The sequence below is a fragment of the Genypterus blacodes genome, unplaced genomic scaffold (genome assembly GCF_046128005.1).
Source record: "Genypterus blacodes isolate CSIRO-AG114 ecotype Tasmania unplaced genomic scaffold, CSIRO-AGI_Gbla_v1 ptg000195l_1, whole genome shotgun sequence".
Classification (NCBI taxonomy): domain Eukaryota; kingdom Metazoa; phylum Chordata; class Actinopteri; order Ophidiiformes; family Ophidiidae; genus Genypterus; species Genypterus blacodes.
The window spans coordinates 1,369,940-1,498,486 of NW_027466995.1; the positions used below are offsets into that span (position 1 = coordinate 1,369,940).

The window sequence follows — 128,547 nt, forward strand, 5'->3', positions numbered from 1 at the left end:
TGTAAATGTAAACAGTTAAAATATAGAGACACACGCACATACATACACAATCCGGATCAGTGTGGAGTTCATAATAGTCTTCAATCACTTTACTCAACAAGTGTAAATGACGTCAGTGAAGGTTGCATCCGCTGTGTGACTTCCAGTGTCACTGTCTCCTAAAGATTATTTACAAATGGAGGGAAAGTAAGTTTGCCAATTTGGAAATACTTCAAATTAAGATCTTATTATTATTTGGTAAATTTGAGTTAAATCTAAAAGTGAAGTAACCATTACACTACAGTAGAGTGACTCATTTTATTATTTAGGGTGAGATTTTCTCCTATGTCAGTAAGTTGATTCAAGTGATCCGGATCACACAGACACAGACACACACACACACTCACACACGCATGTTTATAATGGCAGGTGTAAACGGGGGCCTGTGATGCTTCTAAAGCTCAGTTTAACCAGGGTATCCACTGTCCTAAAAGGCGAGAGAGGGAGAGAAAGGGAGAGAGGGGAGGAGGGGAGCCGAGTGAATGATTTGTGCTGTAGCCTAAAGATGATAATGTCAGATTGTATATATTTTTTACTGAGTAACTTATGTTGTGGAGACGTTGGCAGCCCCCTGACGCGCTTATTCCCCCTCAGATACCGCTGCTGCTTCATTAATGTCGCCTCCTTCGCTCCACTATTCACTCAATCCCGGCACAGAAATGTATAAAAAAAACTCGAAAATGCTGTAAATAATAACTGTAAAGAACACACACACAAACACGCGCGCACAGCTTTTGTTTTAACGACATCGACACACGGCTTTCCTTTGTTTTCATTAAAGGACTTTATGTTTTACCTCAGCAAACTGCGGAACACAAACACTGGACCATCGTTTATGTTGGAATTTAAGAGAGTATTATTGCTTCCTGGAAGGCTATAAGGAAGGAAAACCCCCCTTTGTATTATGAATAAATTATTTAACAAGCATTTCTGTTCTGTTATGGTCGTGTTTTGAATGTATGGGCTTGATATAAATTAAAGAAATTCGTGATTGTCAATAATTGAATTTCATTACTGGCAGCAACTGAGAATTTAGATGAATAGTATAAAAAAAAATATAAAATTTAGAAAACATTTGACGGATTCTCATCACCGGAAACTACTCTTAAATTGTAATAAATATAACATTTAATATTACACATTCAGCTCTATTTATGTTATTTTTCAAAGATGGATCTCAATTATACGTTTTAAAAGATTTAGCTATTGATATTTTAAAAAGACTAATATCAGGACGATCAATATAGGGAAGTTTATTTCAGAGGAAGAGGTTTAATGACTTTTAGAAATCAAAGCGGACACTGTCTTTACTTTAATATTCATATTTATTAACTGAATCAGTGATCTTTTAGGTTATTGTTGTATTGATATATTTTATTTACTCATTTTCATAGTCGATTCAAGAAAGCGTTTAGTTTGGGTAACTTTTATTCACTTCGTTTGCTCAAAATCAAAGAACATGTGGAGATGTTCGACTGAAGTGCTCCCCCTCTGTCTATAATGCGGTACTACACCTGTTGTTCCTCTGCACTCAAGTCAACGGGAACTTTTGTGCTCCGGTTCTGCTGCTTTCAGCCAATCAGAAATTAGCGTCACATCGCATCAAATCCCACTTAGCAGAGTTTGCTTATCCAAGTATGAAACGAACAGCTGCTAAAGTTCGGAGACGTGTCTGAATATTGATAACGAAAAGTAAAAAAAACAACCAGGCATCATTTGCAACAGCAGCTTTTAAATTTTACTTTAATGAAGACCATCCTGCGATCTTTCTGTTACTTTACCATATCGGGAGCCAGCATGTCTATTATAATTTTGCTATATAGCTTTTTCATTCAATTTAGTGTAAAATATTCAGCTTTTATCTAGTTTTGCTGCTTGTGTGTGTTTCGCTTCCATTTCAATATTAATCATAGAAATCATGTTCCACCCCTGCAATTCGAATAGTCATACATTTCTATTATAAGAATGATATAAAACAAAAATACACTCAATGTATTAAACATACAATGTGCAGGATTTAACGAAGTAGTTTCATATAGATGTATCTCAATATCAGTATTGCTTCTCGGGTCAGTCCATTGGAGTTTAAAACTTCGATTAAGGACTCGACACAGAGCAAACAAATACATTCTATAGAAAATATGGGAAATATTATTCGAATAAATGACCCACGTTAAGTTAGATTGAAGGTTGTTGTGCGGGTGTACACGTCCAAATCTTAACATCATATGTTGCTTGTGTGTGTGTGTGTGTGTGTTGCATTGCTGATAATGACGACACGCAGCCATTGAGCTCTAATGGTTTTATTGCTTGAGAACTGCATCACCAACAGTAGAGGCCAGGCCGTCCAGAGGGGCTCTAGAATAATAGAATCTCTATCTGCGTTTAGAAGAAGGAGTGAAGCAAAGTGCGAACTCTCACTCCTTCACTTGTTTAAAAACTCACAATGAAGCAGCAGCAGCAGGAACAAAAACAAGCCAGTACGAACCAAATCACACGAGTCAAAAGACGACATAAATTCTGCGGCGGGCACAAAATCATTTTCCACTTGCGGTGATTTAGATGAAGAAGAAAGGAAGAAGTAAAAAAAAAAAAAAAAAAAAAGGGAAAAAAAAAAAAAGAAATAAAAACCCCCAACCGAGCGAGGATCAATCAGAAATCTGTAGTGTTGTAAATTAAAATCGATAAAAAGAAACGCTTGCGTCTCCGATCGCCTCTTTTTAATGCTCAAATTATCTGCAACGGAAAGGCTGTCAAAGGCCCGCGCATGCGCACAACAATTAAAAAGCGATTCTTCCTGCTCTTTTCCCTGCGTTTAGAGTTTTCTCCTCTATTATTTTAACATTTTTTAAATCAATACCTTTACCGTCCATCACTCTTACACACTTTAGTTATGTGTAATATACTTGGCACCATAACGCAGTAACAAAAATAGACAAAAATAAAAACAAAAAAAAACAAAAACAGTATACATTTTCTTTAAGGATACCCAAGCCTATCTAAAATATCACATTCATAACCATAATATTATTACGTAGAAATAAGTTAGAGTAAGAATAATAATGAAATATAACGTGAGAGTGCTCTATATGAAACGTTATCTTATATATACTTGCATGGTCTATGGCACTGCCTACACATTCTTAGATAGGCGATACATCTGCTTTGCTCTCCTCCTCCTCTTCCTCTACTTGGAACAGTCGCTCTGTCCGCACACACTTCAGCGTCACAATTTTGGTAAGAATTATAAATTATCTCTTTAAAAAGTACATCATATAAAATGAGACTGGACTGATGTGTCAGGCATGGCAGTGTGACAACAAAAACAAAAAAAACGGAAAATATATATATATCGAAATTGTTGAAATAAAATGAAAACGCTCAATCTTATTCCAACAATGGGACCACCAAGTTTGGTCAGAAGAGAGAACAGCACTAAAACAATCAACAACTCTATGTTATACTGTCCAATGTACAAATAAACCTAACAATATAGATATACAACTTTTTTTTGCATTGCACTTTTCTTTTTTTAAAACACCTTACATACTGTATGGAAAGTAGCTTCTATAGATAGACGCATACCTAAAAATGGCAAGTACGGTGTCAAAAATAAAGTAGTAGGACTGATTTCAATTAGAGTTTTGGCAATGAGTCTGTGGTGAGGAAGAGAGTCGTCGGTCCGTCCGTCCGTCCTTTTATTTTCTGGGGAATAGGGTTGCATGGCAACGGTGAGGTCAGCGATGTGCGTCTTGTCTGGAGCCGGGCCCTCGGGGTGCTTGTCCACGTCTCAACAAGTGTTTTATGGAGAGAGGGGGGGAGAGGGAGAGAGGGAGAGAGAGAGGGATAGAGAGAGAGAGAGACGCGGGGTGTTCGTATGGATGGAGGCGTCAGGACTGCAACTGGTCAGCACTGCTGAGAAGTTTGTCTAGGTTCTTCAGTATACGCTTGTGCAAAGTGTGTGTGAGTGTGTGAGTGTGTGGGTTTGTGTGAGTGTGTGAGTGAGTGTGTGGGTGTGAGTGTGTGGGTGTGTGTGTGTGTGTGTGTGTGTGTGTGTCTCTGTTGGGTGTTCTGTCTGTTCTCATGGAGGCGCTTCACGGAATATGTTCTCCCCCCTTTGGCAACATTTCCCTGTTGAGGAAAAGAACAAAGGTTTTTTTAGCGGCGCTGCAGAAGGAAAATGAGAAAGAAAAGTCAGAAAAGTGAAGCGCAGGTTCAGAGGTTTGACTGAGGCGTCCAAAAAAACGTGTTTCTACTCTTGTGTCACGTCAGCTATGGTCTCACTTGTTCATTTGCCGCGACACTGCTAAGACAGGCGGGTTTTGCCCTACGCGGCGTTACAAAGTGTGTGTACAGGTCGTGCCGAGAGGAAAGCAAATCAGAGTGAATACTGAGAGAAATGGTGAGAATTATAATGAAAAAAATAATATTTACCACGACATCACTGCACCACACAACACTTGTGCTTATTTGCATTAGGTTTACCTGCCCCCGCTGTTATTCGGAAGGACAGGAAGACAGGCTGGCAGGGGGACAAAGACAAATTAGAGTTAGCAACAAGCCAAAACAACAAAGACGCTCAGGCTGGGCCAACAAATAAAAGTTGAAGGCTTTATTAATACCCCCCAACCCTGACACCCACCACCCCCACCCCTGTCCCTGCCTCCCTCTCCCTCTCTCTCTCTCCCTGAGCACCCAGCACACACAGGTTAAACACACACACCGGGGCCTTTGCATTTTTGGGCCCCCGTGCTAACTACATGATACAGTCTTAAACCTAGCGCACCGCGGGCCGTAGCGGCGGTGTGTGCGGTTCGGGAGGTGACGGCCGCCGCGCTCTCTCTCGACATGCCCGGGGTCATCTCGCACACACACACTACTGTCTGTGTCACACTAAGTAATGATGAAAGACCTGCCTTAAGGCGCCTCTCTTTCAGCTTTGAGACCTTCTGTCTGACCTTGGCCAGACTGAGGCGACAGGAACTTCCTCTCTGAAACTTGGACGGGTTATTCTTATGTTTTTATACTTTAAGGGTAAATACAAAACGCTGAAATGAAGGGACGACTCCTGAGCGGGCGTTAAGGAACTAAATTGTGAGTAAATGCAGTAAATGAGTTAAGCACATAGAATTAGTGGGTGAAGGATGAGGTGATGTTGTTGCAGAGTTCTTTTAGAATTTCTAAAATCTATGCTTTAATGATCTGATGTTTAAATTTCATGTTTTGTGTGACTTCAACAAGATGGAGAGGCAAAAATCTATAGCCCTGAATTCCAAAAATGAATCTAGGGGCAGATAGAACCTTAAAAATAACACAGTCACAACATTCTAATTCACTCTAAAAAACAATTGGTTCCATTACTAACAAAAGTAAAGAGAGAGTTGATCTGGTTCCCATGGAGATCAGCTGTAAAGGAAATACTGTATGTTCATCAACATTAACCGGAACGTCCAACCTTGGTCGTGACCTGTTAAAGTTATCGGCACAGTTTAATGACATCATCAGGGAGGGAAGAGGTGGACCGAGCCACCGGCGTTACCTTGTGGTCCCCCATGCAGACATTGGGTCCAATGTTATCATAGACTATAGACTTGTCTTCGTTCTCAGGCTGCGGGGAGACAAAAGCAGAACGTTTCACTCATCACATCATGGAGCTGTAAAGTCTCAATTACAGGGTAAACACACACACACACAAACACGTATGTATCTGCGACACACACACGTGCTGCGCGTACGTGGTTGTGTTGACACAGTACGATCGTTACAGGCGGGGGTGTTGGTGCCCGTGGGCGACACATTCATGGATGAGCGATCAACATAAACGGCGCCATTAAACACAATTAGCGTGATTACATCCTGCACCTCCAAAATAAAAGCCCAATAAGATTCAAACGTGACGCCCAGGTTCAGCCAATAAGAAGTTAATTATGTCATCATATATGCGTCATGACCTCACCGCCTGAGAGTTGAAGGGACTAAATTATAATTAGCGATTAGGGCTTAGTGAGGGTGGAGCAGATTGCCGTAAGTGAAATTAAAGGTTTGGATGAAGGAATATGAATGTTTAAACTGTTAAAGCAAAGCATTAACAAATAACACAAATATCCTCTGAATGTGTGTTTCTACGTGAAGCTTTTGTACGGAGCAGTGACCTCAAAATGCAGAGCGAGAGTCGTTTACAAAGTGTGCAACGTTTGCCTTTGCGAACAAATACACTCCCGGCGTAATCTAAGTGCTTATTTGAGGGAATAACGTTTCCTGCACACAAAGACGCCGATGCCCACTCACACATGAATCTGGAGACCTGGAGTATAAATCACACTCGTCTGGTTGAACTAAGGACTTTTTAAACAGCCACCCACCTACACACACACACACACAGACACACACACACAGGCTGATAGGGCCTTGGCGGTTGTAACTCGGTGAGCTGCTTCAGAGGCAAAGAGACAAGAGAGCTTGAGAATGAACCATAAAGCAAAAAAAAATCTTAAATTAACTTCAGACCAATCCACCGGCGGAGCAGGGTCAGCCCGCCCGCCTGCCCGCCCCCGCCTGAATGCGTGCCGGCGTGTCTTCATCGCCGCCACCTCGTGCTACCTTTCTTCCCAGCAGGCCACGCACTGGCACCTCTCTATTTGTCTGGCAGGCGGCACCCGAGCTGCCGCCGCCGCCTCGCTCGGCCCCCGGATACATTCATCAAACACACACTTGATAATTTACAAAGGCGGCATAAAATTGTGGATTTTCGGGCTGCATAATCTTTAGACAGATAAACAAATTACCCGGGGCCCTCCGGCAGAGAGGGAGTGCTCGCTCGGCTACACATTCATTACCGGCACTCCCGGGCCGGTTGCCGCGCCGCACAGCCAGCGGGCAACCTTTGGCGTGTTAGGGCTCGGCAAGCAGAAAATAACATGATGGCGAGTTAACCGACCGTGCCATGATAGATGACGCCACACGCCGGGCTGTTTACAGGCCCATGTCTCAACAATCTGTAATCCTCCGAGCCAAGGAGTGTGTGAGTGTCTGGTGTGTGTGCGCCGGCGTGTGTGTGTGTGCTCAGTGAATCATCAGCCAATCTGTGAGCACACTAACGGTTAGACTCTGCCTCTGTCCCTACATTACAAGCAATTAGCTGGTGCTGGAGGGCGGGAGAAAGGCAAACAACCAGCAATCTGTGCGAAAATGAAGCAGTTTTTCGCACAAATCTGACGTATTAAGTGGCGGCGCCGTCTCCTTGTTGTACAACGTTTTAGGGCGATCGGGAGAAGTTGTTCCGCCGTGGCTGGAAAGGTCGAAAAACTCCTTGTGGCGTTTTCATTCAGCGAGAAGAAAGAGCAGGAAGGAATTTCTCATTTGTGGGCGCACAAAGGAAAGCCAAACATCCTGAGCAGCCCCCCCTGCTGTGAGACTGTAACTGTACAATACACTTTCACACACATTAACAGATGAAAGTCCTGCACGTTCCAGAGCGCCGGGAAGATTCCGGGCCTCCAAAGTCAAGACGCTACAAACAGAGAATCCGATGTAGAGGGATTGAGAACGCGGGCCAGATCGACGGAGAACAGGTGTACCGCATGTCGGGAGGGGAATCTGCGAGTAATCCGGCAAACAAAACAGCGCCGGGAGCGAACAGACTGCGGCGGAGGGCCTGTGGCGAGAGGGGAAACGAGGGGAGGACGGAGAGAGAGAGAGAGAGAGAGAGAGAGAGAGAGAGAGAGAGAGAGAGAGAGAGAGAGAGAGAGGTGGCAGATTGGCTGCAGTTTACAATGCTGGGATGGATTTGACGGGGGTTCGACTCTATAAGCGGGCGGATATACTGTATATACTGTCTTGGTAGACCCGTGTGCTTAGTGTTCCAAATGAATATTCAGACGGCTCATGCTTCCATCTGTGAGCCGGGGAGGAGGAGGAGGAGGGGGAGGAGAGGAAGAGGAGCAAGGGGGGGCGAATGTGTGGATTAAGGTCGATGGAGATGGAGAAACAGAGCGGGTTTAAAGTTAATTAATGGAGCGGAGGAGAGCAAGAGAGCGCCTTCTTTTCACCGATACCGATGTGAGACGCCGCCTGATCCCAGTCTGGTGGTACTTGGTTGTCAGTCACCCACGTTTCCAACCCGGGGCTTTGAATGAAATTTAAAGAATTTGACAACATCGGCGACACCAGCAACACATGAGCAGATTTATAATTGAGCCACACACACACAGACAAACTGGATCCAAACTCAGCGTCAGTGTGAATCCGGCTCACCTTTAACACCAGCTCTCGGGCAGAGGGACCCATGAGGATTCGGTCACACCAGGCAGGGCATCGGGTGTTCATGTACTGCTTCCCCTGGCTGCTGTCTTCACTGTACGGATAACTGAAGGGGACACACACACACACACAAGGCACAAACACAATCAATAAAATGTGCACCGCGACAAGAATTTATAGTCGGGATTATACGGGAAGAAGCAGGGAAATAATGAACTTTCCCATTAAGAGGAATGAAGGAAAAGGAGTAACAAAGTGCTGTAAAAGGCAATAAAGGACAGCCAATGAGGAAGGCAATAAATGTGATGAGTATGAATCAACAGGGCCGCGGAGAAGTAATCAACATGAGACATGATGTCATCGGCCTTATCTCCAAGACAGAGATCAAAACATATTCCTGAGAAAACAGGAGGTCCATTAGTATGACCGATCATCTGAGTAATCTCCTGAATCAACACACATGGATGGCTCAATCAAAGCAATGCGTCCCTGCCAACTGTACAGGTTGTGTGTGTGTGTGTGGGGGAGAGAAGAAGAGAGAGAGAGAGAGAAGATAAAAGAATGAGAGCGGCAGAGGCACAGCGGGCCAGAGGGAGATTCAGTTTCCCATATGTAAAGCTACATCCCAACACAGTCATCAAAAACAGATTAGGTGCCGCGGCAAATGGCCAAGAGAGATTGTATCCTGGAACAGCAGGAACAATCGCATGATTTAAGCGGCGAGCGGGGGGCTGAAGCCCGGCGAGGAGCCATCGAGCCGACGCAGATTTACATTGTGGAGAATTCAATTTGCCCCTCCGACTCATCAAACTGCTTCAGATTTACACGCCACCAATCCAATTTGTTTGTCGGCGCTCATCAGAATGTAAGACTGGAGCTTACATACTGTTATGCCGATCCAATTTGCTCCTCCAGTGCCGTGCGTGCTAACTGTAGCATAACGCAGAGGCGCCGCTTCCCCGAGAATGGTGATATCCTAATGATAAAATAAACACACACAATGTGCCTTCTATTCATCACACCTGCCACAGCCTTGATCGCTTAATTGGACTTTGTTGCCACGTCAGAGGATGTTTAAGGAACGTTTGGTCGCCGTGGTTGCCGATACTTGAGCTCTACTGCTGTTTGTGTTACGTCTACTACACAACTCCTAGTACTAGTCCTACTTTTGCATGTTCACAGCTTCTTAATACTCTGTATGAGTTGAGTTTTCAAGGAAATGACTTTTGTAAGTTCTGATTTCCTTTGTATGCTGTTGTATAAATGATGTAACCGGAAAACAATAGTGGATTTATTGCTTCAATCATTATATTATATGACGTTATCAATACATTTCAGCGGGCTTCATATCTCCGTCTACTGCTGATCCAAATGCTGATAATGAGAATTTGTTATGAAGAAGTGTAAAAGAAGGGCTGGGTTCAACACACACACACACACACACACACACACACACACACACACACACACACACACACACACACACACACACACACACACACACACACACACACACAGGGATGCATGCATGCACCCACAGCCCCCCCACCAGGTGTACAAACACACAGGCAAAGAGCTACTTAAAAGTTTCCCGCCTCCAATTAGCATTGATAGCACTTAAAAGCATTGGGGAAATGCATGGAGGTGGTGGCGGTGGTGGGTTTGGTATGCTAATCGTAAAGGCTAAAGAAGTGATCCCGGGATAAAAGGGAGCACGAAGAATAGGATGAGTGAAACGGAGATAGAGTGGGAGGCAGAGGAGAGGGGATAAAGAGGGATCAGGCCGAGAGAGCAAAGCCAGGGTGGAAAAGAGCAAAGTGTTCAAAGGGGCCGAGGAGCCGCTCTGACTTCAGGGTGGCCCGGAAGCTCTCACCCTGATGGGACGTCCAAGGGTGGGGGGGGGGGGGGGGGGGGGGCATTTTACCTACCAGGGGGCTCCACCAATACTCTCCTCTAGCTTTATTGACTTAACCACATCGGGGTCATATCGGTGTTAAAGACGCTCAAAAGTCAATCAGTAAAGTCAAGTTTATTTCGCCTCTGACACACAATGAACGACAAACTTCCCCGAGCACTCCCAGAACAAAACCCCTGCTATCGTGTTGTCATTTTGCGGTGACAGCCAGCCATTGTAAAAGCTGATTAAAAAGACTCAACAATGGCCATTAAAGGGCCATTCCGTGTACCCGGTGTGTGCAGGTCTAGGTTGTTCCCCTTTCTGTTTTTACCGCACCCTCCATTGGCTCCAATAGAGATAACGCGGCTTAATGCAACGGCAAACAGTCGACTGGCACGTCGGGGGCCGGAGTGATTAATGTGTCCGATTAGCGCGCTCACAAACTTATCGGTGAAGGTAAACGCGCTGAGAGGGCGTGTGGGCTGGAGGCCCGCGGCTCCTATCAGACCCTCACTGCCCGCACCAAGACTAATTACACTAATTAATGGCTCAAGCTGATAACTAACAACAATGTCTATCTGTTTAGGAGGAGGCCCTGCACTTCAGTGTATCCACACACAGAATATAACATACAACAACATGTGATCACCACTACAAGAAATGGAGCAAAGAGACATTGGTGTATTTGTCTGAATCTAAGGGGAAACATGAAGCCAGACCTTAAGTTTCAGGAGTTTATCTATTCTGTTATTGTTCGGTGTCCGAGATCGACCAGAGGCGTGTAAGAATGACATCATCATTAATGCATCAAGCTTAAATGTTAAAATTGTTAATAACCAGTTATTTGGGGGGGAAATGGAATTCTCCTTAAAGCATATTACTCCTTAAAAACACACTCCTAGATTGAGATCCTGTATTCTTTGTACTCCATTGATAGTGTGCAAATAAATATTGGATTGTATTCACTAAATAATCAAGTCTTGGGGCCAAAGATGTACAAAACAAACGAACATGCTCAATAGAGAATGTGCTTTAAGTGTTTACACGTGCAGTACTGATGCTAACAAACTAATGCTGCCTATAAAGAACTTAACTATTTACATGAAAACATGCAGCAGCAGGTCCAGCACTCCCACAGCTTGAGTAAAGCTGACGCAGGAATACTGTTTTCCTACTTACTTGCCTACCCACAGGTGCGATGATACGTGTGTTTATGTGCGCGTGTGTGCGGGGGAAGAGATACATTTCAGGACCTCTCAGCACTCACGGAGCGCTCATTCACTCACTCATTCATTCATTCATGCTCGGTTTAAGGTTTAATGTTTGACTTGGCTGCTGACACATTACTCACATGTGCGGCGGCCACTGTCAGCTTGTTTGTCTTGCGGCCGTAAAGACGGGTGGAGGTGAGCGAAGGTGCTGCATCACCCGGCCTCACCCGGCCTCACCCGGCGCTGGGACACACTGTTATCCACACACACACACATACTATTTACTTGTACAACACAATCACGGCGCTGCAAAAGCATAGAAACAACTCCTGCTCGACCACAATAACAAAAAGCAAAGACTAAATCTCTAATCCAACAATCTCCTATCTGCTCATCTAATGTTGTTACCTGATTCTGGTCCACATAATGACAAATGAGTGACAGGCCAAACAGTGGGCCATTAAGTTGCTCAGTATTTAATGAGGGCAATATAAACTTGGGGAATATAGGCAGGGCAGGAAGCCAGCGATAAGGCCCATCGTCTCAGTGATAAGAGGTCAAAGGTGCCGGAGAGCATCATGGGATGTCGGAACACCTTTCTGCCATGCTGGGATTGGCTAAAAAGTCAGGAAGTGAGGGTTTTCAGGGACTTGCAGCCTGCAGCTATGTTTGTTTGCCGTTGTCAGGGGAGGCTTGGCAAAACACAACAGACACACACCCACGCGCACACACACACACACACACACACACACACTCACACACATACACACATTCAAAAAGATCAGCCAAATACTATCAATAAAGCTGAATGTTTGCCTCAGTTTGTAGTTCTGGGACGCCCGCAGGCACAACATTGGCATAGCGCAGTACAAACACAGAGTGAAATGCCATCAGTAGCTCATGGCGCGCAGCCTGCTGGGGTTCATCTATGACGCGTGAGGCCTTTAGCTGCTCGGAGGGAGGACAAGACAACACAGATGGCACCCATTTAATCCTCTCCATGTAAGAATGTTTGTAACAAAGCCTCCCCCTCAGTGGCATCATCCCTGCCAAGAGGCAATGACACATTGCAGTGGACAATCTTCAGCTATTATCGCCACAATGGCTCCTCATCATTTTCACGGGCTCTCTAGTAGTTACAATGATGGATGTGCCGAAGGTTGTAAAACAATGTCCCTGTTCAGTAGTTCAACCCATAACGCTGGATCCCGTGGCTGCTCTGAGCCGACGCCAAGCGACTCGCTCGCGACGCTTTTAATGAAACATTGTCGTTAATGTACATCTGTGGCCCTGCGTAAATGGAGTCACGCGCCTCCCACTCCAGCGCAGGTCGGGCGGAGAACAAGGAGGCTCCTTCACGTGCCATGCAAACAGCCAGCGCTATAGGACTCATGTTTTCACAGGCAAACACACAAACACACACAGATGGAGAGGGTGACATCATTCCTACAGGCCTTCAGAGGACGGGGATATGGTGTGAAGAGTGTTATTCACTGAACAAGGACAGTTACTGTACAGTATATAAGTGCCATCAGTGTGAGCACTTCCTGCGCCCTTTAAAACCAAGCCTTGGCAAATTCTCCACCGCGCTGACAATTCACTGGCACGTTGTTATTAACACTTATTGAGAATTGGCACCGGGCCATTTGCGTGGCCTGACCGAATTCTTCCCTTTTGGCCAAGGGCACCGTCATTCCGCCTGGCACGGCTCGTTCTCTCGCTCGCCCCCCGCTCGCAGCTTTTCCCACAGGGGCGAGTCACTCCTGCAGCTCATCCTCATAGACATGCCGAGTTTGGAAAATGTATGCTAACGTGCCAAAGTTGGTCTTCAGGGTGCTTCCTAGGGTTTCCCTGTCAAACACCAAACACAGAAGACACAACTGTTTATCGTTGTTCGCCTCCTCGCTCGCCCCGACCTCCTGACCTGGTGGGGTCACGCTCGGCCCCTCTCCCATTTCCCATGTCTAGACTTGACAAACACTGACACAAACGGGACTGGAGCCATCGTTTTCCCTCTAGCGCTTTCCCACTGGTAGGGCAGCGTTAAGTATCGGAGGGAAAGGAAAAATACGTTAAAGGAGACGTTTGCGGTCAGCTGGCGGCAAAATCGGTTCACCTGCAAGTTTGTAGGGATTCTGAAGAGTTGGCTGAACCTTGCTGGTACTTGGGTATATGTTATCTCTACCTCTCCCCCATATACATTAAACACACACACAGATGCGCCGTGCTGCAGCCATCTTCTCCCCTTACACTGTCCCAACTTGCTGCGCACCGATAGAGTTGCTTATGTCACTCAAAATCTCCCTCAAAAGCCATTCCTAGTAACCATATTAGGGAGAAAATACATTCTTCCACGGCTCCCTCATTGTCCACTGCATTTACTCCCCAAGCCGGGGTTCCCGATTCAATTTTTGCATCGATCTTGTACAAAAAAAAGAGGAAAGAAATCAGATCAGAGGACTACTAAAAGCTTTCCCTTAAATCAATCAAAATACATGAATACGTTACTGGTGCCTTAGTATGTTTTAGGGGATATTGCCTTAGTTATGCCATTTCAGATATGAGATCAAAACTACCATAATCTATAGCACGGCTTACCATTATTTGCAGTCAAACGGCCATGTTGCAGCAAAGATAATGACCTAATGGCTGGATTCTATCTCATGCAAGAGCGGGATGTTGCATTTCGGTCAAATATGATGGAGAACCTGAATCGCAATATATGATTGGTTTCTGATTAATAGACTCATCTGGTCTCTCTCTGTATATTGAGCACACTAGGAAAACTATTTGCCAAACACGGCCTCCTGTGTAGGTCTGTATGTGTGTGTTGTGTGTGTGTGTGTGTTTACAAACCGTCCCGCGGCCTATCAGTGCACGGCAGCCGACTGGCTCCAGGTCCAGTTGTGACAAGGCTCGAACAAATTCCTCACCCGGGTGCTCGAGTACTTGGACATGTCACGGCCAACTTTGACCGATGACTTCTTGAAAGTAAAGTGATATGTGTGTTTCCCCTGCTCATGCGGCGGGAGAACGCATGCGTGCCTGAGCGAGGACGGACGGACGGAGATCCCTGCCTCTGAAACTGAAACCACCCTGGAAAATTGCCTCCTTCAAAAAAAATAGCTGCGGCTCTTAAATGCTTTCAGCTGTGGTTACCTGGCAGAGGCGGAGATGTTGTCAGCGTTGTAGCATCTTGTACATCTGCAGCTGGAAACCAATTATCCACTTTGTCTCATCTAATGCTGAGTTCATCCTTGACAGCATGTCTAATTCTGGGACAACGTCTTATCTATCACTGGACAAGAGACGGAATTAACTTGCAGATTAAATGTTGCTGACTCGTATTGATTTATAGATTGGACAAAAGTGAGCCATGTGCGCGCATGAGCGTGTGTGTGCATTTGCGCGGCGAGGGTGTGTACTGATGGCCTGCATTAAAAAGAGTAATAACCTCACAGATGGCGAGGGGCCGGTCCGGAGCAGGCTATGTGATGGAGAACAATCGTTGAGGCTTGATTGCTCAAGGAGCACAAGGCAGACCTGACAGGGGGGAGGGGTTCCAGTATGTATGTGGGGAGAGGGAGGAGGAGGAGGAGGAGGAGGAGGAGGAGGAGGAGGAGAGAGGGGGGTTGTTTAACTTTAACTAGGCCACTGCTACCCATTACAAGGCTGACAATGATGTGGCTTGTCGCGCACGCAGAGTAGATCAAATCAAATTTCATATGCTGCTCCCAGGTTTCATCTGTTTGATTCATCATCTCCTCAAGTATGTGAGAATCATTTGTATTCTCACGCAGCGGCACCTTCATCCCTCCCTGTGGAGAGATGATTCAGTATTATATAGATAGGTGCAAAAGTCAGCCAGTGTAAAAGGACAATAAATCCACCTGTCACTTATGCAAAGTGATGTAAATGGGGTCCCTGATTAAGACACAGAGTCATTTAAAAAACAGGGAGCAGCAGAACCTTGACACACACCCACACACACTCAGGAAAGAAGTCTCTCTCTCCCGCACACATGCATGCGCACATTCGATAATTCAATCTCACAGTTATAGCTACTTACACACACACACACAAGCATTCTGATAGCACTACGTATCACAAGCACTCTCACTCTCTCACGAGCACACACACAGACACACACACACACACACACACACACACACTACAGCCCTACACTCCCCCGCCGCCCTGCGTCTGCCACCCGAGCAGTTTATCAAGTAATTATTGTTTGATTACAGCGTTTCATTATCTGCACTGATTGAGTCACAACCAACGGCAAAGGTCAAGCGCCATTAACGCGGCGCTCCCGAAACATATTTCCGCGCCGGCCGCATGTTTGCCCTCCCTCTCCTCTGAAAGGGCTAATTGCAAATGCATTTGTTTGAGGAAGAGGAGAGGAGAGAGAGAGAGAGAGAGAGAGAGAGAGAGAGACCGCCTCGCCTCCAATCTCCCCCAAGTCCCCACTGAGACGGAATATCAATGCGGCCCAAAGCATTCACATAGCAACATGTACACACACACACCACACACACACAGAAGCAGTTTGGGACCATACGTAATCATACTTAACTACTGACAGCCATCAAACAACTCTGCTAAAGCCATTTTAGACAAGAAGATAAGATGCTTGATGCTTGATGCTTGATTTTGCAGGAGGTATTTTGGGCCAAAATCTGCTCATTTAATATGTTTTTACCATTTATAACACCAAGTTCCAATTTATTAGGCTGTTTGATTTCCTAACAAAATGGATCTAATTGTAATTAAGGGTATTAAATGGGAACAGGCACATTTTTACCCACCTAAGGGCCGATTCAGAGTTTGTGACATAAGTGGGACACATCTCAACTCTGAATCGGGGCCCAGACTCCGCCCCCTTTCTGTATTTCTAACCAGTGAAGTTCTGAAAGATACAAAACCACAGTGGCCAATAAAATCCTATCATTCCCAGCTCGCTTAAATCCAAATCAATGGCCGGGTTGTTTGGGCGCTGAATGCAAACGTGTCAAAGTTGTGAAGTTGTCGGCGTGAAGCGGCTCGGCTCTTACCTCGGCGGGAAAGAGATCTCCAGTTCGTGCAGCCGATCCTTGAACACAGACAGCTCTTTGTCGTACTCTAAAAGCTGCGGAGAGAAAAAAGGGAATTAATGAGAAGAGATGCATTACGATTGTTTACCTTCTTAACCCTTTCAGTCACCGCAGAAACCATTTTGTCATCATTCAGCAGCAGTCCCATCGTACTGCAGTCACTAAGGGCTAATTTTGCGCATGATTATCGTAGTTGTCTTTTACGTGGGACCAAACAAAGGACACATCTCGTTTATAATCTAATCTATTGATGGTGAAATGACTAACAGAGGTTTCTTGACAGTTCAGTGATTTGCTTTTGATTTAATTGGAACACTTGAGATGCAGCGAAAAGCAATTTTTGAATTCAGAGCAGCAGATGCTCCACTTCTATTCTAATTCTGCAAGTGAGGGGACAATAGAACAATAAAACAAACGAGTGATGAGTCTGAATACAAATACTGCAACTTTTTTAATTACCGTACCATCGAAGAATATTTTAATTAAGTCATCCTCAGCTGCCGAATGTGTGTTGTGAGTGTATGTGGTGTATGTAAGTATATGCATGTACACTACACTAGGCAGAATTGACAACTTGATCGTGTGTGTGTTTGTTTGTGTGTGTGTTACTTTGTCACTCTGGCCCCGCTCTCTCCACACTGACAGTGGATCCACACACTCTTCATCAATCATGTCTCCTCACCCAGCTGTACTCACTCACTAGTGTGCGCACGTACACAAAAACACACACACACACACACACACACACACACACACACACACACACACACACACACACAAACAAACACACACGCGCGCATCCTCCAGTTGCCTCCCTTTCACAAAAACCCATAAATCATAGTGAAAAGTGCAATTAGCAGCTTCTTGTACACATTAATTATCTGGGAGATGAACAGGTAGCCGGGGCACCTGCATGACTGACTCCCCTCCAAGACTGACAGCTAACGTTTCCCCGCAACCCCAGAGGGCGCCCCCCCACCCGCCGCCCCCCCGCCGTGGCCCCGCCTCCTTTCCCTTACAGACGCAGAGACATATTCGTTTAGTAGTAAATTGGCCCATTGTACACACGTTTCAAACATGGGACTACAATTATGGCCTGATGAAGACCTCATCCTACACGCCGCCCGTGTGACAGCGGCCGTGCAGGCGGCTTGATGATAATGACATTACATTGGTGTACTACACGCCGCGATCTGCTGACAGGTACATGATGAAATATCAATGGAGATGACGCGGTACACATGGATAATATTTGGAAGGACGTCCTCCCTGCGTGGAGGTATGGGGGTGGGTGTGTGTGTGTGTGTGTGTGTGTGTGTGGGGTGGTGGTGCTGTCATCAGAGTATTATTTCATCAGTGGAAGGTAACGACTGTCATCCATCTGCGCTCGTGACATTTTTATCTGACTTTCCCGACTCTGCACGTAAGTATAGCTGTGTATGCATTTGTTTGGCATTGCATCGCTATAAGCCCGGCCGTGTATAAACAAGCCAAAGTCCAAGCATCGTGACCGCTCTGGCGTGTGTTTGGGAATGTGTGTGTGTGTGTGTGTGTGTGTGTGTGTGTGTGTGTGTGTGTGTGTGTGTGTGTGTGTGTGTGTGATCATGTGCCACTGGTGTAGAACAGTAGCCATTATTTCCCAGGCAGTGGGGCCCTCAGACAGAGTCTCAGTGGTTCAGGAGGGCAGATGTGCTGCATTCATCAAACTCACACTGCCAGGGTCACGGGAGAGATTCACACACTGTGGATGAGGGATGGCAGAGCAGGGGATGCAACCCTATGCTCCGCTGTACACCCCCCCCGCCCGTCTCACCACCCACCTTGTGTGTGTGTGTGTACGTGTGTGTGAGAAAGACAGAAAAGGGGAAACGGAAAGAGTGGAAATCCTGCTAAAATCCTGAGAGCAGTAATTGACATCCTCTCGTTCTCCACACGTACATGTAGAAGTACTTGTTCAGAGGTGTGACCGTGTTAGTTTAAGGGAGGTAAAGCAACTCAGATTAAGTGCGTCACGCTGTTTAAACAACACTGCCAGACGAGCGCCATTGGGGAGCAACACATGGCCTGTGTGTATCCATGGTGTGTGTGTGTGTGTGTGTGTGTGTGTGTTTGTGGGCTTTAAGTGAATGTTGAGTAATTCATTTAGGTGACTGGAAAACCCTGCAGCCAGAAAGATTTCACACTACATTTCTTCCCAGGTCAATTAAGCATAATGATTTGCTGGTCTGGTAGGTCAGTAGTAAAAAAAAAAAAAAAAAAAAAGGAGGAAAAAAAAACAAGCTTATATTGGTTCAAGGTCTGTTGGCATTAAAAAGCCGCGAGTAGTTTATCAAGCAGGAATGACCTTGGGAGTTGAGGAGGAGGTGGCCGGAGATGATGCAGTTCAGGCAATATGGCAGACAAGGGAGAAGGATGAAGAAGTGCGTGGGTGAGAAAACGGGACGCCGTCATGGCCTCAAACTTCTGACTGCGCTCGGACGATCGCCGCGCTCCTAAATCAGCCTGGCCGTGATAGTTAAGAGGCAGGAAGTTAGGCCAGGGGAAAAAAAGATGGAATTGGAGGTCTCCGGCCCCAAACTGTCCCTCTCGCCGCGCCGGTAGCCTGTCTGCCGCCTGTAATTGTGCTTTGATTTACGCGTTGTCAAATATCCCCGGCGACAACACCAGCTGCCATTAAAAGCCATCAATAAATGTTGGGGTGAAAGGTCATTTAATTTGATTTTTACACCTCACACTTGGCTTTCATTGCAGGGGCCGTATTTTTTCCTTCTTTTTTATGAGATCTTCATTATTTTGTGTGGAAAAGCGATAAACTGTCACTGACAGAGGGAGGCGGCTGATTGGTACTGAGAGGGGGGACGACCCAAACTCAACACTGCGGCACACTGCGCAACTGAGCTGGCGTGGTTGGGTGTTGACATATGTGGAGATGGAGCAAATAAGATGAGGAGTCGTTTCCAAACAGGGAGAGGAACGTCTGAACATCCGAAAACAGAAACTAATCGCCTAGTTTCATCACTATAAGGACCAAATTTAAGGGTTTTCAGCAGAATTACATCATTTTTGGTGATATTAACCACGTCCATAGTAAACCTGTACAAGTTACTTTGAATTTGTAGTTTTTTAATGGATGAATCCCATCCATGAATCAAGGAGGTAACACTTTAATAACAAAATGACTGAGCTTTAATCCAGATAGAGAGGGGCCACAGGGACAGCCGGGGGAACTGATTCTGAATGATTCTATAAATCCTGTGTGGTCACGTTTTGATTGGGCCTGGCTTCTGTATCGCTACTTAAGAGCTCTAACAGCTAAAAAATGAAAGAACTTTGGGACGGGAGAAGCATTATTTTTTTTATCTATCTCCGTTTGGCGTTTAAAAAACTCTGGGCGAGTAATGGTGAGGGCTACACTGCCCGCATGACAAGGAGGAGCGGGTCCAGACAGAAAGGTTCATCACTTACTACAGAAACACAACGGCTACACACACACACACACACACTCGCCTCCTGGTACCCCCATCTGCCCACACCTAGCTGATAAAGTTACAATAAAGAGATCCTGAAACAAAATCAATGGGAAGAGAGGAGTGGGATGGCCCAGTGACTCTATGTGTGTGTGTGTGTGTGTGTGTGTGGCCATGCATGTGCTCCAGGATAGGTAGAGACTGTACTGATTGCCTATCTGCAGACACGCAACACAAACACACACCGTACGCATGCGTGTGTTTGCACTCACACACAGACTCACACACACACAACACACACACAACACACACACACACACACGCGCGCGCCATGCTTCTCCCATCCCTCCACCAGAGCAAGGCCCCACTGTGCCCCTTGACGCCACGAGCGGCTGGAAAATTTAATCTTCCCAAATACTCATCAGGGCTCTCCATCGTCCCGCTGTGACAGCGCCGGGGATAATTAATTATACAATTTCGATGGGAATATCGACTAAACAAACCTATTAATCATAGCAAAAGTCAATAGGCATGGACACATTCAATCATGTCCCGGCCAATGATTACTCCTCTCAAAATACAATAATTATTTTCAAGAGCTGCCTCGAATTAAATTTCTGTCAAGCCGGTACAAGTCTAGCAGTTGATGAAGGATGCAATGGATTTTTTCTTTCCCCTTCCCCAGTGGAGGAGTGTGTGTGAGGACATTTATCCTTTTGGAAAGGTAGTTTGTTTTATAAGGATCATAACATGGTGTGTTTAACCAGACCATGACCATCAGATTATCTCTGATGCCCCCATTAGGTCATCCATCTTGTCTGGCTTGGTGAGGTGGAGGAGGAGGAGGAGAAGGAGGAGGAGGGGGAGGGAAGATGGGGGGGCAGGGTGGTGGGGGTGTCCTCAGCTTTTTACAGTTACTGCTACATGGTCACGGTTTATGTATGTTCCTGCTAATCAAATTCTGTGACTTTTATGTACATGGTGGGCATTTGTTAGCGTTTACTACAGATAATATAACACTGACCTGAAAGATCCCACTCACTTCAGTATACGTACATTCACACAGTCCAGTGTTTCTCTCACTTTAACCTTAAACTGAGATCTCAAAGCATTCACTTATCAAGCATGGCACTTATGTCAGGATGGATGCGTGAATGAAGCTTGCACCTGACCAATCAGTAAGGATCAGTCAGGCGGAAACAAAACCAATCAGCTGTGTGTGAAACCAGAGCAGAGTCATCATCTGTAGATGTTTACTTTGTGTTTTCCTCTTTACGCTGCACTTTCTTGGCACGGCTGTGTGTTTACGCTTCCAGCCTCCAAGCAGGATACACACACACACCGATTGCGCGCGCATATAATTGGGTTAATTCATTATGAGTGAGAAAAAAAAACAGCAAATTGTCTCTTTGCTGCTCCTAACAAAGACACTAATCACCCACTGAGTGTGTCTGAAACACAGATCTAATGGTTCACCTACGGCTTGTACAACCCACACAGCTCATTATTTTTAATTAACCCCGCCGGCTGTGACCATCCATTGCTATCGCGATGGCGCCCGTGCCTCGCTGTTTATGTTTAGTGCTACTTCTGTCAGTGAGTTTTGTGCACTTTTAACGCTAAAACATGTGACACAGGAACACTCTCGACCTCCTCCTGACCTCGGTAATCCATTTTACAGCTGAGGGATAACTTACTCATTACACTTTGATATACTCTTAAGATGTTGTGTCCAACTACATAAAAACACTCTGTACTTCCACTGTGCCAAGATTAGTGGCTTCATAATCCATTCAGCCAGAGAGCGCATGTGTACGTGGGTGTGTGGGTGTGTGTGTGTGTGTGTGTGTGTGTGTGTGTGTGTGTGCGTGTCCTTCATCAGAATTTTGATCCAACTTTGAACCACTTAATGTAATATACAGCCATATAAAAGTTGTTTTTCCTCTCCACTCAACACTCACCTAATCTACGCTCGGCCTTATTTAAAATTTATTCCAAAGACGTTTGTTGGGGACAAAGAGGGAGTGTGTTAGGCCAAGGTGATGTGAGGGCATTTGGCAATACATATGCACGGCTCAGATTAGCAGCAGCAGCAGTAATGGCGTATAGACACATGTGCCTAGTTCACCTTTATCAATGACTTTCCTACTTGCAGCTAATCAGTTTGAAATGTAGCGTATGGCAGTCATTGTTACTATACTAACATCTACGTGCCGACTCAATTAAATAGATGAAAACCGGTGATAAATAAATGAAAAATGAGGAGAGATGAGGGAGCCGGGATGGATGTACTGTACATTGGGGTTAGGAAGCAAAAGGGATGACTTACCGAGGTCCCATTGTTTTCCCGGAAAACGTCCTGGTTGACATAATTAAAAAGCTTCTTTTCAAGTTGAAGAACAACCTAAAAGGTTGGTGAGAGAGCAACAGTGGTTTGATTAATAGCAATACTAATGTGAACTTCACTTTGTAATTAGAGCGCTAATGAACTGCAATGTGCCGCCGTGCTAGGCAATCCTGTTCATTCTACGTGTGTCTCAGAAAGTCATTACACCTATTTATATCACCGGTCCAAACCACCTGTGTACCGCAGAGACGGGGTTCAGGTAAGATAACAGGGAAAACACATAATGCATCATCAGATCATCACATGTAGAAACTCTATATTATTTATTTTCACTTTTCAAATGGGCGTTGGAGTTAAGTCATCATTTTGATAGATGTCATGGGGTGTGTTAATGTTATGACAGTATATTAATATAGCAGCTTACCTTTCGGTCATTATCACTTTCCCGGAATATTAGCTTGTCAACTTCATTGGTGTCGGCGGCTCTGACTGTCTGCATGGTGGCGGCGGAGCAGAGAGTCTGGAGGGGGATGAAGAGGATGAGATGTTACTTTACAACGTTCACATGCAACGTTCACATGCACGCTTTAAGACATCGTGTAACCATTTCATCGCCAAAGACAACGGTCGTCTGGAACTTTTTCAGCAACTCAGGAGCTTTTACTTTGATTTCGACAGGATCCGTTTTCTGTGAGTGTTTTATTCATGTAGGCGCAAAGTAACACATTTACTCACAAATGTCTTAGACAGCTGAGTTACATAACTCCATTTCGTAACTTAATTTCATAGTGGACCAGAGAAATATAACATAAATTCCTAAATACAAGTCATAAATTCTCCTTAGTCCAAAAGTGACCAAACCACAGGTGTGTGTATATCATGTAGATGTGTCGTCTTCTTAACCACTTAAACACTTTGTACAGTAGTGTATTAAAACGCCGTGGGTCCATTCTGCCGTCTTTGTACGAAGCACCAAGCACTACATTACTATGCATCTGAATGATTTTTAAAGAACCACGGCACAAAATACCACCTCACTGTCCCTTTGCTTTATCTGCTCTATATACTGACCCCGGCCGACTGTGTGCATGCTTAAATTCCCCTTTGTGGACTCTTTTAACTATTAGTTAAACATTCGACCATCTGTGTTTGAAGACGTTTGAATGAGGTAATCCCCGGGCCCGGTGGTTCCCATAACCACGCAGGAGAGGGAGAGACGGGCTGACCTGATTGAAATTCAAAGCACAGATCAGATAATCGGGTCAAGCCAATATAGCGCGCTGGAAAAGGACCCTTTAGAATGAAATGTCACAAATCAGTCCGGAGAAACACCGCCACCAGATTAGAACAAACACGGCGGCCTGAGAGAAAAGTCCAACAACTCTCCTCACTACCACCCTCCCCTGCCCCCCACACACCACTGCATCAACCCCATCCCTTCATGCCCACCCACCCCCTCACCCCCCCACACCCCTCCTCCCTCCCTTCCTCCCAAAAGCAACTTTCTAAAGCCCTAACAAATCGCTCCATCTTTCACTCATTTAGGCCATCCAAATGCAGGGTCAATATGGTCCCCTGGCAGCCAAATGCTAATGCGCTTAAGTGTGCTTAAGCAGCTTTGTGTAATGAATAGGCCAAAGAAGGAGCAAGAGAGAAGGGCAAGAGATACTTTCTCTGTCAAAAAGTCATTGTGGCCACAGCTAGCAGAGCAGTCATTTAGACCGAGGCGTGATTAACACCCCAGGCACAATTAGTCGCTGACGTCCTTCACTTTCTGTTCCATACAATGTTTTGGTTTAGAATACACATTCAAGATATTAGTTAGGGTTGAAATCAAACATAAATCTTCATGTAAGTGGTTTCTACAAGTATTAGGTCTTACAATTCTTCAAGAAACCCTCTGATAATGTCCAAATACTAATGATTATCATGCAAGCCAGACAAAAGGATTCTGTTGTTTGACTGCTGAAGGATGAACGTCACCACGATACACGAACATACAAAAGCAAGAACTGTACCTGAATGTTAAGTGCAGTAATAGAAACAAGATTAACTAATAATTCTATACTTATGAGTCATATTTAAATCTAATTTTATATAAATATGTATGAAGGGATGGAGGAAAGCCATGTAGAGGTGACCCTGGTGTGGTCAGTGCTTTTGGTATCCAGGCCTGGACTGTTGCCTGGTGGTGGAAGCTGAAATGTGACTGATTGATCCATTCATAAATAAATAAACGGACTCAGTATCTCAGTATCTCAGTATGGGGGCAGTTGGCGGTTGATTAAAGCTCATATTCAGCTCTCCTCTGTGAAAAACACGACTATCCCGTCACAACCGACACACACAGCCATCATTCTTTGCTGATCCCTGTCCTCCTGTCATAAGATCTGTACAATCGCCAAGAAAGAAGGAAATAAGAACCCCATGCTGCTACTTAAGGCCACATCAGTTCCCTGAAGCCTCCTTCATTCTGCCAGCTGAGTCCAGGTGTCCACCACAGCTGAACAGTGCTCTCCCTTCTACTGAAGCCTTCAAAGCTCCAGAACCCTAAGCACATTTAACCTAAACTTGCTTTCACTGACCGCGCTAAATGATATTACCATAATTCATTTGACTGTAATCGCGTCCTTATTTGATATGTGGTAATAAGGGAAAGACGGGGAGGGAGAGAGAGGGGCAGATGCCAGGAGAAGAATCTGCTCTCCAGAGGACACCCAGGACGTTGTCAACCTTTTAGGCTATTTAACGGTCGCTGCAAAGTGACTTGGCATAACATCTCGGCATTATGGGTCATAGGTCAACGCTGAGTATTTGCGGAGGGAGGGGGGGGGGGGCAAAGGCTGAAGGGGGTGAGGGGGGTGAGGGGTTGCCGAGGACGGCGCTGGTTTTGCGCATCAATGGAGGATAATCTCATGACTGTCGAAGGAGGAAGCGGCTGTTTAAAGGAGCTCTCTATTCCAGCTGCTCTCCTTAGAAGAGAGGTTAAAGCAATCTGTCCCACTTCAAAGACCAAAGACACACACACACCCACGCATACACCCAAACCTTCTGTCTCTGGTCTTTCCAACAGATGGAAGTAATCCACTGTGCGCCAAGTTAAAGACAGCTCACTGACTAAACTCCCTGCTTACATACAGTCCAGAGTTTGATGTCGCAGTTAGAAAAGTTAGAGGTTAAAGAACACATTTTAGAGTTCCATATGTCACTGACGCCACAAAGGTCAAAGTACATTCAACTCATTAAGAGCATTAAATAATGCAACATCAGTATTCATGATCTACATTTTCCTGGTCCAATAGCTCCAATAAAACCTGATTGGTTGATCTCCCATTGTAATCAAAGTGTGTAAAAGGTTCTATGGTCTGAATGGATGATAAAGGGCGTGACAGCGTGCCAGCAAATGTATAATGCGTCCCCCTTTCTCCGGGCATTGTATTCCGTGTTCCAGTCACTATTGATGCTTATTCACGATACACTAAACTGTCATTACATTGCGCGTAATAATCTATTGAAGTGCAGTTACCATTCCGAGTGGGAGAGAGAGAGAGAGAGAGAGAGGGAGAGAGAGAGGGTGAGAGAGAGAGAGAGCTAAGTATTCATTCTTCATTATCAGAGGCAGGGGACAGGGGTTAGGCTTTGTGTCAATAGGGGCAGTGGCATTGTCAGAACGCGCCATTATTTTCTCGCTGCCATGCAAAGCGGCCGCTGCCAGCTGAGGAAGGTGTGCCAACAGGGCTGTCAGGAACGCCGTGAACTGCTTAGCACTCCGATCACTTTTATTCCGTCTGCCACCGTTCATCACGCCCCCCACCGCCGCCTCCACCGCCACCGGCACCTCCACCACGCGCTTGATTGCAACATCTGCCCGAGGAGGTAGAAGGGTAGAAGGGGGGCGTCCAAAGTCGCCGACAACAAATTCGGCCTCTTGCTTCCCTGCCAGCCATTATACAAGAAAGCCAGTAAATCAGCCCTGACCCTCCCCACCTGATCTGCCTGGACACCCGCCAGCTTTATCCACTCTCTCTCTCTCTGCCTCTCTCTCTCTCTCTCTCTCTGTGTCTGGCCAATTCAATCCTTCCAAACACTGTGGATTCATCACCGACACACACACACACTCACACACTCACAGAGCAGGCATATTCAACAAGAAGGAGAGGCAGGAACACACACGATATCGCCCGCCTAGCCTATCTGTGACCCAGAAAGGTTGACCCAAGTAAACCTGGCCTGTGTCACCCCCCTAAAAGCAAGGAACACCCACGCACCCACCCAGCCACACACACACACTCACACACACACACACCAGCACCAAATCTCACCCCTTCCCATGAACCCCCTTGAGCTGTGTGTGCGTGTGTGTTCTAGGGGGGTCCCCTAACCTGCCACGCCCTCGGTTGAGAAGGAGCACGGCGAGGTACGGGGGCGTATGAGGTAGTGATAATGTGCCCTATTTAACTTGTGCATTATAACATCTGGGAAACTTCTTCTAAAAACAATGGGACGCATTGAGGGCCGCCATTCTCGCTTTACCTTCAGAACCCGGCCAAAAGCATTTGTCCCCTCGGAAAAGGATAATGGACAGGCCACAAATCATTCAGGACAACAGGATGGAGGGGTGACTGTGTGTGAATGTATGTGTATGTTTTGTGTGTGAGTGTGTGAGTGAGTGTGTGTGTGTGTGTGTGTGTGTGTGAGTGTGTGTGTGTGTGTTCCCCCCTTGGTATTTAACTTCTCTGCCGGCCCATTCTGCAGGGCCCCGCAGGACAAATTGCCCTGCATGGTTGTCTTTGAGAGGCAGTGCAGCGCGCAGAGAAAGGGACAGGCCTGAAACACAGGGAACAGGCCTATAAAAATTCATCACTTTGACCCCCGTGACCTCCAACTACTGGGGGGTTACACACACACACACACACCAGCCTACCCGCCACCTCACATACACACAGAACACTCACACGGTATTTTCTGAGTAGAAATTCATTCTAACAGCACGCAGGACAAACTTCTTCAGAGATTTCCTTTAAGACGCAACTTGAGACACGTTAAATGTTTCTAAAACCCTTGATCCTTGTGTCACTTTCTCTCTCACACACACGCACACACACACAGGCGGACACAATGGCCGCGGCAAAAGCTTTATACACAGGAAAAGGCCACCAGATGCTTCATTGTGACTGTGTAAAGCAGTGGCAGTAAAAGGAGGGTGGGCTCCCCTGAGGCGTATTAGTCCAAGTAAGAGGAGGACATTGTCTCTGGCTGGGCTCTTGACACATTACTGCCACCTGTACAAAGAAGACCTAATGAGAGATTTAATCTGAAAACCTCCCCTGCCACTTTTAGTCAGCACTTTGAAACCAATGACGGCAGATGTTCGCAAGACTGTTTAACGTAGCGGCTTCTCTTAACTTCTTAATCAGACCATACACGCACAAACTGCTCAAAGGGGCCTTGAATGTTTAAGAAGAGCCGCCGCCGTTCACGTCATCTTTAACTCCCCGATTTAAAGGCAATATGATGTCCACGAATCACTAAACAAATCCAACATGAGCCGTGAAAATGTCACAGACACAAACACTGGCATCCATTTGGCTCCGTGTTTCATTTACCCTTTTCCCCGCGGCTCTATCTAGGAATCAATTAAAGGAAACACTGAGGTAATTTGTTGTTGCAAAGTCAATTAGAGAATATTGAAGACAAAATCAGTGATTGCTGAAAAGCAATGGTTCAATAAGAATGCACAGTCTGTTGAGTTCATTAGCCCGGCCGTTCGATAAAGTTCAGAAGCAAACAATTAATGAAGCTCTAATTCTTCCTCCTTTAAAGGCTCTGGAGCTCAGTTAGTAATATGGACTAGAAGGACGACCACACACCAGTTTTTCTTTTACATTTCAAAGAAAACGATGTTGGTGTCACTATGAGGGTATTTCTTTTGGAGCAAAAAGTGGAGTTACAGGTTGCAGTGTGGGGCAAAGCACAAAACCCTCGTCTCACACAAAGCACATTGATTCATTTGGAGCACCGCCCTTTAATTTGTTTGCACCATTTCATCTAAATGATGCACTTGTCCACCAGGGTGAGTGAGAGAAAGAAAGGTGTAATTCAGCCAAGGAAAGGGGAAGGAGGAAGATACAGGGAGGGAGGAGGGGTCCTGACGCCCCACCACAGGGCGCTAGGCAACCATCTAGTGGGTGGGCTTTGTGATACATTTTACCAATTTTTCATGCCCATCCCTCTTGATGTGACCCCACTCGGGGCCCTTTATACCCCTGACAGCTCTGCGCAGGAAAACATGCTGCTGCTCTGATAGCATGAAATCGGGAACAAAGACCCCCAGGGAGAGGAGAAGGAGGCCGCTCAGGCACGCCGTGCTCTGGTCCCGCCTGGCTCTGGACACAAACAGATGTTAGGCCTGCCCCGGCCCTATCGGCCCCCTGAAAGAGGAGGCCCTGTCGGAGAAACGGGCCTAAAACGCATTGTTTTGGGCCTCCTCTAAGACAAAAAGGGAGCCACTCCTTCTGAAGGCCACAGCAATATGGCCGTCACAGATAAATCACACAAGGGGCACTGAGAGAAAGGCCCATGAATTCTCAATGTGGCTCTTAATGGGCCCTCTTAAATATGATGGGATATTTGTGCGTGGGTGTGAATGGAGCCCAGCAACTCTTAATGTCAGTGGGCAGAGTTGTTTAAAAGCCCATGGTGCCAACAGCGGGTTTACAGCTGTGATACAATGAGCCATTCTGCAGGAACATCGCACAGGGGAACCACTCGGCCGCCTTAAATAATCTCTTCTGTTATTGTTACTCATCTATATGTCCTTTATAATCCTGCTGCTGCTGAATGAACCCAAAGGATTCCATGTGCAACCTTGTATTTTCCTACAGATTTCTTCTTTTAAACTGAAATACATGCATAAATATGTGTTTGTGTACGATATGGGTTAACGTGAATGTTGCTTAGAACCACCCGGTAAGGAACAAAAAATAAACTATTATTGTGCTCGGCTTTACAAAGGACTGCATTCGTCAAAAATGGACTGACATCATAGGAGTTGCGCTCTATGTACAAGGCACAAAGAGATCCACTATCCTTCACAGTTTATGCCGCATTTCATCTGGACTAAATGAAAGCATCAGTGTTAGCTGGTGGTTGATCCTCCTTGTGATTTCACAGGCAGGGGGTCCATTCTGAATAACAGATGATGGGAGCGAGCCATCAATAAATCTAAAGTGCAAGAGATAAACAGATAAGAAAAACTCCCGAGTCCAAGTCTGCATGATTTATAGGAAAATTACACTGATTTGTAAAACTGATGAATATAGTCTGCCGGTTCACAGACTAATCAAATTATTCACATCATTAATATTGTGTGCATAATCCTGACACCCACATTGTATCCAACCTTTCACAGACACTGTTTACTTGTAACTTTATACAGATGACAGCCTTATGGTGCTTTTAGGATGTGATGTGGATCTTATGGACCTGCTTTAAATGCTTCAAGCGTCCGTGTGTTTGTGCCACACTGAGACCTTCTTGCTCATCATACATAATCTGCATTATAGAACCAATTCAATACAAGAGCTTTCTGTGAGAGCGGGGCTGCCCGACAGAGACAAAACATCTTCTTTCTTTTCATTGCCAGTCTTTTTGATGGGCCACTAAAGACTGATGATTTGAGCTGTGGAATGCTGGGAGCCATTTTGGCAGATACGAGGGAAATCTAAGTCACGGCAAATAAAATGTATTATATTTAGCTTAATTTTATTTCTAACTAGCGCTATTCTTACTTTCCTTAAACTACTAATCTGGGCTTTCAGCAGGACCACAACACCCAAGACGACTTAATTCTGTATTAACATCACGACACTTACAGCTGGAAGCAGTGGAGTGGTGTGAAGGAGCAACAGTGCAGCAAATAGTTCAGCAAATTTGGAGTAAGTGAGTAAATGGCTCCAGCTGGAGGAGGCAGCATGGAGAGTTTGAAGGGTAACTCAGGTTACGTCCCTGACCGGGGCCAACCCCAGGGCCTATAAGGCAACGCTCCCTCCCGGGCCCTGTTGGTGCCAGGCTCTACGCTCATCCTTGAGTTGGTCGGTCACGCCATTCCACCGTTGGCATGGTGTTCCCAGCTGCCGGTACACAATGGCAATAGCTTGGTTGGCGCCGGACTCAAACGCCCTGTTGTTAATGAGCAGGACCCAGAGAAGCCACTGCTTGTTCTTCATTTGCCAGCATTTTAATTATATGGACAGAGCTCCCATCAAAGCTGCATCGCTCAAGTTACGCCCTCATAGCAGAACTCCTTTTTCTCTGTGCCGTATTCATTAGCATGGAAAGGAAACAGAGAGAAGAGAGAGGACAGGCGCTGTTGTCTAAAGGGAATAGTCTCCCTCTATATCCAGATGGGTTATCTGTGGTATAATGGGCCTTCATTGTGATAGATTGGACTCCTTTAGCCAGATAATGTCCCTTTATTGTATTGTAAGGCAACATCTCCATTACGGGCTTCACCTATAAGCCAATAAACAGGCAGGGGTCAAACAGTAGAAGAAATAATTGTTGTTTTTAAATACAGACTCTAGCAAATGTGGGGGTTTTACTGCATCTGGACAAACAAGATAGCATCAGGTAAGATGCCATTCACAGAAGAACACAACCACACCATGTAAAGGATATGTAAACATAATTTGGCCATGGCTCGGTAATAAAATTGTGCCATATAATATTCCTGACACAAATTGCTATTACTCCACATTTGAGACACCAATCTGTCACCTTTGTCATGATAACCTTTTCTTTTATTGTCTAAATCTGATTAAGCACGCGTTACTGTGTGTGCGCTCATATCTGTAAGTGTGTGTAGAACGCTTGTTTGTATCTGGGAATACTGAGGTTCAGCCAAGGAGGGTCGCTCTCCCCAGGGTCAAGGGTTCCGCAGAACAGAGGCCCAATCAGTGCTGGCCCGATGGTTAATGGATGGATGGCCCCCAAAATTAATTAGCCTGACTAATGTAGTGTACACTTAATTACACTGGCTGCCTTTTGATTTATGGCCGGCCAGACACACACATGCTAGTCAAGAGTCCAGACTGAAAGGAAAAATTGTTTACCCTTTACTGGTGCATATTATTTACCCGGCGAGGTTCACCAGCCGGAACAATGGCACGGAACAAGATGGAGAACGTGTTTATAGAGAAAACATTGTCTGAATTTCCTGCCTACATGATTAACTCTGACATGTCCAATCCACTTGTACAGCAATAAATACAAATTATTGTACGTCTAAGGAAAAACTTAAAGCAAAGAAAGCTCATCTAAATAATCTTCCACATGTTAAAATGATGAGGTAATGGTTTCATATGGCGCCTTTCAAAACCACTTCTAATTCTCTCCCCTTCTTTTTTTTTGACTGGCACAGGCGTGTGCTGGGAGAAACTTCAGCGTGTGAGAAATGAAATATCTATCACTCTCGCCTGTCACTACTGAGCATTTTACAGCATTCATTAGGAGTGAGGCTGGTCAGGGCCCCACCTTTAATTTCATGCTGCTCAAGCCAGAGAAAGGACACAGGACAAAGGAAGGAAGATTGATGCCTGTGTCCGGCCCTTTGCACTACCCGCAGACGCAGACAGGGGGTGCTGCTCAAAAACACTGGCCCCAGTCTGGAATCCACTTAAATAGTAGGATCAGTGAAAGGCCAGCTAGCCTAATGAAATCTGTCCATGTAGCAGCAGATCAGCCCCAATTAAAACAGCCCCACGCCATGTCACGGGGACAGTAGATCAAGTCAGCAATTAACCTTCCTGCTGGCCTCTATCAATCCTTAAATTGGAGCGGGCCGGCCAGCAGCACACCATCTCTGCAGATATTAAATTTACATTCTATTAAGTTTAATTAGGAGGGATTTTAAATATACTAGGAGTCCAGGCACAGAGCCCTGAGCCTGTCAGCCACACATCTGATTCACGACCGCCAGTCACCTCAAGGGACACGCGCACGGACACACACAAACACACACGCGCGCACGCACGCACGCACCACACACCTTATATCGCTTCCTGACCAGCGCGCAGACCTGTAGAAAGACAGTTTACCCTTGGTGTGAATGACTCCACCACAATCATATAAACTAGATTCGTGACTCTGCTCCAAACTGCTACTTTTTTATCCCTGAAAAAGCTGAAAGCTCCGTATATTTATGAATATCTCATCTAGCTCCCAGCCTTGTAATGAAGCTGGCTGTCAAGGTCTTGATTTTATTTTATTTCACTTGGGCTCGTGACAGCGTTGCTAAACTGGATTAATGTACGCGAGGAGAGTATGATGAATAGTGACACTTGACACTGGAACAGAACCAAATCAGCTCCAATCAAACACCGGTTCTTTAGGAATCTGCTTGCTCCTCTGCAGGTTCTAATAAGGATCCAAACTCCCCCAAAAAAACACCTTCCTGTTCCTGATTTCCTGTTTCTTTGCAACCATCGCAAAGCATGATCAGGTCCATTTCCCTGCCCTGTAGTCTTGGAGACTTGGGTGTGAGCGTGAACCCATGAGAGAGAGCAGAGAGAAGGTTGGTGTGGGGACTGGACCACCTCGAGGCTGCTCAGTCCAAGCATTAGTCTCCACGTGGCTGTGTCCTTTGTCTGCCAGTCAAAGGGCGGCTGAATGGGGGTCAATTGAAACCAATTCCCTCTGTCGGACACAATTAATGGGGTAGCCCTGGCTGGGCAGAGGGGGGGGGGGCGCCACCACAGGCCTTTGGTTACTGATCCTGCCGCGCAAGCATGCCAGGAATTTGCCACCTGTGTCCAACCCTGTGACAATAACAATCCACCCTCTTGCCCCCGGCAAAACCCACCTCCTTTTCTGTACACACATGGATACATCCTAAACTACCCCCCTCTCTCATTCACCCGCCCACAAGGCAGGATGGGTGACAGGGGAGTGGCTAGTGGTTGTCCAGAGTCTAGTCACCCACAATGGACCAGAGAGAGAGAAAAAGACAACCGGTGTACCGTGCAGCTGTAAAGAAATGTGCTGGAGTATTTTCTAATCCAGTGGTTCTCAAAGTGGGGCCCAGGGATCCCCATGGGCGCTTGAGTGTCATTTCAGGGCGTTGCAGAGAGAAAAAAAGGCAAGTAGTTGATTTTGCATTGCATTCACTTAACAAAGTGAAAGCATCTATTTGCCAGCAAAGCTATTCTGGGCCCTTTGCAAAATTCCTATCGATTGGCGGCAGAGAAGGAAGAGTGAGAAAGGAGAAAAATGAGACTCACAGACAGTGAGAATGAGAGCCAGCCTCTCCGTGTCTGAATCAATCTTCAGATAAGTATGGAAGATCGATACGCCACTAGCCAATCTACAGTTAAGCACTTCAGTGGATGTGCACTAATTGTCCTGTTGACATTAATTGTCATTAAAGGGCTTAAAACGGCTCCCTGGCTGTGAGTTACACCCTGCGCCAAGGTTGCAACCCATTTGTTTATTGGTGACATCACAGCTCTGCTGCTAACACACAGGTCACTGTTAAATCAGACAGGTTGACCACTGCACAAGACAAGACGGGTTTATATGGAGCAGTGCTGTCCCTTTAACAATGTGTTTTACACGGATGACATCATCACCCTTTTCTGTCGTCCCCATTAAACGGTTGGTATGTAAGAGGAAGACTCATTAGGATGGAAGGAGACAGTCTAGGTGTGTGTATTAAAGTCAGAGCCCAGGGTTCTAACTTCCTGAGAGGAAGTTTGAAGTCTAAAAAGCCCCCCTGCACTGCTGTCACACTGCTTTAAAGTGAATGAATCAATCAGACACATCTGGCCTAACAAATTGATTTGAGTGTGTGTTTGTAAGTGAGTGTATTCACTCTGGGTGTGAATGTGTGTGAGTGGGGCCAAGGTGCATAAGAAAGGAGTTGGGTAAGGGGGAGAGGGGGCAGAGTATGGACACACACTGATGCAAGCCTAACACATCCCTGGAAGAGGGGTCATGACCCCCGGTGGTCTGAAACAGCATTTTCAGAGTGGTGGGGACAAGGAGAGGGTGAGTGCTTACCTACCACAGAGCAGCATGGAGAGGGGAGGAGAGGATTATCTAGATGAGGTGTTGGTGATTAACAAAAACAGGACAGGATAATGGCCAAACCATCTCATCTGAACTTTGTTTGGCTGAGTGTTTTTTTTTACCTTAATGTATAATACAGTACAATTTCAGGCAGGTGACATTAAATTGGAACAGCTGATCCCTCAATATTTCCACTGTTTGTACAATCTACATTCTTTACTTAGAGTTTCATCTCCAGAGTAACTCATGTTATGTTGGTCTTTATTCTATTACAGCAACAAAATTACATGTACTTAACACACTTTAAAGCAGTCATGTGATGTGCTAGCGTTGGCAGATTTAAAGAGAATCCATCTCATTCGGTCAGCCATCCTAAAGGAAACGGTGATGTACTCGCTCCTAGTGGCTGGAGGACAGAACTACAAAAACTTTCTCCTGTACCACACAGAGTGAAGTCCTTCCTAAGTCATTTGAGCAAAACTCCTCCATTCACAAAGCTTTCCCTCCTCTTCCCTTCCACTTTGAATGGGGCTCCGGGTAAATGAACAATGCCCACACCTTGAACAGGCCCAGTGATTTGAGCACCATTGTGGTGAAGAGGATCGACCAACAAGTGGCTCACCCACTCTGTTATCATAGGAAACCACTGTCTGTGGTGGGCCTTTATGACTTGTTATGCCACTAACCCCCTCCATCTCCTCATGAAGGAGACTGAATAAGTGCACTACCTTGGCTCTCACAGGGCTCATTTGCACCAAGAGAAGGAGGGGAGGAGGGGAAGGAAGAAAGAGGGAGGGAGCCAGAGAGGAAGGGAGAGAGAAAGAGCAGTGAATGGCACCATAACATAACAATGCACTTGGAGGCTCGGTTGGCAAACACAGCTGGGCAAGCCAGAGCGAAGGAGATAATGAGCCATAACTCTAGAGAAGACAGTGGGCTACTAAAACTGCTCTTAATATATTGCTCTCTCTCTCTCTCTCTCCCCCTGTCTCTCTCTCTGTCTCACACACACTCTGATAGCACATACCATATTCCAAACACAACCCGTTTTGCACACCTGTACAGTTACAGTATGTGTTCACTTCATCAGGTACACTCACCTCAATAACTTGCTTTGAGTCCAACCTGAAGTTGAAGTCTCCAAAGACAAAAAATGGCAACTTCTCATACCGCTGGTCTGAAATCCTGCAAAACACAACAACAACAACAACATATAAGCAACAACATCATCCAACACCCTAATCCACCCAACAATCAAACCCTGTGATGGACGCTGACAGCTGTAAAACATTCCATGCAGATGCTGAAAAACATCACACAACCTAATTCCATAATATTCATGAATTATAAATAACATAGAGGACCAGAATATTGACAAAATGAGCAGCTGGTTGTCAAAGACAGCTTGAAGCGGTCATGTGAGGATCCCCTCGAGGTCAGGGTAGTTAGTTGATGAAGGCCACAGCACCACCTGCTGGCCTGATAACCTCCCTCCTCTGCAAAGACTAATCACTACAGAGGACTGGTTGTTTGATGGACAGAAACAGTGATTTTAAAGGTGTGGTGTGTTTAAACCCCCCCCCCCCAAAAAAAATATCCCCGGACAAATGAAATGAGCTTATATTCAACTTTCATACTGATTTAATGTAAACATGTATTACATTTGCGTTTCCATCAACAGAAACACTGAAATGAGGGACTGGAAAAACAGCTGATGTGTTTCTCTGGAACTCTGTAACCGTTTCATGGTTAATGTGTTATTATGGAGGAAAACAGGCTTTCAGTTGGGACGTTCCAAACAGTAACTTCGACAGATGCCACAATTAACTTAATCAATCTAGGTAATTTCTTTTGATGATGTGCTTTCATGGTGAAGCTACTCAATTATGAAGGAAATTCACTTTGCTCAATTGAAAAATTGGGAGTGTAAATTGAGCCTAAACCTGAGAGAGGATAGTTCTCTGCACTGACCCTGAGCTCAGTGGGACTTGGTGGTAACTGTCTCAGGCACAGACATGCTCAACATCAACAGGCTCCTCTTATCGGACCTCCTGCGATGAGGGGAGGGGGGGCCGGGGGGTCCAACTTGAAGTCACTTGTCCTAAGTGATATTTGAGGATTCATAGAGTCCAGATCCTCTCCGTCATGGAATCTATCCAGATTTCGAAGTAGCATCTTATTGCATTTAAAAATGCACCTAAGCGACATATAATTAACTCCTATGCTTCATCGCCTACTTAAAAGTGGCTCCTCTACAGAGCATAGATGGGAAATTAAGGTGGACACAGTGCAGCCTCTTGTATAATTAATGATTCAGGATGCTTGGCTCACTATCTCCACTAATCGCACGGATAAATCTCACTGTGGACTTCCCAGGCCCGGATAACAATATATTTATGGGGCTGTAAAGTGAAGCCTCTTCTTGGTGGTGGGTCCTGTCTCTCCTGCGCGCTGTCGTAAACCACGGCCGCTTCTCCCCTGCGCGAGGAAGATGGAAGGGCAGGGAGGACTAAGAGGCAGACGACGCATTATATAAAACATTATTTTGACATTCAATGGGGAGAGAGAACTTTCTTTCATTCTGTAGGTTCTCCAGGTGTCAATATAAGAATGGGGAATTGTATTTATAGACATTAACCTGCACCCACTGCTGGTCTATTTAGGGATAAACACTCCAGGTTTCTGAATCAGACGATGAAACCCTATCAGCTCACTCACTACACATCACTTTAAAAATGTGTCAAGTGTGTTTATAATAACAGGATAGTGTGTGTGTGTGTCTACTCGGTCATTAAGACACTCACAATTGGACTGGTGTCATTCATGACCTTGCATCCTAGTGCTAAGAGACTCTACTCAAACATGGCTAGTGGCCAGTTGATCCTGTTGTCCAGAAATTGAGGGCAGTAAAAGTGCTGTACACAGGTGTCAGTGCAGTTGTTATAGGCGTGGGAACTATGTGCTAATACAGAATTTATCACACGCCAGCTTCTGTGAGAGAGGAATATAAAGCACTAAAACAATCGCACACAAAAAGATAAAATGGTAAGAGAAGAAAGATGAACATAGAAGTGAGGTGAGATAGTTTTGTTTTAAAGAGAGAGAGAGAGAGAGAGATCAGTATAAATCAAGTAGGTGTGTGTTTCCCCAGAGCCTGGAGGTCTTTCTCCTCCACATCCTATAGCTTTATCCCGCTAACAGCCATGTCTAATACCCGCAGCCTGACTGTTTTGTCTGCCGCTTGAAGTTATCAGCCACAGGTCAGAAGGTAACACTCTGTTTACACGATCATTTCCTAAAGCACCCATGGTGACCCGCTGGTGTGAAAGTTGACTTTTTGCTCGGCCTTTGTAGGCCGTTCGAAAAATCTCAACATTAGCTCCAGCGGACTGGGCGTGAAAAGGGCCTGACGGTGGGGGGTCCAAAGCTGGGGGAGGGGCCCGCTGACCCTCACCCTCAGCGGGGGGCCCCATTAGCCGCGTCATCACAGTTCATTCAGGCAAACTGTAACAGTGTCAGTGACATTCTCCCACAAAGACGCACTCCTTTACACAGTCTATAAACATGCTTTCTCCTGGACAATTCATCGTGCAGTGACACCCCTTAAAGGGGCTCTTCACAGGGGCCGTTCTCACTGAGGTTTAGGATGGGGCCTTCGTCAGGCCTTCCTCAGGGCCACACAAAGACAGGGGTCAGACGCTAATTTATAACATGGCCCCTAACTTTGCTCCCAGGCTCCTTACACCACCGGCACAAAGCAGCCAGAGCACAATCTCTCTTTCTGATTCCACTTCTCTTTCTCACATAAATACACTCAAATAGAAGTCGACAAACATGCAAACAAGCATGTGATTAAGGTCCCAACTTGACTAATGCACCATAACAACGGCAGCATCTCCATCTCAAACATCACACATACGGGCAGTTATATGATCATAACAAAACTTCCTTGCTTTAAAATAATTTTTCCTTCACCAATAAATATCCATTGGAGACTCTGGCCAGATTATAAAATGTGATTGACAGCTAAAGTGAGTCATAATAGACAGCCTATATGGGATTATGAGGGTGCAACTGGGGGCCATGTCATCATTAGACTGAAAAGATGACTTTCCATAAGTTGGCGAGTCAGCTTCAACTTTGCACACAATAGCCGGGCTGAGAGCAGTCACCCATTGTGAGTAAATGTTGAGAATTTGGGAGAATGTTAACATTGTGAAGAATGTGCTCGGTGACGTCTGGCTGAATGGAGTAAGGGTGGCCCCTGACAGGACCTTTGACACTGCAGGACAGCCTTCCCCTCGTCCCATTAGCACCGCTGCTCCTCCGTACCGCCCACCCCACCAAGAACACGGTGCAGGAGAGACAGGGTGCTGAGGGAGGGGAGGGGGGGCAGTTATGTTTCTGCGGTCACACAGAGGTGAAGGAATAAGACAACTGAAGACAACATTACTGTCAACACACAAGGATAAGACACAGCCCAGGGAAAGTGCTGCCTGATGCATGAGCTCATGTTTAAGGTTCAGGTAGGGAGGAAGAACCTTTTGAGGGAGGTGTGTGAACCTCCCCTTGCGTGTTGCAATATAAAACTCTACCTGAAATGCTAAAATTACAGTTTATATGGAACTTCACTGCATGAGAGTGAGAGAGAGAGAGCGAGAGTGAGAGTGAGAGTGAGAGTGAGAGAGAGTGAGGGGGATGGAGAGTGAGAGAGAGAGTGTGAGAGTGAGTGTGAGAGTGAGAGAGAGAGAGAGAGAGGGCGAAAGGAATAAACATGCTCACTGTGGGCATACAGAGACACAGGAGAAGATTAACCTCTGCTCCCACAGGCCTCCCAGAGTGAGGAGGCAGTCCAGAATCCCACAATGACCACACACACACACAGACACACACAAACAAACAAAAAGAAGAGAGATACCGCTTCACATATCCTCACCCAACCAGAAAAAAGTGCACACTACACCAGGAGGATGTGGGACTGATGGTGCCAAGCATGGTTGCCATGTCGCAAGAGCTCTCTGAATTGATGCACACCTGTGTGTGTGTGTGCGCAGATGTGCAAGTATTTCATATACACACACACACCCATGTATCACATACATGCAATATTTGTGTGTGTGCTTCTATCTATGCTTTATAAATATATCAATATTTCATAATTATTATTACATAATGCTACATGCTGATGTCATAGAAGATCATTTTCCAAGGACATGGACACACACACACACCCACACACACACCCACTCCCCCCTTAAAGGAATTCACCCTGGCTCTATGGAGGATCTCCCTGTGATTGTGGGGAGTCCTCTTCCAGCTCAACATGTCTATTGGCTGGAAGCTAGCAGGCCTTTCTCTCCTCTTTCACTCTGTTGTTCTGGGAAAAGCCTAAAGGGAAACATTTAGATTGGAGGGCTCTTTGAGACACTCTGACAGTTGACTGATGACCGTCCATAAAATGACAAAGCATCGCTGTGTGGTGGCCAGTGCGGCCCACTGCCTCGCCATGGGAAACTAATTGCTTTGAATTGTTAACGGCAACATTATTTTTCTGCCAATCATTGCTTTTCAATGCCCTGAAAATGAGCATGAAACAAGCCTTTTCAGCGAACAAAACAGTTAAATGTCCCCAATGTTGATCAAATTAACTTCAGCAGTGTGACAATGGACTATATTTGTGTGAAAATAATGGTGCGCCACAAAGGACGCCTTTATGCCAGGATTTCACAGTTGTAATGTAAAACTGTTCTCCCCTGAACCGGACCAGCCGCTCTGAATGAGAGCAGGAAAAAAGAAACAACCTCCAACACACAAAGGGGGATTTTTCAAGAAAGAAGGACAAAACTGTTGATTTTATCGCATGCAATCATTTTAGAGGCTCATTTACCAGCCGGGTCTCCCATCCTCTTGGCCAGAGGAGCCTGGGATTACATCACTGTTATTACATCAGCTGGGCCAAAGTCGGAAAATTATTTAAAAGATAAACATTAAATGAAAATAATTAAAGGAAAAGAACCATAAAGATGAAAAAATGTCAATCTTGAAAAGAATCGGACAACTTCTATTAAAGCTTTAATTCCCATAATTCTAAAACAATGATCCCCCGACATCAAAGCAAAGCTGAGTCAACAAGGAAAATAATGCAAACTGCAGCCCTGAGCACATACAGTATGCAGCACTTTCAAAGGAGATGAAAACAAGCATGGGGACACGTTCCAAACAGTGCCTTGCACTGCTCTCTCTCTCTCTCTCTCTCTCTCTCTCTCTCTCTCATGGAAGTGGCCCACACATCAGCGCAGGCATGGAGGAGGAGTGCCTTTTTGATGTGACTCAATAGTGAGGTCTGGCTGGCTAAACGCTGTTCCTTCTCAGCATTGTTCCCCCGAGGCCTTGAAGCACTTTGGAGATAAACACCGTTTAGCAGTTAAAAGGGCCACAGAGGAAAAGGCTTATCAGATGTGTTGTCAATGGGCCGTAAGCTGTATTATTAGGCCTGGGCCCCAGATAATGCCGAGGCTGAAGTTTGATGCCCCGGCAGCGGCGCTCAATCCCCCTCCAGCGCTGCTGAGTGATCAGGAGCCTGTGCCGGCAGCCTCATGGATCTCAGCTGGTGATGTGTTCGGCGCCTCCTCTGTCTCTTCCCGCCCCACAGTGAGAGATTAGAGCTCAGAGAGAGAGAGTGAGAGAGAGAGGAGAGGAGAGGAGAGGAGAGGGAAAGAAGGGGGAGTTTGGCTTTAGATATTCCCCCTGTCCCTTTTCCTGCTCTGCTTTCTGGGGGTAGGAGTCAGAGCTAGGACAATAGCCAAAAAGATGGTTCCCAACCAGCCAGTGAATAGGAACACTGTTGGTGGTAGCGCTTCATTCAAAGCCCGGCCCGGGCACATTGTCCTCCCAGATCGGCAGAGGAGAATGGAGTTTGCTGGTGGCTGCCAAAAGGTTAGCAGCCTCTATGAAAGGACCGACCCATTATTCACTGCCCTTTACAGAGCCCGAGGACCCTTTGTGCTCCTCCTCCCTTCTCTCTGCCCCACCAGCCTTTTCTCACTCCGGTGCTCCGGATCTGCGCCCGGCGGTTTCCCCCAAAGTGAGCAATTGAGGCGCGATGCCCCCACTATCCCACCCCTGTACCCCAAGTATCGAATACCAGGCTAGCTGGAACATATAGCGACCTCCCCACCGCCATCCTGCCATACACCATCCACCGCCCCATTCAAAACCCGGCCCAAACCCTTTGCTATTGTCACCTTTAAATGATATGGCCCAGAAGTAACAACAAGGTTACCATCCTCGACACAAGGGGATTTAGAAAGAAGGAGCGTGGAAACTGCCACTCAGCCAACACAAGTTCCATTCAAACCCCTCAGCTGCCAAGCTAAACCTCAGAAACTCTGCCATTTAGCTCTATTTACAACACAACTTTTAAAAATAAATCAACTTCAAGAGCATGATGAAAGCGCAGGAAATACGATGAAAACACTAAGTGTAAGCAACAAGAAAGGTCCTTTTGAAACTTCATTACGCCAGTAAATCCAGGTAACTTACGACGTAATAAAAATTGCAAAAGCTGCCATATTGCTAAAACACTCCCACTTCCCTGTCCATTAAAGGCAGACCATTCTTTCATCAAATCAAGAATGAAGTACAGGAAAAATATAACCTCGGAGAGAATACTTTCAAAAGCGCCTCGTAATTCATGCACGTCGTAGCGGCCGGTGATAATATATGCCACCCATATATGCATGTAGTTATTCAAAGTGGAGGTGGCGGGGGAGGCGTGTGATGCATTCTGATGCCGTTTCAATAGGAGGTCACCTGCTGCACGGCTGGTACCGGGGCTTTTATTCTGTGTTAGCATGGCCAGGTAGGGAGCAGGGGTTGTACCACGCACTCTATCATTTTGCTCCGCTGCAAATGGATATCCCATAAATCACATTAGCGTGGCCCGTGAATGGCTTTGCCCCGGGGCCTGTTTGCATAGAAGCTCGTCTCCCCGGGTACGTGGCGGAGAATTTTGCGGAGAACGGGGAGGAAAAAAAGGTGTGAGGTGAAAAAACTGTTGCTTGGCAATAAAGGAAGGAGGGATGGAGGAGTGGAGGTGTGTTTGAAAGAAGGGACAGTGCGGGATAATGTTTAGGGGTTTTTACAGAGTGTGGAGGCGGGAGAGACGACAGGGAAATGGATGAGACGGAGCAGAAAAATAAGGAAGGGAGGGAAGAGGATGTGTGCATGAACTGATGCAAGAGAACGGAAATGTATCTGAAATTATTACTATTATTTTTATTACGACACATAATACTTCTTATCTAATCTAAAGCCTTGTTGGAAGCCATTAGAGTTTTACAAGTTTATATTTCATGAATGTACTTAGCATCTATCAAGGTCATCTGCTTATTAGGATATGTGACAGATCCATCATGTTGGCCTGAGGGTGGCACAAGAGTGAAGCATCTACTGTGTCCAGAAGAGAAAGGGTTCTTCCTCTGGAGAACAGGAACCTGCTCTGTCAATCCCATGATAATCTAACTGTTTAGATGTCAATATGTCTTGCGTAGGAGTTGGACATTTCTCTCTAGGGGCAGTGCCGGTGGAAAGGTCAGGAGGTCACACGGCTTAAGAATTCATCCTTTGGGGAGCACGAGTTTCCACGGCAAATGTCTCTCTGGCCATTAGGTTTTGGATTATAATGTGCAAATTTGACAAATGGACCTGGGGACAGTGTTGGGGAAAGAAATGCACATTAAAGACTCGGAGGGTTTGTGTAGGTGAAAGTGAGGGGAAGATTAGAGAGTCCGGCTGAGAAATTAAAGATAAAACAGATAAAAATACCGCTAAACTTCCAAAATTTCTCAAAAACGATGCAAGAGAAGACTGTTGTTCTGTCACGGGTGAACGTTCCAATTTCCACAATTTACAATTACAAAATATATCGAGATTAATGTGTAAATCATCTGTCAATTTGCAGGTTATGGTGTGAGCAATGCATGAAATACTTCATTTAATTAAGTAGATGCTTCTCAATAAAGATAATTATTGATAGGATATGACAGGACGTGATTTATCTCCAGCACTGTAAACTCTGATGAAGCCTGACAGCATCCAAGCATGCAGGAGCGGAGTCTCGTCTCTCTCATCTCCCAGTAGCTGACTGGAAGACTCAAGAACTCGACGACACATGGACAGGTGATGTCTGGGTCTGTACCTGTCTAGGACGTAGCCCAGAGCCTTCTGCCTGGTCCCAGAGTAGACAGAGGGGCTCTTCTCCCAGGCCACCAGGTTGGAGGCGTCATGGAAAAGGTGGATGTTGACCAGGTCGAAGGCACTGAGGAGAGAGAACGTGAGCTGAGTGAGCGTCTGCAGCCAAATGATACACACAAAGCCAAATGATACACATGCAAAATCAACCAAAATATGAACTAATTTTCTTCTAATGTAATGAAAAGCCTTTATTTGATGCTGAACTCTCAGGTCTGTTTTTGTGATCATTTTTAAGATGTACATTTTTCTATTTCATAAATTACCCAAATATCAAATTTCACTTGATCATGTGCTTACCATTATTTGATTTACAAACAAAAGCTACCTAAGCAGGATGACAAATAATAGCACTTTTAATGTCAGCATATCAAACAGACATCAGATGACTTTCTTCCAGGTCGTCCTCTCGGTGAGAAGCTAAGAGCTCAGAGTCCAGTGATGAACATCTCCATGCTTATCTTATCAATCTGGATAGTTTTGTCAACACAGCATTCACAATGGAGGCCCGAGAGAATGATCTCATCTCCCGGGAGTTTTGACCCTTGCACACCCATCCTGATCAAACAAACACAAACACACACACACATGCGGGTGCTGCCTCCACTATCTCTCTCCGACCCCGACTGGGATCCTACCTCTGTATTTTTCACCGGGGCTCTCTCCCTCTCCAGTCAAACGTCATGCCCCTATTAAACGCTTACCGTTTCAGCTCTTTAGTTCTCATGTCATCCCTCTATTAGATTACAAACCCCCCCCTCTTCCTCCGCCCCCCTCCACCCTCACCCCCTTTCTGCTCCGCACACTGGAAAGCCTGCGTTTGTATTCATCCCATACAGGTTCAATTGCATGTAATGTTTTTTGTCATCTGTCATATGCAACTGCTTGACTTGACTAAAGTCATTACCCCTAATCAAATCCCTGCTTGGCTCTATGGCACGCAGTCCGGCGAGGATTCAGCTATGTCACTCGCTCTCTCTCTCTCACTCTCTCTCTCTCTCTCCTACGATCTATGACAACCGGACCTTGCAGGGTTCCCCGTGAGACGTGCGGCGGCTTATGGGAGGGGGAAAGCAGGCGTGACGGACATGCCTGAATCTCCCATTTCTAATCAAAATGATACAGTTGTAATGATAGATGGTTGAACGGAGATGAGGTGGGATGTGTCGTTGTAGGGATCTATTAAAAAGACTCACCAGTCAGCCAGGGCCCATCGAGTTCTGATGAATCCCTTTCTGGACCACTTGGACTGCAGAACAGAGAGACTCAATTTAGCTTGACAGTCATAGAATTTGACATCGCTACGGTTTTGGCAATCACTGCAAAGTACATGAAGGGTATAATGCCGAGCGAATCACAAGGAAGGGAAACAATATCCAACATGTGGGAGCGTTGTTTCCCTTTCTGATTCAACGCTCGGATAAACCATTAAGCAGAGGTTCCATCGGGGTACAAAACACAGTTAAATGGCGACATACAAATTAAGGAAATGTGTGTTTATTTCTTCAAGCCCAGTTTGCGGGAAACGTATCTGAAACGCACTCTGTTAGACCGCAAAATGAACTCGACAGCAAATCCAGGCAAACATTGTTGGTCGAGCATCTGTAACCCAGCAACAGCTCGCAGCTTTTTTTTTGATCGGCTCCCACCAGCCTTGAGTGAATTAGCCAATCACAAGGCCAAAGATCTGTCTCAAACAGCACATGATTTGCCACCGAGCTAGTTATTAAATGAGAGACAAATTGATGTGGCGAGTGTTCTCATTTTATAGAAATAAATAAAGTGGCTTTGCCTCCTTTGCCTCGCTCGCTCTGTCCTTCTCTTCTCTCCCCCGTCCTACTCTTCCTAATGGGGAGTTAAGTGCAGCGATGAATAAACTAATTACGGGCCAGGTCACATAATTACAAATTGACTAATTTTATTTAAAAAAGCTCAGATGCAGATTAAAGGGCTAAGAGGTATGTGATTGCACCTCACATCCTTCAATCTGCATTAGTAGAAGATTAACTATATGAAATTGAATTACATTAGCATACTTGAATTAATCCATACTGCCTCAGCAGGATGTATGGCCAATTATACCACACTGTCCCAATATTGTTACTTTAAAATGAGCAAATGGAATTAAATATTAGTGTCACCCTGCAGCATAACTGATTGACCTCACACTTGGAAAAAAAAAAAAATCTAAGCAAAGTAAATCATTTTATGTTTAGGAGATCAAATAATTCAGATAGGAATTCATTAGGTTGGTTTGGAAGAGGTTTATGCACACACACACACACACACACACACACACACACACACACACACACACACACACACACACACACACACACACACACACACACACACACACACACACACACACACACACACACACACACACACACACACACACACACACACACACACACAATCCATAACGTGGATAACCATAACCAGGATAAAGTTCAGTAAAGAAAGTAAAAGCGTGTGGAGGATGAGGAGGGGCAGGATGAAGAGGATGAAGACGAGGGGGTGCTTGCTCACTGCCCATACATGCTTTGACTGCCGCCAGAGACGTTTAATCTCGATTTAATTTAAAGAGCCATTAACTTCAATCACAGCATTAAAATCCATCACTTCCTTGACACCCGGGCCCAGATTGCCCCATTTCCTCCTCGTATGACTGATTGACCCCCTGCTTCATCGCTTGCTTATGAACACACACACGTAAACACACAGGCCAACGTCACTGTCAAGTGGTAGATTCATCCACGTGTCGGATCAAAGCGGGGGAAATAAACACGCCGGCTTTCCTCCGCTTTACTCAATCTGCGTACCTATATCGTGATGTTTGCAGTCGCGAATGAAAATGTCACGCAATCAATCAGCGCACGCGACAAGAGAGGCGTCTTTATTGGGTGACATGATGACATCATGATTTGGTTGCTGCAGCTGATATCGGGGGAAGAGATGATGACACAGATGTTGTCTAGGCCCATTTAATCTCCTGTTGAAGCATCATCGCCCCACCCCCCCACCCCAACACACACAAACACACACCTTTTTAATAATGGATGAATTGGCCAATAAACTCACGGATGTTTGTAAGTACAGTCTGGTTGTTATCTTTATAGAGTGTGTTTGTATTGAGTAGATAGGTGACGTGTGTGATCGGTTCAGGTGCGGCTGTGAGCGTTGCCGTGGCTATAAGGGATGAGGGGTGGGAGTCAAAGGGCAACAGTAAAAGGTCACAAGGCTCGGGGTGACATTGGCTGACCTTCCACAGGTCAGCGATGGCGTCTCCGCCCATGACAGTGATGAACGGCGGCGACGCAGCGGGCCACATCCAGAAGTGTCGGCCAATACATAAAGAGAGCCCGAGCGGAGAGACGGAGGGAGGGAGGGCGTGTGTGTGTGTGTGTGTGTGTGAGAGAGAAGGACAGACGGGCAGAAAAGGAGGAGAAGAAGAAGGAGAAACAAGACGTGTGTGGAGGACAGTAGAAGCGTTAAATAGATTCTCCATTACAGGAAACAACTCCATAAAACTCCCCAGTTGTGACAATTGGAAGTTTTCCCTCCCTATAAAATGTCAGACAACACACAGGAGGGGGGGGAGAGGGAAGCCCCCCCACACTCACACACACACACACATGGTCCCACTACCCCACCCTCCTCCCGAACACCCTCCTGCCCCGTTTCCTCGTCCATCGGGTTTGATTCTTTGACCTTTCCTATATTTCAGCTCAAAGTCCAAGCGCCATAAATAATGTTACGGTGGGGTGGCGGTAGAGCAGTGCAGCTTGGGGTAGGGTGGGGTGTGTGTGTGAGGGGGGTGGAGGGGTGAGGGTGGGGGTGGATGGGTTACACACAAAAGCCCCCGTGACAGAAATGCACTGTGAGTAATAAGTAATACACACAAACGCTGATTGATTTGAGCCCCAGTAGACACACGCATTTATCTTTATTCCATCATCCGGGGGGAGCCATCAAATAAAAGTGGGTCTCACATCGGGTTTATATGACTGGACAGAGCATGTGTGCGTCTGTGTGTGCGCCAGCGTGCGAGTCTGTGTGTGTGTTTTCCCTCAAAAAGCCTTACCATAACCAGGGACGTTCAGGAAAAAGCTGTTTTTATCACTGTCACCACTCCAAATCACACAGTAGGAATTCTGAACCGAGACAAGAATTCACTTATTTGAGTCCTGTGGGAAGCAAAATGACGCCCGTACGCAGTTAAAAACGAGCCGGCGTGGCACTTTGGCAGACGAGCTCAGTTAGAGACTCGTTTTTTGCTCCATCCATGTGCAAAATAGACTCATTTAAATGTGAAACACGAGGGGATTCATCTGCAGCTAACTGAATTATTTTGGGAAAGACTGACGAATAAAATGTACACAAATAAAACGAGTCTTCCTTCAGTCGTACACGCTGTTACATTGAGATCCCATTTATAAACACGATCTCCTTGTGAAATCGGTGTTGAATTAAGCGCGTCGCAATAATTGAATCAAATCAAATTGCGGTGGAAATGGAAGAATTCTGATGCATCAAATTGTAATGGAACCGAGCTGGGGTGCGGAGATTTACACCCTCTATTATACGCTCGCTTGTGCTCGCTTTACAGAAACAATCATTACGAGTGGCTCCTAAACACAGAAATCACTTCAAGTTAAACGTTTTCCTACACGCATTCAATCTGCGACTTACGCGCGGCGTTCAAAAACCAAAGTAGAAAAATATGAAGGGAAGTTAAGGTTGAGAGAGAGGGCAGGGGATGAAAGTAATCACGGCGGCGGTATTAGAGCTTACAATAAAAGGCTATGAAAAGTCGCTGCTTTTATGGACACACTCGCGCTGCCAAACAACAAATACAAACTCATACGGACGCTGATCTACAGCCTGTCGGGCAATTTTCTCCCTTTCTCTTCTTCCCCCACCCTACGACAGTGTAGAACAATCAATAGCAAGGGCACATTAAGGTCTGGGTCGTATACTTTATTTATATAAGGCAATGACAAATCCTTATGATGCAATGGTTTTTGGACGGCGTGTATTACCGTGCCAAACAAATAAATATATTAATACCCACTGGGGAGGCGGAGGGAGGCGGAGAGATTGACGGAACAACGAGAAACGACAGGCTGCCAAATCCATCACGCCGACCTTTCAGGAGGAATGTGCCACTATTTTGTCCACTTCCTTCTTATTCAGCACTTCAAGTAATGTCCCCGGCTCCTTTCCCCTTCACTTACGGCCATAACTCAAGGTGGGGATTATGGAACGGACCCCTACCGGTTTGCATATGTGGAGTGGGTGTCATTTCAAGCAGGCACACAAACTGGGTGCAGACGGGGTCAAGAGGTACACAAGTAGTGGGTGAGATTGAGTACTTCTGGAATATACATCTACAGTAAGCGTGATTTAAGTTCAATGTAAATCTTTTGGCCCCCGAGGCGTTCAATGCATAAGAATTTATTAATTTCCACCGCGATTTGATATGATGAAATTATTCTGACGCACATGTCGACACAAATTCAGTTTTAAACTTCAGTAAATTCACAAATAGCTCTTTAGAAAATTACAATAATAACATTGGGTCTCTGCAAGCGCTCTAAGAAGGATTCTCTCTTTTTGTTTAATTCTTCCCCAAAATAATCGATGAGGTCGTTAAAAGACTAAAAAACCACCCCACTGGTTAAATACTGAATAGGACTCGACACACACAGAACCTTGAGACAAGTAACAAATACAGGCTTATGTTCACCTTCACACACACACACACACACAAACACGTGTACACACACAAGCACAAACCACAAACCTCGTGTCCAAATGCAGAACATACAGTACATAAAACCACACACCGCTCAAGTGCATTCACACGTTGAGAATGACGGCACTTTGTCACTCTTTCTATGTCTCTTTCACACACACACACACACACACACACACACACACACACACACACACACACACACACACACACACACACACACACACACACACACACACACACACACACACACACACACACACACACACACACACACACACACACACACAAGCCCTCCTGCATGATGTCATCAGCAGCTTGCCCAGTGACACTTTATTAATGGGGGACTGTAAAGGTAACACACAAGCAGGGAAACGCACACATTTGTCTCCCAGCAGCCCCCTGAGCCTGTCTGCTGTCACTCTATTATATTCTGCATACTGGATGAATACAAAAACCGGATGTTATTTAATCTAAAAACTAATCAGACAGATGTAAACAAGGTGCCTGCCCTCCGTGTTTTCTTTATCATTTAATAACACGTGTCCGTTTCCATATTCCCTGACTGCATCCATTGACCCGTCCCGGTTCTGCTGGGACTGGAACACCTGGTTAAGGGGACCGTGTGTGCGCCCGCGTGTGTTCTGTCCGGTCCAAGATCTCCTGGTAATAGGATTCCTCAAAGCTGCAGATGGATGGCAAATCTAGGCGGTTTCATCTACTAAAAGAGGGCATAAATCACCCGGGGAGGAAGCGGGGACGAGGCAGGGGTTATCGCCAGTCTGCCTCCCTCATGAGAGCTTTGCATTAAAGCATTAGTGAAATTAATTCATCTTTCATAAGAGGTTTGAGCAGTATCTGTGATCTATGATAACAACCAATTTCTCACTACGGAGGGCCGGAGGAGGGGAGGGGAGGGAGGAAGAAGAAAAAAAAAAATACTCAGCGACCCTGATAGACTACACAAATCTGCTCTTTTTAAATGGGCTAACATTATCTGGAGTGCTGCTCTCTGAAGCATCATCCCAGATTCATATCCCAGCCGGGAAAGAGGCATAAATCACCGGGCAAAACTTTTCTCATCTACCCCTCCTTCTTTCTCTCTATATCACTCCCCTAATCCTTCTCGTCTGCCCCTGCCCCTGCCGTACCAGTTTTGTTTTGTGGGTTTTCTTGTGCCTTGTCCTGTTAAATGCGGAGCAACGCTCTGGTGTAATCATTTTAAACGGCTTTTGCGCCTCAATCAGTGTAATTGGTTTTAGATCATCGCCGATACGGGAGAGAGTGAGAAACCTGAGACAGGAGGTATGTATACAAAGATGTAAAGCACGGCGTGAATTGCATGCCGGGTATGTTTGTGTGTGTGTGCGTGTGTGTGTGTCTAGGGTGTGTATGTATCCATGGCGGCTGGGTGCTGGGGGTCCTGCAGTGTGTGAAAGAGACGGAAATTGGGGGGAAGTGTGTGAAGGGGCCGTATCCATCTCTTTTGCATATATTTGCGGAGGCGACCGTCGGAGCATGGTTGACAGATGAGTGGGGAGTGCGGGGATGACATGCGGGCGGTCGTGCTCTTTATTACTATATCAGCACAGCTATGCTCAGCGCTCAGCTCCCCTGTGATGGCAGCGCAGACCGGAAAAAGCGAACACGGTGCAGAGAATGTGCAGAGAATTGCTCCACGGGACACGGCGCTCCACTACAAGGGCTCTCACCGTTTCAACCGGCGCGGAATTGTTTCAATTGTCTGATTTGTGTTCAAATCAGCAATGTGTCAGGCAGATTTCCTTGATGCGGGAATAATTGGAGTGTGAAAACGCTCAAAACAGATTAAAAGAAGGTGAAGCGGCTCAGGGGGGGAAACATCAACACAGAAAACGGGGAAGAGAAATTGTTAAGAAACCCATTTGTTGACTAAACAATAAACTACTTTTCTATCCTGTATCTGTAACATCAACTTCAATCAAGATATGTTTGTATGGAAAGATTCCTGTTTAATTTGAGCAACTTTAATCTGATCTGATTTATGTGTGGTGAATCTGTCACTATTTCTCTTTATTGTCACATCATTTCTGTCTCTCTGTCCTCGTCTCAACAGGAAGCTGTGTTTTGACTCGACCCACCTCTGGAAAGTAGTCCTGTGGAAACTTCGCCTTCTCCAGCATGGGTGTGCTTTCCAGTGTTTCTGAGCAGGTTTCCCTCCCCACCACCTTCCTGAATTTCTTGGCTGAGGAGAGGAGATGGAGACAGAGATGGGGCACAGGGGTGTGGGTGTGAGGGTGTGGGGGCAGGAGGGTGGGTGAGGGAGAGGGAGGGGGGGCAAACAGAGCGACAAAGCGGGAGAAAGAGGGTTTATTGTTACAAACACAGAAGGTTAATCTTTGGAGAGATCCCATGTGTGGATCAGAATCTCCTAATACCATTAAGTGCGCTCAGGATCGGCCGCGGCCATTCACTCGGACAACTGCCCCACCTGCTGGTCAGCGCGAGGAACGGCCGCGCTCAAGCTGAAGAGTGTGTGAGCAAATGTTTCTGCTGTAGCTCTTGTTCGACTCTGTATCCCCTGTCAACACCGTGGATGCTGAACTAGCGGGGTCAAGTAAGATCAGGTGGGTTCTTTATCTGCACACGGTAAAGGTAAATGTTCAAGCTTTGCAGAAAAGTCTCAAGAAAGTTTGGTAGATTATCCGAATTAAGACAGAACTTCAGGTTATCTACTGAATTTACCATAATCGGAACATGGCACGGGTCAATCAGGTGTGTTAAGCTTGTGCAATTTGACCAAGTGAGATTATGAATGTGTGTGTGTGTGTGTGTGCAAGAGGTACAATTTGACAAAAAAACATCTCATTTAACATCTTAATGTAGAAAGTAAAGGTTGTACAGAGTTATAAAGAGAGGCCCAGCAGTCATTTGTATTAGAAACGACTATATTCTTGTGTATGTGTGTACACAGCGAGCGGCCCTCTCCTCCGCTGACCCCTCCCCTGCCTTCGCCCTGTCCTTCACTGGGGGTAACCGGTGCTAATGCTGACTTGGGTTTAATAGGAAGCGAGGCGCCTCCACATCTATATCCCTTCTTTAATTAGCACGGGCGCCGGACCCCGGGGCCCTCTGACACCGCAGGCTGATGAGACGGCCGTAACTGTCCAATAACCTGCCGCACACCATTACTGTAGGCCCGAAATCTTATGAATTAAATCCTAATATTAATAAGCATTACCATTCTATCCGAGCTCCCTTTACATTATCCTCTGAGCCAATCTTAGCCGGCTGGTTTTGATGGGAAGCTGGAATAGCCCGTAAATGGTTGTGGTGCGATACGCAGGGGTGGGATGAAGGGGCACGATGGGAGGATTTCATCTCAGGAGTGTGTGGGTGATTTATATGTGCGGGGTTGTGTGAGTGTATCAGCGAGGGGGGACGGGGGACTCACCTTTGAAATCAAACTGTTGGATGTTTTTCAAAGATTCGTGGATAAAGTAGAAACTTCCTAGTGCCTGCAAGACAAAGAAAAGGTGTGTGTGTGAGCGGTGGCGTCTTGGATGAGCAGCTTGACAGAAAAAACGGCAAACTTTTCCATTCAAATTTTAATCTGGGAGCTCAAATTGGATGATTATTGTCTCTCTGCAGTGTGTGGGAACCACTGTTCATAACCTTTTCACAATCTCGAGTGTGCACAGGATTTGTCTGAAGTGGCGTTCCACGATTGATGAACTGAACTGAGAGGAACCCCAAGACACAGCTTCGCTTTTTTAACACTCCACGGCACACATCCCACAGAGGCTGCAGTCACACACACACACGACACACACCATCAGCTACACAACAGGTGCAACTGTGCTTTGGGGGTACAGTACGCCCCGACGCAGCCTCCACACACACCCTCCGCTCTGTCGTTCCAATGTGGAGAATTGACAATTTCAGTTTTTCAAAAGACACATTCAGATGGACTTTCCAACAAGCAAAGATCAACTTCAATAGGCTTAAAATCTTAATTTTCCCAGTGAACAATCAGGAAACTTTCCCAGTCTGTGGACAAGCCAATCAAACTGTGTGGGAAGAAGTGAGAACAGTGCAGAGGGGGATTTGATGCGGTTCACAGTCCACTACACTGCTTTCTGTTGCCCTCTTTACATTTAGGGCAAAGCTCAAGCTCAATCCCCTGTGTCTTTGAGATAGCAGACCTTTGGCTGAGGATAATTCTGTCTCCTTTCTCCGCTCAAAGAGAGAGAGAGAGAGAGAAAGAGAGGGAGAGAGCCAGAAGGAGGCGAGCAACTTCTGCTTCCAAGAATAGCGCCAGCAAATTAAAACATAAGAGAGAAGAGAGTGAGAATATGATGGCGAGAAACAGAAGGGAAGCTGATAACGCCGCCTTAAGTGGACACGGACGGCGTCGCGGCTGATAAGAGAGGATAAAATGATCCGAGTGTAATACACAGGTACAGTAATGATGAGTGATGAGATGGGGGGGAGGAGGGGGTGTGGAGGGATGTGACCCAAACAAGGAGGAGAGAGGAGGAGAAACACCTCCGAGACAGAAGGCGGGTTGCCTATTGAGGCTGGGTGCAGACGCCTCGCTCCCTCGCTCGCTCTCTCTCGCCTGCCGACGCGCCGGCAGAGAGACTTTGGGCCCCGGCTCGGCCTCTGCATTATTTATGAGCGCCGGCACATCTTGAGATTAAACATTTGCTGATTTGTCAAAAGCACAAACATGAGGTCCTGCCCATCTCCTTGACATATAAGTTCAACCGACGGAGAAAAAACACTGTCGCACATTTAATTGATGAGAACAGCGGCTGGTGACCCAAACCCCGCCGCCATTCCCTCCCTCCGTCATTCCTTCCTCGCTCTGAAGGAGGGCAGGGGGAGAGAAAGGGAGGGGACGTGCGTGTGTGTGTGTGTGTGGAGGGGAGGAGGGGGGGGCACTGGGCAAAGGCAGGACTCAAGGTCACCGTTTCCCCATTGCGAGAGGACGGCTTCCAGGAAGGCCCCCCTACGCTTATTTGTGCTCACTTGTCTTTATGTTCTCTTTCACCTTAAACTGCCAGTGACAGACTTAAAGACGGAGATGGATAGGAAAACAAGGTGAGCGAGGGAAAACGGAGCTGTTTGTCAAAACGGTGCCAACCGGGCCAACTGTTGTTTGCGTGAATATTTCCGTACGTAGTGAAATAGAAATGATTACGGAGTGTGTGTGTGTGTGTGTTGGGGGAGATATATACATTTCACTCAGTTGTATTTAAAGGAGTGTCTTATAAATCCTCAAACAGACTTTCCCTTGTCATCGTTTGCAGGTTATTTAAATAAAAACGGACAATATCAGCAAGAGCGAACACGTGGCTCTTCAATCACCGCCCACGTAAACAGACCAATCACTAAAAACCTCCATTTAAATCCCAGATATGGCGGCTGGCGGCTCGAAGCGGCCGCGGTAAATAAGACGGCTAAAAAAACAAATAAATGTAACGACGCCAAACAAATTGGGATGAATCAAATTCCAAATAAATGATAAACAGCTGTGCTTAAGTGGCTCTCTGTGTAATCGCAAAAAATCTACTTAACCCTCAACCCCAATAAATATTTATTTGACACGGGGGTTCAAACCCCGAGCAGCTGCTGTGCTCTTTCTCCTCTCCTCTCCTCCTCTCTGCTCCCTCCTGCACTCTCCATGAAGAAGCTATTATATTAGCAGGGCGCAATTAATCCATTTGTCTCCTTACATGACAGGCTCAAAATATTCATTAGGGCCCCCGACTGCGCTGACAGGCCATGCTTATCTTTTACCAGTCGCTTTACAATGGCCTGTGTCAAGCGTATGTTTGTCACGTCCCACTTTATTGATTAGCTGCCAGATTCACTTGAAATAATTAAAAGTATATTTTACATATTTATAAACCCCCCATGCCACGGCGGCTACTTAATTTTCCATTAGTAAAATGCAGTCTATTAAGTGCACCGCGAAGGCCGCGGAGGGGGGAGGGGGGGAGAGGGGAAATGAGTAATCGCCATAATTGTAGACAGAAAGACAATAACCGCGCCATAAAAGCGGCGGTTTTATGACTCGTTTTGGCAATGCTATCTCTTATCACAAGTCGTATCGGCCACGCTGCTTAGAGATAAGGGCACGCTGACAAAACGGCGGCGGTGGCTGGCTGCTTGTGCGTGTGTATGTGTGTGTGTCTGTAGTTGACATTTCCAAAACCCCAGCAGATACGGGCTGAACAAGTCCCAATAGACTGGCTGGTGGAAAATAGAGACTTGAGAGCCGCAGTACATAGCCTGCATACTTTGCTCCGCTGAATGCTTTATCGATACCGAGGGCTACAAAAATTAGTTCTGCTGGATGAAAAGAAGCAGAAATCCGGTGACCTCTGAATAGATTCCCTGCGTTTAATGTGAAAAATGAGCCATAAAGCAAACATAAAAGTAATAATTTTTCCGCAAGGTCTCACCTCCAATCTGTGCTTCGGAGAAAGAGTGGCCAGTCCCAGGAGGGCTGACACATACACACTCCGGTGTCATCGCAGTGTCACTGTACAACTGCACACTGGGGGTAAATGCTCTGCCATCTCCCAGCCACGAGCAAAGTGCAGGCTTATGGGGCTTGTGGAGCGCAGTGATGAGCGTAAGTGTTCCAATAAGAAAAATCGACTGCACACTCAAAAAAAATTCCTTGGCGGCTGGGATTGCTTAAATATAAGCTATTATTAAGTTGTTAATCAAGTCGACCCGGGATTGTTTTGATTAGGGCAATAATCCTTTTTCAGCCATAAGTGCTTCCTTCTATTCCAGTAGTGCCTCGTAAACAGACCATCACAACAACAACAACACGTCCTTTAAAGTCATATTTATCTCTGTTTGCAGCCTTTTAGAGCCACTGCAGAGATGTGTGTGTATCTATGGGAGACGTGCCTCTAAGCACAGAGAGTTTATATCTCATGTATCCACACGAGGAACGTGTTTCAGGAATCCGGATTTGCTCAATCAAGAGATCCATAAATTGTTATTTGCACCAGGAACAGATAGATAAACAGAAGATGATAGTAATAAAAAAAGGCAAGGAAGCAACACAGCAATGCATAAATCATGGTCACTCATTCATAAAAGCCTCTAACTCGGACTCATTTTGAGTAATTGCCTCGAATGTTACTAAGCTACTTCCTTATCAAACTGTAAATCAGTTGAGGAATCAGTTCTGATCTGATTTTTTGCAAATCCTAATGGCACTGTGTCTCTTCCTCAAGCATCCCTCTCCCTCTCCCTCTCTCTCTCTCAGCACTATTAAGTGTATTTCTTTCATGTGTAGCAGCTCAATAACATCAAATGTCGTGGCTTTTCCACACACGTCACAGCAGCTTGGAACAGGAGGCACAGATACCGCCTCTGTCTTAACAGATGCATGTTATGCTCATTAGCCATCGCATTCCAAACTGTAAGCAAACCCTTCAACAGAAAAAACAGAAGGACATGTTACCCGTAATGATGAATTACCGAAGCCCAGAATCTACAAAGCTATTTCAGATCGGCCCCGTAGGCCTCTGGGGGTGGGGGGGGGACCACTTAATATGCAGGACCCAGGACTAAAGGAGCACATTCACAGAAGCCTCTCCGCACAAATCTCCAATACTGCACAAACAGCCTGTTTGTCATCCGTGGCAAAGGAAAACACTCGGGCACAAAAGTGAGCAGCATCAATAGAGATGACTTGCTTTTTCAGCCCAGAGATACGGATTGGAGACGCCTTAGTTCCTTAGCCCTCCTGAGCCCACCTCCCACCCACGGGCTGCCATATGTGTTTGCCAAGGCCTTCTCCCAGTGCCATTGATTGAGTATTCAGAGTATTGAGCCACAGTGTCTATTATTCATCGGCTGCCTGGAAGGCCTGACTGGATACACAGACAAAACTCTCATTAAAACTTCTTCTGTCACTTCCTGTGATTTGAAAGCGGACAGAGTGTTGAAGCCATCCGTCACCTCCTGAAGGAGCCCTTGTCTCTGGGGTGTGTGGAGAGGGTGGAGAGGGTAGAGAGGGTGGAGGAAGGTAAAGCGGCGAGAGGGGAAGCGACGGAGACATTGTTCAAAAGGTACAGTAAACGGAAACATGCTAACTTTACTTATTTATTGCACGGTAATTAAGACTTAAGTTAAGCTGATTCTCTTAATGCTCTCCCGCTGCTCCCCCCGAGACCTCATGAGCAAACCTTGCAAGAAAATTGGTTTACGTGGCAAAGCAGGTCTAATATTGATCCCTGCCAAATAAAAGAGACGCAGCAGATTACCCATAGTGATTCACTCGCAGACCACCTGAACCTCATTTTGACTGGCATTGTGGCCAGTGTGGATGATATTGATCCGAGGTGACGGAGTCGGCATAGGAATACAGCCGCATTACACTTTTTGCACTCAAACGCTGTAATATGGTTTCCATATACGGAGGAACATAAAGTAAAAACCACTTACGGGATGTAAACGTCCACTCAAACACCCCCTGCTGTTTGGATTTGTTGCGGCGACGTAAATTACAGCGGGCCGTTAGACTCTGCTGGGCTTTTTTGTGCGTGGAGTGTTTCCAGGGCTTCTACTTCTACTTCATTATTCTAAAATCTCCCAGAATGCAGAGCGACATGTGCTCATGATTGATCTCGAAACCACTGATTTTATTTTCTTTTGAAGAAAATATTATGGATGGGTCTAAACAAGGCATAATTGGCCAAACCTATGGCAGCGCCTGACCTGCCAACAATCCCGGCCCACTCCCAAGGTTGGCTGCCTCCCTGGGAAATATTGTGCATTAATTTCATTTAGTCTCCCCTCCAACATTCAATGGTGGAAGTTAATTAAATTGCTTGTCCATTGTGTTCATCCACTTACAAAGTTAATGATATTGTGCCGGGGAATTAAAGAGCGTTTTATAAAGCGCACAGGATGGGAGCTGGCAGGCACTACATTGCCCAGTTGAACCCTGTCAGTCGGCGGGCTGCTGGACCCCCTAATTAGCGGTGAAATGGATGCTTCCATCTGCCAATTTCCTGCCACGCTCATCAGTCGTGCAGTCGCTCCTCTAACCTGCCCGACAGAGGGGTCTAAAGCAATAAAACCATCAAGCAATGACATTCAACCAAAAAAAAAAAGAAAAGTGAATACGCGTATACATGACTCAGACTTTCAAAGAGCTTCTTTATAATGCCGTGTACTTTGTATTTTGATCCGGACCACATCGCTGGCATTGGGGGCGTCTTTGGCTTAATCCAAATGGAGGAGTTTCATAACTTTGTTCAAATAACCATAATATATCATACTTCAGGGTTGGGATGCCTCCTGATGAAACAGAAACAAAACAGTGTGGTTTTGTGACAGTTTTAAAGTGAAATGCTTGATGTATTCGTGAAGTAATTGCTCTTCGTATCAGCTCAAATTAATGGGTAACATTCTGAATTCTATTCAACGCAGCATTTCTGCTCGGTAACCAATTTCCAGTAAGACAGCGGCATTGGAAAGAGAAGCAATGATTAATGCTCATAGATATTCCACCTGCGTATTTACTAATACTGCATTGCTACTTCAGCATCTTTTAACGAGGACATAAAAACAGGGATCAAAGTAAATGGGATTACACCTGAGGGGCCTGTACTGCTGTTGACCTCTTAATGAGGCTTGGCAAAATGCTCCTTTCGCATGGCACAGGCACAGTTTGTGTAAACTCACGGCGGATAAATCAAATGGACCCACAGCCGGAGCGTCGGGCGTAAAGCTTGAGAAACACATAAACGACACGGTGACCCGCAGACACAAGCAGTTACGGGAGGTATTTCTAGAGTCCATCAGGTAACATAAAGTAGCCTCCATGTATCAAGTGTTTGTTCATACGTGTAGTTTACGTGACCCTGACCTCACTCATTCTAATCCAATCCCTGAACTATGCAGGGGGAGTGATGCAACTTGCCATAAAACCTCCCGTAATGTCTATAAATTCTGATATACTACTTTGAAGCACATCTACAACCTTTCTAGAACTGTAACCGATGTTGCTTTAAGAGATGAGTTCTTGAGATGTTATGTAAATTTGGCTCCATCGCTTACAAACCCAAACCAAAATGATCTGCAATGAGATCTGGATGAACTCACGCTCTCCTTCATCAAGAGGTCATCAGGGTTGTGTGTGTCTAAGCCTAACAGATTGTGCTTTAACATAATTACAAAGGAAACATCAGAAACTGCTGTCGTGTCCTTAAACGCAGCTAAACCCTGTGATTTACACGTCGCTATGATAAGATTTCCCCGTAACTTCATAACGAGCTTCTAAGGTCAAAGCACAATGCGTCGCTTTAATCAAGACGTACGCTTTACTCCGACTACAACGGGCTGCAACATCCGCTCAAAGGCGAGGGGGGAAAAAAAGAAGTCTGGGACTCAATAATAAGGTCAATTCCTCAGCCGTAATTAGAACAGACATCCGCAATAAGCCATGAAAAGACCTTTCTTCTTCTTTCTCGGGGAAATAATATTTTGAAAGCAATCTTCAAATAATCCGTTCATCTCGGAGGGCCAGCATGGTAAATAGCCACTTTCTTTGAATAACTACATTCTTCCGTCTTGACAACATCGTCATTTTAAAAGGGATATGAAGATGATGAATATTTGCCTTATTAGATTGTACTAAAGATGAAAAATCAAAGTCTGAACAATTGAGCTATCCATTAGTAATTAAAATGACATTACCTCCTCCGGCCCCAATGCTCGGTTGCCAGAGCCATTATTCAATTTTTTTTCGGATGCTGTGGGGATAAAATGCCTTTAATATACTTACGCTCATTAATGTAAATCATATTTAGCTATGGATGTCCAATAATCAAAAAGAATATTTCAACTTGTAATTCCTCCATAAAAGTATTCCCATTAGGGGAAGAGGCCCATGCAAATGACAGGTCTTTAAGATCATTGATTTTTCTTTTTTTTTTCCCTCATCTCTGCATTTTGGAAAGGCCACTAATGTTGTCATGGACCGCTCATCAATCTATAGTATTATTTGATTTAATATTGTGCCTATTCATGTGGCCTCATTTGTGAAACAATTGATTGAATTAGGATCCTACGGGCTGTGAGGAGAATGGAAGCAATATAATTCGAACTGATTGCTGCGGTTGAATGAAGTTGGGGCTTTGAAAAGTTTCTTATATTGACAGAATACCGCAGTTGTTTACTTGCCTTTAATCCAATGCTCTTCAAAGACATTTTTACAGCGCCGCGAGATGTAAAGCACACAGGCGATGCACGCAAAGCCACATGTCAACATCTGAGCTGGGGCGAACACTGACATAAGCATCTTTCTAAGTCAAATAATCAGTACTGAGCCAAATCTACTCTACCCCCCCTAAAGGATGCTGGGATAGCTGTCAGGGCGGTGATGTCAGCGAGCGAAGTAATCAGCCTGCTTATGTCCATAGGCTGCTTTGATTCTGTCCCTGTCCCATGTTGCCTGTGGCTAACTGTGGCCTTGTAGTGACAAAGTGGCATCCTTGGCTGCCCAATGAGATACAGCTCTATTGCCTGGTCCCATAATGAAATATATGACTTTGCTGCATCTTTGCCGCATCACTTTGTCACTTGTGAGAAGAATTTATCAGGAAGGTCCACATTTTTCTGCATCAAGAGCCCTTCCTCCCCCCTTAGTACAAACACAACTCTTCCTAAATGAAGGCGACATCGTCTAGATCATGAGCCATCTCGTAAAACATCTATAAAATATGACAGTTTCTGCAGCACAGGGACAATCAATGAAGGTCCATCTCCTCGGTCCGGGAGACTTTTTTTTTTTCCCAGCACGACTCTGAAGATCAAGCGGAGGAGGGAGGGGGCGGGGGGAGAGAAAAGTCTCGCCGTCAAAAAACCGAACGGTCCAATTTTGAGTTTGTGTTGTAGAAAAAGAAATAATTTTTTTCCTCTCGATGTATAAAAACATAAGCAGCTTTCTGTCTGTGTTCTGTCTCAGTATGAGCAGAGGCGTTCTCAGAGCACAACAGTGACCACAGGACCGTGAAGCTTTAGAGGAGTCTGCAAAAACACACGCAGCGGCTCGTCTCAGGCTAAGACGCCAGTCCAGTGGCTCTTTGTGTCCTTCTTTGTCTTTATGTAAAAACCAATGCTCGCCAATGATGTGTTATGTAAAATTCCCAGAGGCTTGATTTAAATGGTTGGATATCCTCCATGCTAGCTTAGTTATACTCCACTGCATCGCCCCTAACAGCACATGGACGCAGCATGAAAAGCAAATGTAAATGCAGCCCCAGCTTCTTAGATAACCAGAAATTATGTCATGGCTTTTTCCCCCTTATTGTATTATTATAATAATAAATAAAAAAAGAGTGAACAACGGAGGACTTTCCTTACGCAGATGTTTCTTTTTTATCGGTACAATCGCTGCATCCGGCCCTTTTCCGTGCCCCCCACCCCCTCCTCCCCACCCCCTTAAAAGACAGCTTTAAGATTGAGGACAGAGCGGAGGTCCTGTGCCAGGGAAGAGAGTGGCAGCAAAAAAACCCGCGGCTGCTCTCCTGTAAATATAACACCCACAGAAATGTCGAGTGAAAAGAGGATTTGGAGAGGAGAGGCTCCTGGGTCTGGGGTCTGGGTCGCCCCCCTCCCCTTTGAGCCGTTCAGCAGATGACCAGGTGGCACGTTATTGTATATTATTATGTCCTGTGTAAGAATACAATGGAAGTTATGGCTGAATTGCTTTGCAGGTGCTTTTACGTACAACTAGAGGAGCGGTTACCGGCCACAAATGATGCGTAAATGTAACAACCAAGCTAGAAAGTCAGATGGGTAATACTGTTGAGCTGCTGAGACAAGTTTTGTTGCGAAAAAGTGACATATCGGCTCTCTAGTTCAGCTTGTTTTCTCTAGCTAGTTACTAGTTGCAGCGTTTCCCCTTACGCAGACCAGCAGGGGGCAGCGGCAGGCCAGAAAGAAGCCTTAAGATTGAAGCCTTAAGATATGATTAATATGATAGCCCAGGCATCTGTACGGAGCCGTCGCTAAGATCGTACCTGCTAGTTTTGCAAGTTGCCAAAAGACCTCCGCCAAGTGATCCATCAATGTGATTATCACTTACGTAAAGATATCTTTGAGAAATCTCCCAAATTAAATAAGAAATCTAATCTGAATCTAATCTAATCTCTCAGTAAGCACTCTTTCATGACTACCAGTAAATAGTAACATCTGATAACGCACAGTTGTATCCAACCTCTTGTATGTCTGTCCATGAAAAGGCCTCTTTAACTAGTCACAGGTTTATGCTAGCAAAGTTCTCAGAAAACTCTTTTAAAATCAACACATGAAGATTAAAAGACTGACTCGAAGAACATTCAGCTCACATTTATCTCAGCTTTACGTGGATAAATCCTCAGTTTTCTAGTTGGCCGAGGAACACTCAGGAAAGGGTTTGTTGTAAAGCGCGGGAATGTAATTAGGCAGCAAAAATTAAGAGCATGAATCTAACTAAAACAGCATAACATCCAATCTAATTAGTGGGCTCTTTAATGAGTTGGTAATTAGCTATGGAGTGATGCACACAGGGTGCTATTGTGGCTTGAACTTGTGCGTTTGGGCCCTGCTGACTGGGCAACCTTTGTGTTTGATTGGTTCCCACTTGGGAAGCATTACTCTCTAAAATACAGTTATGCTTTGCTTTATATCTTTAAGAGACACTCCCTCTGGGGGTCAGGCAGAGGTTTGAACCGCGCATCAACTTTACTCCGGACTATCCGCGGGAAGTGCACTGCTAAGCTGTGTATGTAAGTTATTTGTCCTTTTCGAATCTCTCCGGTATCAAACTGTCACCATTAACAGACAAGAGGAAGGAACACGCGTCTGAAAACAAGGGCGACACCAAACACAGACACGTATTCAGTATATATGAGATGAGTGAATGAAGTCGATAAATGGGCCTATATATTTGCCGGCCTCGACAACAATCACAACATTGGCGTGTGCATGACGGCAACGCGGGGACAATACATCATATTGCTCGGGCAACACACTCCGCCCTCACGCAGAACCCACGGTGAGTCTCATCAGCCGGGCTCCGGAGGTCCTACGGCTGTCGTTGTCTGTTCCTTAGCCCAGCACCGCCCCTCATCTGCTGGGACCCATCTACCTCTGACCTCCAGAACCTTACAGAGACTGTATTAATTTTCCTAACAAAAATCAATCGGCCGGGGGAACGGGACGCGGAGGAAGGTCCTCATTATTACGCCGGCCAGGACACACCCTCTCACTGCTCTTTTTATAGGTGATAGTTTAACAGAGGGTGACGGCTAGGGGACAAAGGGATTGCTCATTTCCCCTGACCCCCGCAGATGAGTCACTCCCAATAAACCATAGCGTGTTCCACTTAATATTATTAGAAAATGAGGAACCAAAACAATTTGATGTGAATTTGTTTTTTTTCTTGTTAATCACAAGGAGGGGAAGCATATGAGTCTCATTTGTGGAACTAGATAGTACTGGAGGAGTGTTGAGATTGGAAAATAAAAAACTCACTCAAGGGCGAGAGGGGGCATATGACTTCAAATTCCCAACGATGTGGCAATTCCATTTTTTTGTTTATCCATTTATATACTGGTTAGACAAACTGAGGGGAAAAACATTCCTCGCAATTAGATTAGGAGATTGCGAGGCTTAGATCTAACGGGCTGTTTGAGTGGAGAGCTGCAGATGTAGCCCCTAATGAAGAAAAAAAACGACTTAATAATCCAACAAATGTGCTTTATGAGCTATTAATATGTAGTACATAACATAAACGTGACAACAATATTGACTAGACATTTAAAGATGTGAGTAAACTGTCCACAGCGGGAAGAGTACAGAGTTATGAGAGTTGAAGAGGAAAGGCAAAGCGCCGCACGGAGAGCCGGCGATGCCATTACTCTGACAGCGAGCAACATCAGCTAAGGGAGGGAGGTGGAGTGACTGAGTGTGTGTGTTTAAAATGGCCTAAGCGTTTAAAATGTGCTGCACAATACCTGCTAATTCTATTAAGTGCTTTTGTGGTGTAGCTGTGTGGTTATGGGTTGATGTAAATGGACGGCTGGTTGACTAAACAATGCAAGAGCATTAGAATAAGGTGATTGGATGACAGAGTGAAGTAGAAGGCCCGAGCCCAGCCACCCCGGGCCGTGCCAAGTCCATTACGCGTATTGGAGACGTCTTGATATCCGTCACGGAGAGTTGCCAGTCGAGGCGGCAGAGGGCGGTGGGGGGGGGGGGTTCTGTTGTTTTGTTAAGCCCTCATCGTCAAGATGGCTTCCACCTTGGGACATCCAGGTGTAGGTAATGCAATGAAAGGAGGACCTCACAAACAATCTCCCCCCCACCCCCTTTTCAATCTGCACTGGGACCTTTGGGCTGTTTTAGGGAGCACCGGTAGTCGACGGACTCAAGGACACGTATTGACTTGAGATCGAGTGCAGTGAGTAACAGAAAAGTTAGTGTGTGTGTAAGTGTATACTATCGCATCACCATCACCGCCACCGTATAAAGAGGCTGGCATCTGTCTCTTACAAAGAATATGTTTATATCTTTTACAAATGTCTGATTCTATTATTTTAAGTGAATTTAGATTTTAGAATAAGAAACACTCTGACTGGTATGAGTCAATTTTATGATAGAGAACTATTTACAAGATGATGAATCGCAAAAAATAAATCTCTCTTAGACTCTTATTATCCTTTAAAATAGTCTAAAATAGTGTAAAATAGTGTAAAGTCACATCCCTCAAGCCTCTTCTACACAGAGCAGATTGAAGCAGTCATTTCCAGCATAAATGTTTCATTCCAGCCGACTCTTCCTTCCTGCGTCTGCACACACAGCCTTGTAATTCTCATCAGGCCTCGTACTCAAACAGACAGTCATTAAAAGCACTTGTGTGAAGTGTGATTGTTTGAGTGTGTTTATTGGAGTCCGGTGTCAAGAGGTTGTTGCTGCTATAATTACTTCACGACGCAACCGAAACAAGAGAAGAGGCCCGGCTTTCCTCAAACTGGGAAGAAATTGCTTGGATTTAATGTAACGATTTTCCCCCCTGATATTAACCAGCTGTGCGTGACATCGGGCTGGAGTGAGGAGATCAATTCCCCGGGAAAGTGTCATCTTCTTCCGACAGGCTGGTGAGCCGGGATGAGAGGGAGAAGCACGGACCGGCACTTCCACCACAGGGGGATGTTTGGATTAGAATCTGATGGCTCCATGTAGGTGCGTCACCCCCTAATACCCCCACCCCCTCCCCGTACGCCCCCCCCCTCCTTTCCACATGGTACCTGGCATAGGGTAAGGTGCTCCCGATGGAGGGAAGCCACATATATATATATTATATATATATATATATATATTATATATATACACTTAGCCAGGAGAAAGGTCAGACGGGCAGCATGTGGCAGGCAAACAGGCAGTGGGGGTCTGGGGGCCTTGGATGAATCACAGGAGAATTGGTGCATGGCAGTGAATGAATAACCCGCCATGGCTCCCCAAACCCCATTATTTCCCTCCTTCTCCAGCGGGGCCTGAAATTCATGTCTGCGCATGCTGCCAGTTCATTAGGGGGAGGATGTCATTCCTCTTCTGGCTGCAGTAGGACAGGCCAGGCGGGCCCCAGGAGGACCCGGCCCCGTTTAATTCCACATCAACCGCTCCACTGAGGGCCTTAATCTCTGCTTGTGTGATCAATACTATATCAGTGTAAATTAAAATGACAATTTTAAAGTAATTAAGCCTGTTAATGCTCGATTCAAATGTCATTATTTGCACGAGGAAAACCACAGGGTAGCGGTGTGTGTGTGTGTGTGTGTTGTGTGTATTGGAGAGGGGGTTTTGGGCTTGGGGGGGGGGTAAATTACGAGCATGTCCAGTGACAGGTAAAACGCTTTAACTGGTGCAGTCCAATGTTGCCGGCACTGCGACCAAAGGAGGGTTTAACAAAAGCAGATTAACTCTCCACCCATGCCGGCCCAGAGACCTCTTCAATTTCAGAGGAAGATAACCCAATTGCTGAAATTTGATTTGTACATCTAAACCCAATTATGGCCATATTAGATGAGAAGTGGCAGGGAGAGAACGCTTGCTGAGGGAGGCAGGAAAAATAGGCGGGTGGAACAGCAGGAGAGTGTGCAGGGAAAAAAGAAATGTTACACAATAAAAATGCACTTAACTATAGAATGAAGCCCAGGCGTAATTGTGTGATTCGATTATTTTAGTCTCCCTCCTCACTCTGCTTTTGAAAGGCTATTTAGAGTCATTGTGATGGTTAGAGTGAAATAAAGTGGATCCAACAGTGCCTGGGTGTGCATGCGGAGGTGTGTGTCTAGGGGTGGGGTTTCTTTCTAACGTGAGGTGAGGTGACGCGTAAGTGAAAAGGAAATGAAATGATCACATTGTTGGTTGTTATTATGACAGGCTCACAGCCCATAGCTTGCGACCCTCCACTGCAACCCATAGACCAAATTTACCAATTACACCCAATCCCAGTGGTGAGGGGCCACAAAGGGGTCCGACAACCACACAACCTCCTGCAGCCGGGACAGGAACTAATATCATTAAGTGTCAAACCGGCCCCTTATTTAGTTTCTTAATCCTCTCCACTTTCAATTCCCCTGTTTTTCTCTTTCTTAAACACGTACCTATTCCAAACGACAAAGCCGCGCACTACTATTACATCAACTGTCACTAGCGACTCGCCGGCCATAGCTCTGAATCCTTTAACCAGGAGAATCCAGCAGCTAACAGAGTTTCCCCCGCAGAGAAAATGCCCATATCTCACAATTAGTCGCTAACAAGTCACGTGTTGACAAAACATGAGGAAGCGAAGTGATTAAAAGGAAGCCATTAGCACGGCGGTACAAATCAATCACGGGCATGTCTGTCACCGCTCAGCTCATCCCGCGAGGAGTCAGCCGACTAAATGGAGGAAGCAAGACAGGAAATCGGCTGAATCTACTACGCGTTTTACTTTCTATATAGGAAAGCATAGGTGCGATACAAGATAGGGACATTTCATCATCAGTTAATAAGCAAATACAAGTCTGCAACAGCGCCGCACAAACACTAAGCGCTGTCCTGAGGGATGCAGCGCCATGAATTATTAAATACATGCCAATAGTGAGCAGATAGAACGCATCCCTGCTGGAAAACAAGGGCAACCTGTGGGTATTTAATTAGCAGGGTGGGTGCTCCTGTGAATGTCTGATCATGCGGTTTAAAGGACACCCAGGGGCCTTTCAGGAGGGGCCGGAGAGAGGAGGAGGAGGAGGAAGAGGAGGAGGAGGAGGAGGAGGGGGAGGAGAACAGAAAACTCTGCGTTGTATGTATTGGTTCGCATCCAGGCACTCCGATCCATCATACTGTCTGTTGACTAGTGTTTGCAGAGCCAGCCCTTATTAATTATCAGCTCATTTGGAGAGGAGGGGGTGTCAAGGGTGGCGTGTGGGTGGTAGGTGCGAGGTCCTCTTTGATCAATGTAGCAATCGCGCCAAGAAACCTCTACTGAGGGTGATTAAGGTCAATTTGGCCTGAAACACCAGATGTTTCTCTCCCGGAGAGGGTGAGTGGATGTAACAGAGGAGAGACAGCAAATCCACATCACTATATGAGATTGGCTACAGGGGCCAGGATGAACTTTGACATGCATCATTTTGTGCGTTTTCCATGTAACAATAGAAAGAAAATGATTTATAGATGGTTTTCAGGAAAGGAAACACTAAAATCATTCATCAAATCTCTTCAACCCGAGTACTCAAAGACTTATAACTGCTAATAATTAAGAAGTTTATAAATCTAACCGAACTAAGAAGCTGTGCGAATACCCAGATGGTGTGTGTGTGTGCGAGTGTGTGTGTGTGTGTGTGTGTGTGTATGCCGAAAGTGAAGTGACAGGCAGCTGAAATACGATCATCTTCCGCAGCAGGGCTTAATCCATTGCATAGACAGATAAGTTGTGCTTTGACACTCATGTTAATAAAGGGTCCTTTAAAGCGACGCCATGGGCTATTTAACAACGCCTCCCCTGACACCCGACGCACATATCACCCGCACTAATCTCAACGCCGCTCGCACACAAACACAATAATGTGTGCAGAGAGGATCAGGGCACATGCATAAACAAAATGTAAGCAAGAAGTATGACTGATAGGAAGCAGAAACTTGAGAGGGAAAACAATTGTACGTGTATGTATTCATGTATATAAATCATAGATTTACATTGCAGCCCCCTTTTCTCTGCCGTTCTTAACAGGAGATCTGTAATCATTATCACAAATACATGGATTGTCATCTAATTTCAAGTTTTGTGCCGTTTTGTGTTAAGATGCATTAAATGTGACGTGTAATTGCATGTAAAAATTAAGGATGTTATAATATGTAAATTTGAGCTGAATTCACACCAATTCTGCAAAATGAAGATTGGAGTTTTGTCAATGTCAAAACTCCTTTCAGGTCCTTTTCAGTCAGTATTAGTATTAATATTTGAATAAAACGGTGATATTTATGTCTGAACATAATTGTGTTACTTTGCCGCAGGGCTCATGCTTCTGTTGTCTCTCAGTGTGTGTGATGCATGTCGCCGTGTAGATTTTTGAGGAAAGTAGAATGGCTGGTTGGGTTGGAGGGAGTAGGGTGGTGGCGGTGGAGGGGGGAGTCATTTTTCTCCAGGGAGCGCGGGACTGTGAGAGCTGTGAGGACTCTGAATAGAGAGAGGATTATGGAAATCAAAGCTGAGAGAGATTAGCTAATGGGAATATAATAGCCAGTGACCGCCTGGGTCATCCGGGCCATGCAAATTAAACGGCTGTAGCTGCTGCTGGAGGAAGAATCGATATATATGGACAAAGTACTGACGAGCTCTACCCCCCCCCCCCCCCGTATCAGTAATGCCACACGGCTGTACAGTATACATGCATACACACACACACACACACACACACACTCGCATACACACACACTGCTCAGGCCTGACGCCAGCAGACAGGAGTGAGCTTTCAGCGAGAGGCCTCAGCTCCGAGTGGGGAAGCGGAGATATCGCCAGCTCCGGGCTCCCCGCTCCCTCTCACTGATGTCAACAAGGCAGCATGTGATTCTCCCCGACGCCTGGCTCTCATCCCCACTGACACAGCACTGAGATGCAGATGCCGTCCCGGGCCCCCATTCCGAGAGCTCCATCAAATATCTATTCATTCACCCCCCCTGTCTCCCAAAAAACGGAACAAACGTCCTTGTGGACAATCAATAGAGCCGCGGCCGGGACAGCCAAGTATTACGACAGCATTTAGATACACTAAGTAGTTTATTTTTGTACGGACTTGGGACAATCTGACATCCGCCGTTTAGGATGTGCAAGATATTAACCTTCTTTAGACGTATGGGGGTAAAGTAGGTGTCGTAAAATGCAATTGACTGGGACACATGACGGCTTTCATCATCAAACTAAATGGAACATCACCTCACTTATATATCAGAATACCAATTTTGAGCGTGTCAGAGAATTTCAATTTAGATTTCAGGTGGGGCGGCGGGACTCTGGCTCCCCCCCCCCCCCGCTCCTGGCCTCTCCCCTCTCATTTTCATTCCCGTCCGTACGGCACAACCATTCATCAGGACCCAGGCAGAGGACACCTCCCGCCTGCTCACAAATGCATGGAGCAGGCAATAAAATTAACCTTGTGGCAATTGTTTTCCCACCCGTTTGATGGCCCCGTGTCAGCTCATCTGTTAAAGGAGGCGGGGGGGGGGGGGGGGGGGGGGGGGGGGGAGAGACGGAAAAAAAAGTCACGCTCAGATGTGCAAAAAATTATGACTGGAGGGGAAACCTGGATAGAGACGAGCTAATGTCACGTTATGAAGTCTAGGCTCGATCAATCAGCGCCCAGAGTGGATGATAAGGAGGGAGAGACTTCCTTGTTTGTTGATTTGCGCCGGGGAACAATAAAGAGCATCAGGAGCCTGGTGGGGTTATAACAGAGACGACTGGGAGAGGAGATGGTTTTTTTCTTACAGTCCGGCTCGTCACCATCCCTGACCCGGCCCTTTCACTGGGCTGGGAGGGACACAGAGGAGGAGGAGGAGGAGGGAGGAGGAGAGAAGAGGAGGGTGGTGGGTGGAGGGATAAAAATCCTTCAGAGGGTGTTTATTTGCTCTCAACACCTCCTCAGCGATCAATATTTTTAATTTGGGTCCGAGTTATTATTTTTCACATCACTGCGCCAGGGAGCAGAGTAAAGTGGCTCATATTTTAGCACTAAAAAGATCGATATGACAGGCTCACCTTCACTCTGCCCCCACGGTGGCTGGTGGAAGGGGGTGGAGGGTGTGTGTGTGTGTGTGTGGGGTGGGGGGGTCGGGGTCGCACATCATAATGGACGGTGCCGATGTACACACCTGGCCCGCCTCGTGCGAGAATCACATCATTATCTGTGGCTGGAGACCCCGCAAACCCCCTCCACACACACACACATACACACACACACACGCTACAACAACATCTTACCCTACAACACATCACAACAACACCTCCACCTCTAGCACAAGCACTGATTTACTTCCCCTGGTTAGATCCTGCTGACCGCCACTAGTCCCACACACACACACGCTGTTTATGAGGGGAAGCGTGGTGTGAGTGTGAGTTGTGGGATGCCTCCTTTAGGTGCGTGTGTGTGTGTGTGTGTATATACAGTATAAGAGCCTACGTCCAGCTCAGTGATGAGCCAGAAGGGCAAAAGGCACCTTTCCCCAGATTTGACTCGGTGTAATAAATGCATCAATCCCTCCACCTCTTTCACCATCCATTAATTATATATACATTTTAAGTCAAAAATATTTCCACAGAGGGAATGCCCACTCTCTCTCCCTCATAACTCACGTCTGATGGCAGATTCATTGATTGTCGCTCAACACATGTCCCGAGTGTGTGTGTGTTTGCGCGCGTGCTCTCGCATCAGTGTTTATTCGCGCCATGTCACGGTGTGTGTGGGTGTGTGTGTGTGTGTGTGTGTGTGTGTGTATATGCACTTATGTCTGCCCTGAGAGTATGAGTGATGGCCGCGGAGAGTTATGGCCCGGCGATATTACCAGGCTGACATCTACTCCATTCAAATGGCCTCAGTCTGTGCCGTACTTCTCGCCATATTGAAATAAGAGCTCTGCGAGATTTAGTCTGCAATATCTTAACCCGTTTTTTTCACGCTGGTGATCTCCTTTAAAACACGCGTGGCTGTGGAGTGGGACGAGCGCGACTGGACCTAGCTAGTTAACCTCTGTGTCTAAAACCAACACGCCCGCAGGCAGAGACCCCTCCTCTGTGACCCCACTTTCTCTGGACGTCCGTGTCTCTTGCTCCCGTATAATCTCCACGTGCAACCCAGTTCTGTTCCGTCGTAAAAAAAAAAAAAAGGGGGGAAACAGGCTGTGTGTGTGATATAGGATGCAGTTAAAAAAAAACGGCGATAAATGTAAGTGACATGTATCTGTAGGTAATACCGTAAACACACTCACGCTGAGGCCCTGTCAGCACACACAGACACTAAGTGTTCATAAATTCCTACCCGAGCAGACTCATACTGATGATTGCATTACAGCACGCCGCTGCCGAAGAGTTAAGGTCTCACCTCTGGATCAGACTGACGGGGGGCTACAAACCCGAGATCAGAGGGTGGATTAAACAGGAAGACGCCGTTTGCTGCCGCCGTACCAAATGATCCTGAGTTAAGTGTCAATGTCCTTGAGTGTTACGGCACTAATTTGATGTGTGGAGGATGTTTGTTGAAGATGCAGCGCCTATTAATTGCCCCCACGAGAGATTAATAAAGCTGCATTGCACTGTATTGTGTTCTAAATGTCATAAAACCAGGTATTGACTTAACAGTATTAATCATTTCGCAGATGTTGCTGTATTTATAACAGAACAAGGAGGTGGAGTTTCACTGTCTCGCTCATGGGTTTGAAGGACACTCGATGGCCCTTTGCTTTTATGAGACAGCGTCTAAGTACTAAGTCTAAGTAGTAAGAACAAATCCATCTGCTGGCACAATGCTTGTCACTCACACAATTTGTACGACTTTGAATGACTGTTTACACTTTGCAGCATCGTCTTTGGAACCTGACCGGGAAAATAACCGCCGTCTGGATAGAAAAATAGCTTTTAAATGCATTTTCTTTAAACGCTACAACAAAATAGTGTGTTCAAAGGGTCATTAGTTATTTTTGTCTCGTTGTGGCTTCTGTCAACGTGTTCGTGTTACAGTGATTCCAATACAACATTCCCTTTGCTTTTCTTTGCATCAAATCATCGCAAATTGATTAGTTTGGTTCATCTATTTTCCTGACTATTTCACCAGACAAAATAAATCATTTGAAAGGATCAAGTAGGGTTCCGTTAACATGCAGAATAAACTATGAACTTCATTACATAACTATAACATTAAAGTATAATAATTCAATCAATAACGATCATTATTTTTGGTACCATAGTTAAAGTTGTAATTCACTTCAGAGCATCCAAGGCCTTTTTTTCCTGATTCAGCATATCACATTAAATTAATGATCGGTGGGATGATTAAACATGAAGTCTAACATCATCATATCAGTTTAACTCACTTACTCCAAATGAGGATTCCAAAAGAGAGTGCAAGTGAAGGTGCTCTGCGGAAAAGGACTCAAACTGATCGAAAAATGAGAAAATGTCCACGACACTCTGCTTCTAAAGATAAAAGGCCTTTATTACATCATGGCTGCAGGAAGACTGAAGAGTCAGACTCTCCCTGATGGAGGCGGACAAGGAAGGAACACATTGAGTCTTTAACTTTTAACAAGAGTTCCATGGACATTTTCTTCTATTTTGTAAAATCGAAAATTACATTTACACAGCAACGGCGTTGTAACTCTTATTTAAATGTGATTTTGTATAAATTATACAGACTTAAGTGGTTGCCTGGGGTCTATTACAAATTGCTGTAGGTTTAATGTAACATAAAATTAATGATGCTGGTAGAATCGCACATAAACTCCATAACGCTGCTTCCAGCTTGATAACACTTGACAACAGTGTGTCTTACGATGAACAAAAGTCACACACACACATACACACACACACACACTCTCACACACACACACACACACAGGTACAGGATAAAACAAGACAGACAGCAGTGCCCTGTCAAGCCACAGAGCCTGATTTATCCTCCATGGCTGCTCTCATTCCTGTCCTGCAGACCACAGACATGAGGGATGCCTTTAATTTCCCATTAAAATGCCCTGGAACAACTGAGGGCTGAAGACGTACGTGTGTGTGTGTGTGTGATTATGTTCTTGTGTGTGTGTGTGTGTGTGTGTGTGTGTGTGTGTGTGTGTGTGTGTGTGTGTGTGTGTGTGTGTTCGTATATCTCTAGTAGACTGTGCGACAGTGCGCCCCAAAAAATGCTTCCTGTGTATGTCAGTGTGTAGGCACGTCTGTGGAGCTGCGCAGATATGAGAGTAAAAGTGCAGCAGGACGAGGTAATATGAGCGGGTATTAGCTCACATCATTCCAGATGACACGGGGCTGCAGCTCCAGGGCAGGCCTACGATAAATATTAATGGCCAAGAACAAGTGGATTGGGAGTTGAGTTATCAGGGCGGGCCTTCCTAATTGACATTTTACCTGCTGTATACCTTAACAGGGCTGTAAAACACCAGGCTGGAGCTCAGCCGTCAGTCAACCGCCTCCTCATCACAGCCCCATCTCCTCTGGGGAAGGAGGAGAGCAGGGATTCCAGCCTGCCGACGATTCTCATTGTTGAGATTCACACGTCAAAAGGCTTCATTGTGTGGCATTTCAGGAGATTGTTGAGGATATTAATTTGGAGATATTAAAATGATTTAACCGAGCAAACAACAAGGGCACTGCTTAAAAAGAGTGCCAACTTCCTCAGTGGCTCTATGCCGTTTTATTTACGCTGCCAGAGGGTTGGATTTAGGGACAGGACGGGCTTTTAATCAGCAAGTAGCAACAAACTTAATTAACTTCTATTTTTTATCCAACTGTAACTGGTTTTTGATTTAAGAAGGTTTATTTACAGCTGAAGGCACAAACAATGAAGTAAAATGTGTGTTTTGTTGTGACATGACTAAATTCTACACTGTATTATTGACGGATGAGAGCAGTGTTTGTATAAGCTTAAGTGGAGGATGTTTTTCTGAAGCATTGGCTGACTGTCACAGCACTGCAGTGTCTTATATTGCTACACATGTCACACACAGGTTTAAGCGCCTTGCTTTAAGGCTTTTCCACAACAGCAAATAGCCATAAGGTATTTGCTCATTCATTGACACAAACCATTCAAAACCTTAAAAGGAAGGTTTTGGTTTCAGACAGACACTGTTTTGTTTATCCGGCTCTATAATGGAGTGTGTGAGTTCCTCCTGTTCTCACACAGAGCCCACACTGATATAGATAACAGAATATTCCATATTTCACTGCAGCAGTAGAACAAATACACACTCACATTCCTCTCTTTTACGGGCGCAGCAATATAGTTCAAACACTAAACTTTATGCGTATACACACACACATTAGCTAGGCAGGTAAACACACTCACAGGCCATTACCATACACTCGTCTCACTTTACCACAATATTCACTTGTCTACTCCCAAAGAAGCGACACACTCACAAACACACACAGAGTATGTGTGCGTGCACACACACAAAAACACACACACACACACAATTGTGAGCCCAGAATGGCGTCTCCACTTACATTATCTGAAAATTGACAAGCGGGGCAGACAACAAACAATTATCCCCGGAGCAAGGGGGGGGGGGGGAATCGAAGTTTGAGAAAACAAATATGGGTGATGTCACCTAAGCTAAATGGCAAGCCCTGTGTGAGAAAGACCGGAGAGTCTATCCATATTTACTGTTGCCAGGATTTCAATATCAACATCAAAGAAAGCAGATCCGATGTTTCTCTTTCACCTGACTGACTCACAAAGAGAAGCACAAACTGCAATCTCTATTTGATGAAAGTAGAGATACAACAAAAAGGTTAATCTATAGACAAACGCCATTAAATAAACAGTTCATTCTGCCATGATATAAGCGGCTCTTAAATGAAACGGCAGATAATTATGTTTGGTAAAGGCCAGTGTTTGTAATATATTTATGAAAAGAGCAAATGTGACTCAGCGGGTGTTGTGATTTATGAGCATTTGTGGAGGTGCAGTGTAGCGTGGCCATAACGCCAAAAACATGAAGACGGATCAAAGCAGACACAACTCGGCTATCAACATGCTCCAAACCACGCTTCATGCATTCATTTCCTACGTTTCTCCTGTTTGCACATTATATCCTAGGAATCCTCTCACATAGGTTTTATTACTTATATTAAACTAGACCTAATAAAACTACAGCAAACAATATAGTGAGGGACACAGAATCAAACCATGTGTCCTTCTACTGCTCAGAATCACTGGACTTCAATTTGTTACTGCAGTTATGTTTGAGTATTTGGCTCCACCAAGAGGCCAAACACAATACAGCACTTTAGCTGTAAGGCAAATGAATAAAAAGCCCAAGATTTATAGTTGTGTTAACTATAACAAAGTGCAAATATGACACCTATTGATGTATTACCTCCTTAATATTTAAAATTATTTTACACCGTGTATGTAATTAAAACCTGCAACTTCAAGATGGATCCTATTTGAAGTATTACCATTTCAACATAAACTAGAAAACTTTGTGCCTACTGGAAAACTTAGACAAACCTTATAAAAATTTAATCTAAAACCTATCAATACTAATAATCATTAAAGTTCACGGGGCACCTCAGTACTGTGGTTACACTGGAAAACCTGAGCTACAATAAACATTTCCAAATCTCTACTGACACCCTATGGCCATTTGCTATTACTGCATACTGAAGAAAGTCCTGTCTACATTTCACATTAAACCTTAGACATCTTTCACGAGCACTATGAACACAAGTCTCACATCTATAAGCTGTGTGTGTTTGTGTTAAATATGCTGCGTTTACATTTATTTACACAAATGAAACCAAACATTAAGAAGTTTTCAATGAGCTCAAAGAACGATCAAGACTTTTCAAGAACAAACCAAAAAGTGACCTAAAGCTCATTTCAGTGTAGTTTAAAAGCAACCACAAAGTGACTTTAAGACTTTGTGATTTATGTTAATTTAATTTGATTTGTTGTGTTAATTGTTTTAGTGCTTTATTTCAAACCGGTGTGTCACTGTATGAAGGATAACGTGTTGTGTACACTGAGGTCTGGGTGCTGTTTACCGTAGGTGAGGTTAAGTCAAAAGCTGGTTACGGTCTAGAGCTTGCACTGACTTTCCCGACATTAGAGAGCATGAAACAGGACTTACTGTGAAATGCTCCTGGGATTTGTAGTTTTCATCGAGGTAGACGCGAGCTCTGCTGTACTCCTTCATGGCGTCACTGGACATGAGCTCTCTGGAGAGGGGGAGAAGGAGAGAGAGAGGAGAGAGAGAGAGAGAGAGAGAGAGGTAGAGTTTTATTACAAGGTGAACCACACACAGTGTTACAGTCAATAAGTCAATATTAGTTCAATAAAGTTAACATTTATGCTCATCAAATATTAACATTTCTTCAGCTGTGGTGTAAACTTGATGCCACCAGTGGGGGGAGTAGTTTACCCAATTTAAAACAGACTCCTTTAAGTTACTCCACAGCATTTAAGTGGGTGAAGTCAATTTCCGGTGTAGTCATAAATGAGGCTTATACCCTTATGAGAAACAGGACACTTACTTCACAAAACTGTCCACGTGCGACATGGACGCCTCAAAGTTCTTCCCTCCCACCTCCTGACAGTGCACCGCCAAGAAGTGAGGCTTGTGTGAGTGTACTGTCTGCAGAGAGGGGACAGAGAAAAGACACAGGTCAAAAACATAACCCATGTCTGCTTCTGCTACTACACAGATTTTCACATTTTTCACAGAACTTAACACGCAGGAACCCTCCACAAGCACCATGCCTGGCTCTACATTCTCTCTAATTTGCCTCTGTGACAGCTTACTGTATTGACACAAGACTCGGGGCCTCGCTAATGTAGCCGTTACGCTCATCGCACAAGCATAATAACCAGTACCTCTTCAACCATCAGGCATAAGACCGCAGCACTGTGTCTATTGTACAGGAGCAGGGTGTGACAGATGCGTCCACGTCACTCACTAGGCTTGCAAATCAGTCACTATACTGCTGGTAACTGAGCTGCTGTGTGTTGACAGTGCTTGAAAATGGGCGACACTCCAGCAGACATAAAAAGCTTTGGTTTGTGGTGAAGCGTCACACAAATATTCTTCTATATATCACATGCTTAACTGTTTTATAATTGATAGAAATGGGTGATTACAATGTAATGCCACGTGCTTTCTACTCCATCCAGAGTCACGTGACCTAATGTCGTTCTCCTTTAAAATCCAGTCCCAGACATAGGAAGGTGTTTGCAAGCACCCTGTCAGATGTGTTCAGAGGTGCTGACCTCTAACGGGAAATCCATACCACACAGTGATTTACAGCACTCACAAGCACTCACGGGTCGGGCTTGTGGACGGCAGGCAGAGGCCCTATATCAATGTCACACAGTCTAAGCGGGAGAGGGGAGGGGGGGTCTACAAATGGTCCCGGGACCCAAACACACTCCTGTTTCATTACTAGCACCCCTCCACAGCGTTGCATTACGCTCACTACAGGTCGAATCAAATAAAAGTAATGTATGGCAATAACACTATGGATTTTCCATCAACCTATGGCTTGTCACTTAGCTCGATGACCCAAGAGTGGAGACCTACAGCGGGCTCAACGCTCAAACTTAGAAAGATTAGTGGACCTATCAACTCACAATGGAAAAGGTCATGCTCTCAAGGAGGCTGCAACTAATATCAGGCTAAAACGTGTGTGTGTGTATGTGTGTGCTTGAGTGTGAGTGTGCGTGTGTGTGTGTCTGTGTGCTTATGTCCACACGCATGTGTTATTGTATTCTACTTGTCTTTCCAGCCTATAAATCCAGTCCTACGTTGGCAAATAGACACTATCCGGGTGCAAATTTCATTACCAAAATCACCCAATGCTATCAGTTAGAGACCAAACAACATCAGCCACTTTGGCTTTGTTTCATTTCAGTAAAATGCAAACGTGACCAATTTCCAATTAAATCTACAACTGCTGACAAGAAATTCTGTTGACATTAGCAGTCAGGTAGCGCCCGAGATATTGACACACCGAATGGCTGTAAAATGTCCTTTATGATGAGATTAAACAGTGGCAGCCTTTTTAAACACAACGACCACACTGCAGCTGCTGTGGCGCTAAAGAGCGAGAGAGACAGAGAGAGACAGAGAGAGAGACAGAGAGAGACACAGAGACAGAGACAGAGACAGAGATAGGCCATGCTGACAGGATTAACACCTCTTCACCATGTGGAACAATTTCTCTACCTCACACGGAGGTAGAAGTGAGAATGTTACAGAGAATGAAACCAGCCACATCTCACCTCACCTCACCTCGTATGTTTACGAAACCACTGACACCCTAAATTGTGTCAACATGAGTGATGGGAAACTTAGAAAGGACACACAGCTCTGTTCATCCTCATCTCTGATCCTTGTTATAGTTCTAATAATTGCTTCTTCTGTATTCCGTCATTCTTTTGGCACTTTTCCATGATAGAATTGGATTAAACCTGGAGAAAAAAAGGAATCCAGAGAAAATATAACTGCTCACAAACAGCCTTTAGTGTGGAGGTGTACAGAGTGGTGAAAAACATGAGCAGCATCACTCCAACAGGGGTTTTGTTTCAGAGCTCTGGATTTTACTGGTGAAATCACTTAAAAAGTTATTTTAAAACGGAACCCGTAGAAAGTGGCGGACGAAATCAAATCAAAGGATCAGCGGGTTCAGCAGATTCCACAGCAGAGACGACACACAGGCCGACCCCTCTACCCCCCTGACTCTGCTTTTCCATCTAACATTCAAAGCCCCCTGATCCTGCCAAACCCATTACCCAGTGAAGGGCAGGAGAGGTCCTAGTGAAGAACAACTATTCTTTAAGTTATTTCACTGAAAACTGTGCATTTTTCCAATTCCTAAACCTTCCAATCCTTGCAGACTCCACCCCTTTTATGAGCGCACGCATGCCGATGCATTAAAAAAGCCGAATTTAACAAAGTCTGTTGATTAGCAGGGGTATGATACCGGTTAAGCCTGATTGCAGGTTTTCAATTTTGTCAAGACAGCTCACACAAACAAGACCGAGGTATGTAAAGACTCTTCATTGGAAAAGCCCCCTGGTGGCTGCAACCTCCTGTGTGCACTCCATGAAAACACACCCGACCGGAAGTAGACCTCAGAGAGGGATTAGTGAGTAGTTACTTCTATCAAGAAAAACATCAAACTAGGCCTGACCGTGTGTTCATATTTAGGTGTCTGTTCTAAATGAATGATATTCTGTTCTGTCAGATATCAAAGAGGGTTTTTAAAGTTCTCCAAACCACCATAAGGTTCAAATTACAGTCAAATCAATCTTAGAACTGCCTTACGGAAAACACAACCTAACCTCTAAGCTCCATTGTTATGGGTAAATTAGACCCAGCTCAAAATCTGATCTACACCTTCAACGCGGTGTGTCTGACAATAACAAATCACAACCTTGGGTCCGGCAATCTGCGGTTTGTGAGGGTCAAATGAAGTTTGAAAGGGAAATCAGCTGCGGGATTATTTTAATTTAGTGTGGTGCAAATGCAAAGTGCTGTTTATAAGACTGCAGCAGTGGCAGCTTCCCATTAAAACCCAGTCTCATGAACATGAAGCAGGCAAATTCCCCCTGCTTTACTTACATGGAAATAACTTTAGCCTGCCTTTCCTGACAAAGGAGTTGATAGGACTCAATGACATAAGACAGGATGACCTCAAACTTCAGGTGAGACCTGTTACACATGCACTGAGTGAGACTCTCCAAAGTATTAGTAGTTACTGTTAACAGAGCTCTCTTAGAAAAGGAATGAGTTGATCTGCTGCACTGTTCAATGTATGGTATAGCTGTGTGTGTGACAAAGGGAAAGCAAAACACACACAGACACACACGCACATCTGAGCACAGCTATAATGTTGACATGTGCCAGTAGGCATCCTTGCATTGTACCTGATGCTCTATAAAAGCCAGTTTAACTGCTTTTTCTGTTTATTTTCCAGGATGTTGTAGTAGGAAATATGGCATGATTACCTTTGGGACATAAAACAATGACAGCTCCTTCCATAACAAACGCCTGCCTGTGACCTGACGAGTTTACAGAGTATGTGAAATGCATACTGTCGCTTTAAAGCGTTGATGCACTCTGTATTTGTTTAAGCGATGGGCCGGCGTCTAAAACAACAGGTCGCTTAGATGTTTGTGGAGACCAAGATGTGCTCAGGCAACTAATTGAGTCCTAGTGACCAAATTTTTCCTTTCACAGTTGCAGTGGTTCAACTCCAGGAAGAACTCAAGGGGGGAGAGAGAGGAAGAGAGAGAGAAAGAGAGAGGGAAAGAGAGAGAGAGAGAGAGAGAGAGAGAGAGAGAGTCCTTGTCACACATCTGCTGATAGTCTTAAGTGAAACACACTGCACAGTTGTACAAGTTCACAAACAAACAGCAGTCTAACTGATGGGCCAGAAGAGAGTGAGAGTGTATTGTCTGTGCCAAGAGTCACCATGAGCAGGCGAGCATGGCTGATTGTAAGTCGGCTCTGGCCGCCGCCGCTGGTTGTTCCCAGCCGCGCTCAGAGTTCAGAGTCTGATGCTTCTTTCCATGACGTCAGCGAGCAGCAGCAGCACAGAGCGGGCACAAGGCATGAAGCCTGCCTGGTTCACACAGGGGCACACCTCTCTCTCTCTCTCTCTCTCTCTCACACACTCTCTCTCTCTGTCTCGCTGTCTATGTGTGTCTCCGTCTCGCTCTCTCACACACATGTCTGTGTCTCTCTGCCTGTCAGCAAACATAACCTGGACATGCTCAGACACACATATTGTAGACACACATGTTGTACACACACACACACACACACACACACACACACACACACACACACACACACACACTCAGGATATCCTATAACCTCAGAACTACACAAACCGCATGCTTAAATCACAAGGCGATCGACACGTTTTGGCACGGCAGCTGCCGTAGTAACTACAGAGGGAGGAGCAGAGTCCAGACAGCTGTGTTGGTCTGTATGTAATACTTAAGTGTACAGCTGCACAGAAATGGAGTCAAATGTCATTATGCACAACAATATATTCTGATGTTGATGATGACATGAGAGCCATACCTCAAAGCAATATGCATAAAGAGCACAGTCTGTCATTCTGCTCCGAATAAATGGAGAATTGTGTGTTTCTAGTGGAGTGTCGGGACTGAAACAGAGGATGAAAGTAGCCTTCAAACTCGCTTGCCTCAAAAGTGCAGCTGTCTCCAAATTGTGAAAGATCAGTGAGCCATAAAATATTAAAAGCATCTCAGTTATGTTCAAAGTAAAATCATAATGAGATGGAATATGACACACAAAGCTCTGTTCATCTAGCAGAGCCTTATTAGTTTTGTTCATTGCTTCCACAACAATACTTCTCTTCAGCCGCGGTTCAATTTATACTGCAACATTCTTTTGTTAAGCTTTTTATCGGAACAAAAGAATGCAATATTATCCTGTCAAATCACAGACAGGTTTTCATTTATGCCTTGACGCTGCAATGAAAGCAATTTATAAGGGTTCAAATGAACAATACATTCTGATTGTTGTCATTTGTTGTTGTTGTGATGTGTTCTTAATTAATAATTACAAATAAAATAATTAAATGAGTCAGGCTTTTTTGTGATAAACTCGATTAAAACTTAAAAACTGAATCTAGAAAATCAAAAACAGAGAATCTGGGAAGAATTTAAATTTTAAAATTTTAAAAAATGGGAAAGGGAACTCCTTGTTTACATATATGATGTCACAACCAGTCAAACAGTAGATCATTACCTCGTAGGAACAGCAAATACGAATGTGTGTGTTCTCCTCTATGTTTAATTTAGAATATATTTACTTGGGATGTATGGCAGTCTGATCTCTATCCACAAACACTCTCCTTCTGCTGTGGCATGTACCTACTGTATATCAGGGACAGCTACTTTCATACCTACAGAGATATGTGTTGTAAAAGAAATTATTTAAATATTTCTAAATGCAAATGACAACTGTGAATGACGTAATAGAACCCGGACCAAAGTTACAAGGGAGTCCCTCTTAGTCAACACGCTGATCCTGGAAAACATACCCACGCCCAAAAGTTTAGGTTTTCCCTAAGTCAATCAAAGGTCAGCGGTTGCCAAGTACTGTTGTATTTGTCTCCACCTGGCAGATGCAAACTGGACAAGAAATTCAAACCTTCATTTCTGCAACCAGCAGATGTAAACATTTGTACTTTCCAGAACTGACGTGCTTTAACATAAATATACACAATATTCATACAAGACTATTTTAAGGAAACAAGTCTCAGGAGGGTCACCGGGACTTGTTGGGTCAAAATATTATATATATATATATAATATAATATTGTATATTAGTTGCCTCAGTCGTCTACAATAGACTGCAGTCACTGACTCAAATGCTCACAGCTCAGGATTCTAGCAATAGTAACAAGAAATATGTCACATGGGTCACATGACAAATTATTCCACAGAACTTTTAAACAACAAAGCTGGGCCTCGAGTCAGATCTTTATCTTTAACTCTGTATTACCAGCTTCACTCCTAGCTATGTGTAATGAGAGCAGACCAAACGGCAGACCTCAGAATATACAAGAGGATCAACAGTACATACATGGAGATATCTGACCCGATGAATGTCATGTGATCACCCAGGAAAAGCCCGAGGACATGGCTGGAAACAGACATCTGGGTTACTTTGCTTGGCCTGCTGCCTTTGTGACCCCAGATGTGGATAATATCATTTCCAATCCACACAAATATACCTGCTGAGAACGAACACTGGTCGAACACATCAAAGCGGTCCAGACATATTTTGTTATCATTGCAAAAATTAGTGTTTTTTCTCTCTCCGGCCGCCTTTCGTTCCTTTCTCCTACTCTCTCTGTTTTGCACGCTAAGCGACAGCAGTTGAAGTTATAGCCGCATCACTTCCCTTACACAAGTGGAAAGAGTTGTGGTTTGTCTGGAGTTCCTATGTAGATGATGTGAGATATGAAACATGACAGAGCTGAAGCTTTGTTCTTCTTCAGTGCATTTAGAGAGGTGAGCTGAATAATACCTTGTAGCTTACGGCTAAGATAGCATCTAAGCCTTTTTCTTAAGGTTGCAAAATGTTTGTTTATCTACAAAATGATGCCATTGCCCACTTATTCTGCGATACTTATATTAAAATATAGCAGGATTTGTATTATTTCCTCTTTCTAGGCACAAACAGCAAGTATACGCGCTAAATTTACATAGATTTAAGTGTCATTTTCATACAAGAACAACATGTGACTTAATCTAAGGGGACTATAGAAACACATGGCAGGACTGGTGGATCCAAAGTATGATCTATTACTGCATGTGAGGCTATTTAATATACCTAAGTAAGTCCTCTTGTTACCAACATCATACTTTGCATCACGCATTATGATCTATCCGATTAAGTGGAATGATTCAGTCTCACATAGAGACAGAGACTGACTGGCTCTCCACCTGTAATCATCTGCAGAAACCTGACACATTACATTAAAAGATTTGGATATATTAGAGGCTGTGTCACGTACCTGGTAAAACTCCCTCAGCCATGTTTTCTGTAGATTTTCGAGCTGTAAAGAGAAAAGAGACAGGTGGTTAGCGACATCGTTAAGAGTGTGTGTATCTCATTCAACATATTTTGACGTGTTTGAAGGCAACAGATAGCCACGGATTTGGCAGAATGCGTACCAAGAGTTTGACTCAAGTCTGATGATTAACATCTTAATCGACACAAACATAAGTTTACTCTGCATCCAATCAAGTACAAACACATTGCTGATGATTATGAGGTGAATGATATATGAAGTGAATGTATCTAAAAATAAGAATGTGTGCACAGACTGTAAATTCTAACTTGCCTCCCAGCTATTTGTCTCCAAATCTTCCTCCAGGGCATCATCAAACCATTTCCATATCTGTCTTTCCTTACCTTCTTTTGCTCTGCCTGTTTCTATCACACCTCCCCCCCTTTTAAAAGGTTATTCCCAGACCTGGACTTCATTTCGTATGTGTGGTGGAAAGAGAGACAAGGCCCAGGGTAAGTCTACCATTTATGGTGAGATCTCCCAATGTCGATAACAAGGTGCTGTGTGGGACTATCTCTCCCTCGCTCTCTCTCCCTCTCGGTGTGTGTGTGTGTGTGCGTGTGTAGTCACATCTGTGAGTTTGTCCTTGCAAGTTTGTCCTATAACAAGAATACACAAGAGATATGCCGCCCTGCACTGGTATCTGTAACACAGCTCTACTACATTACAGACGAAGGTCACGTCTTCAGGTAAAGTGAGTGACAAAGCATAAACAAAGGTTTGGCAACACGGGTGAGCTGAATTATTTGGATACAAGTGAGCATGGAGAATATTTGTTTACAATGTAAATGAGCGCAGAGAGAATGACACATTGTAGTTTTAATCTCTGTCCTCTCATCAGCCTGACACATGACTGACAGCTGAATGATGGCAGCCATAAATCAAAGGAAAGGTAGCGTACGTCAAGCAAGCATCTTCCCTGTGTTGTAATACGCTGCATGTATTTGAATACACTTTATGAGGGACATATAGGTAAGGAAGTGTCAAATCAGCTACGCGAGGTACAGTATAATCTGGAATACAGATACAGGAGGGAGGACATTTTAAAGTTTGCTTATGTTACTGAACACATCAATTAAGCAGGTGCAGAAATCTGTTGAATATCAAGGAAACAGAAGGCATGTGGTGCAAGTTATTATTATCCTCTCCAGAAATAAAGCTAAATACAGTAAAATAGTACACCTGTGATTTTGACAAATGAGACAAACACACACTTGTGCCTGCTTTATGCTGGCATTTCCAAAGGCAACTAAATGACTTCAGACATCCAAACTGTGAATGTAGGGTGTGTGTGTCTGAGTGTGAGTGTGTGTGTGTGTGTGCACCATCATCCTTGCCTCAGCCAGATCAGACAGAGCATAGGTCTATATAAGGACATTAGCACTGGACCTTGTCATTAGTCACATGGGCAGAGGAAGAGAAAGAGAGAGCACGGAGGAAGAGAAAGAGAGAAAGGTTTTGAACCAGAGAGCTGCCACCTGACCGCACAAGACAGAACGCTGCTAGGATTAGCACAGGTCAGACATGTATGAAATGTGTACATTACCCCTGTTTAGGTGAAAGCGCCTTTGAGCAAGTTGCATTTATCGTGCAGACCTCCAATGACCTACAACTTCCCCTCAGTCTTTCAAGCAACAAGTGGTGTATATTTGACAAAAGACGGAATCCTATAAAGTCCCTCCATATTCGCATCTTACTGTACAATTCTGCTTTAATCGCATATAAGCACGTAGATATAAAAGTACTAAGTGAACAGTGGGACTCTATTTCAATCAATCATTTTCCCCCGGACCTGTGCACAAGTACACCCTTCACTGCCGGCAGTTTGTGCATAAAACAACACTGCAGACACCGGGGCGATGGAGGAGGGAAGGGGGTAATGAGGCAATAAAACCATACAGTTGACAGTTTTATAAACAAAGCTTAAAGTATCTCGTCTGGGGGAATGCTTGTCCTGGATTGGCGTGTCACGCTGGGAGAAAGAAGAAAGACAACATCAAAACTATCTAGAGCGCCTCTTGATTAGGGCCGACCCAGCTCTGATGTGCCGCAGTCCTAGGGAGCAGATGTTGGCCGTGCCGCCGTGACTTTGAGGGAGACCAGGGACCCTCAGGGGCTCAGGCTCTGGAGGGAAAGTGGGCTAATAGGAGGATGGAGGGAGTGACGCTTCTCCTCTCCGAGCTAAATCTGTAAACGATCTACCTTCCCACCTCCCACAGCTTGTCAGAAGTTAATTTGCAGTTAATTAGAACACAGAGGCCATACTGAGAGGAAGGTCAAAAATAAACCTATACCTCCACCAAATTACCTCCATGTCCACCTCCTCTTCCTCAGCTCGCACTCACTGAGCTCTCTCTCTCTCTAGTTCTTAGCCGTCGTTTCTCATTTGATGGCCTACTTTACAGACAGCAGGGGGGGATTAAGAGACATGCTTGTCTTTCCAGTGGAAATCTATTTAATATCGGCGTCTCATGCGACAATAACAAGACGCTTGCAGAAAATGATTGTAGCTAGGAAAGCTTGTGAACGCAACACTTTTTTTTAAATGAGTAGAATAAGAGTACATTACATTCTTCTACGGTACTGTAATGTTTTGAGTCGATCTATATTATTATTACCACTGTTGTCACGGTGTACGGTATCTACACAGAGGACCTGATCAATCAAAAGTTCACACTGAATTACTTCTTCTATATATCAGCAGGCCTGTTGTAAGTTGCTAATCAGTGTCATTTTGCTAACAGTTACATGTTAAACTAAGGATACAATGGATACTTAATTCTCTATTCAATTCGCTATCTCGGTTTCTGCATCTCAGGCAGAGGTCACGACCTGCAGGCCCGCACCGGGGTCACAACCTGCAGGCCGGCACCGGGGGTCACGACCCGGACTGCACACACAAAGTTGTTCCCCTTGTGGCTCTTCAAAAACTCCGGCATTCTTTGTCTGCTGGTGTTGTAGCATTCCCCAGCCCAACTTGGTATTACAGGAGACCGTGTAAACCGAGCCCGGTGGGGAAATTGCGTCATGGCTTGTCCCGTCAAAGACCCCTGAGATGGACTGCTGGGAACACATGGCCACCACATGAACACCTACTCCCCCCCTTCTCCGAGTCCAAACCCTCACCGTTTCCCCTTGGCCTCCGCGTTAACTCCAGTATTGTTGTTTCTATTTGTTTTTGCTGATGTCTACATTAGCACATCCTCCTTACCCTGCAGTATAAATAACGGCGCTGGGCTTATTTTTACATTTTCTTCCATAAAAAAATAAGTCAGGTTATAATCTTGGCAATTGAATCCACTCACATGGCCGCCCCCGCTGCTGATACCAAACCCTTTGCATCAGCAGAATCGCTAGCTCTGTATCGTACAACCTCTAAAACTGAAAGGGAGAGAGTAGAGACGAGAAGTCTTAAAATAAGCCACGGTTGCTTGGTTACACCTGGTGCTAATATCAGCCACACACAGGTTTACCAAAGAAGAAGCTCTGTTAAAGGTAGAACTTGTAAATAATAAAAAAAGGTGTCAGTTATTTGGCACAAGCAGGAGCCACATTTAGACATCGCTCTGCCGCATATCAGAGGGATGATTGAAAACAGAATGACCTTCAGCCCGGTTGTTCAATCCCAGACATACATCTTAGCATGTGACACACACGTGGTGGATGATTGTATCTACAGCGTCCAAGACACTCGGTTTATAGGAAGTTGATCTAGTGTGGAAATTGTACATCTGCATCTATTGCAATTGAGATCCAGACAAACTGTACAACACTCATCATTTCTAACATAAACAAGTCTCAAATTCGAACAAACTTCAGCTCTTTTGGCACAACAACAATCTCTTCCTTCGTTTCAGAACCAGGAAACATTCATACGTTCCTACTCAAGAGGGTGGACAGTTCAGGAACTTCTGTGTGGAGCTTCCAAAAGCAAACAATGCTGATTGGTCAGAAGCAAACTTCCCCAGGCAGACAGGCAGGCAGCTATTGTGAAGCGCCACCGTTTAACTTGTTTTCGTGGACTCACAACATTTGTCGGAAAATGGAAAATGCTCATAACATGAAGCAGACGCGGTATGAAACAATGGGAGCTATTCTGGAACACTGACTAGAGCATCTGTAATGTCTTTGTTGACAACAATAGACAATAACACCGTCGTCCCCCAGGGAGGACGAGCTGTTGCCATAAGACAGGTTGTATGTTTGTGTTGCGCAAATTAAATGACATCACTTGATTTCATTATACAAACTTGATCTAATTATACAAACAGCAGCAGGGAAGTGAGCAAGTATCTTGGTTAAGTAACCCCATAGTACCTAATCCAGATATTTCCAGGTAAACTAGTTTCTAATTGAATTTCAGAACTTGTGCCAGAAGTTAATTTATTTCGTGCTTAGAAGCAAAGAGTAAGGTTTCATGTTTCTTGGGTGCAAACAAGTCGATCCACTTTGAGCTCCGGCTGATATTGGAACCGACGCCGCCTTCTTGTGACCACCGAGCGCCAAATCTAAATCATCTTTTCAAGCACATATCCACTGTTTGAATAGACTAGAACGCTGAGAACGATTCCTATAGATATAAAACCACCTCATTTGCCTTTCAAACGGGCAAATAAAGCAATACTCTCACCACTACAAAGGCATGGAATGCTTCTCCAAACAACCACAGCTTACAAAAACATACTTTCAAAGAGACTCCCTTCAACCCTGTGATATTGTTCCAAGCCCTGCCCAATATTGAAGCCATTACCGCTGAATGAAAGGCTTTTATCTTTTGTATCCAATGCGACCTAAAACCTCACTAATAACAATGAAAAAACAAACATACATCTGGATGGAGGTGTTCAAAAGCGTGGACATGTGAAAGAGCGTGCGTTTGTGTATTGACAGACTTTCAGAAAGGAGGTTATTGGCTTTCAGGGGAGCAGGCAGCTGACTAAAAATACTCTGCCTACATGGAGGCCATGGACTGAGGGAGGGGATATGAGGAAGGAGAGCAGCTGGAGAATCAGCGGGGGAATGGGCTGATTGTCTGGCACGGCATCCTTCAGCAGGTTGCTGCCGATGTCACTTTCTCCAACAGCTGAGCTGATGCGGAGGTGTGTCCCTTCAGTGGCTTCTGTAACTCAACATTAAAGAGACTCATTATAGAACTAATTAGAGCAGACCAGGACGGAATTAGAGCTAATATGTCTCCTACGAGATGTCCTTGATATTGAGGAGTATGTGGTAAGATTTAATTTGCTTTGCGTTGCCAGTGCTGGCCTCAAAACGTGAAAGTCACCTATCTCCAATAACAAGGAGTACTTTAATTAAATGTGTTATAGCGCAGGTTATTGTAGTTGTGCCATGGTAGGAAACACCCTCATGCAAGATCCATCAGATCAATACTTCAGGCACAAAATATTATCTGCAGGCATCACACCTGGTTTCACAAACTACACGACTATGAAAGCCTGAGGAGGAAGAGGTATCAGAGTGTGGGACAATATATAGAAGATCAGGGGCAGGCTGGGGGTGGATACTTCTATTTTGCCTTTAACACCGGGTATTACAAAGATAGTAGCCGTTGATGCATCCATTATCGCTACATGCACAGTGTACACTCAGCATTAAACGGAAATCGTTGCTGCAGGTACCCAAAAATCACGTGTGGTCATGTTAACAGGAACAACAGTAACAGCGACCCTCGCTTCACCTGTCCCACCGTCTTTATCGTCAGTTTGCCTTCAACAAAGTATACAGTCTGGTTTTGTTACGGCTCATTTAAACCCCCATTTAAACCCCCTGTACCAGCAGTCAGTCGAGAAACATTCACATAAAGTCACAGACGCATATTAGTGTATATTAACTCAGCAATCAGATGGCGTTGAGATTAAATGTCAACAGAAAACAGGAAATTACAGCCCAAAGAGCAACCGCATCAGTGTGGTTCAAAAGCCTTCACCTCACTGCTGAGACTGCGGCACCACACACACGTCACTGTGCAGAAGCTCTCAAACCTTCTAGGTGGGAATAAAAAATCTCCTCTTGGGGCTCAGTGTGCAGCAGCAGAATGCCTGCTGCATCACACTCAAGCATACATCAGCATTGCAGCACTCCAGCTTTCGGAACTGTACGTGCTAGAGACGGATTTACACTACATGGTTTACAATACAGCTGTACCAGAGCATGGACTTGGAATTTTACAAGTCTGATCATGTCAAAGATGAGTACTCGTAACTCACCAATCATGAAAACTTACTCAGTTTCTACAGGTGCTGCTGTGCCGGATTGAACATTCTATGTCTTGTGCAACACATACTAGAGCTACAGGGAATCCAAGTGACAGAAGTGACAGAAACACAGTGTGACCTCTCGTACTCGCACCTCTGCCATGTGCTACTCAACCATGAATACTTCACTGGAGTCACAGCATTTCATTGCACACGGCTGACTACAAAAGGCAGTTTGACCTTGAAAAGCCTTCATCTGAACATTGTGGTTTAAAGATGAAGGCGTGAAGGCCGCTCTCTAATCCACCATGCAAACTGAGATCCATCACATCATCTCCATGTAAAATACCTGCTCAGTCAGAAGGCATGAAGGGGAAGCTTGACCATATGCTAATTTTCCATTTCCAGTGGAGGCCTTTCCAAGGAAAGCAGAAGTGTCATTAAGATTTACGGTGCATGTTAGGAGTTGACTAATGTGTGTGTTAGATAACAATAAAACTCATCTGTGTAATCACTTTGTTACTCTTATCTTCTTTAAAGATGCCTTACAGGTATTACTCAACTTTTAATGGAGTGGTATGTTTTCAACCTGAATAAAGTCATAAAATAAAACACTAACATGATTACAATGATAATAAATAAATAACATACTGTATCACTGCATCAAATTCATATATAACTTCTAAAATATGGAAAAATCTGCTTTGCTAAAGTGCAACACACTGCACCCAAATAACAAACTGCACGCTATTATTTTCTCAGCCACAGGGAGCAAAATGGCAGCTTGTATGTAAATTCCTCCCCGGGCTGCATCCACTTCATACGGACCAATTTTGTACGATACCGCATGAGAGGGCAGTGTTGCTTTGAGGTTCGTTATCAAGATGTCATTTCTGTACAAAATTGCACAACTAACAACCTCAGTCTGATGAATTTGTAGAGATTTGCAGGAGATTGAAACAGAGGATTTTGAAACATGAAGGTTACACACACAGTAGTATAGCCATTGTTAGGATGTTTGTGTTTCACATATGTTGATATATAATCATCAAAAGGGCCGCGAAACAAGTTACACACACCGCCGTCTTCAAAGGCTCTGTATTCATATTCAAAGCTGCTGGATAATGACGTGTTTCAGAGTCAATATTTGCAATGATACTTTTGTCGAAGTCAAATATGTACAGTATACAGTGAGTGTTGTAGGTAAAGGTCCACACACACAAACAGACTAAGTGAAGGCGTTGTGGAGCGCTTTACACAAACTATGACATGTCTCCACAAGCTGTCTGAGAACTATCATCTAGGGGCTTGTCTAAGCCTCTGGGCCTGTCAGGAGGACACTCTATCAACAGAATAGTGTCTGTTCAATGTTTGTTCCACGTTTTTAGGCCAAGAAGAAGACTCCGGCATGGGCTGAGAGGCTAAACGCCCTTAGTCTACTAAACACAAAGACAAAACTCTTTTAACTTGTCACATTCATTGTAAAGGAAGGATTGTGTTCAGGATTTGGAAGGAAAGGAGAAAGGTTTGGAGATTTCTGTATTCTTTTGTTCTTCTCAAGTTAAAAGGTGTATGTCTGTGATCCATTGTGTTTGATTACATAGTAATTATTTTTATTCAGACAGTAAAATTAACCCTATACTTATTTAGATGATATATAAAAACAGAGCAGACTATAAATCAACGTGTTCAACAGCTCCTTTGACACTAACCTGCTCCTCTCTCCGTGTGTGTGTGTATGTGTGTATGAATCTTAAATTTGAAATGCACTAATAATATAAAACTGTGTACGGTGTAACCTCAGACCATAAATCGTCCTATAGCTACTGCAAAGACTGTGTTGTCACCTGCAAATTCAATTCTTTCTGCTTACACAAAAATAAGGATATGTTAAGAAAGCTGCAAGGAATTTTTATTGTGTTTAGCAGTGACTGAACTCCATCTGAGAGTTAAAAGCTTGTCAGATGCAATGTGGAAGGTTAATCCTCATGTTTACTTTTCTCCTACTGGTGTAATTCAACAGGAGGAGCAGAGAGAATAGCTCGTCTGCTTCGTGCGTCTTATTATCAAGGCGCCCGATCAATGTACTTGACTGAGAGAGACGGCTAAATAAACTTTACAATGTGGTTATCAGTACTTTACTCAAGAACATTGTTGAACTGGAGTCATTCACTATTCTGGTCCTTGGACATTGCTGCAGATACATCCTGACTGATCGACAATCCAGGCAGTGAGAAGAGTCCGGAAACACTTGTCCTATTGAGAACAACTGATGGAAGCCTGGAGCCGAAACGCGTCCAACAAATATTGGACAAGGATCAGGGAATCCCAGTGTCCCTGGATACGTGGGACAATTACATCAAGGCATCGTAGGGAAGGTGGAATCCACACAGAAAATGTACAAAACACACACACTTTCAATTCTGAAATTTCCATTTACAGTCCCAGGTGTTACATTATCTCTTTTAGATATGGGTTCATGGGGGCTGCTTTTAGTCTGATGCTTTCACCATGTCCACAAAAAAAATGGATCTCTCTGTCAAAAGCTACACTGTAGAACAACCAGCTAAAAAGATGATCATCAATAATTCTCTCAGAGTTCTGACGGCCTGAGGATGTCCAGCGGGACGCCACCAAACTGGCTCTGCGCACTCGCACAGAAGGACAAATTTGGAAACTCAATTCAGGAACGGAAAGAGAGCAAGAGAGACAGAGATTTAGGTTATGAACATGAAAAAAACTCTGCTCCAGTTTCGAAATCCTAAAAATAAAATAAAAAGCCTCTCAGATGCCTTTCTAACTCCTGAGACATCTGTGCAGACACATTTGATGCAGGCCGACATCATTTCTGTTCCGTTTGCGTTTCAAGAATCTCGGCTGGAGTGAGACAAAAAGTGATCCGATACCAGTTTGCATACTTCATTCAGGTACTGATGTCAAAACTAAACAGGAACTTTGACGCAGGATGCCACACAAAAGGGTTACTTGCTAAATATGTGACTCACACAATACGTTCCACTGTAAGCAAGGTCAATCATTCCCATGTGGACACAAATTGTATTTATACATATGACGTTCAAAGCACTTTGCTCAAATTGCATTTTACACTTAAATGAACTTGGAGACAGATTATGTTTACTTTGTATATTTTGGATTTTGAGTTGCTCGTAGGAAACAGAAACTCATGGCAGTTCAAAGATCTTGTTTGGGATGAAGAACACATACTCCACATTAAGACGCTTGTTCTCACCATGACTCACAATCTAATCCTGAATCAGTATCTCCCTCTTGCTTAGTGGAAAAGGAAGAAATCAAGCAATAATCCCTTTAATCGTTTCCTGGCTAAGAATAATGTGATGTACGTGAAATGTGTGATGTGGCAACACTGTGTACCTGACCCTCTGTTCAACCACTGATTTCTATGGAAGATGAAGTAATAACATACCGTCTGACGGCAAGGAAGCCACAGGAAATGGTTAAGAGTAGGAGGAGGAGCACAAACAACACTGTGTGTAGGACAAGTCACACATTTCCTACGAGTGGCGGCACATACACTTCTACTTCCTGTCGACGAATTGCTCTATTGTGGTTATACTGTAACTGTACTGCTGCTCTGCTCCTCCGGTTTTCATCAGACGTGCCCTCACGCTTCCATACAACTTCCTAAACTGTTCCATCATGAAATTGTCCCGGCATTATCAGTCACCCTGCTGCCTTTTCCTCTATGTCCAATGTCTCTGTCCTTTGCCCTCTGGGGGTTGCCGTTTTTTTTCACAAACACACCCCCCACCCCCCTCGCCGTTGTCTGTGCTTATCTCGCGCCGCTCTCCTGCACACAGCATCCTGTTTGCACTGGGGCAGGACAAACATTGTCTCTGTGTGACGCCGAAGACATTTCACAGGCTATCACGTTTTCAGCATGGGCCCAATATCTCTATAATTGGGTTCTTCCTGCAGTGGGAGTGGGTAAGAGAGAGAGAGAGAGTCAAAATAGATGATAAAAAAGCAGGAGAAATAGTGAGCAAGGAGAGGCCAAAGAAGGATCAGTTTCCAATTCCACCAGGACCCCATTAAAACATCTCCAAGAAACCCCCTGACGATTCTCTCTGTGGTACTATGTGGAGCAGAAAGATCAACACGGGTGTCCATGTGACACAAAAATAGGTTCAAAATCAACCCAGTTCATGGGGCCAACCCAAAAAAGGGACAAACCCTCCGCTTCAACTTCCAGCAGAGAGCAAACCAGGCATTCTATCTAAATGTATGCCCAAATCAAGGGTTTATCTCCTTTAGTAGCCCTGTCATTTGATGGTTCCAGTGGGTATTTGGCCTTCCAAAATAAGCACAGGAGAGAGCGCTGGGTTTCCATAACACGGATCACAGAAGCTCAGGCCGCAAACAGAGCCAGAGTGGACGTGGACCTGCTCAAAGTTTCGTTACCTTCTGAACTAGCAGGACTGTAAACATGGACGCCCGATCTCTGATCCACAACCTGCATGTAGGGATTACTGATGACCAATCCAGCCAATAAGCAAAGTCACTGTCTGTGTATTCTGGGATGTCAGTGTCATTTCCCATGACCCGGCCCCGTCGCTGAACCCTCCACATGCCGCCCCTCCTGCGTTTCACCCCCCTATCTTCACCTCCTGTGTGTGGATATTCTCTCTGTCATTCCTCTCTGGTGGTTTCCCAATCTTTGCTTTCGCTTCCCCCCCGCGTCAGAGAGGAGAAACACCTTGTTCGTGTTTTTTGGGGCATTTACAGCTCTCGGGATTTTTTTGTTTTTTGACACACTTGAAATATTTCACAATCCAGTTTCTCAACTTTCGTATGAACTGACATTACAGGGTAGTGATTGGGAAAGTAGTGAGGTTAGGCTGCATTACAAGTGTGTCATGCATTTGGCAGTGCGGGGTGTTAATAACTTATTTCCAAAACCTGCCAAAGCCTTGTGGCCATGTAGGTCATTAGAAAGAACATCTATCTCCTCCTGTCACTTACTTCAACATTCATGCTAATTTACTTCTTTGTATTTGGGAGTTATTGATCTTTGGCATGCATCTCTGTTCAAACTAAAATCCAATATAAATGCAATAGGATCATAAATTAACTTTGTAATGAAATTAAGAAGAAAATGCAGATTAAAACATAAATGTGGATGGTTTTATTCTGTCATTTTCCAAGGTGCTTGAGGTCTCATAAGTGAAGTCGGCCTGCTGTTTGATGTTTATTCATGCTGTGTTTGATCTAGTTATGGTGTTTTCATAATCACTTGATCATTTATATTAATGTACGATATGATTACATTTGCAGTGTCATCTTCCTCCATCATCTTGTTGCAACCGGCGTCAAATTTCCACGACGGAGGACAAAAGGAGCAATGTTATTCATTCTAATCCCATTTGCGACTTGAGCACACACACACAGACGGTAGTTGTGATGCGAGTGATCCATAAAAAAACAATGATTTTTTTGGTACAGCCGACGATGTTCTTAAGTATCTAATTATCCGTACAAGTGTTCTTGCTCCATTGGGCCTTCGCCACCAAAAAACAAAACAAAGAGAACTTGTTTCTAACCCTACATGTTCCTATTTACTTTGACTTTATTCTCATTCATCATCTGATCTATCTAATCGTGTCCCGCAGGCATTGCTGTCATTCCTTGATGACCATCCAACAGAATAAAGTCATCCAATGACAGCGGGCGGCATCAAATGGGAAAATTTGCACGCAGCCCGACTCACACACTGCGACACACAGGATAGGGAGTGAACGCTGACCCTCGTGTGAGAGGCGTAAACAGGAATTGAGAGACAAAGTGTCGTGTAATCTCTCTGTTCCAGATGCAAAATTTATACAAACAAGCAAATACCCATTGGTGAGACACACACATACACACACAAACAGACGCACACACACCCACACCCAACTAATACAACTAATTGGCAAACAAGCAGCGGCTGAGTCACAGATGTGTACAATTGTGCGCCTAAACCTCACCCTCACTTCCTCTGAAGTGAAACGGATGTGAGATTAAACACAAACACACACACACACACTTCAGGTACACATGCATAAACACACATCCACACACCTTGTTTAGCTGTGTGCACATCAATCCACACAAGCTACAATTAACTGTCCTTGCTCAACTCGCCCTAATACACTTTTACTCTTCAGTGTTCGCCCGTGTTCGTCTTCACTAACCACCGCGGGTATCTGATGTTTGCAACATTCGCAAGTGTTGCTGATGCCGATCCGACGCTTGTAGTAAGGATGACGGACAGGCAACACTAGACCCAGGCCAACATCCAGAGACATCTTCGTCTTTTCAAGAGTCCCTTCACACACCACTTCACCTCTGTCAGCAGCCAAGGGATAACACACAAAGACACTCGTTCTGTCACGCGTTTCCATCATGGGCTCAACACCAGAGAGCCTAAAATAACCCCCAGCAGAGCGCAGCGACACTGGGCCTTGTGGCCTGGGTTTGTAACGTGCAATGTGTACGTGGCACAACTGTATACTATTGGTTCTAAGAAGGTGAACTGAGGGAACGCCAACTGGAGATTCTACAGTGTTCTAACCGTAACACTCGGTTAGAACACTGTGACCCTGAGGTTGTTTTCAGTCTCGTATACACGGGCCATATGCTGAACAACGGACAGGCATGTTAATACGTTCATAGATCATGATACTACCTGTACCAGTAAATATTTGTCTCGTAAACGTCGAGCGAACGTCCTTGCAGTTCTGCTGAAGTTCAGAAGTCGTCGTCTATACACCCAATATAACAGGCGAGGGGTGTGTAAGGGTCAGTGGCACGGTGCCCAGCAATGAGATTAATGTTCCTACCACTCGCATGCCTGTACCCCCACAATATGGATTTGTCATAAAGATGTCCGACAAAAGTAAAGGCTAGGTTTGTTTTACAAGACAGAAACACAATACAGACACCAAACCTTGTAAAACATTGGACTGCTTTGCTTCTGCCAGTTTTATATCGTTTGGACAGCTTCAAATAACTGAAGTATATCTTTTTTTCCCCTCCTGCAATACTTTGTACAGCCGGACTACAGATTGGAATCCTACGCTCCTGTAACCGTACCACAGGAATACTGTATATGGTACATTTAAAATCGTTACACAAAGACTTTAACAAGGTTTCCATCCTCGCCGACTAAGTAAATACTTATAAAAGCTGAATGATGCGCATTAAGCAGGTGGCTGACTGCACGTTTCGCCTTCTCATTTCAGTTGGCCTCTTACTGGCCAGACTGGGTCGTAAAAGCCAGTGAAGCAGGCGAGCAGAGAGGGGACCATCTGTTGAGCTGGTATGTGGACTGGCATCTCAAGAACGGCCTGTCCCATGGAGCATTGAGAGACGAGTGGACACTTGTCTGAAGACGCGCCGACGGGCTTCAGGCGTAGGGCCAGAGCGAGACTTAAAGGTGACGCGGCAGAACGCAGGTTTTCACAGGCTGCCAACCGCAACGAAAAAATTAGAAGGTTGCAGGATCTTTTTTGCTAAGATAAACCAATCAGGGGAACACAACTTCATGCTGCCCTGACGTAGAAACACAGTATGTGGAGGCCTGTAGGCATGAGTGGGTGTGAGTGTGGCTGTGAGGTGTGAAGTCGACTGCATGTCTGTTGTCGATGGTCTGTCAATTAAATCTGTCATGCCTAAATCATTAGCCCATGAAGCCAACTGAGCAATGTGACACACCTATAGTATATTTCTACTGCTAGTATTCCACGTGAAACCCCCACAAACACTGTAGAAAACTTTTCAACTTTGCCACAGAGGCTCAATATGTTTCTGTCAGACAGCTTCCCAGAGCCATAACCATGGGGACGCGTTTCCGGTGACACCATAAAGAAATAATAGGATGTCTTAGACAAAGATGGACTTGTGGTTGGGGCCTATATATAGCAGCCAAACGGGAGGCAGAAGCAGCTGTGGGGAGAGGAGGGAGGGGAGAGGAGGGAGGGGAGAGGAGGGGAAGGTCTGCATTGTTTTAAGCCCATCCACAGTGGAAAGTTTACAGTCGGCAGTGGAAGACGGAGTGATAACCCTCAGCAAAGGGCAGGGGTGATAAGGCGGCGAGAGGGAACACACACATTTACACACACACACACTGGCACGTATGCGCTGTGTACACACGCATGCCGGGAAAAGTGATGAAGCCCTAGTGCGAATTTCCACAACAAAGGCGAAATTAGTGGGGAGTGGTCACACACACACACACACACACACACCCAGCTGTTCACAGCTCAGGCAGCGGCACAAGAAGGTTTTGCATTTCACACTGGATGCGCTACTGTGGAATATATAACTACTTATCTAATAATCCAGTAATCTGGTGGTTAGTTACCATCTTGAAATGAGACACAGTGTGTTTGTGTGTGTGTCTTCCCTTCCCTGTGGAATCCAAACTGGGAAGCGCAAACAACTGTAATTGATTCATCTGTTTTTGGCAGTGATGAGGCTCGGGCAGATTGTGCGATTCTGTGAATACTAATGTTCAGTATGGCCTACCGAAAACAAAATGAAGTCAAGGTCAGCAAACGTTCCGCCCGTGCCTTCATTTCCTCCACCGAGTGAGGCTGAGCAAGTGGGAGGACTAATGACACGGCAACTAAAAGGAGGCGCCAAGTTACGGCAATAACCCTCACCTTCCTCCATCGGCCCTCCATCCCCCCAGCAGCTTTCTAACACAGCTGAGAGAGAACATCGCCGCAAAACAAGTATTCACAATTTCCACACTATTCTTAAGCATAATAAATGACAAGTCAAACCTCTGGAGTACCATATGACATATAACAGAGGCCATCGTGCTATTTTAGTAGTGAGTGACAGCAGTGTGTCTGTGTCTCTGTGTCTCTGTGTCTCTGTGTCTGTGTGTGTGTGTGTGTGTGTGTGTGTGTGTGTGTGTGTGTGTGTGTGTGTGATGCTCAGTGGCTCACATTTTGGCTTGCCTTAAATGGGAAGCCGAGGGTGTCAAACAGTCAAATGCTGATGTTCATTGGGAGGGAGTTTTCCATTATGGCGTTGTGGGTTATTGAGGGAATCCAGGCCCCGGTTGTGAGTGATGGAACGTGCACTTTCGGAGAAATGTAACAGGAGTCTGGAGTGATGAACGCGGCCCTGCACGCGCTTCTAAATTTTTAGTTTAACAGGTCAGTCTATGAAGTTCTCGTTGCGTCGTAACCACAACACACCCGATATTTATAGCAGCGATAGCAAACAGTAATGCCATCCAGGTGCTGGGACCAGCAGCGTGACTCCAGGGCAGGAAACTCCAACGAGACGGGAGAGGAAAACCACAGTCATAGGATCGGGGCCCGCTTAATGATTTGGCCGGACCAGGCTCGGACTTTTTCAGTCTGTTGGGTGGACGGAACAATGGCCTTAACTGGGAAATACTCATGCACCAACTGTACATGGAGCAGAAACAATAAGAGCTCTTCATCAAAGGCTTAGGGTTAAATAAACACCCGCACTGCTAGGAATGTGTGGTGAAGTGTGTATGGGAAAGAGATGAAGGGATCGGGCGAGTGTAGCCGTTTCTGCAGGGGGGATAGAGACAGCGGGAAGGAAGAAGAAGAAGAAGAAGCTCAGCACGGCGACAGATCCTTTTTCTCCTGATTCATGTCAGTCCAAAAAAAGGGAGAGTATCGGGAAACCCAGGCGCCGGGAAAGACCGCGGCAGCTTACGTGGGAAATGTCTTCAGGTAGAGAAACTGAGAGAAGACAAACGTCAACTCTCCCTCCAGCGTTCAAAATTATGTTTTGTCTAACCTGCGAAACGAGTTTATCAATGCATGTCTAAGGCTCTCATGGCTGATCGGGAGCAAGACTGGGGATCTCTTTTGTTTTGTTTTTTTTAAGAAGGATTCACATGGGCTCTTCCTTTTTCCGCCCATATTTACATCCACGGCCTGAAGGTTTGATTCTACCACCTTGAGGGAAGCCAAGTTAAGAGAACAAACAGTGAGTCTGACTATGCTGCAGCCTCATGACACTTAGCTGATAGCTGATTTTAACTAATAAAACACACTATGTAACAGAGTTGTGTTAGCCTTGTGACCGATCCGGGCTCGTCCAATGATCCTGTACGAATAGGACGGGCAGGCATACAGAATGGATGGACCTTGAGTTAAGTCTTAAAGCTTCAGCGGTATGATAGACTTTACAACAGGATTTGGCAAACATTTTAATTTCTTGCGCCAGTTAAAAAGAAACAAACAAACTGGCAGAAGTATGGTGTGAGAGGGATGCCTTATTATGAATCACTCTGCAGTTTTGACTAGAGGCACATGTGGGAGAAGCTCAAATGTAACACCATGCACCACTGTGTAGAGCTGTAGTGGGATCAATAACAACACAACGCTAACTGCTATCACCAACTGACAAACAGCCTATTAAATGATCATCGAGCCCTCAATATTGTCATTAAAATCCGTTTAATCAACACATTCCAGCAGCTACTTCACGTACGAGTCCAGCCTACAACACAAAACCTCATTTACCCGAGCTGTGAAGACATGTCACGCCTGGGACCAACATGTAATTTGTGTCCCTTTCTGAACAAAGCCCTGCAGCTGCTGATGATGATGGTTAAATGTGGTGCAGAGCAGGGAGGAAGACTATGCAGGGAGGGAGCCTATGCAGGGAGGAAGATTATGCAGGGAGGAAGACTTTCTGGAGTCCTGCTTCTAGTGCAGCACTGGCAGGCTGGGAACCACAACTCCTTTTATTAAACAAGTTCAGCTTCCGTGGAGATAAATGAGGTATGAGCACTTTGCGCAACCGCTCGTGTCGTGTGCCACCCCCTCAGACTGAGGCGCTCCAGAGAGGACACACACACACACAAGACACAGTAGATTGGACTTTAAAAAAAATACTATACGTGTTTATGTGAAATGCATTTACAAACACAGTAAGAGGCGTGAAACGTCTTCGTCACAAAGGACCATAAAGCTGTCAAGTGGGCGTGTGTGTGTTCATAGACAAAATGAGTGGACACAGTGGACATGGAGCTTGCTCTTTGAAATACACACTTTGGGTTTACAAGATGACAGTGAGCCAAATTCCTTTGATAAACAACCGCTGACGCAAGCTTAATTACTGCGAAAGAACTGTGCATACAATTCCAGTTACAAATACCAAAACCGGTATGACACACAAACCTCAGACATACGGTGGCTCTGCAAACTAACACACTTGTTGAAGCGGGCACACAAAGGGCCTGAGGATGTGTCCTTAAAGTTGACTAAGAACAATATATCGCAGTTATAACACAACCCACACCGTCAGCCTCAAAGCAGCCAGTTTGTAGAGAGACGCACACAAAAACCTGTGACCTTTACGACAACAACACTACGTCAACACTGGGTTACGATTCTCATCACTCCTTGAATGTATAAATAAATCATATTTATGTGCATGTGTGGCTGTATTAGTTTAAACCAACCAAACAAACAGAAATGAGATTCAACTCCCATGGTACTGGTGTCACCAGTATTTTGATTTCAGTCACCGAGCGGCCAAAGACAATTTTGCCCTCCCTGACTGAAACAATATGACCTCAAAGTTTAATTTAAGCCCAAACCAGTGAGGTAACTCCACAATAAAAGTAAGTCAAGGACAAATGCTTTGTTGGCTTTTCTTTCTGGCTATCCCACGCAACTTCTTTTTCAGTGTAGGTGTATTTCAAACTGTATTAGTATTACGTCACGCTGCAAAGTAACAGACTGAACTCCACTGCAGAGCCCATAAACATATGCATCTATGGACAAATGTACATCTCACCGTCTCTACAAAGCAACAGAGAAAAATGGAGAACTGACCGATAACATACAAAACATGGAACATCAATCACCATGCCTGAGTTTAGTAGATGGTCATTTGATTTCAGAACAATCACATTATTAAACCAGAAGCCAATGGCCATAAGAGAATAGAGATGCCTGGACAAACCTCCAACAGATCGATATGCTGTCTTATACAAGCAGATTCAGACAGGAACACTGACTTCAGCATAAAACACACACACAAACATTATGTTTACTATACACCGATGCTCCATCAGCAATGACAGCTAAGCGTGTCTGTACATGGAGATGGCTTCAGGAAATGTATTCTTGTCAGGGACCGAGGCATGGACCTTCGTCAGGTAACTCCTCTGAGCTAAGACAGTCAGCAAAGTTATAATTTGATTTGATTAAACATCTCTAACTTGCATAAACAACACGAACAAGTGGTCACAGGGACTAAACCCCGACCCTCCTGTCTTCAGCCAGTCTTATGAATGGGTCCTCCTGAACAACAGGATGGGGGGCGTCCCTCTCTCCGGCTTTCCTATCCCAGATAATTATGGCTCTTGGAGTGAACCCAAGCTTCCCTTGCTCTGTGTTGACACTCCCACCCGTATCCCAGTTCCTTATCTGGGCCCAGTAGGGTCCAGCCATTGATTGTATGGTTCTGCTCTCACACACACACACTATCAACAACTCCTGGGGTCAATGAACTCTGGAAAAGTTGGCTGTGATGCCCCACTGTAAAGTCCCTGTCTAATATTACAGAGTAGCAAGTGTGTGTGTGTGTGTGTCTCTCACGCAGACATAGTGTGTGTCTGAGCATGCGTCAGACCCCCCCACTTTAAACTCTCCTGTCCAGCTCAGTGACTGCCTGTTTATTTTGCCTGGTAAGATCAACAGAGGGAACCGCGCCGTCTCCACACGGCAACATAATCATGCCACCATTTCTCCTGGTTTGGGCCTGAACTGACTGCCCTGTTCTGTTCTGTACTGCTCCTGGGGCACGATGACCCCACTCGGTATCTCTCGCAGATACGGCTCAAAAAACATCCCGGAAAGTTGTGAGATACGTACCGAGACAAAGATTGAAACATGGGACACACTGATGCTTTACCTTGAATAATTGATAATCGCCTTATCACAGAGCGGCTGAGATACACAATGAGGAGCCGGAGATGGAAGGATTAACTGGAAACTCGCAGTATGATGCAACAAAGGGCTGTTTTAATTAAATACACACTCAAACTTCCTTATTTGGGTCAGGAAAGGATTCAAGTGGAACATTTCTGACCCTGGCACTTTCCTGGCTTTGATTAAGGGCAAATCTACGGCCTTATCCGCAGTGTAATCAAGTTTGAATGTGTGTGACTGTGGTAGACAACTGGATGATCAGATCGTTCACGCTACATTGATTGACAATTTACGGTTACTGTCACTGCGGGAAGAGCTTTTCTTTTTAAAATGAAGGAATTTGTTGTCCATTTAGAGGAATTTCTCTTCTCACCTACTGATGATAACGCAGTGTGTAGTGCCTTTTCGGATGGGGCCTTTAGGATGATTAAACACCCCCGCCCCCACCTTCCGACCCACACACACACACATACACACATACACACACATACACACACAACAGACTGCTAAGGAATAATGAGGTCACAGGAAATATTTTGTATTTGTATTTTTGTATTCCGCTTTTTTTGATGCCTTCTGTTGGCAGCTTCAGCTCTTTCCAACAACTTCGCCTTTTGAAATTGTAATTTGGCGTTATGGCAGACTGGACAGGGGCAGGGGACACACACACACACACACACACACACACACACACACCAAAATAGAATCATCTGATCTTCCTTTCACAAACTTTTCCACTCCTCCAGCAGAATACTGAAACGCCACTTGGAGAAGGAATAAAGGCAGGAAATAAGCTGGTGGATCAAATATTTAGTCACGCAGTCGCTGTCGCCTTCATAATCCTCAAGCGGTGAATTAAGAGAAAACAGAAAACCAGACACAAGCTTACAGAATATTTAAGAATGAAGCCACTAATGATGTCACAGCTACACATATGCTGAGCAATATTAGCGGCTGAGGACACGTGCAGTAGCTACACCAGGTCTGAGGACAGAATCACGCTGGCATTTTTTCCTGCTCTGCTCTATCTTTAGTAGTGTAAATATGTCGGCTCGCTGGGGTCCAGCCTGTGATATCCTGAGCTAATGAGCTGTCAGTGGATGAGAGAGGAAGAGCCCCGAGTGGAGTGAGAGAGAGAGGGCGAAAGAGCGAGACACCAAAAAGGTAAATCAAGAGACGAGGGCGGGTTTCCAGGGTGCCCAACCGGGTCTACTACTTTACGTCATGGCAACTTGTGTGTGGTTTTGGCTTGTGATCAAAAGCCGCGTATTTGTATTCCAATGAAACGCAGAACTGATGACGAGCGTTCACGGCTCCGAGGAGATGAGAGGGGAACGTAATGAGCCGTGGTGAGAAACGTGTGAACGAGACCTGGCCACACATGACCTTCATGTCAGGGAGGGAGAGGCAGAGAGACGCATGATTTTACATGCCAGGCATTATAGGCGGGCATCTGCTTTGTCAGATTTTGAATCATCTGGCTTTATCCTGATGAGCTTTTCCATTGGCAAATCTCCAGACGCCTTGATATGATCTCCCCGTCACTGTCAATGTGCCAGAGTTAATACAGTCACATCCGGCACAAAGACATTCACGTTACACCTCCTCCTCCACACTTTTGTTTTCTTTGCTCCAAATCATAGTGGGAAAGTTTATTTTGTACATTTATGCTTACGTGATTCATTTCATGTGGCACCGTGCAGCTACAAGTGGACCAGAGTCCATAAACATGGATGACGCGGATTGACGACTAACTCTCTCATTAAACAGTATTGGTGGTTTGTAAGCCCAACAGGTTAGACAAGTGTGGAAGTACGAGTCAAAACCAACTGGATTTCAGTTCCTGCTACTTCAAATGGCTCAATGAACACATCTGCACTGACTTGTCTGAAATGATTGCTGTGGATGAACACGTCCATTTAGAAACACAAGACATAATTGTTAAATATGAAGAGCAGCGTAGACGCAACATCCCTCAAGTATTTTCTATGGTAAGATTTCGAAGAACGTGCTGTTTAGCTGTTTACGGACAGAAAACCTGCATTTCGGAGTGTCTGAAGCTGTTTTTGGAGACTCCCAAATCTAGTCGACACCATTCTCCCTTATCTAAACAAACGAGAAGGCAACCGCTCCACAGCTCTCTAAAAGCGCTTAGTGTTGGTGCGTCTCCATGCAGGGTTCTACTTGATGATAGTTAACCCCACGGTGCCATAAAGTGACTCACATATCTGGTCTTACATTTCTTTACTCAGTCAATTTACATGCCTGTTAAATCTTTGACTCTACTCCAATTAAGATAATGAATAAAGGCTTTTCTTCACCTAAACGCCATCAGCAGTTGTGTGTACTTGTAGTAACAGACCTAGACTATGGAATTGTAAATCAAGCGTGTAATCAACTCGTCGATTTACAATTAGTGTAAGCACTTCCCGCATGCCGTACTTCCTCGTGTAAAACCAACTCAACAATGAGTCATGTATATTTGGCGAATGACGAAATCATCCATTTACACATCTTAATCTGTAATCCGACAGCAGTTTAATATGCCATTGCCTTTTCAGCACAGTGTTATAATGCCTGAGTCATTTTCTTTAGTTAAATTAGGTACACGTAGCAGAGTTTTCTGGCAGTATTCGTGACAAACAAGGAGGAGCGAATGCAGAAGCTTCCACATCAGCTGAATTTACACCGACGTGTCAAACTTTGTGCCAAGGAGGAAAGTTGCTTTCAATCCAGACTAAATAGCTTCCTCACCGATTCCTACTTTACTTTCATTCCGTTCAAGAGTGTGTTAATCAGTGATATCATTGGCACAGGGCTTGGTTGGTCGTTTGGGTTGTAAACCTGAAGAGTCACAACCCTCCGTGACTCCACCTTTAGAGGGGATTCATTCCTGCAGATAATAAGCAGATAAGAGTTCTGTGCGATTAATGACTGTCCATCGTTTTAAAAGTTTGTCCATGGCGGAGCGCTGGGTTCTGTGCATGTCTGTACACACGTTATGGCCTCCGTTTGGTTGGTTACTGTGGAGCGAGCGGATCGTTTCATTAGCAGTGTTGCCAATTAGGTTTACGTCTAATCAAATTGTTGGAATTGCAGTTGTAGAAGTAAACATGGGAAGACTTCTCAGGCTTAAGAGGCATCAGGAGTTGATCAGACTGTTAACAAAAAGTTCACACGATCAGAACTTGATGCAAAAGAAAATTTCTACTACACAACGTAACAAACAAGGAACAAACAAACGACAGCCTGAAGCTACAGGGGTCACTTTCCCAAAAACTCCTTCAACCCCCAGTCAATGTAGAAGATATAAGATCTGTTTAGATTGGACATTAAGGGCTCAATGTGTAATTACAACAACAAATACAGTATGTTGAGTCTGTTGAAGCTGTGTTTACATTTGTAATGGTTGTCACACAGGCATTCAGCCATGTAATTTGATCTGGTATTGGAAAGTTCCAAAAAGCGTATTTTCCACGTAGAGGTACAACTCTGAGACAATAACCAAACTGTGTGAAATGTGTAAGGATCATGCTCTGGCAAAGCAGCCATGACACAGAACCTTGTGAGCTCCTTCAGCAGACTTAATCATGGAAACATCACTAAAAGTGGTCCACAAAGGCTTCATTCAGGGCGCATATCCTAAGCAGGACCAGCACACTGACGACTATAGATAGCCTCATATATGAACAGCACACCCACTTGTAAAAGGGAAACACAGTTCAATGTGCATTTTGGCTCTGCCTGACAGAAGTTTGGTGGTAATCCACATCTTTGTGAGACACGGACTATTTATAGAGTTACTCCAGTGTGGGAGAAAGCTTTCCCCTCATGTTTGGGATCAGCACTTCACATGGGTGAAAGGAGAGAGCAACAGGGAGACTCTATTGACACAACAGTGAAAGTGACACAAAGTGTTTTAAGTTGCCCTGTTCATGACATACACTTTCCACCACTATTTATTGCCGCGATGCTGTTGGGTGACAAGCATATATATGAAATCAAGTGCGGATATAGGTCATATATAGGGGGCCTGACACACCCACCCACAGCTGTGGCATGGCTTTCGTTTTTTTTCAGCCAAGCCACATTGTAGCTACATTTAGAGTGTGTGTGTCTGTTTCTTCTCAGAATTATTCATGAAGATGCCTGCACTCATATGGGCCTTAATGGTGACACGCTATACATTACACAACTTAAATACCCTACAAGTACAGCAGCTCTGATGTGCATAAACAGGCAGGATGTTATATTTGATGTAAACAATGATTCTACTGGGTCATCAGAGCCACTGTGATGGTGATCAAACATCATCCACTGAAACAAGATAGGGAAAAAAGGAACACAAACACTGTGATGACTACAAGGCAAAAGTTTGGGACAGAAAGTCTCAAAGGTGCTACATTCTGCCTGTGTACATCAAATAAAGGCTGCATTACCCTCCAATGCGTCTGCGATCATCTCAGGCAGAGGTTAGATGATGTATAAGAATCTAAACTAACCTCTGATACTTGCACGTTAACGTCGAACGTGGCTGACAACACACACACAGAAACAGAGAGAAAGAAAACATGAGGCATTGTGTCTGTACAACATACGAGTCGTGACTGAATTAAACATGCCAGGCACAACGTGAACAGCACGTAAACAACAAGAACAAACAAGGCTGGTGTAGCACACACTGACACAATGTTTATCAATGGGGGGAGAGAGAGAGAGAGAGAGAGAGAGAGAGAGAGAGAGAGAGACAGAGAGAGAAACTCACATCCTCGAACAGAGATCCAACGTTGGCTGTCACCAGCAGTATTCCCGTGCCTTGCGCTGCTGTCAGCTTCCCTGCCATAATTCTCTCTCGCAGGTGGGTCGGGGACTTGTATGGCGGACTTTACGTTTCTAACAAGCGGAAAATAAACAAACAACAAACAGGAGCCGGCGAATGTCTCACGGAATTGGTTAAAACGCTGGAAACGTGCGACTGCAGCCGGGGTTGAGGCGGCTGGGCTGGAGCATATTTTTCAGCAGTGGCCGTGCATCTACTACGAGTTGCTCTGCAGGAGAAGGAGCGTTTGGCGCCGGCGGCTTGCGGTTGTTTTTCTTCTACTACTTTTTCACGTTGAGAGCCATCTTAAAAGTTTCCGTTTTTTAATCCACGGCGAGTGGCTGGAGGCTCCGGTTCATTTCAGTGAGTGTTTGGTAGCTTTGCAGTGTAAAGTCTCTCTCCCTCCTACAGCAGGACTCCGCCAGGACCATTGGGCTTCACTGTTTAGACACGATAGGCTGGAGTTCGTCACGGCTCTGACGTCACCGTGCCAATGGAAGCACGGGGCTGTCTTAAAGGGCCAGCGCACAGTAAACACAGAGGCTGCTGACGTCACCACTGCGGTGATACCCACTTAGAACATAACGCTGAAAAGATACTGATCACGTGCAATCATATGACAAATTAAAAAGTGCAACTAAACTGCTGTCTGATGCCACATTCAGCAGCAAATAAGAGTTTATGTTTACTATCACTTTCAGGTACAATACAAGGAAGTAAGTGCATATTTCAGTAAACTAATAGGTGTTGTATTAAACTAATGGTAAATCCAGAGGTAGTGGGACATGTTATATCGTACATGGTAATGAGGTCACTGCTTAGTTTTGATACAGTAACTGACATGAGAGGATGGGTCTGCAAGCTATGGTGACCTGATGTATGAGAATAATAATACCTGCAGTAATTCACATCCTGCAATTCTCTGTGGCATGTATTAAAAAAGATGACCCAGATTTTGGATCGAGATGAGAAGACAGAAATACCAAAGTGATTTTCAAAGAGGGCTCATCATGGAGGTACAGGTGGCAGATGACAAGGTGATTGAAGATGACTGCATTTGGATCAGGGTTGAAAATCGGTTGTGGTCAGAAATGTGCATTTAATTTGTGTATTACTAAAAAAGGTTGTTTTTTTTCAAAGCTATGGAGAGTCATATAGGGCAAAAACAATGAGACGTCAGACAAATAGAAGAGCAACCCTCCGTGCTTTATGTAATAACAGGCTGGTTGGCTTGACCCTAACAGCCAGAGGATCTGATAGCTGCTGTACTGCTGGGTCCATTTGTCCCCTTAGGTAAGAGTCACAGCAAATCAATACAAAGTTATTCTGAGGGAGCACAGCATGATCATCCGGGGATGAAACAGCCCTTTGCATCAAGTCCAACACGAAAGCAAACAGGACATTATGTGAGCCCTTTCATGCCGATGTATGAAAGGTTGGGAATAAAAAAAACAATAAGTAAACAAAAGCCATGATTGTCAAAATTAGAAAGTTAGGAACACCATATTCTACATTTGAAAGAGTTCCAGGTATCATTATTTAATCAAGGTTGCCAGCCATAGCTCAACAAACTTCCTTAAGAAATTTGAATGTTGTAGGAGCTCATCCCTCTTACGCATTTGTCTACATTTGAATCAGGTATTGTGTCTTTAATTCAAGAAAATTAAACACAAATGTCTAATCTCCATACAGGCCAGTTGTGAGAGTCTTCTGCTGCAGCCTAAGGAAGATGCAAAATATTTCCAACATCAACAAGAAAGCACTTAATACACTATCTAGATGTTCTATCACTGGCTACACCAAGCTGAATGTGCCTCCATGGAGACCATTTAATATTGTTATAGGATTGGGGAAGGAATTTTCCCGATCACTGCATATTTCTTTGCATATTTATCTGTGTTTCTCCCATTTCACTTACAACACAAGTGCGTAACGGCGTGTGTGCCTGCTCACTGTGCACACATGCCTGTCTGTCAGTACAGTGTCGTGCTCACACAGTGACTCTTTGATGTCACCATAGTTATTCCCTGACACAGAGAGAGGGAACACACAATCTGTCTCTCAGCCTTATACAATCCACCATCTAGAGGGAAAAACATTTTACTTGCCTCCTGTCAGTGTTGATGGTGTCATGAAAGTTACAGAGGCGACATTTAAAGCTGCACTGAGCAATTTATGACCATCAGGGGGCACAAGGACTTCAAAACAAACTTCCTAAGGTGGATCTCAAAACTCCCTGTTTGCACAGAGGAAAGTGGACGTCCAAACGGAGCCTTGTCTCTCACCACTTTAATTACAATATTTACGTTCAGTCTGGCTTTGGTCTACCACTCCTAAGGAAAACATCTGGCTCTCCTTGGAACACTAGATGTTTGACAATCTACACCAGGTTCCTTGCAGTCTACATTGTCTGTTACATGAACTGTTAAAGAATGTTTTATCGAAACAACGAACAGGAGTGTTGATCCTTAGTGCGGTCAGCAGCACAGATGGGAGATGGGAAAAAGCTCTCCTGTGTCACCTTTTTGCCAAATGAAGACACCACCTATTTTATCTCTTTAAAAAAAGTTCCAATTTGGTTTGACGAAGAGTGGAAATGACATCTGAGTGTCCCGATCCAGCCAAGTGTGGCCGGTGATGCAGAGACACCTGAGCACAAAGTAATAACATGTAAAATTCATCAGTTCTGCCTGAGCTGGGGTGGAAGATTTGATTTTAGTGAGCAGAGAATGATCTGACTTTGTATTCAAAATATGTAAATGTAGTATTGTTAGCTGCCTCCTGCAATTATGCTCCAGTTTCAAAGGAATGAGAAGCTGAAAATAGTCTCATATCAAATCAAGGACAGAGAAAGCAGCACAAGAAATCGCAGAACTAAGAATGATTTCCGCTTTATAGATTTGCAAAGGCTTCATTTCATTATTTTGATGAGCCCAGACATTCTCTTATTGCACCATGAAACATGTATCTGCCATTAACGTTGCCAAAAATGGGCACAAGGGAAAAACTGCAATAACATTTTCCTTCATGCATGTGCATTTAAAAACCAGACTTCACAAAAGGTCTCTGGTGTTGCTTTCAGGTCACCATTTTGCCTTAGAAAACTAACATGTCAGGGAAAAACTCTGCATCCATGGCAGAGCGTGACGTATTAATTGCAGTCACGGTTTTCACGCAGCGTGTTGTGATCCCCCCTGATGGTTTTTGAGGAGCCCTAGCACCATAAATAGACCACTCTAGTCAAAAGGTAGTTGGAGGTCAACAGCTCGGGGCAGGCGTATGACACATTGGATAACAGCGCAGTGAGCTCCTGTTCCTAAGAGGACAGATGAGGTAACTAGAATCAGCTCATTCTATTCACCCAGGATGATAAATGTCCGTGAAGGTCTCTAGGTCACACTGAGCAACATGAACGAGGTCATACACACACTATATATCATTCACCTTATATATCAGCAACATATTTAAGGCCCAGTCATTATCGATGCTTCACATTATTGTATTTGAACGTCATTGCAGCATGTTTATTCAGGTTATATTGCAATAATGTGTGTGTCCAGCAAATGACAAAGAGGAAACGGTGGCAATCCTCGTATGGCTGAAGGATGGCCCATAGAGGTATTATGTGAACAGCAGTAGACTGTGTGTGTGTGTGTATGTGTGTGTGTGTGTGTGTGTGTGTGTGTGTGAGTGAGTGTTTTTAGGAAGGGGGGTGGGGGGGGCACGGTCATGGCTCACCAAGAGTCTTTGAAGAGAGCTGAGAGATTATCGCCCAAAACGAGAGTGCTCACAGCTGTGTCTGACATGGGAGAGTGTGTGTGTGTGTGTGTGTGTGTGTGTGTGTGTGTGTGTGTGTGTGTGTGTGTGTGTGTGTGTGTGTGTGTGTTTGGAGTGCATGTAGTGTCCTCTGTGTTGTGATTAATCTGTTTGTTTATATGATACGTCTTGCCATGCACTATACGTACAAACATGGAATATTCATTCAGAAACACAAACAGGATAATAAACTTATAGAGAATAAATCACTACTTGAAAGCAACTCTAGTGGTGTGTGTGTGTGAGTGTGTGTGTGTGTTCACGTACTGCTCTCAAACGAACAATCCAAACTTGACAATATCTCCTTTACTGAATGTTATACACACCACTATCACAGTAAACGCAGCGCTGTGAGAGCAATGTAAACACTGCAGATTGTACTGGAAAAGTTCTTTCCCTGACTGACTGATGTTTATTATAAAGTTAACAACATTGTGTCGGCGTAGGCTCGAGTCTCTGCGGGATTGGATAAGTGAGAGTTAATAGTTTTGCTGAGGGAGGAGAGGGAAAGAACACAAAGTGGAAAAAAGGAGAGCGAGAAGGAGAGAGAGGGGGGGAGGAATTACCAGTGTCCTTAATAGGCAGAAGAGGAGGAAAGGGAAAGAGAGATGGGGAGATGAAGAAGACAGAGGGAGCACGGGAGGGAGGGTAATGGAGTTGGCCCATTGCTACAAGTAGTAATAAATAACAAATGATCGCAAACTTTAAAACACCATTCCTGATTAAAGCAGAAGTTCCCAGGCGACTCCATGAACCTCGGTTACCTCACAGACGTCGACCCGGACTATGGGATTGCCGCTTTTTTTGCTTGATGCCTGCCTCCTGGCTGATCAAACAGCTGGACAGGGAGCACAAGTGGAAGTGGAAATGGACCTAAAAATAACCCGGACAAATACAGTCTGTGTGTGTGTGTGTAGAGGCCTGTGTGCTGCGCCGATAACACACCTAATGTGTTCCATGAGGGGCAGAAAATACTACACCGCTGGCTCAAGGCAGGATATCCCACAGGGGAATGCAAGGCGGAGGGGGGAGGCCGGGGGGGTAGTGAGAGTTTTGTGTGTGTGTGTGTGTGTGTGTGTGTGTGCGTGTGTGTGTGTATTTGCTGATAAAGAAGTCCGAGGCGCAGGACAGAAGCCCCTCCTTCTGCACTGTGGGTAATGGAAAAAATTATGTTGGAATTCCAGACAGCGAGCAAAAAATGTGCCCTTTGACCCCGATCGCTCTACTGCTTAAATTTGCTCCTCTCAAAATAGGAAAACCTGGAAATAATAAGGGTTCTCATGTCTCCAGTGGAACAGGGATTCGGCCCTGTGGTGATGCATTAAGAGGAGATGTGCCTGACGTGGAGTTTGATCATTGTCATGTAGACCTGATGTATGCATCCCAGGAGACGGAGGAGCTTCGTTAGCATGGGAATTTACCATGAGAACACAGTCTAATGTGAGTGTGTGTGTGTGTGTGTGTGTGTATGTGTGCTCATGTGTGCTGTTTTATCTGTGAGGCGTTACTGGGGCATTTTTTAGAAATAGCTATCATTTGGATTACATTCAAACTGTTCCATATTTCCTTTAGTAAAACTGTTCAAGGATTCCAAAAAAATGCTTCTGCTCATCATATCATCAATGATTTGGAGATCGAGGTCTTTGGCTGCTCCAAAATATGACATTCCTTTTTCTTCTTTGAAAGAGTCTGCCACTGATTTACTGGTATGATTTGGGCCATAATCCTCTTGCATCATTCTGCTTGCAACAAGCCACAGGTGATGGATCGCTGCAGTGCCTTTATACGCAAATATCTACTGTTGCACATGTTCATTATTGTATTTATGACAAATAAATACGTAAAAAGCCTCCTTCTCGACATGATAAGGTAGCAAAAAGATGCACAATTACACTCATATGTGCCTAATATGTGGTTCCCTCTCATACTCAAACCCACAAAGTGAACATGCAGTCTGGCTTCTCTGGGTGGCGCCTCGGGTAAAAAGTGGAGTTTAGCCTTTCTGCCTGCTCCTCCTCCTCCTCCTCCTCCTCCTCTGTGTCTTGGCCAGTGTGGATCCCGCAGAGAGGAGGCCTATTTCAGAGCTCCCACAGGGTTGCTTTTTTTAAATATCACCCCATACTAATTTATCCTCCCTCGCCAATTAATTTGGTACACACTATTATTCTGGGACAAAGGTCAGTTATTTTCTGAAAGAACTTGGTAATGGCCTAAATCCTTGTAGACCTAAAGGGGGACTGAGTGTCAATCAGGCCCTGCCTCAGCTCACTGCTTTACACAATTTTCACAGTTTTTCCGAAGATGTAAGTTAAATATGCTGCTAAATGCGAAAAATAGTGTGACAATGATTGATTTCTTGTTGACTTGAAGCCTCCCTTTTTCATTAGATGTCATATATATGTAGTATATCTCGAATTACCACATTCTAACTCTAATAGAGTACCTTGTTGTTTTTGTTCTTATTCTGGGAATGCTTGTTATGACAGTGAGCTTTTGGAAGTTTAAGCTGCTATCTGGTGTTGTGACATCTTCCCCTCTCGTTCCCTTTTCTCCTCACATTGCTTTGGACCCAAATCTGTCCTATGCAGGGCCATATGTCACCACAGTATGATTCTTCCTGCATTACTGCCATCTACAGGTGACACACCAAGCATGCACAGATGCTCATACTCATGATTGCGCCTCACTTTATCACAACAATAGCAAACTTGTGGTGTTGATTCTTCTGTCACAAAGTAGCTTTGTAAGCAAGGTTTACCTAGAAACACTTGTGTGTCACAGTCCGGAGGCCATAAGCCCAACTAAATATGCAAATATGAAGCAGCAGGCCGTCCAAAACACATAGGAGGTTGCCCTGCTCGGGGCCAAAACCATCTCTCCCACTCATTCCTCTTTTTACTCAAACCATAACTGGCAACATGTCAAACCCTGCTCTCCTCTAGCAGACATCATGTAATGAGAGCTGAGGACTAAATATAAACGGAGGGGATTAGGCCTTTTTGCTACTTGTCAAACACAAAGCTCCTGAAGGTGCTGAAAACAGGCCTGTGTGTAGCTAGGAAACAGCTGCTGCCAAAATGGGAAACAAACTGTGCTCTGTCCTGCTCTCCACAGGCTTATGTAAATGTCCCGGCAGACCTGGGTTTAATTGACATCAACTGGTGGCCTGGACCGGACTAAAAATGATGGAAGGGTTCCACCTTGAGACCTTGAGATGTTTGCTTTTAGAGCATGACTGTGCTTCCTTGTCTGACCTGTTTAAATGTGTCCACATTCAGACATTTTCTGCAGGCTGATTCTAATTTTAATGTGCGACTTAGCATTTTAAATCGTGTTTTAAATGCAGGCTCTGATCTCATTTACATCATGAGAATGGAAAGCCAAACAGTGAGGACTGGAGGAAGAGTAATTTTGCATTCTTGCTCTGTGCCAGGAGATGGCGGTAAAGATCAAGGCACAAGGCAAAATAAACAAAACAATAGCAAACACTCAGCTGCTCCATGTGTCACTTTATCAGTCCCTGCTTTACATATATCAAATGGCAGAATATCAAATGTTTAAGTCAAGAAAAAGCAGCATCTTGTTGAGGTTCTTTCATATTCATGTATTCATGTGTTCATTTACGTTTGTTTAAAGGTCACATTTATTTGACTTATATTCCATATTTGGTGATGCAATACAGAAATCTGAAATAGTTCCTTTACCAACCTCATCTATCAGGCACGTAATTCCTCCTGGGATCTCCTCACAACATGAATTCATAATAACTTCTTCTATAAAATCCTGTATAACTCAACACAAAATAAATCCCTCAGTGCAAAAAGTGCATTGTAGCAACTAGTTAGGTTGTTGTGAACATCTTTAAACATAGATTGACATTATTTTTATGATGTCATGAATTCTCTCACAGATCTCCTCCAGATAGAATAATGAAATGGACTGGACACATTTTAATGACTTTAAACAGCCTTGTCCTGCTCCGCTTGTTGTTTGATAGTATTTTATAAGATATTTGATAAAGGCTCTCTCTCTCTCTCTCTCTCTCTCTCTCTCTCTCTCTCTCTCTCTCTCTCTCTCTCTCTCTCTCTCTCTCTCTCGCTCTCTCTCGCCACATTGTTGATTTACCTTAAAGTGCCACTGGGTGGTAGTGTTGGATGTATTTTATTGCCAAATAAAAGCCTCATGGTTGCAATTGTGTAATTTTAAAGTTAGTAAAATTAATAATAAATGCTTTTGACAGATTTCAAACCCGTCACTTTGGACCGGTGTGTATGCAGCAGCCAGAGTGGGGATTTCTGTCTGGCCAATGCCCACAGTGACCAGAAGCCCATTATCCAGTCCAGATGAGGGGGCATGATAACATCCTGAGTGACAGGTCTGTGGCAGCTGTGCAGTGAACGAACCCAACCCAACCCCACGCCAACCCCACCCCCCAGCCCTGGCTGCCCCCCCTCCCCTCCCCTCCTCTCCCAGTGTCCATTCACAGAGGGAGGTGTTTGTTACTGTGTGACAGCTGTCACGGCCCCGATCACCCTCACCCCTTCCTCCACCACGAATTTCCACATCATTACATCTCACCATAACCTGCTGCCCCTTAAAACCTGTGACGTGGGACACTCGTTACTGAAAGAGAGAAGTCAAATCACTGCATGTTAACGGGAACCCGGTACAGTGACTGAAGTCAGTCAGCAATGATTTGAAGCCTTCAAATCAACTCCAAGATCATTTTGGTTTATTTAAGTGATTGCCGGTTGTCACCACATCATTGTGATTCACTGCATAGAGCCAATTCATTAAAGCTTCTAGAATATATTTGCTGTTCTCAATACTCTGGCCCCCGGGAGCATTTGCCTGACATGTTGGCTTTGTTTCCAGATGCAGCAAGAGCTCAGCATCCCTAACTGGGCAGAGTGTTAAACTAGACTACAGCAATGCTTTTAGCAGGAGATATATCACACAAATATAATAAGGTAAGACAGTCAATGGTCTTGCAGACGTGCAGAGCAGCAAACCAAATATATTGAAATACTGAGTTCTTCATCACCAAAATGCATACGGCATGTAGAGTTTTAATCATAGGTACACTAAACATTCATATTTAGAGTGTTTTGACTGGTTAAGCCTGTTGTTGCAATGACTTTATGAGAACTAAGGACCTTGTGTACTGCTTTACCTAATAAGAACAATTCCTGTGGGCCACATTAACGTTCTCAAGTGTTGGAGTTGAGGGGGTTAATTGGTAACATAAGCAATATTAAATTTAACTTTAGTTTGAATCTTTTACGTAAGCTAAGTGAACTGAAGAAGTGCAGTCATGTGGCAGAAACAGCTCAATGGAAGCAGATGTGTCTTTTTTTTTTTTATTATAGAATGAGTCACATACAGGTTTGAGCTCATTCAGTCCATAAGGTCATGCATGAGTGGTGTATACCCACACCCAAGCCCTGTGAAAGCTTATTTCCACATAGATGATCTACAGAATCAGCCTATTTCTACAAAAAGCCGCTATTATTCACATTTTTATTAAAGTGGATATGCTTTTTATTATCTCCTATATGCCGATTACATCAACCTGTGACAAACTGTTCACACACACGCATGGATATGACAATCTCTTATCTTTTTCACAGGTTTTCTCACAATGCAAATAAAATTCCACCTACGCCCACATTACATTGGAACCGACTTTCGACAACTGATAGCACTCAGACATTAGTCACATGATAATGATTTCGCAACTATTGATGACATCACTGCCGGGGGTGAATGATATTCAGAGCAGAACGTAATAAGTTTTTTCATCTGAATTTAATCAAAGAGTGGTCCAGCAATCTGTCTGTGGATGTGTAAAAAAGAAAAGCAATATTGAAAATCAATCCACCCCTGAATAACAACAAACAAGTTTAAAACAAGTAAATATTAAGCCTCCAAACTAAGCACAATTGTCCTCATATGCACATGCTTTTGACATTCTTATGGTATTTTCCAGTACAGTCAAGTCCAGCCTGCCTATGGATGTCACAGGCTGATTGTGTGACTAATTCTCACAGGAGCTTAGTGATTGTAACCACACAGTCAGTCACAGCTCTTCCTGTGTTTACCATTGACCCCTGATTCATGGCCTGGTTTCCACAAAGTCCTTGGCTCAGTCACCTTGAAACACACACACACACCTACAGGGTGTACAACAAAATACTGTATTCTGTTATGTTGTATGAATGGAATGATGTGTTCTACTTTAAATGTAAGCATTGGCTCACATTTATTGTCTTGTGAATTGTTCCATATCCCCCTCAGTGGGATTAATTTTACAACAGGATCTAAATCATAAAACAATGGCATCATAGATTAATGATACAATATAAAAAATGATTCATATTAAGGTCAGCACTTGTGTGTCATGATCCTTTCTGTGGAAAAGCTATTGATTAGTCAGGCCCATAGCCTTTTGAACAATATGATGTGGGTCACATGTGTATGGTTTTCCACATATGTAAAATTCCATTCTGTATGATTCAGCAACACACAAAGGTAGTTTGGCTCTGAAGGCGTCCAAATTGTGTAAACCACTGTGAGCCACCAACTGACTCCCTTTACCATGGACGCTGGAGCACGTATTAGGCATATGTGTGTGCGTGTGGTTGTTTGATTGAGTGTTCATGTGTAAGCAGTGTAAGACAGGCAGTTTTTGCACCAGGGGGCAGTACATTAAGATATTCCATTTCATCTCAGCTGCAGAAGCGGTCTCTGGTGATAATCATTTCAGATTTGATACCGAATTAAAAACAGATTGTGCCGGATTTAATTAGGGGCTAATTAAATGGAGCTCTGATTATGGGTGAATTACACATGCATTCATTCTGGGTGATTCGTTCTACCCATGAAGCACAATGTAGATCTGTCTCATCATGTTCTGTCTGAAAAGCCTTGAATTGCTGCTGCACAGAGAAGCAGTGCAGTGATTCTTTCTGTCAGAAAAAGCCATTGATTTCTTCCCCGCTGTTAACTCTGAGCTCTCTCTATGGGTGTGTGTGTGTGTGTGTGTGTGTGTGTGTCACTCATTTCTGTGCAAGAACTGGGAGCTGTCGATGAGATGAGTGGAAAACCTGTCAGCGACTGAGGTGGCAGTTATATGCGGCCCCACCCTGAGGGAATTGTGGGTGAGAAATGTGTGGCCTCCCTGATGGATTTCACCGTCACCTACCAACCATTCAGCATGAAGGGTGAAAAAAAAAAGGGCCCATTTTATAACACTGTCTCTGGCTGCATTTTGGTGTTTTCCAGCTTTGAATCTACTGATGTACTTTAACTAAAGGAGGAACACAAATGCACAAAAGGTAAATGTGTAGATCTTGTTCACATACAAGATACCGGTTACACTGGTATTGGGACCTGCAGGGTCTTGCTTATGACAGGTACATGATGCAGATCTGACTGATGACATCTTGATTAAAGAAATGATGAATAGGTTGCATGTAAAGCCCTTTGTGTGATGTCATTCTTCATTCTGATCCTCGATAAGAGTACAGTAAACAATGCATACTAGACTCGTGAAGAGTTACTGATACACACTAAAACATATGGAGCTGGCAATTTCAGGTTTGACATGAATATGGACACAAAACTAAAATGGTCATCATTAACAGAACTATTCAAACATGTACTGTGTGTGACTATAGCTGAAATAGTCAATCTATTATCGATTGACTATTATGTAAAGATGCTGTACGTGCTCAGGCAGTGGTGATGAGAATGGTTAAGTATGCTGCAAACCTTTTAACGCTCATTTATACTTTGTATCTGTACATTTGAGTTTATAAATTCAGTTCAGATTATTTCCATTGCTGTGATATCATATCTGAACTTCACCCGGTGTGACTGCATACGTATCATTGTTTACTCTATAGAGACAACAACTGATTTGAATGCCCTGAGCCATGAAAGAACAATTAGTGGGAAAGAAAAGGAACGTTATCACAAATATACACATCTGTGCTCCTTAATGTTGGCGTTGCACACAGATGACAGTACTTGATACCCACGATATTGAATACTCTGTTGAAAATGCCTGCGTGTCTCACATGGAAAGACAGAGATAATGACTGTGCAGCTATGGGTATGAATGCACACATTGGCATTTCCTTCCTCTGGGAACACAGCCCACAATCGAGGCCTGAAACACTGACTCATCGAGACACATAGAGAGAGAGATGAAGAGGCAGGATGAGCGAAGGAAGGAGAGAAGGAGAGGAAAAGAGGGGGAGCAGAGAAGAACAGATAGCCGGAACTTATACTGTCTTTTGTTGGTTTCTTCAGGTGCTAGCTAAATGAAAGTGTGTAGAATTATTTCAGAGGTGGTGACGCGGTCGCTGATGCAGATGTCAGTGAGGAACGTCAAGCTGTGGCGCTGCATAATAAGCGAGAGTTTTTCCACGGGCACGAGCGGCTTCTTTTACCCACCGTGGAGGCGTGCAGGAGACTTTGGCGCGAGCTGAGGACTTTATTATCCTTCTCTGGAGCACCATCTGATGCTGATCTGCCATACAAGGCCAAAGAATGTCAAATATGAGGGAGGGCAGGGAGCGTACGAAGCATGCTCACTCACTTTAGCCTTGGCGTACGCACAAGCACACACGTACAAAGACGTACAAAAGGCGCACAAACACAGGCGTGCACACACACACAGATATATTGAAGAATCAACAGTTCCCAGGCCTCAGGAGGTGTAAGCTATGCATGCTCAGCTGGTGTGATTTACTGTAAGCGATTCTCTGGCTTAAAAACAACCTGATCTGTTTTCCTTTCTTCCACACAGCAAAGATAAGCCTGTTTGCACTGTAGATTAATTCCCCTAAGCCTGCACCAAATTTTAGCATGTGATTCCTGTCTGTGTCAGTGCTTCCCTGTCCTACTTCTCCAATAGCCACAACACATTTCCCAATATTCCTGCTCTAAATGGCGAAATCCAACATGTTTAATCAACTGAACTGATCATGTTGATGCTAAACATGCTGTGGGAAGAACCTTTGGATTGAGAACCACTGGATCTGTCATAAATTGAAATGGAAATCATCATAAATTTGAGTCACAGGCCTTGAGTGTGTAGTTGTAAAATCGATTTCTCTAGCATGAATGTAAATGTTCTTATCTCAACCATGCATCAATGCCACATTCTCCTTCAGGGTTTGGATGGCGGCTCAGGTCCACAGATACGAGCTGACAGAGCTGGTGAAAGCAGGACAACAATCATGAAATGAGATACACGTCTCTTTCTGGACCTTCACTTCTCTTTCTGGTTTCAGATACACAGATGTTGCTTTTGATTTGAGCAGCTAAGATTGAAATCAGGGTGAAACCGGCCATCCTTCCACTCATTACTGGAAGCACCTGAGTTGTTAGTGTGTTAATGTATCATGCTGACCGTGCTGGTAACCACCTACTCACTGCTGATCTAAGCTGTTCCAGTCTGTGGGAACCAAATTTAGCCCTGTGTCTCATGATACTGTAATGGCTTTAGTCAATGCAGCACTGATAAATTCATAATTGCAGATTTAAAAATGAAAGTGACATTGAAAGTGTTTTGCTGACGCTCGGTAAAAACATAAAATCACTCCAGATTAAGCCCAAACTATCATAATATCAATAGGTGGCAACTGTGTTTAGGGAAACTATCGTGTAAACATCTTAAACAGTCCATTTTAGAGGATGTACTATTAATCAATTACAAATTACGGTTCAGTCTTTGTAATTATTGCATGTTTACCCTTGATTTGAACTGGATCGAATGTGTGTTTGTTCATACTGCAATTTAGTGTAAAAAACAGGAAGTACCGATGAATTTACTGCAATTCAATGAAGAATATACAGATACAGAATATGCACACCCATTATGTTTATGTATTTATACTGATTGAGGCCCTTTCCTTCTGGCACCTGTGACTGCCCGACCTTTTGCCCTGTTATCAAAAGGGTGCTAATCCACTCGATCCTGATAACCTCACACACACACATGCACGCACGCACGCACACACACAAGCGCCTAAGCCCTCCTCTGCGTTAATTAGATTGCAGGATGTTCGTCCAAGAGTTTTGGGAGCCATTCTGGTCTCTGGTAAGAGCCTGTTGTGGTGCTGCAACGTTCCTGCTCGTGGATTAGTGAGACAATAGAGGAAGTGCAGGATCAAGCTGTGAAGAGGCACAGGGTTCACAGATGGGCTCGGTATAGATGCATGGCTGGAGGCCACATGGGCAAGAGTCAAAGTAACAAAAGTGCACAAATCATCATACCATGTGTACCTGCACACACACATACACACCATAGTTATGTAGTTACCACACATTCTGGATCACATCATTAAATCACAGATTAACACATTACAAATCACATATCCCGAACACGATTCCCACCCAAAAGCAACGCACAAATGTCCGACACCTAATCTGTTTTTTTCTGACATTCTATCCGTTACATTATCATGTTGCAGTATCACAGAAAGAATTTGAATCTGAGATCCTTAAACAAGATTCCAATCCCTAATCAGAGCGTGTGTGGTTTACCACACCAGGGAATGCGATAGCCTCTGGGTCTGTGTGTTGCTTTTGGCTGTGAGTTGGTGTTGTTGGAATGTCCTTCTCACTGTGTCTGATGCTTTTGGTGATGGTTACTTACTGCGGTTAATAATAACAGAAGGATAATGGAGGAGCAGAGCAGCCAGGGGGCACACATAGACTTGGGAGATATCTTTGAAAAGAAAGAAAGAGAGACCTTATTGCATGTTGATTGTTGCAGAAAATAAAAGCAAATGTGTGTGTGTCTGTGTGTGTGTGTGTGTGTGTGTGTGTGTGTGTGTGAGTGTGTTTGACTGCAGACAGAGAGAGGAGATTGAGAAACGTGAGATAGGAAGACGACGATGGTGTGATAAATTACATATTAAGATTTTACCTCATCCTGATCAGTGTGTGGAGCAAACCGCATAGCTTCACATTCATCTCTAGTTAATATGTGTCAAGACGAAAAGCTCCTGGTCACAGCCATAGCTCTGCAGTGATTAACTTGATTGGTACACACACACACACACACACACACACACACATACACACACACACACACACATCACCAGAGGAAATCATATTTTTAGTATCAGCTTTGGCACGTAACAGTTTGGTCATAGAGAGACTGAGAGATTTGTGTGAACTATAATCTGTGTTAATGTTATTCCGTGGTGATGTGATTTTCACTGTTCTTCTGTCACTGCTGTCATGGGATCTTAGGAAAGATTAGGTGTGACATTGGATTTCCTGTTCTGAAGTTCACACCGTATAGAATGTGATAGTTGCAAGATGTCTGTGTGACATAACGCAGTGTGAGTTGTAAAAAAAAACAACTCTGCACCGAATGAGCACAGGGGCGTTTCCCTGCACAAATAACAACATCTGTTCTGAGGCAGACGCTACAATCCAAAACACCAACCAGTCTGAGAAATGAGCACAGAGTTGAATCAAAAACACTCACTAACATTTAAAGGGCATCTCATAAACTGGAAACCCAGTGTGTTTGCCCCATGTGCGGTATTGTAGCTTTGTATTTCATGTATCTGCAGTCCACTCAGATCAGATATGACTCATTACCTCTGATGGACCTCATCCCTCATCTGTTTCATCTGATGCAATATCCAACAGAGCAGACATTCTATAAAATTGGCTTAAAGGAACAACACACACAGATGTAGCAGAACGATGAAGACAACAAAAAGCTCAGAGTCTCACTGTTCACCATCTAAAGGACAGACAGATTTACTTACCACCTAACCTACTGATTAGTTGTTAAAATGTGGTGAGTGTTGTTTCATTTCTATGCTGCACTTCCATGACATTATACATTAAAGCAACAGCTGCCAAAATATGCTCTTATGCAATCATTTCTCAGCCCACAGAACCCTGTCAGATTCTTTTCTCACATGCACCAGAGGCTGACGACAGGTTTGTGGTCGAGGCTCATTCCTCCTTATGATACGTTGGTGGTTTAAAACCTTAGAGAATGTTTTGCTTGGATGCGGTGAGATACAGGTAAGGTGAAGACAACGGAGGAGGTGATAAACAGTAGCTTGAGAAAGAAGTAAGAAATGGCAGATAAGAGAGGGGGGGCACACACACACATGGATTCGCACAGGTTTCGTTAGGGCCGCCTTTCACTAAATTGCTTCCAGAAGAGACGGATCAACATTCAATACGACATTTTACACCCTCGCGAGCTGTCGAAACTAGTTCCATCTGAAGATGTCGAACAAATCCTCTCCATTTCTCCGTGTTATGTGTCTCTGTGAGTGCCCATCCCCCCTCCGTCCTCGGCAGCGAGAGCGGGCAGGCTGGTTGAGTTGGGGGCAGGGCGGCTCTCTCTTTCTTTGGGTCTCTAGAGCGTGCTGACAGCTGCTCGGGGAGGCCTGGGGCTGCAGCTCGGGGCTGGGCAGACTCACAGTCACATCCTGAAAGACTGTGTGAAGAAGTCATGCGTGTTCGTTTTTGCTATCAACGCCTACAAACCGGAGCAACCTGATGTGCGCCGGATTAAACCTGGCCCCGACAGAGAAGACTTACTGTTTGCTCAATCTGTCTACAGATATGTTCATATTTGAGGAATCTCTGTACTGCTGCAAGGCTGGGAAAGAAGGGAGGGTGACTGGCATGACACACAAATGCACTCTGTTGCGGTTTAAAGTCCATCATAATGTCTGGCGGCTGCTTCCTGTCGGCACCAGACTGTGTTTACCCAGGTCACAAGGCTTGACCCACAAGCTGTCATGTAAATTGTTAAGCAGAACCACACCCGAATCTGTGAAAAACAAAGTGTCTCCTTCTCTTCCAGGAATTGCATGAGGCAGTTTGGGAATGGCTGCATGTTTGTTAACCGCAAGCTAAAAGAAGTTGCGTAATATTGATTTGAGAACACTTACATCACCAAATACATCTGTCTCTGTGCCAGTACTAACATTCTGTAGCGCAGTTACAGCGCAGTTCTATTTACATCTTTGTATCATCATTCAAAATCAAATTAATGATGCAATAATAATACTATAACGGACCGAATATAAACAGTTATCCTCCTTTATTTATAAAGGAAGGGAGGGCCAACTGCTACTGAATGTAAATGAGCGATTGAGTGATCAAACCCCAAATGATTAACCCCAATCAATACAACGACACAAGCCTGGCCAGCAAACTTAAGCTGTCAATAGAGACGCCACAGATGAGAAACGACTCCATGGCACCAAAGGACAAAAGGAAAGACGGATCAATCATGCATGGATCCGGCCTCGTTTCAAAGCCAACGTGCATTTCACTGAGCAACTCCAAGAACAGGTGCCATATAAGTGCCGACATGTCAGGGCGGATGGTTTTCATTTCTTCATATTCAAAGCACATCAAAGCACATAGAAGCTCATTTGCATATAGACGCTGGGAAACCACAGCTATTAAAACACTTGTGTGTAACAAAAGCTCCTGTGTCTATATTGCGCAAGATCATGGCCGTTGCGCAATCACATTGTCAATATCCAGTTATACAGTAACTCGCTGACCTGATTCTCAACCACTTTGGGACACCACACCCTCTTGTGGAAGCCCAAGTTTTAGTGAAGTTCCGGGGGACGATTCCATTAACATTCAACATCCGCATCATGTTACTCTTAAAATGGGACCACCCAACATGTGTAATCTGGGGCAGCAGACATGGAGTCTGAACAACGTCAAGGCAGGTTTGCTTTCTTAGCCTTGACTGACTGCTGCGCCTGTTCCTTTGAGCATCTTCTCACACACAATACTCAGACAGGCCAGGCTTCCACTAAAGTTAATTACGGCCACAGCTTGCATGGAGGCATATCATTAGCAGTAATTGCACACAGCATCCCACTGCCATGTGCCTCCTTTTCTGTCCCAGATTTATGCTGCACTGATCCATGAAGGAGCTGTGCCGCTCCACATACTGCAAATGAAAATGTGTTGGAATGAGCGGAAGAGTAATGCAACTCTCAGGGCTCCATGTGTGTGAGCATGTGTTCACTATCTATCAATGCGGGGAAATAAGGTTCCAAGTCTGTGCCTGTGTTTTAAAGAAGTCGGGGGATTCATGCTGAATGTCGCAGCTCTGCTTCAGCTCCAGGAAATACCAGGATTACAAAGCGGGCAGTGCATGTTTGTGGTGTAAGCAGGTGTATGTGTACATGTAGATGATGTTTTTATATCAACAGTGGGGCAGTTGTTCCCTCCCGCTCTGTTTGGGGACTGGTTGGTGCACGTTGAGCCACAAGCTGTAGATCCTAAGATATACAAATAGAATTAGTCTGGTTTATTTTGACATCCTCAGGAGGCAGCTGACTGGAGGCAGGGGCCATTTTAGAGAGATCCATTAGAAACATAGACCATACTACACTTATATGGAGATGCAAAGATTTATGGTATGGAAGAAAATGTCCATCGTGAAACCCAAACTAAATGGGTGCAGATATTCTCCCTAGAGTTTTGCTATAACCAAGGGATCCAAAGTGGAAGGCAGTGTTGGCCACACTTCAGTCACAACTGCCCCCTGCGTGACAAATCTTCCCTCAATGGCCACTCTTATCCTGCCTGCAGGTCTCCCAGCAAACAGTTTCTTTGTTTCATACATTCTGTGTGTGTTGATGTGTGTATTTGTGCGCAACTGAATCGAGCAAGCTGGCTCACAGCTTAGGATCGGTACATGCCTGGATTCCTCTGAAAGCCTCACCTGCCTGCAGTGTGTGTGTGTGTGGATGGGGGGATGGACACTGAGCAACAACCACTCAAACACAGCAAACACACACTCGGATGGTGAGGCCTTGTAATGCAAAAACAGAAAAACCGACACAGACTCGACAACTGTAATAAACACAAGAGGCAAAGTCAGCTGCTGCTATCTAAACTGTAAATCAGATTTCCATTTATACTGAACATTTATTCAAATGTGGATCCTGAGCAATGTCACCAACCTCTGACTCACAGATTATATATTACAAATTAAACCCAAGTGCTTTTTGCAGGGTTTTAGTAGAATAGGATAGAATAGAACAATGTGCATAGGGATCAAATTCCAAACATTTTATTAATTTGGCATCACCTCACCTGAACCCTCCTCATTTCATCTCATGTGGTTGCCATGTCTGAGTTGCTTTTATTGGATTTCTTCAAACAATGGGGGCCTTTGACTTCCTAGAGGCAGTAGTGTATCACAGCATAGTAGCTTCTTAGTGTTGGGAAATATGTGCATGAAGCTTCAAAACGACACAACGACATGGCACTTTTGCCGATTTACAACCGTGTCCTTAAATAGCAAAGACATGAAAAGGAATATTCTAATGCAATTGTATCTGAAATGGGGGATAAACTAGCAGAGAACAGAGATCTGGCTTGAATTACATTTGCGTATTTATAGTAGAAGTCCTTCACTGTGGGGAGTAATCTTCAAAATCCTAATAGATGTATCTGTTCAACATGTTAATTACCTTTTAATGTTTAAGGATGGGCTGATAAGGGAGTATGTAGAAGAAAAGTATGTTATGTATGTTAAATATGTTCCCGAATTGGATAGTTCACAAGAGGAATCCAATTTTGAGCCAACATTATAAACCAGAGTCACACAAAGGAATAAATCAATTCTTGACTTCAATAACCCGACATCTTTGCAGATGTTACTGCCTTTGGGACATAATTTCCCCTGAATTTGTCTCTCAGGCACAGCTTGCGTTCACACTGTGCATCACTCCTGACAACTGATGAATTTCTCCTGCAGCAAATTCTCCACAAAATCTTGTTAAGACAACCAAACCACCCATCAGCAGTCTAAACATATCGGCGGTGACCTTTAACACATATTCCTCAGGGATCCATCTTGACAAACATGAGAGAAACTATTTTTCAACCCACACCCTCTTTTAGGCCTGTCCCTGGTGAATCAGTTCATTTAGTTTCAAGCAGCTTTTGGCCTAGAGGAAACAGTGAAGTTGAGAAATGTCCTGCAACAAAGGTCGAGTCACCTTGAATAGCACTTAGCTATGGATGCTGTTATGCAACCCTCACTTATCCACTCCTATTTATGACTCTGGGGCTACAAATCAACACTCATGACACGGCCGCAGTTCAGTGAGAGCTCAGGGTAACGCCGACTTCCTTTTCACCCTGACATGTATGCGGTAACGTCAGAGGCACACGTGTGTAATGCCGTTAGCAAACCTGAGCAGATGCAACAGGAGGCGCAAACACGTGACATAAGAGAAAGTAGAGGACGAGCTCTTTGGTTACAACCTGAAACTGAAGCAACGTCTGGACACACACAACTTAAAGCTAATTGCATTTAAAGATTAAATCTGCAAGCCTGACAGAATGAACACAGGATACACGTGTACAGAGCTGTTAAACAACATGACTTCTTTTTCCTCTTCT

General features: G+C 44.7%; 1 protein-coding gene across 1 annotated transcript; it reads right to left on the reverse strand.

Annotated features, from left to right (window-relative positions):
- Positions 1-2,326: 2,326 nt before the first annotated feature.
- inpp5a (inositol polyphosphate-5-phosphatase A) lies at positions 2,327-108,790 on the reverse strand. Its single transcript, XM_076169327.1, has 16 exons — positions 108,229-108,790; positions 84,233-84,274; positions 77,207-77,307; positions 76,804-76,891; positions 52,829-52,892; positions 51,516-51,619; positions 44,831-44,883; positions 43,582-43,701; positions 35,483-35,567; positions 22,741-22,836; positions 22,299-22,373; positions 16,464-16,537; positions 8,293-8,404; positions 5,579-5,647; positions 4,474-4,561; positions 2,327-4,170 (listed from the first exon to the last, which is right to left on the reverse strand). Exons 1-15 carry the CDS (start codon positions 108,304-108,306, stop codon positions 4,481-4,483), a joined length of 1,242 nt encoding a protein of 413 aa, XP_076025442.1. The 5' UTR covers positions 108,307-108,790; the 3' UTR covers positions 2,327-4,170; positions 4,474-4,480.
- Between the last annotated feature and the right edge of the window lie 19,757 nt (positions 108,791-128,547).

Bases quoted from the DNA above. Each gene is read 5' to 3' on its own strand.
- inpp5a (XM_076169327.1), bottom strand. From the start codon at position 108,306: ATGGCAGGGAAGCTGACAGCAGCGCAAGGCACGGGAATACTGCTGGTG. The intron at 52,893-76,803 runs GTAAGTCCTGTT...TTTGTCTTGCAG, and splicing joins AATCCCAGGAGCATTTCACA to GCACTAGGAAGTTTCTACTT. The intron at 16,538-22,298 runs GTAAGTCATCCC...TTCTCTCCGCAG, and splicing joins GGGAAAACAATGGGACCTCG to CTTTTAGAGTACGACAAAGA.